The sequence below is a fragment of the Triticum urartu genome, chromosome 5A (genome assembly GCF_056163025.1).
Source record: "Triticum urartu cultivar PI428250 chromosome 5A, HENAU_Tu73, whole genome shotgun sequence".
NCBI classification, from domain to species: domain Eukaryota; kingdom Viridiplantae; phylum Streptophyta; class Magnoliopsida; order Poales; family Poaceae; genus Triticum; species Triticum urartu.
In genome coordinates, this window is record NC_141877.1 from 363,340,793 (window position 1) to 363,484,971 (window position 144,179).

A 144,179-nucleotide genomic window follows, 5' to 3' on the forward strand; every position below is an offset into this window, starting at 1 on the left:
TGGACGCCGCCTCGAGGGCTGCGATCCTAACGGCGATCGAGCCGAACACCAGCCCCGCACTCCGTGAGACTCATGATTCCAAGGAGCCGGACTCCTCTCCGGACTCCGAACCATTCGCGCCTCTGTCGGTCGAATCTGATTGGGCGCCGATCAGGGAGTTTACTACCGCGAACATCTTTCAGCACTCGCCCTTTGGCGATATTATAAAATCACTAAAGTCTCTCTCTTTATCAGGAGAGCCCTGGCCGGACTACGGTCAGCGAGATTGGGATGCGGACGAAGAAGAAATTCAAAGCCCATCCACCACCCACTTTGTAGCCACTGTCGACGATTTAACCGACATGCTCGACTTCGACTCCGAAGACATCGACGGTATGGACGCCGATGAAGGAGACGATGAAGAACCAGCGCCTATTGGGCCCTGGAACGCCACCTCGTCATATGACGTATACATGGTGGACGCAGCAAAAGATGACGACGAGGAGCGGAAGGACGCACCGAAGGCTTGTTCCCTCAAAAAGCAGTCAAAGCGGCGACGCAAGCGCCGCCCCAAATCCCGCCTCGACAGAAATAGCGATCACACAGACCCAGCGCTAGAGCAGGGCGAACCGCTGCCGGACAACGGCAATCCGGATAATCAAACCGAAAAACAAATCCTATCAAGGATAATGGTCCGGACAACATAACACCGGACAGACACCCGGAGCAGCAGACTGCGTGTAAAAGGCTTGTTGCCACCGCGAGGAGTCTGAAAAAGCAGAAGTAAAAGCTCAAGGCTGCGCAAGACACACTCCACATCAGATGGAGTAAAATACTGAACACAGCAGCAAGGTACGGCGACAATCGTGCCTCCAAGAATGTAACATCCCAAATTTTCAATTTGGAATGTTATACATTAGATCATCATGCATATCATATTTTATTTTGCATTTTGGTTGATCCTAGAAATTCTACGCAACTCAATGACCCACGGAGAGAGTTGGGGATTTCGTTATTTTCATATTTGAGTTCTCTCAAATTTTGAGAATAGGATCATTTGATTTTATTTATTTTATCATCAATTATTTCTATTACAAAAATATGAGAGAGGGAATAAAATGACTTTCCCAAAATAAAGAAATATTGAGGATTTAATAAAAAAATCAAATAAGATTTTATTTTGGAGTTTTTCGGTGTTTTATTTGAATTTAGGAAAAAAGTGCGTTTTTCAAAATTGCATTTAGGGCCCAAATAAATGTTCACCTTATGCGGCTTGATTTTAGAAGCCCGTGAAAATTTATTTCGGAATTTTTGTAGTCCGTTTAGTATTTCTTTTTTTTTCTTCCGAGCGGAATAAATAAAAAAAATATTCGGCGTTCGTCGTTTTTCTTTTTCTCGGATTAAATCCGCGATTTTTCTAATCGCGATTCCTGATCCGATTTTTGTTTTAGTTTAACTTTTCGCTCGTTTATCGGAATCAGGCGATTCAAGCGCCTAGGGATTCGTCTCGAAACCCTCTATCCGTTTAACCAACTTAAACAAGTTTTTGTTACTGTAAAATTTGCCCTAGATCCAGATTACTAGAATGAAGTTGTTTTCTTTCGCCGTTTGTCTTTCGTTGCTTCGTTCGATTTGATTCTTTTTGCCAACCGGAGTTCTTAAGTTGAACCTTCTGGTTAGATCTCTTATTTGAGTTTTACCTGTGCATTAGATGAGTACTTATTGTATGCTTGTTTGTTTGTCTGCAATAGAATACCCGGAGTGCGCCGTGTGTTACTTCGAATCGTTAGGTTTCGCGGATCATCAGCAAGGCAAGTAACACTTTGATCATACCTTTTCTACTACCCAGTTTTATTGCATTAGATCAATCCTCATACATTTCATGATTAGGATCTAATTAAATTGTGGGATGGGAAGTAGTTGAGGTAGTACCTATTACCTGTTATTATCAAACCTTTGGGAGTTACTTCTACGTTTGCTTATTATGCCATGCTATGCTAGTAGACGTGGATTGGGTGAGTGATATCCATGACAGATGTGAGATTGTTAATTAATGGTTTATCTAAGGTGGCAACTTAAACACACATCTGGGTGGATTGAGGCACCTGGGTATTCCAGGACTTGCCTGTTTTCTTTTGGACCGCCACCCAGGCTCAAAGGGATCATGAGACTATAAATACTAGAAACTTCCGTGTGCAGCCACAAGCTATTATGGGCTCTAGCATAGTTGACTAAGTTGGGCGAACTCTTACAGTGGTAGACTAGCAGATGTAGGGGATGTAGGTGGTACGGTCTACCCATCGTAAGGTGCTAGCGCTTCTGAAAGACTATGTCTCGGTCATCTATCTTCTCAAACACCATGTAGTGCGAGAAACCAAACGAAGGCGATCGAGTCTTGTGGGGAAAAGTGCGCAAACCTCTGCAGAGTGTAATAAACTAATCATGGTTAGCCGTGTCCCCGGTTATGGACATCTTGAGTATCTAGTACTTGGATAGTCATGTGAATCTCAACATGTTACTTTAATTAATATTGTTGGGTTTTAATGTTGATTCTTAATTGGGATTGAGAATGCTGTCAACCATTCTCAATGTTTAACAACCACCATGATAGTAATTAAATTTTATTCCTTTGAAGTAGGGAAAAATTGGCTTTACACAAAACTGTAACCATAGAGCTTTCCACCAGCCAAATATGCATATAGTATAGCTGTTTCATTCCATTACTCTCTATGTGTTACCTTGCCAGCATATTCCATGTGCTGACCCGTTTTCGGGCTGCAACGTTAATGTTGCAGACTTTTCAGACGATGATTAAGGAGTTTTTAGGTCGTGGTTCTATACTCAGTGATGCCGTTGGAGTTGATGGACTCACTTATCTTCCAAGCCTTCCGCTGTTATCGTTATTAGATGGCCTTAAGCCATACTTATTGTAATAAGTTCTCTTTTGAGACACTCGATGTAATAAGTGTGTGATTTGCTACTCTGTTATAAATCCTCCGAGTACTGTGTGGTGTCAGCATTACTGATCCAGGGATGACACCGGAGCACAGAGATCAGACTGTTTGAGGTCTGGTCGCTACAAAGAGCTACCCAAAGCGGAAGCTGCTACCCGAATTCAATGAGGAGGCCTCAGACCCTCCACAACCAAATATCAAAGCAGCCACCTGGTCGGATGGACGACCCCTCTACCAACACAGAGCGGCATACAACGCCGCTCACAATACAACATGCAACCCATGCGAGGGCTCGCACCCAAAGGATGGTGCAACAAGATCCATCTATGGACCACGCAAGCGCGCCCCAGCATACAATGCAACACAACAAACATCCGAACAACGCGGTACACCCAGCTACAGGGGTGCCGCACACCCCCTATGTTTCACCGATGAGGTGCTGGACCATGAATTTCCAGAGGGATTCAAGCCCGTAAACATAGAGGCATACGACGGAACAACAGACCCCGGGGTCTGGATTGAGGACTACATCCTCCATATCCATATGGCTCGAGGAGATGGTCTCCACGCCATCAAGTACTTACCCCTCAAGCTCAAAAGGCCAGCTCGTCACTGGCTCAAAGGCCTCCCAAAAGCTCCATTGGAAGTTGGGAAGAGCTCGAAGATGCATTTCGGGCAAATTTTCAAGGGACTTATGTCCGACCTCCGGATGCGGACGATTTGAGTCATATAACTCAACAGCCCGGAGAGTCAGCCCGAAAGCTTTGGAATAGGTTTCTTACTAAGAGAAACCAGATTGTCGACTGTCCGGACGTCGAAGCCTTGGCAGCTTTCAAGCATAGTGTCTGTGACGAATGGCTCGCCAGACACTTCGGCCAAAATAAGCCGAGAACGATGGCCGCATTAACAAACCTCATGACCCGCTTTTGCGCGGGTGAGGACAGCTAGCTAGCCAGATGCAGCACCAGCGCCCCCAGTACATCTGAAGTTAGAGATGGAAACGGGAAATCACGGCGCAACAGCAATAACAAACGCCAAAATAAAGAAGACAGCACGAAGGGCACGACAGTAAATGCCGGATTCAAAAGCTCTTGGCCAGGTCAAAAGCCGCCCCCTAAAGGCACCAGGGATGAATTGTCCAGCCTCAACAAAATTCTGGACCAAGTATGTTAGATTCATAGTACCCCTGGTAAACCTGCTAATCATACCCACAGAGAATGTTGGGTCTTCAAGCAGTCCGGCAAACTCAACGCCGTACACAAGGGGGAGGATACACCAAGTGAAGACGAGGACGAGCCCCCCAAGCAAGACACGGGGGAACAAAAGAAATTTCCACCAGAAGTCAAAATAGTAAACGTGTTACACGTAATCAAGGGAAAAAACAACGCGGCACTCCCAGGAAAATATACCCAAGTGCCTGTCACCACGAAGTCCTGCCACTGGTCATCTCAACCGATCACTTTCGACCATCGCGATTACTGAGCAAGTATCCGACACGCAGGATGGGCTGCCCTGGTATTAGACCCAGTAATTGGCGCATATCACTTCACAAGAGTCTTGATGGATGGCGGCAGTAGCCTAAACCTAATATATCAGGATACAATCCGCGGGATGGGGTTAGACCCAACACAAATTCTCCATAGCAATACTACCTTTAAAGGAGTAACGCCAGGCCCAGGGGCTTGCTGTACGGGCTCCCTCCTACTACAAGTTATATTCGGCTCCCCTGATAACTTCCGTCGCGAGCATTTAACTTTCCACATTGCTCTGTTTCAAAGTGGCTATCAAGCACTGCTCGGACGCGCAGCTTTCGCTCGCTTTAATGCAATACCACACTACTCCTCCCTCACACTCAAGATGCCCGGTCCACGTGGCATCATTATAGTGCACGGAAATATCAAGCGATCTCTGCGCGCCGAAGAGAGTGAGGCTGCCTTGGTAGCCGCACACTAAAGGCGCCCGGACAAGCGAAAGCATCCAATAGGTCGTCAAGACCTCAGATACAACTAATCAAGTCCGGCGCCGCTATTTATACCAAATAAGTGGTCACACCCCTATTTGTTAATACAAGGGGCTCAACGCACGCAGACAAGTGGCAATTTCTCATCTTGAATTATACATGGTTTCTTTCAAAACTATCTTTTTGCACGACAACTTTTTCACTTAACTTCCTCTCTTTTACAGACGATCATTGTGCTACACCCGTCCAGGATACGGCACAACGGAGACACAGGCACAGACGTGCAGCAGGGACCCGCTCCAAGGATTCTTTTTAGATTAAGACCCTGCGTCAACCTTTTTTACTGTCTCTTGTTGATACATATCCACCGTTGAGAAGGATGCTGACGTCTTGGCATGTGGCCATGCCAGAACAATGCACGTACCTGGACACAAGGGGCTTCTTACAAAGGCCATTATTTAGGCCCAGTTTATACCACAAAGACCGAATACCTTAGGGAGTGTTCGGCATCACGAGTTTGGCCCTATATGCATCAGCTCCGAATCATTGTCTTTGGTCAAATGTTGGGTTTGCCCGGCTCCTATGTTTTGGTGCCTTACGTTCCGCTTTACCGGCTAAGGTAGCACCAGGAGAACTACTGCGATTGTGCCCTGGTTCATCCGGACGAGCACCTCAGTAGAGAAAGCCGAAAACTGACTGTCATGATATAGCGTGAGACTGGTCAACCACTCGATGACCTGTGGGAATGTTAGAATTCCTCCGCCTTAACGAAGGGCCGTTTTCTGGCCAGGCATGTATGCACCTCGGAATCGGGAGAGTGCGGAGCCACCAGGGGCTATCTAGTATCCCCATTGTCAAACTCCTATGGCTAAGTAAAAGTGCTAAAGCATTATAGTCCGGTTGCCTCGCTCGCTCCGCTATCACCTCCTTAATAGGACCAAGACGTTGGGTTAAGTGTGAACGCGTGTTTTTGCGAGCACCTCCGCATTATATGCGTGAGGGTTGAAGCCGACGGCTGCAATCTTTCTGGTTATACATGTGTATACATAAACGGCCGCCCAGGAGGCATCATATTACTTTCAGGCAAAAGTATAAAAATAGCCTTATAAAAATTTATAAAAGCATTTCGCTTAAAATGAGATTACATATCACTCAAACATAATATTTTTTGAGCACTGGGTCTCTATCAAACGAGCACCCTCAAGAACTTCTTCAAAGTAGTGCTCAGTAGCCCTTCGACCTATGGCCGAATCCCGCGCTGCAACAGTGGTAGCATCCATCTCCGCCCAGTATGCTTTAACACGGGCAAAGGCCATCCGTGCGCCCTCTATGCACGCCGACCTCCTCATCGCATTAATGCGCGGCACCACGTCAAGGAACTGCTGCACCAAGCTGAAATAGTTGTTCGGTTTTGACCTTTCCGGCCATAGCTGATCCACAACAGACCTCATGGAAAGTCAATGAAAGCGGACGCTTGGGAGAATGGAATTGTCTCCAAAACAGCTGGTCTACTTCACGGTCCGTCTGACCCTGGAAATACTTGGCCGCATCGGCAGCGCTCGCCGCCAAATCCATATATACATCCTCCGAACTCCACAGCCGATCCAGAGGGGCATACCGTAGATCTCCGAACTTCCTCCGCAACATAAAGGATTTCCCAGCTACAATATCCCCGGCTTCCCGCAGCTCCTCCTTCTTTGCCCTCATAGCAGAGCGGAGGTCGTTTTTCGTCGCAGCTGCCTTCTCAAGGTCTGATGCCTTCGCTTGGTTTTCCTTTTCAAGAACCCGGCAACGGTCGGCGGCGGCTTTTAATTCTATGGACATCTTGGCCATCTTGTCTCGGCTCTCGCCATGCGCGGCCTTCTCGGCTTGCAACTCTTCGGCCGCCTTTAAAGCAGCTGCATTACCCAACCTCGCTTGTTCCTTGGCTCGGGCAAGTTCTGCCCGCAAGGCTTCAACAGTGGCAGCTCCATCTGCAGTCACAACATATTAAAGATACTGGCATCATGCTGCTCTTCCTATGTGGCGTTTACCAGCTAATGACACTTACCCTGTGCCTCGTCAAGCCTTTTGTTAACAAGCTCGATGTCGGCGTCTGCCGCATCCAACTGCCGTTCTAAATGGGCAAACTCGCTAGTCCGGCTAGCCACCGGAGCTTCCATCACCTACACATAGAGGCAGTATGGTTATTACCTGGGAATATGATCCTCTGTTCGTCGTCATTTTCGACGACAACCAGAGTCTCAGGGGCTACTATCTACACAGGGCACACCTAGCATGTGGAGGACTATCATACATTCTTTTACGTACCTCAAAGCCTGTCAGTAGACTCATAAAAGCTTCATGCAATCCGCTTTCGGCGGACGATATTCTCTCCATCACCGTATTCATCAGCACACGGTGTTCATCTGAGATGGCCGCTCTCCCCACCAACTCCCTCAGAACATCTGATTGCACACTAGATGGTGTCGGACTCTTTTGTCTGCTCTCTTCGGGAGCCGGACACTGGGAACTTTGGGGGTCAATGGGATTATCTTCTGGCCTCACCGGACTCGGAGAGGCCCTCCGCGACGACACTTCAGGGTCGCCCGCTTCTGGAGCGGAGGAGTCCGGAGGAGGCATTTCTCTCTCCATCATCTCTGGAAGAAGATCCCTCGAAGACGAGCTCATTTGAGAGGGGCTAAGGCCCGAACTGCAAAGACATATGCGGTGGTTATTTTCTCAGAAGAAAAAGATGGCATATCTGTACTATTAAAGTATTTCGGGTCACTTACGACTCGCGGGAGAATTGATCCCCCCGCGGACTTTGTGCGGCAACAGCGCCCCCCAAGGTAGGACCCTCTGTGGGAGACTTCTTCTCCCGTTTGGAAGCTTCAGCTTCCGAATCCCCGGGCACAGTCCTTTTCCTCTTCTGGTCGTCTTCCTTCATGGAGACGCTCGCTCCCTCGATTAGAATGGGCAGCATTGGGGGCCCGCGTCCGCCCGCATTATCCTCCACAGTATCTTCCTTCAAGGGCTCCGGGCAAGGTGCGGTCTGGAGCATCTTTTCCAATACCGGATTTTCCAAACCCTCAGGGAGGGGGGCCGAACACCGAATCAACTTCGCCTTTGCTAGCCAGTCCTGGTCAAAAAGCGAACTCTCAGAAATAACTTCGTAACAAAGGAGAGATAGTATGTTCGGCCGGAAGATGCCTTACCTGTTCGGTGGCGCGGTTACTACTCAGGCCAACGTCCTCGATGATTTCTGGACACTCCACCTGAGGTCCGAACAATGACTTGTACATCTCCTCGTGCGTCAAGCGAAAATTTTGAATGACACACGGTCCCTTGGGATTGAACTCCCACAGGCGAAGAGGTCGGCGTTTGCAAGGCTGTACTTGACGAACCAGCATAACTTGTATTACCGCAACCAAACTGAAATGTCCATTGAAGAGATCTCGAATGCGGCTTTGCAGTACAGGCACGTCCTTGGCTGGACCCCAGCTCAGACCTCTGCTGATCCATGACATCAGTTGTGGTGGAGGGCCCGAGCGGAAAACAGGGGCGGCCGCCCACTTGGCACTTCTAGGAGCCGTGATGTAGAACCACTCCTGTTGCCACAATTCAGACACCTCTGGGATGGAACCTTTGGGGCACGGAGCTCCCGTCATCTTGCGTATTGAGGCACCTCCACACGCTGCATGTTGCCCCTCGATCATCTTCGGCTTTACTTCAAAGGTCTTGAGCCATAGGCCAATGTGAGGGGTAACCCGGAGGAAGGCCTCGCACACAACAATGAATGTCGTGATATGAAGAAAGGAGTCCGGAGCTAGATCATGGAAGTCTAGCCCATAATAAAACAGCAAACCCCTGACGAAAGGATCCAGAGCAAGGCCTAGACCTCGGAGGAAGTGGGAAACGAACACGACGTTTTCGTTGGGTTCGGGGGTGGGGACGGCCTGCCCTCGGGGAGGCAGCCGATGCAAGATCTCGGCGGTCAGATATCTGGCCTCCCTCAACATTTTGATGTCTTCCTCTGTGACGGAGGAAGGCACCCATTGGCCTTGAAGGCTAGATCCGGACATGATTGAAGGTTCGGAGCACCTGACCTGAACTTTGGGCGTTTGAGCTTGAGGTGGGGGAAGGATTCGATTGAGCACGGGAGGGAAAAATAAAAGCCTTGTCCCTTTATAAAGAGGGTGAATATCAAGCGTCCTCTCCGTGTCCGTTTGGACTTGCCTATGATCTAGGAGTCCTATAAGCGGTTGGGTTACCCACGCCCGTATTGATGAGAATCCCGGAATAAGGGGACACGATCTCTGCTTTAACAAGACGTGCCAAGGAAACCGCCTCACATGACGCGCTGAGGTGGGATAATGAAACAACTCGGATAAAGGCCTGGCCGTGGTGTGTCACACTACGGAATAAGTCAGCATATTAGATTTGTGTAAATGTTATTCTCTCTATGGAAATATGTGGAAACTTATTTTGCAGAGCCGGACACTATCTTTGTGTTCAAAATCTTCTATGAAGTACTTGGAGGAGGAACCCGCCTTGCAATGCCGAAGATAATCTGCGCGCCGGACTCATCGTCATTGAAGCCTGGTTCAGGGGCTACTGAGGGAGTCCTGGATTAGGGGGTGTCCGGATGGCCGGACTATACCTTCAGCCGGACTCCTGGACTATGAAGATACAAGATTGAAGACTTCGTCCCGTGTCCGGAAGGGACTTTCCTTGGCGTGGAAGGCAAGCTTGGCGATATGGATATGTAGATCTCCTACCATTGTAACCGACTTTGTGTAACCCTAACCCTCTCCGGTGTCTATATAAACCGGAGGGTTTTAGTCCGTAGGACAACATACGTAACAACAATCATACCATAGGCTAGCTTCTAGGGTTTAGCCTCTCCGATCTCGTGGTAGATCTACTCTTGTACTACCCATATCATCAATATTAATCAAGCAGGACGTAGGGTTTTACCTCCATCGAGAGGGCCCGAACCTGGGTAAAACTTCATGTCCCTTGCCTCCTATTACCATCCGGCCTAGACGCACAATTCGGGACCCCCTACCCGAGATCCGCCGGTTTTGACACCGACACTATTGCTGCTATCACTACTATCAAAACTATCAAACTACTTTGCTACTGATCACTTTGCTGCAGATAATTAATCTCCAGGTGTGGTTGAATTGACAACTCAGCTGCTAATACCTTCAATTATTCTTTGGCTCCCCTTGTGTCGAATCTATAAATTTGGGTTGAATACTCTACCCTCGAAAACTGTTGCGATCCCCTATACTTGTGGGTTATCAAGACCTTTTTCTGGCACCATTGCCGGGGAGCATAGCTATATTTGTTGAGTCACTTGGGATTATTATCATATTATCACTATGAAGAATCTGAAGGATCCTAAACCGAAGATATTTCCCTCAAGTACGGGGGGAGGTAAGAAACTGCCATCCAGTTCTGCTTTAGATTCACCTTCTATTATGAGTAAACTTGCAACACCACCACATGCCATGAATTCTGATATGTCGCAAGTTATTGATGATGCTACTTTTACTATGAATGATGCTTATAATGATGCTAGTACCTTGCTTGATAATGATGATGTGCCACTTGGTGATTTTCTTGATAAACAAATTGCTAGAGTTATACAACATGATGTTGTTGAATCTGATGATGAGGTTGAAACTGAATCTCCTGAAACACCTGCTAGAACTAGCCTTCCTAGATATGAATTGTCTAAGGTACTGGAAGGTTATGTTATGAGTGAAGAAGCAACTAGAGACATTCTTGCTTGCAATGATAGAGATGATCTAGAAAAATTATTATGCAAGTACAAAGAAAAATCTTTGAATGCTAGAACGAAACGTGATCCTAAGTTTGCTACTTCACCTATTTGTATTGCTGATAAGGATTATTAATTCTCTGTCGACCCTGAGTTAATTACTTTGGTTGAATCTGATCCTTTCCATCATTATGAAACTGAAACTGTTGTGGCACATCTTACTAAGTTGAATGATATAGCCACCCTTTTACTCATGATGAGAAAACTCGCTATTACTTTATTCTAAAATTAATTCATTTCTCATGATGCTAAAGCTTGGTACAATACTCTTGCTCCTGGTTGTGTGCGTAGTCCCCAGGATATGATTTATTACTTCTCTGAAAAATATTTTCCTCCTCATATGAAACAAGCTGCCTTATAGGAAATATTTAACTTTGTACAAACTAAAGAAGAGAGTCTCGCACAAGCTTGGGGGAGGCTTTGCCAATTACTTAATGCTTTGCCTGATCATCCTCTTAAGAAAAATGAAATACTTGATATCTTCTATAATGGACTAACCGATGCTTCTAGGGATTTCCTAGATAGTTGTGCTGGTTGTGTTTTCAGGGAACAGACTGTTGGACAAGCTGAAGAATTATTGAATAACATATTGAAAAATTGTGATGATTGGACTATTCCTGAACCACCGGCTAAACCCACTCCGAAGAAGAGGGGCATATTATATCTCAGCCCCGAAGATATGCAAGAAGTAAAGAAATCTATGAAGGAAAAAGGTATTAAAGCTGAGGATATTAAAAATTTACCTCCTATTGAAGAAATACATGGGCTTAATACACCACCACTGCCTAAGGTGGTAGAGTTAAATTCTCTTATGAAGTTCAATGATAATGATAATCCTCACAACATGCATCCTAGTCAATGCCATTATGAGTTTGAAAACTACATTAGAAAACAAGATCACTTCAATGCAAATGTTATGAAACAATTGACATATAACTCTGATATGATTGCTTGCTTGAGTGACTTGTTATTTAGAATATCAAATGATGTTAGAGGTGTTGGAAAGCATGCTTCTATGGTTCAAACTTAGTTAGAACAAGTTGCTAAATCACAAAGAGAATTACTTGATGAAATGAATCATAATATGCATGACTTTGTTGTTAGAGTTGCAACTAGAGGAGGTAAAATGACTCAGGAACCACTTTATCCTGAGGGACACCCAAAAATAATATAACAAGATTCACAAAAAGCTAACACTAGTGCACCTAGTCCTTCTAAAAAGAAAAGGAAAAAGAAAAATGATAGGACTTTACATACTTCTAGTGAACCTGAAATAGAGAAACCTCCTGGTAATGATAATGAAACTTCTATCTCTGATGCTGAAAATCAATCTGGTAATGAACACTCTCCTAGTGATAATGAAAAATATAATGATGAGGTTCATGAAGACACTCAACCAAACAATGATAAAGAACCAAATAATGATGTTGAGATAGAACCACCTGTTGATCTTGATAACCCACAACCTAAGAATAAAAGATATGACAAAAGAGACTTTGTGGCTAGAAAACACGGTAAAGAAAGAGAACCGTGGGTTCAAAAACCTATGCCTTTTCCACCCAAGTCAACTAAAAATAATGATGATGAAGAATTTGAACGCTTTGCTGAAATGCTGAGGCCAGTCTTTTTGCGTACTCGCTTGACTGATATCTTGAAAATGCCTCCTTATGCAAAATACATGAAACACATCATCACAAATAAGAGAAAAATACCGGAAGCTGAAATCTCCACTATGCTTGCTAATTATACTTTCAAAGATGGAGTACCTAAAAAACTTGGAGATCCGGGAATACCAACTATACCTCGCTCTATCAAAATGAATTATGTGAAAACTGCTTTGTGTGATTTAGGAGCTGGTGTTGGTGTTATGCCTTTCTCTTTATATAAAAGACTCGACTTGAATAAACTCACACCTACTAAAATATCTTTGCAAATGGCTGATAAGTCAACTGCCATACCTATCCGTATCTGTGAGGATGTGCCCGTTGTTGTTGCTAATGTTACTGTTCTTACTGACTTTGTTATACTTGAGATGCCCGAGGACGACAACATGTCAATTATCCTTGGTAGGCCCTTCTTGAACACTGCATGGGCCGTTACCGATTGTAATAAAAACAAGGTCACTTTTCATAACAATGGTAATGCGCATACGGTGAACTTTCCGAAGAAACAATTCCAAGTGAATGGTATTAATGTTATTGAAAAATCTCTGACAATCACTACTGGAAGTTTTCAAATACCTCTATATGCTATCAAAAAGAAATATGAAATGCTTATTGTTCAGGAAATGCATATCCCCATTGAGGTAACTTAATGATTTATGAAAGTTCTTCGGTTTCATGCTAATCGAAAGTGGTTGTTAATAAGACCTGATCAACCTTATTAATGTATCATTTTTGAATGGTATGAAATTGATGAATTTAGTAAGCACTACCCTCTGTCCCTACCTTTTATTCTCTGTTCTTATTAGTTAAATAAAATAAAATGCCATGTTTTGTCTGTTTTCTGAATTTCTCGTGCAATAAAAAATGACCCAAAAATGGAAGTTCTCAGAATGCCCTGAAGATTTTATATGATTTTTTCCTTAATATTTAAGAATTTTTGGTGCAAAAATCACCAGAGGGAGGTGCACCAGGTGGGCACAACCCACCTGGCCACGCCAGGACCCCCAGGCATGCCCTGGTGGGTTGTGGTCCCCACGTGGGCCCCCTCACTTATCTCTTCATCCCACATTGTCACCTACCTCGAGAGAAAAAGTCACTCTTGCTCTCTCCCCCGTGTTCTTGAGCTCAAACCCGCGGATTTTGATCTCTTTGCTTGAAGCTCCGTTTCTGAAACTATTTCGGGGGATTGTTGCTTGGTATGTGACTCCATCATTTGTCCAATTAGTTTTGGTTTTAGTGGTTTATACTTTGAATAAATAGCTACTCTTGGTGCTGCTGTAGATGTGCTTGCATGTTCAATTCTTAGTGTTCTAAGTAGTTTGAATGCTTGCTATGGCCTCTATGTATCCCTATGAGTAGTTGCTATTAGTTTTGTGAAGTTTTGTTGGAAAAATTTTGTGAACTAAAAATTCAGATTTTTGTTCATAGGAAAAATTGTACGCGGACATGAATATCTTCAGGAAATTTGGCTCTAAGAAGAACTCCAAGGGTGTTATTGGGGAGTCTTCTGACAATGATCTCCACCATCGGAGGGTGGCGGAGGTACAGCCGTGCGAATGGCCGCACATCCCGTTCCTGCAAGAAGCTGGAATTCATGAGGAGTTCATGAAATTCATTGCCAATGCCGGTCTCACCAACTTCATCACAAATGAGTGTGACCAGCACCAAATCCTCACAAACGTCTTAGTTCAAAGCTTTACTTTCTTGCCTAGAAATAATCCTCCTGAAGTGAGCTTTGATTTACATGCTGAAAACCATCAGATACCACTTACTGAATTTTGTGACGTACGCATGATCCCATCTGATGGGAGCTTGGCTGAGCCTAGGCTGGCTGAGTTTGAGGATTTCTGTCGCACTTTGACAGTGCGTGATGAGAGGAGAGTGTCAGCCATCACTGCCGGTGGCTTGCATTTTCCTGATGTTCGCTACTTTGCACTTTTTATTACCAAATGCTTGCTTGCTAGGGAGAAGGTGGGTGCACTTAGTTCACCAGACCTTGCTGTTTTATGTCGTGCAATAGAGGGCGACAACACTTATTTCTTGGGAGCTTTTGTGGTTCGTTGCCTCCGTCTTAATAAATCTCAAGGGAAAAATACATGGTGGGATTTTTGCTACTCATTTGGCAGCTCACTTCGAGGTTGCAATACGCCCCCATGATGTCCCTCTTACCACAGTGTACCTAGACCATGCAGCTATGGATCACCATCACTTTCTTGCGCATGATAGTCCTAATATTGCCATTCCTTATAACTTGGTCTATAGCATTGACACTTGTGATGTTATCCTTGCCTGCACTAGCTCTATTTGATTCTGTTGCCAGGGGCAGATACCGGATTATGCATGGAGACATCCTCGCCTACTGGAACGCTCAGGCTGCTGCCGAAGCTGCACAGGCACCTCTGTAGTGGGATGAGTGGATGCACGCTCCTCAGGATCCATACTACCCTCTAGGCTACTGATCGATTACCAACTTAGGGAAAAAGCCTAAGCTTGGGGGAGTACATGTTTCTCACCAACATTATATTCATGATCACATACCATTCCATTTTTCGGTGCTGACACTTTTTCATTGTACCATCCATGCTTAAATTTATTTTCTTGCTTTCTTCTTGTGTGTTTGAAAAACTTTAGAAAAAAACCAAAAATTAGTTGTAGTAATTTACTTTCTATGCATGCTTAGTACTAGTAGTATTAAAAAGAAAATCGAAAAGATTTCCTTGTTCTTCTTTTGCTTGTTGGGAGCTTTCCCATGTAAATAGTTTTTTCTTGTTTTTGCCTTTTATTTTGCTTGTTGAAGAAAACCAAAAACCCCAAAAATATTTCAGTGTGTTTCTCTGAATTTCTTTTTTTATTTGAGTCTTACCGAGGAGAAGACCATGATGTAAATGTTGAGTGGCTCTCATATGAATAACTGTTGAACTAATAAAGAGGCCATTTTACCTTGTCTTCTCCTGTTGAATAAAATGTTGCAGATTCCAGCTTAGTCCACGGCACTCTTGTATTATTATTATTTTCATATCAGTCGGTCGTGCAAGTAAAAGGCAATAATGACGATATCCGATGATTTGGTCGTGGCAGAGAGAAACTGGTATGAACTCGACTTGTTCTATTTGTGTAAATATGTTTAACCTAGTATCCAGGCTTCAACCCATTATGATTAAACATGTTTGCCATGACAATTAGAGATTATAGTTTCTCATGCCATGCATAAGTAGCTGGGAGTTGATAATGATTTATCTTGGATATCAACATAGCGTTAAAATGATTGTGATGTAGTATGATGATATGGTATCCTACTCTAAATGTTCGAGTGGCTTGACTTGGTACATCTTCATGCATGTAGTTGAATCAAAACCATCATAGCCTCTATAATGTTTCTGTTCATGGTGTTCATATACTACTCATGCTAGTGTCCAATGTTACTTATGCATAATGCCTGGTCATGATCGTTGTTGCTCTCTAGCTGGCCACTTCCCAATCTTAATTGCTAGCCTTCGCCTGTACCAAGTGGGAATTCTGCTTGTACATAAAAAACCTTGAACCCAAAGTTATTCTAGATGAGTCCACCATACCTACCTATATATGGTATTACCCTGACGTCCTAAGTAAATTTGCATGTGCCACCTCTAAAAACATCTAAAAATTATCCGTTTTGTGTGCCTGGATTGTTCATGGAACGACGGGAGGTGGTCGATATCTTCCATGCTAAGCGGGTTATCCTCAGGTCAAGTGTTTATTCACTCGCCATCGCATGAAGAAATGGGCGGTAATAGGGATGCCTAGTCCCAAACTGCTAACATGAAAAAGAGTTCATCTCTTGAATAATCAAAACAAACTCCCAATGGAGTCAAAACCTTTACTTTCCGCTTGGGAGCCTCCACTAGCGTGCTTAGCATGGAAGATGTTGATAACTGATAGTCGTGAAGTGAATGAGAAGGGGGCCTGTCTCAAAATTATCATTTATCTATGTTTTAAAAATTGAGCTCTGGCACCTCTGCAAATCACTGCTTCCCTCTGAGAAGCGACTTCTATTTACTTTTATGTTGTGTCATCACCTTCTAAAAACAAGTTCCAGAAACTGAGTAGAGCACAGCTGTCATGATTTATGCATTATGTATAGCTAATGTTGTGTGCATCATGACTGGATCTTTTCTATCATGAATTACAATGTTTAGTCGCTGCTTGAACTTTTGGAGGTGCTCTGCATTTATGTTTTGCGGTTTCAGAAAAGGCTAGTGAGATACCATTATTGTCATATTATATCATGGTTGTTTTGACAACATGTTGCTGTTTGAGATATCTTATCATTGCTTGTTAGCTGATTATGTCATTGATATGAGTCATTATAATCATTAAGAGTTATTGTCGACATGGTTAGTTATAATGTTGGCTGAAAACCTGGGTGCTGTTTAAGCTTATTTATGCGAACAAGAGCAAAAGAGTTCGTAAAAGTTTTTCTTTCTCGCTTTTAGTTTATCAACTGAATTGCTTAAGGACAAGCAAAGGTTTAAGCTTGGGGGAGTTGATACGTCTCCAACGTATCTACTTTTTCTCACGCTTTTCCTCTTGTTTTGGACTCTAATTTGCACGATTTGAATGAAACTAACCCCGGACTGATGATGTTTTCAGCAGAACTACCATGGTGTTGTTTTTGTGCAGAAATAAAAGTTCTCGAAATGGAATGAAACTTTGCGAGAATTTTTTATATCTATAGTAAGAATTTTTGGATCCAAGACCCACCAAAGAGGGGCTCCTGAATGGCACAATCCACCAGGGCTCGCCCTCCCTCCTGGCGCGCCCAGGTGGGTTGTACCCACCTGGTGGCCCCGCCGATGACCCCCCTGATACTATAAAATCACATTATTCCAGGAAAAATTAGGGAGAAAGAATTATCACGATCCACAAGACGGATCCGCTGTCAAGCCCTGTTCTTCCTTGGGAGGGCAGATCTGGAGTCCGTTTGGGGCTCCGGAGAGGGGGATCTTCGTTCTTCGTCATCACCAACCCTTCTCCATCACCAATTCCATGATGCTCCCCACCGAGAGTGAGTAATTCCTTCATAGGATCGCTGGTCGGTGAGGAGTTGGATGAGATTCATCATTTAATCGAGTTAGTTTTGTTAGGGCTTGATCCCTAGTATCCACTATGTTCCTACATTGATGTTGCTATGACTTTGCCATGCTTAATGCTTGTCACTTTGGGCCCGGGTGCCATGAACTCAGATCTGAACCGTTTATGAATTCATCATTATATCCATGTTTTAGATCCGATCTTGCAAGTTATAGTCACCTACTATGTGTTATGATCCGACAACCCCGGAGTGACAACAACCGGGCCCACTCTCGGTGATGACCGTAGTTTGAGGAGTTTTTGTATTCACTATGTGTTAATGCTTTGTTTCGGTTCTCTATTAAAGGGAGGCCTTAATATCCCTTAGTTTCCAATATGGTCCCCGCTGCCACAGGAGGGTAGGACAGAAGATGTCATGCAAGTTCTTTTAATAAAGCATGTATGACTATTTACGGAATACATGCCAACATTATATCGAAGAACTGGAGCTAGTGTCGTATCACCCTAGGTTATAACTTTCACATGGTGAATATCATCCAACAAGTCACCGATGCAATGCCTACGAATTTATCCTTATTGATCTTGCTGCATTACTATTGCTAACATCACTGTTACACTTGCTACCAAAATTACTACTATCACTGTTACTGTTACTATTGCTGTTGTTACTACTATCAAAACTATCAAACTACTTTGCTACTGATCACTTTGCTGCAGATAATTAATCTCCAGGTGTGGTTGAAATGACAACTCAGCTGCTAATGCCTTCAAATATTCTTTGGCACCCCTTGTGTCGAAGCTATAAATTTGGGTTGAATACTCTACCCTCGAAAATTGTTGCGATCCCCTATACTTGTGGGTTACTCTACCCTCGAAAAAGGTTGGTCCGAGCCACTTCATCAACAATACCGCCGAATCAAGATAAGACATTGGTGGTAAGTAGTATGATGATCACCGCCCACAACTCTTTGTGTTCTACTTGTGCATAGCATCTACGCATAGACCTGGCTCGGATGCCACTGTTGGGGAACGTAGCATGCAATTTCAAAAAAAAAATCCTACGCTCACGCAAGATATATCTAGGAGATGCATAGCAACGAGAGGGGGAGAGTGTGTCCACGTACCCTCGTAGACCGAAAGCGGAAGCGTTAGCTTAACGCGGTTGATGTAGTCGAACTTCTTATCGATTCAACCGATCAAGCACCGAACATACGGCACCTCCGAGTTCTGCACATGTTCGGCTCGATGACGTCCCTCGAACTCTTGATCCAGCAAAGTGTCGAGGGAGAATTTCATCAGCACGACGGCGTGGTGATGGTGATGGTGAAGTGATTCACGTAGGGCTTCACCTAAGAACTACGACAATATGAACGGAGGAGCAAACTGTGGAAGGGGGCGCCACACACGGCTTGGAACAATTGATGTTTGTTAGAGGCACCCCCACTGAGGCACCCCGGCTCAGGGCGACCAGTTTACCTTGCATTGCCAACCCAGAGATCATGTCTTCTGGCAACACACAACATCTTGGTACAGAAACCACTCCTTTACTGAAACTAGCGGAAGCATAGTGCGACATTACATCAAGTTGCAAGGCCAAGCGGCACACTCGATGCGGCCAAACAATATGTACATTATTTAGTGAACATAAAAGGGGCCTCGAGCACGACATCTACACGGCAGCAGAACAACGACATAGTGGGACTCCATAGCACAGGGACACCGATGTGGACATGGTCTAGACATGGCAGCACTCCGATCCAGTTAGACTTTCCTGAAATCTGGCTTAACATGCCAGGTTAGTACATTGAATGTACTTGCAAGCTCACAGCAAATAGAATCATAATGACAAACAATATCATGAAAATTAATCAAGTTAAATGCAAACAACAACATGCTACTCATGCAGTGAAACCAAACTTGTGCATCGAGTCACTCGGACTCTCTTACCAACAGGTTGCCTCGAAACCGAACAGTGCTCATGACGAATCACGAATGGAACCATACTTGGTTCAACTGGTTACCTCGTAACGAAACAGTGATCACTCCCGGATCACAAGTGATACCACAACAGTCTGTCTCACTGACATCATCATGATCCAACCAGTGCAATGCAAATAACTTAGGGTGCAAGATTTATTTAGGGAAGTTGATCCATGGTGGGACTTACTTACGGACTGGGCCCTTATCCATGGGCGCGGCTATCGATAGATTATTACACTCTGTAGAGGTAGCGCACTTTACCCACAACACGGAACCCATGGCCTCGCATTCCAATTCGGGTGGACCAATGGCATTCCGACAGAACTCTCACATTGCCATGACACTCTTACAGCCACTCCGACGAACTCCCCACTGAGATTAGTCATGGGTGACCGAGCCTACCAAAGGCTAAACTGTTGGAGATATGCCCTAGAGGCAATCATGTATGATGATATTTCCTATGTGTTTATGAATAAAGATAGTCCTTGGACATTATCAATGATGTGTATCGGCAAGTACGTGACTTGTTTGTGGGACTATGCATTGTATGATGACTGTCCTAAAAGGTCCCTAGTCGAAAGGGTTGTGTGGACGCGCAGCCAACTAGATTAGCATATGACACGATAGATGGCTTGGTCTCACTAGCCATGGAGCATTGGATGCTATCCGGATAATATGGACTTGGAAGGATCTGGTCAAATTCGACGTAGTCGGATCCGAGTCGGGATAACGTCCGAGTCGGAAAGACCCAACCATGAGACACAGCGATATGTCATCTTGAGTCTCTAGTACAACATATGTTCTATGTCCTAAGACCTGAGCTGACGCATGTACTCGGGATGGTGGCAGACTTGCTTTGGGCCGACCAAATGCTACTCTGTAACTGGGTAGTTATAAAGGTAGGTTTTGGGTTTGTCCAGAACCATGCTTCGAGATGTGGTCGAGCAAGATGGGATTTGCCCCTCCGATCAGGAGAGATATACTCTGGGCCCCTCGTGTGATCCGACCAGGATAATCATGGCCATGCGACAAGGATTATGAGATAATCAGATTTGTGGTCGGCCACTGGAACGAGAAAGAGGTCGGGCTAGCACAAGGATGACAGACTCGCCTTGAGCCCGACAACATATATCGTGTGGCAAAAGAAATGGAAGTATGATGCACAGGTTCGCCTAACCAGCTTCATAGTCTGTTTGGTGTTCGACATGCCTTGCTAGAGGCCGCTACCAACTGTGCAGTTCGGAGGTGATCCGAACTGCGACCAAGCCGGCTTGAACCTAAGGGGTCACGCGCTTAAGGGAAGGAACCTACGAGGTCGGATCTGAGGACACTGGTCGGATGTGATCCGAGTTGTATTCGGATTGTGGCCGAGTAGACTTATGGGCTTTAGGGTCCGTGCGAGGCCCAAGTGTTGAGCCTGCGACGGGTGCCTATATAAAGTGGAGGTGTCGCACACTCACGCGGTTGATCGCTTCGGTGTTTTCACTAGGGTTTGCATGTGTTGCGAATAGACACCTCCACTCACTGCCGGTTGTGTGATCGGACCTAGCAGTCCTCCGCACGACGTTCCTCCTGCACACGCGGATACCGTTAGAGGCGGTGCACTTGCGCCGCCCCGGCGAACTTGTACGTGGGAATCGACGACCGGCTGTACGAGGGAGATCGTACGAGGAGGAGACGATTCACGCGGATGCGCTGCCCCAACTCTTCTTCCGCTGCACGACACTCCGCGTCTAGTGGTAACGAACTGTGATCCATCTCCCGTAGCATGTTCTTGGTTGTTCTGCGCGTAGGAAATTTTTAATTTGCACGACGCACCCTACCATAGAACCCAACAAAAACAACGACCGTCGTGGCAAATAGATAGTCCCAAACGGGGACAAGGTACAATAACAACAACATGTCCACAAGGTTATGTCTACTTACCGGGCCAGGGTAACGCACGCCCATAACCTTCCCTCGTTGGAGGCACTGACAAAAGGCATGACAACAGGACGACTAACGACCTTCCCATACGAAGGCAAATGTGGTTGCACTTGTCAGCCTGATTCAGTGGCACCATGACCCGACAAACTTTATGTTCAAGTTCAATTATCATCATGTTTAACTTGAAATAAAATGCTCGAGCCACTATATGCCATGCTTATGCAACCATATATCATGCATCACATATCACTTAGGAACAACAGATCAACCTCATTCAAAGTTCTACTTGCACAAACTCATCTTTCAACATTTCTGGTCCTTACTTACTGGTCATCTAGATTAATCACTTTTTAGTTGGCATTTATCATACGAAACTCATCATGCATATAAGGAAAATAATATCGGTGCTCATATTACCATAGTCATGACAAGTTTACTTAGATCAACTACTCAAGCTATATCTCACTAGTTCAAGCATTCATTTCTGTTAACTAAGCATCTTGATCATGACAAACTAAATAACACAAGCATTATTTATTTTTAATACTATATGCAATGAATATCATATATTCAAGTGGAAAATCATGGATATTGCAAAGACACCATGAAAATGTTGTTGTGGCTTGCCTTAGTGCAGAGGAGCTTCACACTCCTCCTGGATGCCTTCAAGACAAGCTTCACCTTTTGAAAATAAATCAAATGACAAAAAGAAAATATCAAGAACACTTCTGAAAATTACCAGAAATTCTAGGCAGAAAAGAAAAAATCCTATCTTGGGTTTGCTGCTAGGATTTTGCAGTAAGAACAGAATGCAAAAAGAATCAACTCATTTGGACTTGTAGAATAAAAGTTATAGCTAGTCAAAGTTCTGGTCAAATTTGAACTAAATTTGAGTTAAAAGAAAAACCAGAGGGGGGTAACGTCGAAGGCATAAACCGCCTGGGCGCCACCACTCATACCTCTTCGGCCGCGGCCTGAGTGGCTGACAGCGGGCCCCAGTAGTCAGGTCAGAGGGGGAGGGGAAGAGAACCAGAGGTGGGCAGCACGACAACGACGCTTTCTCCGGCGAGGAGTGCCCGGTGAGGAGATCTAAGAGGATAGGATTGTAGAGGAGATCGAGGCGCACCTTCCCATACCCATAGCGTGGCTAGGGGTGGCCAGACGGGGTCAGAACGAAGCTCTCCAGCGGCGGCAACGGGCAGAGCTCGTCGGAGATGGTGGTTCCGGCGAAGCAGGGCCAGTCCAGCAGCTCCAAAGGCACTAGCACGCACCAGTGGACCACCATGAACACGCCGGAGTGGTTAGTGGAGCTCGAGCGGCTCTGGAGAGGGAGGGGGCAGAGGACGGGGATCATCGGCGAGCTCGGGATGGGGACGACGGCTAGAGTCCTACCCGGCCGGGCTGCGGCTTCCTATGGTGTTGTGGAGGTGTGTTGAGTGTGTGTGTGTGTGCGGAGAGAAACGAGCTTGGGGAGCGCTATTTATAGGCGAGGCTGAGGAGGGGATCAAGAGCTCGTCGTAGCTCTCTAGAGTGTCGCCCGACGACGAATGGCATCAGTGAGAGGGAGACAAGACGCCAGAGATCATGCAGGGGCTGTAGACGAGCTGCGATGAGCACAAGAGCGCGGTACGCGACGAGCACAAGGGCACGGGCGCACTGTTGCCTTCGCCGCGCCATGCTCGTGCTCGCTGCGGCGAGCTCCGGCGTCAGGGAGCGCCAGGGTGGATTTATGGAGGTGCAAACAAGGATGGGGGGATGTTTGGCAAGGTGCGGCGGCCGGGGCAGCGAGGACGCGCAAAACAGAGACGCTGGTGCACCGCAGAGCGCGTCAGCCGCATGGCAACTCCCTTGGACGCTCGTGGTCACCGCATGAACTTTGGCATCAGGCTGAGCTAAGTGCAAACATCATGTCCGGCAGTTAGTCCTTAGTGATGTTGGTTGTTTTGCACGGTTGGCTGGGTCACATGTGAACTGTGGGAGTGGCTTTCTTCCTGGCAAGTTTCTGGATAGAAACTTGTGAGCTTCACTGAGAAAAATTTAGTGAGAACTAAAGGCTGTGATTTGGGGTTTAGCAATCTCTTAGGAGGTAATCAAGCTCAGAAAAGATCAGCCCCAATAGATCAAGCAAAAATATACTTGCTATGCAAAGTGATCATTCTGTCCAGAATAGAAATGATTTTCTATAGAAAAAATATTACAAAAAGTTATGCAATATTTTTGATCAGGAAGGTGCCCTAGGGTTCAAAGAATATTTTTTAATTTATTCAGGATTTTTGGAGCAAGAAATCTGGGGGTTGCTTTGGAGCATACTTCTCTGAAGTGATTTTCAGGGAAGAAAATGAATATTTTTCTTTTGTGAAAAATATTCCTTGGGATTTTGTTGGAGTTTTTCAGAGAAGGAAAGGTGAGTTAGAAGTGGACGGGTCACTTGGGTGAAAATCAAGGGTAGGCCCAAGTGTCAAGTCCATTTGAATTGATTCAAAACTCCAAATCCAAAGCAAATGCAAATGAAAGTCTAGAGAAAGAGAGAAGGCAAGTCAAGGCTGTCACAAACCTCCCCCACTTAAGATGAATCTCGTCCTCGAGATTCGGTTGCTTGGCAAAACAATTTTGGGTAGGTTGTCCTTAAAAATTCCTCTCTTTCCTAGGTTGCGTCTTCTTCGGTGTGATGCTCCCACTGGACCCTGTCAAATTTGATCATTTTGCTGCGTGTGACCCTTTCTGCGTCATCCAAGATTCTGAATGGTCTCTCCTCATAAGTTAAATCTTTGGCAAGCTCAATTTCTGACATATCAGTCCTCTTCTCGGGTGGTGAAATACACCTTCTCAGCTGTGATACGTGGAACTCCGACAATTCTGGTGGCAATTCCAACTGATAGGCAACTATGCCAACTCGTGTCATGATCGGGAACAGACCAATATATTTTGGTGCCAATTTGCCTCGGGTCTGAAATCTCTTGACTCCCTTCATGGGTGTGACTCAGAGATACACGTGTTCACCAGGTTCAAAACTGACTTGCCGATGTTTCTATCGTGACTTAGCCAGTTGTAGTCTATCTCGATTTTCCTTGACTTGTTTCTCTACCTCTAATATTAGATCAGTACCGAAGATACGACTGTCTCCGGTTTGGGACCAATTTAATGGAGTGCGGCACTTACGGCCATATAAAGCTTCAAAGGGTGACATTTTCAGACTGGTTTGAAAACTGTTATTGTATGAGAATTCTGCATATGGCAGACAATCTACCCATTTGGGTCCGTGGGCTAAGGAACATGCTCGAAGCATATCTTCAAGGATTTGATTTACCCGCTCAGTCTGACCGTCTGTCTGTGGATGATAGGTGGTGCTATATTTGAGAGCAATCCCCAAAGCTTGATGGAGTCGGGACCAGAATGCGGATGTAAACAATGAACCTCGGTCCGAAGTGATTATTTTTGGCACTCCATGCAAACTGACAATCCGGGATACATATAATTGTGCAAGTTGATCAGCGCGAAAGGTGGTGCGGATGGGAATAAAGTGAGCCACTTTAGTCAGCGTGTCCACTATGACCCATATAGCATCATTGCCTCGGTGAGTCCTGGGTAGACCGGTGATAAAGTCCATGCAGACATCGTCCCATTTCCATTGCGAGACGGGTAGAGGTTGGAGAAGTTTGGTGGGTTTTTGGTGTTCCGCCTTTACTTTATTGCAGATGTCACAACAAGCGGCAAAATATGCGATGTCCCTTTTCATTCTATCCCACCAAAATATCTGTCAAAGGTCTTCATACATTTTAGTGCCGCCTAGGTGTATTGAATATGAGGATTCGTGTGCTTCTGCCAAAATTTTCTTCCTTAAATCTGCTTGCTCAGGTACGCATATCCTTCCTTGGAACCTGAGTGTACCCAGGGCGTCCCTTGAGAAATCCTGAGTCTTGCCTTCGTGCAGACATTTGAGATATACTTACAGAATCTTGTTGTCAGCATGTGCTATGCGAATCTCCTCTTCTATAGTAGGAGTTACCTCCAATGTATTCGCAAGACCGGCATTTATAATTACCAAGTTGAGTTGAGCGATCTCTTGCTGGAGTTCTGGAGGCAAAGACTGCATCATGGCATTTAAGTTGGCAGGCTTGCGACTGAGGGCATCAGCAACCACGTTGGCTTTTCCTGGATGGTAATTTATTTACAGATCATAGTCTTTGACCAACTTGATCCACCTTCGCTATTGAAGCTTTAAGTCTGGATGGGTGAATATATATTTGAGACTCTTGTGGTCGGTAAATATTTGACATCTCTTTCCAATGAGGTAATGTCTCCAAATCTTTAGAGAGTGCACAATAGTGGCCAGTTCGAAATCATATGTAGCATAGTTTCCTTCATGAGGTCGTAGTTGCCGCGATGCGTAAGCTACCACCTTGCCGTCTGGCATAAGTATGCACCCAATGCCCTTTCTGGATGCGCCGCAATACACATCAAAAGCTGTGGTAAATGTTTGGGAGAGTCAGTATTGGTGCTGATGTCAATCTGGTTTTTAGCTCGTTAAAGCTTTGCTCGCAATCCTCAGTCCATTCAAACTTATTGTCTTTCTTGAGGAGTTCTGTCATTAGCTTGGCAATTTTGGAGAATCCTTCAATGAACCGACGGTAATACCCGACTAATCCAAGAAAACTCCGGACTTCGGATACCATCGTGGATGCTGCCCAATCAAGCACATCTTTCACTTTGCTGGGATCCACTGCGATACCTTCTACTGAAAGAACATGCCCCAGAAATCTGACTTGTTTGAGCTAAAACTCACACTTGCTAAATTTTGCATACAACTGATGGTCACGGAGTCTCTGTAAGACTACTCGGAGGTGTTCCATGTGTTCTTTGTCACTTTTAGAGTATATGAGAATATCATCGATGAAAACCACCACAAACTTATCCAAGAATTCCATGAACGCCTTATTCATCATATGCATGAAAAAGGCGGGGGCATTTGTGAGCCCGAAGGACATTAATAACCCACAAGTATAGGGGATCAATTGTAGCCTCTTTCAATAAGTAAGAGTGTCGAACCCAACAAGGAGCTAAAGGTAGAACAAATATTCCCTCAAGTTCTATCGACCACTGATACAACTCTACGCATGCTTAACGTTCGCTTTACCTAGAACAAGTATGAAACTAGAAGTACTTTGTAGGTGTTTTTGGATAGGTTTGCAAGATAACAAAGAGCGTGTAAATAAAAAGTAGGGGATGTTTTAGGGAAAGAAGCAATAAAGTTAGTATAGCGAGTGTGGAAAAGTGGTGGTAGGAGTTGTGAAATTGTCCCTAAGCAATTGACTATGTTACTAGACCGATAACAAGTTTTATGAGGGAGAGGCCACTGCTAGCATGTCATCCCTGACTTGGAATTCTATGCACTTATGATTGGAACTATTAGCAAGCGTCCGCAACTACTAACGTTCATTAAGGTAAAACCCAACCATAGCATTAAGATATATTGGTCCCCCTTCAATCCCGTATGCATCAATTTCTATGCTAGGCTGAAGTTTCTGTCACTCTTGCCCTCCAATACATAGTCCTATCAACATACAACTAACCCTATGGTGTGATCCACGTGCGTGCTCATATGATGGGCACCAAAGGACAGCAACATAACCACAAGAAAATTAAATCAATCATAGCAATTCATCAACCACCGATAGGACAATGAAAATCTACTCAAACATCATTGGATAATAATATGAACCATAAAGCACCATGTTCAAGTAGAGGGTACAGTGGGTTGCGGGAGAGTGGACCGTTGTAGATAGAGGGGGAAGGTGATGGAGATGTTGGTGAAGATGGCAGAGGTGTTGGTGTAGATTGCGGTGATGATGATGGCCCCCGACGGCGTTCCGGCGCAACAGGAAGCGAGGGGGAGAGAGCCCCCCCTTCTTATTCTTCTTCTTATTCCTTGACCTTCTCCCTAGGTGGGAGAAGGGTTTCCCCTCTGGTCCATGGTCTCCATGGCATGGGAGGGGCGAGAGCCCCTCCGAGATTGGATCTGTCTCTCTGTCTCTCTCTGTTTCTACGTTCTCAGATTCTGCCCTTTCACCATTTCTTATATTTCCGGAGATCCGTAACTCCGATTAGGCTGAAATTCTAACACGATCTCTATCCAGATATTAGCTTTCTTGCAGCGAAAGAAGGACATCAACCGCCTTATGGGGTGGCCACGAGGGCCCAGGGCGCGCCTGACCCCATGGGGTGCCCCCTGCCTCATGGCCCCCTCGAGCATCGTCTCGCATTGATTTCTCTTCCCAAAAATCACATATATTCCAAAAAAATATCTGTCAGTTTTTATCCCGTTTGGACTCCGTTTGATATGGATATTATGCGAAACAAAAAACATGCAACAAAGGGAACTGGCACTGGGCACTGGATCAATATGTTAGTCCCAAAAATAGTATAAAAAGTTGCCAAAAGTATATGAAAGTTGTAGAATATTGGCATGGAACAATCAAAAATTATAGATACGACGGAGACGTATTAGCATCCCCAAGCTTAAATATTTCTCGTCCTCGAGTAGGTAAATGATAAAAAAAAGATAATTTTTGATGTGGAATGCTACCTGGCATAATCTTAATCATGTAATCTAATCATGGCATGAATATTAAGACACGAGTGATTCAATGCAATAGTCTATCATTCGACGTTAAGATAATAATACTCCAAGCATACTAATAAAGCAATCATGTCTTTTCAAAATAACAAGGCCAAAGAAAGTTATCCCTACAAAATCATATGGTTTGGCTATGCTCCATCTTCACCACATGAAATATTCAAATCATGCACAACCCCGATGAGAAGCCAAGCAATTGTTTCATACTTTTGATGTTCTCAAACATTTTCAACTTTCACGCAATACATGAGCGTGAGCCATGGACATAGCACTATAGGTGGAATAGAATATGATGGTGGAGGTTGTGTGGAGAAGACAAAAAGGAAGAAAGTCTCACATCGATGCGGCTAATCAATGGGATATGGAGATGCCCATCAATCGATGTCAATGCGAGGAGTAGGGATTGCCATGCAATGGATGCACTAGAGCTATAAGTATATGAAAGCTCGGACTGAAACTAAGTGGGTGTGCATCCAACTTGCTTGCTCATGAAGACCTTTTCAGGAACCCATCATCGGACCCATCATCGGAATATACAAGCCAAGTTCTATAATGAAAATTCCCACTAGTATATGAAAGTGATAACTCAAGAGACTCTCTATATGAATAACATGGTGCTATTCTGAAGCACGAGTGTGGTAAAAGGATAGTAACATTTTCCCATCTCTCTTTTCTCTCATTTTTTATTTTTTTCTCCTTTTTTGGCGGGCTTCTTTGGCCTCATTTTTTTGTGGGCTTCTTTGGCCTCTTTTATTTTTTTTGTAAAGTCCGGAGACTCATCCCAACTTGTGAGGGAATCATAGCTTCCATAATCCTTTCCTCACATGGGACAATGCTCTAATAATGATGACCATCACACTTTTATTTACTTACAACTCAATATTACAACTCGATACTAGAACAAAATATGACTCTATATGAATGGCTCCGGCGGTGTACCGAGATGTGCAATGATCTAGCATAGGAATGACATCAAAAAACGGACAAGCCATGAAAACATCATGCTAGCTATCTTACGATGATGCAAAGCAATATGACAATGAATTCTCAAGTCATGTATATGATGATGATGGAAGTTGCATGGCAATATATCTCGGAATGGCTATGGAAATGCCATGATAGGTAGGTATGGTGGCTGTTTGGAGGAAGATATAAGGAGGCTTATGTGTGATAGAGCTATAGTATCACGGGGTTTGGATGCACCGGTTAAGTTAGCACCAACTCTCGAGGTGAGAAAGGGCAATGCACGGTACCGAAGAGGTTAGCAATGATGGAAGGGTGAGAGTGCATATAATCCATGGACTCAACATTAGTCATAAAGAACTCACATACTTATTGCAAAAATCTATTAGTCAACGAAACAAAGTACTATGCTCATGCTCCTAGGGGGATAGATGGGTAGGAAAAGACCATCCTCGTCTCCGACCGCCACTCATAAGGAAGACAATCAATAAATAAATCATCCTCCGACTTCATCACATAACGGTTCACCATACGTGCATGCTACGGGAATCACAAACTTCAACACAAGTATTTCTACAATCCACTACTACCCACTAGCATGACTCTAATATCACCATCTTTATATCGCAAAACTATTGCAAAGAATCAAACATATCATATTCAGTGATCTACAAGTTTTATGTAGGATTTTATGACTAACCATGTGAATGACCAATTCCTGTCATCTCTCTAAATAGATATAAATGAAGCAAGAGAGTTTAATTCTTTCTATAAAAGATATTCCCACTCTCTAACAAATATAAGTGAAGCAAAATAGCATTCTACAAATGGCGGTTTTTTATGTGAAGAGAAACAGACAATCCAAACTTCAAATGATATAAGCGAAGCACATGAAGCATTCTATAAAGCCATACTCAAAAGATATAAGTGAAGTGCAAAGAGCATTCTATAAATCAACCAAGGACTATCTCATACCAGCATGGTGCATAAAATAAAAAATTAAAATTAAATGCAAAAGACGCACCAAGATTGCACATGTCGCATGAACGAAACGAATCCGAAAACATACCGATACTTGTTGAAGAAAGATGGGATGCCTTCCGGGGCATCCCCAAGCTTAGACGATTGAGTCTCCTTGAATATTTACTTGGGGTGCCTAGGGCATCCCCAATATTGAGCTCTTGCCTCTCTTCCTTCTTCTCACATCAAGACCTCCTTGATCTTCGAACACTTCATCCACACAAAACTCAACAAAAAGCTCGGTAAGATCCGTTAGTATAATAAAGCAAATCAATACTCTAAGTACTGTTGCAAACCAATTCATATTTTGTTTTTGCATTATAGCTACTGTAATATAACTTTTCCATGGCTTAATCCACAGATAGAAATCGATAGTTTCATCAAAACAAGCAAACTATGCATCAAAAACAGAATCTGTCTAAAACAGAACAGTCTGTAATAATATGAACATTAACCATACCTCTGGTACTCCAAAAATTCTACAAAAATTAGGAAAAATAAACAATTTGTATATAAAGACAGTGCAAAAAGTTTCAGAACTGTTTGACATTCCAGTAAAAAATGTAAAATCTCGCACTACAGCCAAAGTTTCTGTCCTGCACCGTACAAACCAACAAGTAATCTAAAACATCCTAAAGGCAAACCTTGGCACATTATTTTTATTTTAAAACTTTATAAAAGAACACAACATAAATAAATGACTCTCTAAAACTTCCGGGTTGTCTCCCTGGCAGCGCTTTCTTTAAAGCCATTAAGCTAGGCATATAGTGCTCAAGTAATGGATCCACCCGGATCCCAAGGTATATCAAAACCAATTTTAATTAACCATGATTTGTGATTTAGTAGTGAGCACAAAGTAACATATATCATATAATGATGAAGTCTAACTCTCTTCCTATGCATCGGCATGTCATAGAAGAACAATTCATGCACATCAAGTAAAGGCCAATACATAGCATAAGCAGTTTCTTGCAATTTTATCGTGTGGGAAACATAGAGAGGGGGAGATATAGTTCTTCTCTCATAATAATTTCAAGTAGGAGCAGCAAGCACATGCATATTATATCTATCAAAATCATCATGTGTAGTAATAAACGCAACCCATCAATATAATCCTTAACAAGAGTAAACTTCTCCAATATAGTGTAGTTGGGAGAATTCAAAAAGATAATAGGACTATCATGTGTGGGTGCAATAGAAACAATTTCATGTTTAACATAAGGAACTATAGCAAATTCATCTCCATAAGCATAATTCATATTGGCATCTTGTCCACAAGCATAACAAGCATCAAGTTCATCAAAAAGGTATATTTCAAACGAATTAAAGGGATCATAACAATTATCATAGCAATCATCCTTCGGTAAGCATGAAGGGAAATTAAACAATGTATGAGTTGAAGAGTTACTCCCATTAGAAGGTGGGCACGGGTGATCAATCCGCTCTTCCTCCTTTTGTTCTTCGCTCCCCTCCTCATCTTTTTCATCCAATGAGCTCACAATGTCATTAATTTCTTCTCCCATAGACTCCTGCAAAATATTAGTCTCTTCTTGGACAGCGGAGACTCTCTCAATAAAATCATCAATATCGGAATTGAATTCATAATTCTCATAGCAATATTTAAGGATGGCTAAATTTTCAGGTCTATAAACTGAATCATCAAAATTTTCACACTCTTTAAACAAAGATTCAATTTCATAAGCACCCATAAAAGCAACAAATTCTTCTATTTGTTCCACATCATAGTAATCATATATACCATTAGCATAAGAAGCCAAGGTTTTATTATCATTAAATTTGCATGAAAAGGGAAGGTGTGGAGCCTTCATCCTAGAGCAACAAGTATAATCATATCTCAGGCATACTTGCCTAGCATTCCAATACAACATATAAATTTGAGCCCATAATATTTTCCATTTTTGAGTCAAGCGATAATCCCTAAAGTATTATTGTTGATCCAACGTGTCTCCCATTATATAATTGAATGGGGTTTTCTTGGGATTATCAAAGTAGTACATAATATCTTTCACATAATGAGCATCGAGGGTTTTAGGAGGTTCCCCATCTCCATGAGTAGCAGGTACACCTAATTTTTTTTGGTATTTCATGTTCCACATCCATAACTAAAGATAAAGAACAACTTAGAATAGCAAATAAAAATTACTTAGTGATAAAGCAAACAAGCACACACAAGAATATTCACCCCACGCTATGGCTCCCCGGCAACGGCACCAGAAAAAGGTCTTGATAACCCACAAGTATAGGGGATCAATTGTAGCCTCTTTCGATAAGTAAGAGTGTCGAACCCAATGAGGAGCTAAAGGTAGAACAAATATTCCCTCAAGTTCTATCGATCACCGATACAACTCTACGCACGCTTAACGTTCGCTTTACCTAGAACAAGTATGAAACTAGAAGTACTTTGTAGGTGTTTTTGGATAGGTTTGCAAGATAACAAAGAGCGCGTAAATAAAATGTAGGGGCTGTTTTAGGTAAAGAATCAATAAAGTTAGTATAGCGAGTGTGGAAAAGTGGTGGTAGGAGTTGCGAAATTGTCCCTAAGCAACTGACTACGTTACTAAACCGATAGTAAGTTTTATGTGGGAGAGGCCACTGCTAGCATGTCATCCCTGACTTGGAATTCTATGCACTTATGATTGGAACTATTAGCAAGTGTCCGCAACTACTAACGTTCATTAAGGTAAAACCCAACCATAGCATTAAGATATATTGGTCCCCCTTCAATCCCGTATGCATCAATTTCTATGCTAGGCTGAAGTTTCTGTCACTCTTGCCCTCCAATACATAGTCCTATCAACATACAACTAACCCTATGGTGTGATCCACGTGCGTGCTCATATGATGGGCACCAAAGGACAGCAACATAACCTCAAGCAAATTAAATCAATCATAGCAATTCATCAACCATCGATAGGACAACGAAAATCTACTCAGACATCATAGGATGGCAACACATCATTGGATAATAATATGAAGCATAAAGCACCATGTTCAAGTAGAGGGTACAGTGGGCTGCGGGAGAGTGGACCGTTGTAGATAGAGGGGGGAAGGTGATGGAGATGTTGGTGGAGATGGCGGAGGTGTTGGTGTAGATTGTGGTGATGATGATGGCCCCCGGCGGCATTCCGGCGCCACCGGAAGTGAGGGCGAGAGAGCCCCCTTCTTCTTATTCTTCATTGACCTTCTCCCTAGGTGGGAGATGGGTTTCCCCTCTAGTCCATGGCGTGGGAGGGGCGAGATCCCCTCCAAGATTGGATCTGTCTCTCTCTGTTTCCGCGTTCTCAGATTCTGCCCTTTCACCGGTTCTTATATTCTCGTAGATCCGTAACTCCGATTGGGCTGAAATTTTAACACGACCTCTATCTGGATATTAGCCTTCTTGCAGCGAAATAAGGGCATCAACCTCCTTACGAGGTGGCCACGAGGGCCCAGTGCGCGCCTGACCCCCTGGGGCGCGCCCCCCTGCCTCGTGGCTCGCTCGGGCATCGTCTCGTGTTGATTTTTCTTCCCAAAAATCACGTATATTCCAAAAAAAATCTTCATCAGTTTTTATCCCGTTTGGCTCTGTTTGATATGGATATTCTGCGAAACAAAAAACATGCAACAAACAGGAACTGGCACTAGGCACTGGATCAATATGTTAGTCCCAAAAATAGTATAAAAAGTTGCCAAAAGTATATGAAAGTTGTAGAATATTGGCATGGAACAATCAGAAATTATAGATACGACGGAGACGTATCAGACATCACCGTATATTCATAGAGACCATAACGGGAAGTCAATGTCGTCTTAGGAATATCTTCCTTCTTGATCTTCAGTTGATGATATCCGGTCCTTAGATCAATCTTGGAAAATACTTTTGCACCACTCAGCTGATCGAACAAGTTATCAATCCTTGGTAGCGGGAATTTGTTCTTGATTGTGACATCGTTCAACTGACGGTAGTCAACGCACATTCTGAGAGCACCGTCTTTCTTGTCTACAAATATTTGCAGGTGATCCCCATGGTGACGAGCTTGGGCGGATATATCCTTTCTGCAGCATCTCATCCAACTGCTTCTTTAATTCCACGAGTTCGGAGGAAGGCATCCGATAATATTTTTTGTACAATGGTGCAAACTCAAGCACTCTGTCTGGGGGCATTCTAGGTGATTCCTCAGGGAATACATCGGGAAATTCACTAACCACATGAATCAGATCCAATTCTTCGGCTACTGCAGTGAAGACCATCTCCCTTTTGGGTATACCTTTGCGGGCATAAAATTTTATGGCTGGACCTTCCTGATTTGTCAAGGTGACTTCTCGGGTCCACCTTAATATCCAACTTGGCAGACTCGATGACTATTGAGTCAACCAGTTCATTCCCAAAATAACATCCAACTTGGCACACTCGATGACTATCAAAGCGGTTGGAAAGCAGACCCCCTTAATATCAATTTCCAAATTCCAGCAGACCAAATTGCTTTTGAGCACAGATCCCGGGGACTGAACCATCATACTTTTTCATGCAACGAAACTTTGAGAAACAAAAGAGTGGGAAGCCCCAGAGTCGAATAAAATTATTGCGGGTATGCTATTAACAGAAAACATACCAATGGCGACTTTGGGGTTTTCCCAAGCCTCGTCTGTGGAGAGGTGATGAACTTGCCCTTGGACGATCTTCTGGGTATGATATGGCCCCATGTGATTAAGTTGCGGCCGGAACGGGGCATTTGGCTTCTTGGGACACTGCCTGGCATAATGTTCGGTCTGTCCACAATTAAAGCAGGCGTTGTTGCGCTGATGCTCCTCGTGTATTGGACTGGTCACGGCATTCTTGACTTGAGTAGTGGTCTTGTTCACATTCTGCTGCCAATTGGGTTTGTACTCCACTTGAGTCTGTTGTCGGGTACGGGCCTTCTGTATGGGCTGTCCGTCCTTTTTCGGCTCAAATTTACGCTTGTGGTCATTGTTTGCGGGTCGGTTATATTGCACAGGCTTGTACCCTCTTTCTGCGATGAGGGCCTTGTTTACCAGAGACTGAAAATCTGGAAAATCGAGCATGCAAAGAGCACTCCTGAGGTGTTGATTTAATCCTCCAAGGAACCTGTCAATCTTCCTTTCTTCCGTGGCCACATCATAATGGGAATAACGGGCCAGATGGTTAAAGTTGTGCAAATATTCACTTATTGACAGACTTCCTTGGGTGAGACCAACAAATTCGCGTTGCTTGGCCTTCATGATACCAGCTGGAATACGATACTTGAGAAATTGATCCTTGAAATTAGTCCACGTAATTTCTTCTCCCGCAGGCCACAGAGCTTTAGCATTATCCCACCATATAGCAGCGGCTCCTTCAAGATAGTGGGTAGCGAACGGAACCTTGTCATCTTCTTCAGTGTGAGAAATTTGAAGTTTCTTCTCAATGGTTCGTAAGGCCAACTCCACCGCACGACCCCAAATTGTCCGGGTCTGTCCATTTGAGGTAAAACGGACAAATCATACGTCCCAACGCACGACCCCATCCTAAAAAACATCCGTTTCTGGTCCGCCTCGACCCATCCGCGGAGCAAAGTTGGTCTGGGTTTGGGGTCGAACGGACACGGGCGGACAAATTCTTGCGTCCTCCTCGTCCGAGGCGTGTCCTCTGCATGTGAGGCCTGACCCACCCGTCATCCTCTCTCTTTAATCTCCCATAGCCCACCATATACACCCACCACCTCTCTCTCCACCTTTTCTCATCACTCCCCTCTGCTCCACACACCACCCATGCCGGTGCACGCGGGCGGGGGAGTGCGGCGGGCACAGGGGCTAGCGGCGCAGCTGCTGACGCGCGCACGGGCGAGGTGAGGCCGCGAGCAGGAGGGCGCACGGGGCGGGGCGGGGCGCGCGACGGGCGGAGTGGGGCAGGCGCGGGGCGGGAGGGCGCGGGCACGCCGCGGGAGGTCGCGGGAGGGGCGGGAAGCGGCGGCCGGGCGTGCGGGCTGCGGCGAGCGGGGGTGCGCGTGGGCGCAACGGCAGTCGGGCGAGGCGAGTGGGCGTGCGTGCGCGCGGGCGTAGCGGCGGCCGGGCGAGGCGGGCGAGCGGACGTGCGCGGGGCGCAGAGGCGGCCGGGCGCGCGCGGCGTTGCGGGAGGCAGGGGGCGGGCTGCGGTGAGCAAGAGGCAGGGGGCGGCGTGCGGCGCGGCTGCGAGCTGGGGTGAGGCACGGGCGCGAGCAGGAGGCGAGGCGGGAGCGCGCGGGCGCGAGCGCGCGACGGCGGGGGCGAGCCGCGGTGAGGCGGGCGCGAGCGGGAGGCGAGGCGGGAGTGCGCGGGCGAGCGCACGGCGGCGGGGGCGAGCCGCGGTGAGGCGGGCATGCGCGGGAGCGGGAGGCGAGGCGGGAGCACGCGGCGGCGGGGGCGAGCCGCGGTGAGGCGGGCGCGCGTGGAGCGGCGCGAGGCGCGGGCGGGGCGTGGCAGGCTCGCTGGCGACGAGGCAGGCACGGCGCGGCGGGGCGGGGCCGAGCCGGCGTGGCAAGAGCACAAGCTCGCGGGCGGGCGAGGCGCGGGCGTGGACGCGTGGCTGAAGCGGACAATTTGGGTATGATAGCTGCGTTGGGCGCCTTCAATCCCATCCGTACATGCGTATCCGTTGTAGCACCCATTGCCACCCCAAACAGACAAAAAACGATCGAACCAGACGTCTGTTTGGGGTCGTGCGGTGGAGTTGGCCTAACCAATCATCTGCTTCCAAAGGGCCAACCACTTGACTGAAACTGGGAGGCTTAGTCCTTTGAAAATATGATAGCTTGGAGTGATGGCCATTTTGATTCCCATTCCGCCCAACCATAGCTTGCACACTTTTTAACAGCTCATTCACATCACTGGTCCTTCTTTCCTCAAACATGTGCATAATTTGTTCAGTGGAGGGTGGATTTGGCGGTGGAGGCGGTGGCTGTGGATACGGCTCGGGGGAGTGTCCAGCCTGTCTTGCTGAGTGACGAACAGGGACATCCTCACAAGCCTGCGTGCTGCTTCCTCCCCGCGTCATCCTACTGTTTATTTTTCCCAATAAGAGCAACCACGATGAGCAACATCCAAACGTGGGAAGAAAAGACAGTGACAAACCCGAAAGAGTGAAACGAGCAAACCAAGAAACATGGTGATTGAATAAAAAGGTCCAACATAATTATACATAGGCTCATACATGAAGGATAGACATCATGACTGGTGCGACTACTTGCATACATGCAACGATACACCAGGGCTCATACAACTACATCCGTACATCACATGAACACTGCGGATACTCAGATGCTCTAGGACTCTGCCGATGCTGCCGGATCCTCTCCGGAGTCAGACCCAGATCCTGAACCAACGACGCCAACTGAGACCTCCGGGTTAAAGGTAACACGACAACGCTGCCTCGAGGGCTCTCCCTCAGGGGTAGGCATGGGATGAGAAGGGATCATGGGAGCCGCAGGGGTAGCAAGAAGAGACACCCACTCAGCAGGAGCATTGTGTGGGTTCACTATCAAGGTGCCCGAGCTACTCGGGGGAGTAACCAGAGAAATAGGCGAGTTAGAACTAGGCACAATATAAGGAGTAAATCCCATAGAAGGTGGAGTAGGGTAGGATCTAGCGGCGGCTAAAGCAGAACGAGCATGATTCAGCTCTCGAGACAACTCGTGAATCAGAAGATAACTAGCAGTGATATATCGAGAAAGGTGGCTAGTGTCACTACCATACGCCAGATCAATGGAATGAAAGCGAACACGACCATCATCGTGCAAAGATGGGTAGAAGCGAAAACATGGGTGGTTCTACATCCGAGCCTCAGCATAGCGTAACTCAACAAGAATCTCGAATGCAGCATACTGGACGGCATGAGCGGCGATGGATGCATAACCGCTCCAAGAGGAACGAGTGTAAGAACTTGCTAACGAACTAGTGCGCGGAGTAACCACGGCGTGATACTCATACACGGAGTCGACTAGACACTCCCGGTACACCTGATATGCTGGGTCGTCACCGTGAGGGTACATTCGACGCCACACGCTACGAAGGAGATGCTGAGAAGTGTAGGGCATCAGCTGCAACTGGCATGGATACAGCACCCGAGCCATCTACACTCACAACCATTAACCGGTTAGAAATAATAATAAGTCTAATGCATGCAATGCAGCATCGAGATGCAAATACTAACGGGACTCAATTAGCAAACTAACTAACATTTACTTCATGTGTCGCAAATACTAACGTCACTCAATTAGCAAACTAACTAATGTTTACTTCGCGTGTCGGGGTCTAGCGTGTCCTACAGTCAGCATGGCTCTGATACCAAGCATTGTGGCACCCCGGCTCAGAGCGACCGGTTTACCTTGCATTGCCAACCCAGAGATCATGTCTTTTGGCAACACACAACATCTTGGTACAGAAATCACCGCTTTATTGAAACTAGCGGAAGCATAGTGTGACATTACATCAAGTTGCGAGGCCAAGCGGCACACTTGGTGCGGCCGAACAATATCTGCATTATTTAGTGAACATAAAAGGGGCCTCGAGCACGACATCTACACGGCAGCGGAACAACGACGTAGCGGGACTCCATAGCACAGGGACACCAATGTGGACACGGTCTAGACATGGAAACACTCCAATCTAGTTAGACTTTCCTGAAATCTGGCATAACACGCCAGGTCAGTACATTGAATGTACTTGCAATCTCACCGCAAACATAATCATAATGACAAACAATATCATGACATTTAATCAAGTTAAATGCAAACAACAACATGCTACTCAAGCAGTGAAACCAAACTTGTGCATCGAGTCACTCGGACTCTCTTGCCAATAGGTTGCCTCGCAACCGAACAGTGCTCATGATGAATCACGAACAGAACCATACTTGGTTCAACTGGTTACCTTGTAACCAAACAGTGATGACTCCCGGATCATAAATGATACCACAACAGTCGGTCTCACTGACATCATCATGATCCAACCAGTGCAATGCAAATAACTTAGGGTGCAAGATTTATTAATGAAAGTTGATCCATGGTGTGACTTACTTACGAACTGGGCCCTTATCCGCGGGCGCGGCTATCGATAGATTATTATACTCTGTAGAGGTGGCACACTTTACCCACACCATGTAACCCATGGCCTCGCATTCCCATTCGGGTGGACCAACGGCATTCCGACAGAACTCTCCCATTGCCATGACACTCTTACGGCCACTCCGACCAACTCCCCACTGAGATTAGTCATGGGTGACCGAGCCTACCAAAGGAAAAACAACCACCGTTGTGGCAAATAGACAGTCCCAAACGGGGACAAGGTACCGTAACAACAACATGTCCACAAGGTTATGTCTGCTTACCGGGCCAGGGTAATGCACGCCCATAACCTTCCCTCGTTGGAGGCACCGAGAAAAGGCATGACAACAGGATGACTAACGACCTTCCCATACTAAGGCAAATGTGGTTGCACTTGTCAGCCCGATTCAGTGGCACCATGACCCGACCAACTTTATGATCTAAGAGGATAGGATTGTAGAGGAGATCGAGGCGCACCTGCTCGTACCCGTAGCATGGCTAGGGGTGGCCGGATGGGCTCGAAACGTAGCTCTCCAGCGGCGGCAGCGGGTGGAGCTCGTCGGAGATGGTGGTTCCGGTGAAGCAGGGCCAGTCCAGCAGCTCCAACGGCACCGGCATGCGCTAGTGGACCACCACGAACACGCCAGAGTGTTCAGTGGAGCTCGAGCGGCTCTGGAGAGGGAGGGGGCAGAGGATAGGTATCGCTGGCGAGCTCGGGACAGGGACGACGGCCAGAGGCCTGCCCGGCCGGGCTGCGGCTTCCTACGGTGGTGTGGAGGTGTGCTGAGTGTGTGTGCGGAGAGAAAGGACCTCGGGGAAAGCTATTTATAGGCGAGGCCAAGGCGGGGATCGAGAGCTGCTACCTCTTGAGCATGCGTTGGTTTTCCCTTGAAGAGGAAAGGGTGATGCAGCAAAGTAGCGTAAGTATTTCCCTCAGTTTTTGAGAACCAAGGTATCAATCCAGTACGAGACTACACGCAAATCCCCTAGTACCTGCACAAACAAACAAGAACCTCGCAACCAACATGATAAAGGGGTTGTCGATCCCTTCACGGCCACTTACGAGAGTGAGATCTAATAGAGATAATAAGATAAATATTTTTGGTATTTTTGTGATATAGATTGGAAAATAAAGATTGAAAAATAAATAGTAAACTAGAACTGTAGATTGGAAAGTTATATGATGTAAAGTAGACCCGGGGGCCATAGGTTTCACTAGTGGTTTCTCTCAAGATAGCATGTATTACGGTGGGTGAACAAATTACTGTCGAGCAATTGATAGAAAAGCGCATAGTTATGATGATATCTAAGGCAAGGATTATGAATACAGGCATCACGTCTGTGACAACTAGACCAAAACGATTCTGCATCTACTACTATTACTCCACACATCGACCGCTATCCAGCATGCATCTAGAGTATTAAGTTCATAAGAACGGAGTAACTCATTAGGCAAGATGACATGATGTAGAGGGATAAACTCAAGCAATATGATATAAACCCCATCTTTTTATCCTCGATGGCAACAATACAATATGTGTCGGTTCCCTTTCTGCCACTAGGATCGAGCACCGCAAGATTGAACCCAAAGCTAAGCACTTCTCCCATTGCAAGAAAGATCAATCTACCAGGCCAAACCAAACTGATAATTCGAAGAGACTTGCAAAGATATCAAATCATGCATATAAGAATTAAGAGAAGAATAAAATAATATTCATAGATAATCAAGTGCATAAAACCACAATTCATCGGATCTCGGCAAACACACCGCAAAAAGAGTTGCATCGAATAGATCTCCAAGAAGATCAAGGAGAACTTTGTATTGAGATCCAAAGAGAGAGAAGAAGCCATCTAACTAATCACTATGGACCCGAAGCTCTGTGGTAAACTACTCACACATCATCGGAGAGGCTATGGTGTTGATGTCGAAGCCCTCCGTGATTGAATTCCCCTCCGGCAAATCACCGAAAAAGGCCCCAAGTTGGGATCTCTCGGGTACAGAAGGTTGCGGCAGTGGAAAAGGTGTTTCGTGGCTCTCCCCGAAGGTTTTAGGGTATAAGAGTACATATATAGGCGAAAGAAATAGGTCGGTGGAGCTGCGAGGGGCCCACGAGGGTGGGGGCGCACCCTCCTGCCTCGTGGCTTCCTCGCTGCTTCCTTGACGTCCACTCCAAGTCTCCTATATTATGTTTGTTCCAGAAAAGATCCTCGCGAAGGCTTCATTCCGTCTGGATTCCGTTTGATATTCCTTTTCTGCGAAACACTAAAATAGGCAAAAAAACAACAATTTGCACTGGGCTTTCGATTAATAGGTCAGTCCCAAAAATAATATAAAAAGTTATATTAAAGCCCATTAAACATCCAAAACAGATAATATAATAGCATGGAACAATCAAAAATTATAGATACATTGCAGACGTACCAAGAGCTCGCCGGAGCTCTTTGGAGTGTCGCCCGGTGAAGAATGGCGTCAGTGAGAGGGGGAGAGGACGCCGGAAATCACACGGGGGCTGTAGACGAGCGGCGGTGAGCATAGGGGCACAGGCGCACTGTTGCCTTGGCCGCGTCATGCCCGTGCTCGCTGCGGCGAGCTCCGGCGTCGGCGAGCACCAGGGTGGAGTTATGGAGGTGCAAACGAGGATGGGGGCGCGGTTTGGCAAGGTGTGGCGGCCGGGGCAGCGAGCACGTGCGAAACAGAGACGTTAGCGCACTACAGAGCACATCGGAGGCATGCCAACCCCCTTGGATGCTCATGGTCACGCGTGAACTTTGGCATCAGGCTGAGCTAAGCGCAAACACCATGTCTGGCAGTTAGTCCTTAGTGGATTTGGTTGTTTTGCACGGTTGGCTGGGTCACAGGTGAACTGTGGGAGTGGCTTTCTTCCTGGCAAGTTTCTGGACAGAAACTTGTGAGCTTCACTAAGAAAAATTTAGTGAGAACTAAAGGCTGTGCTTTGGGGTTTACCAATCTCTTAGGAGGGTAATCAAGCTCAGAAAAGATCAGCCCCAAAAGATCAAGCAAAAATATACTTGTTGTGCACAGTGATCATTTTGTCCAAAACAGAAATGATTTTCTGTAGCAAAAATGTTACAAAAATTTATGCAATATTTTTGCTTAGAAAGGTGCCCTAGGGTTCAAAGAATATTTGTGAATTTATTCAGGATTTTTGGAGCAAGAAATCTAGGGATTGCTTTGGAGCATACTTCTCTGAAGTGATTTTCAGGGAAGAAAATGAATATTTTTCTTTTATGAAAAATATTCCTTGGGCTTTTATTGGAGTTTTCAGAGAAGGAAAGGTGAGTTAGAGGTGGATGGGTCACTTGGGTGAAAATCAAGGGTAGGCCCAAGTGTCAAGTCCATTTGAATTGATTCAAAACTCCAAATCCAAAGCAAGTGCAAATGAAAGTCTGGAGAAAGAGAGAAGGCAAATCCAGGCTGTCACACCCACCCCCGTATATAAAGGAGGGAGAGGGGAGGAGACCGGCCTAGGCGTGCCCCAAGTGGGAGCAGTCCCACTTGGGTTCCTACTCCAATTCGCTGCCCCCTTCCTTTTATCGAAGGGGGAAAGGGGAAGGAGAGGGAGGAGGAGGAGAAGGAAAGGGGGGCGCCGCCCCCTCCCCTAGTCCAATTCGGACTCCTCCCTTGGGGGGGCGCGCCACCCCTTGTGGGCTGGCCTGCCTCCCTCCTATGGCCCCTATGGCCCATATCTTCCCCCGGGGGGTTCCGGTAACCCCCCCTCCCGATACTCTGATATGTACCTGATATATTCTGAAACACTTCCGGTGTCCGAATACTATCATCCAATATATCAATCTTTACCTATAGACCATTTCGAGACTCCTCATCATGTCCGTGATCTCATTCGGGACTCTTAACAATCTTCGGTCACCAAACCACATAACACATAATACAAATCGTCATCGAACATTAAGCGTGTGGACCCTATGGGTTTGAGAACTATGTACACATGACCGAGACACCTCTCCGGTCAATAACCAATAGCGGAACCTGGATGCTTGTTACCTCTTGAGCATGCGTTGGTTTTCCCTTGAAGAGGAAAGGGTGATGCAGCAAAGCCGCATAAGTATTTCCCTCAGTTTTTGAGAACCAAGGTATCAATCTAGTAGGAGACCACGCGCGAGTCACCACGTACCTACACAAACAAATAACAACCTCGCAACCAACGCGATAAAGGAGTTGTCAATCCCTTCACGGCCACTTTCAAGAGTGAGATCTGATAGAGATAATAACAAAGATAAATATTTTTGGTATTTTTATGATATAAATTGAAAGTAAAGATTGCAAAATAAAATAGATTGCAAACTTGTATGATGGAAAATAGACCCGGGGGCCATAGGTTTCACTAGTGGATTCTCTCAAGTAGCATAAGTATTACGGTGGGTGAACAAATTACCGTCGAGCAATTGATAGAATTGAGCATAGTTATGAGACTATCTAGGCATGATCTTATATATAGGCATCACGTCCGTGACAAGTAGACCGACTCCTGCCTACATCTACTACTATTACTCCACACATCGACCGCTATCCAGCATGCATCTAGAGTATTAAGTTCATAAGAATGGAGTAACGCTTTAAGCAAGATGACATCATGTAGAGGGATAAACTCATGCAATATGATATAAAACCCATCTTTTTATCCTCGATGGCAACAATACAATATGTGTCGTTTCCCCTACTGTCACTGGGATCGAGCACCGCAAGATTGAACCCAAAGCTAAGCACTTCACCCATTGCTAGAAATATCAATCTAGTAGGCCAAACCAAACTGATAATTCGAATGGACTTGCAAAAATAACCAATCATACATAAAAGAATTCAGAGAAGATTCAAATATTGTTCATAGATAATCTTCATCATAAACCCACAATTCATCGGATCTCGACAAACACACCGCAAAAAGAGTTACATCGATTAGATCTCCAAGAAGATCGAGGAGAACTTTGTATTGAGATCCAAAGAGAGAGAAGAAGCCATCTAGCTACTAGCTATGGACCCAAAGGTCTCAAGTAAACTACTCACACATCACCGGAGAGGCCATGGAGTTGATGTAGAGGCCCTCCGTGATCGATGCCCCCTCCGACGGAGCTCCGGAAAAGGCTCCAAGATGGGATCTCTTGGGTACAGAAGGTTGCGGCGATGGAATTAGGTTTTCGTGGTGCTCTCCAATGGTTTGGGGGTACGTAGGTATATATAGGAGGAAGAAGTAGGTCGGTGGAGCCATGAGGGGCCCACGAGGATGGAGGGTGTGCCCAGGGGGGTAGTGTTGGAAATATGCCCTAGAGGCAATAATAAAATGATTATTATATTTCCTTGTTCATGATAATTGTCTATTATTCATGCTTTAATTGTATTATCCGGAAATCGTAATACATGTGTGAATACATAGACCACAATGTGTCCCTAGTGAGCCTCTAGTTGACTAGCTCGTTAATCAATAGATAGTCATGGTTTCCTGGCTATGGACATGGGGATGTCATTGATAACGGGATCACATCATTAGGAGAATGATGTGATGGACAAGACCCAATCCTAAACATAGCACAAGATCGTATAGTTCGTTTGCTAGAGTTTTTCCAATGTCAAGTATCTTTTCCTTAGACCATGAGATCGTGTAACTCCCGGATACCGTAGGGGTGCTCTGGGTGTACCAAACGTCACAACATAACTGGGTGACTATAAAGGTATACTACGGGTATCTCCGAAAGTGTCTGTTGGGTTGACACGGATCAAGACTGGGATTTGTCACTCCGTATGATAGAGAGGTATCTCTGGGCCCACTCAGTAATGCATCATCATAATGAGCTCAAAGTGACCAAGTGTCTGGTCACGGGATCATGCATTACGGTACGAGTAAAGTGACTTGCCGCTAACGAGATTGAACGAGGTATTGGGATACCGACGATCGAATCTCGGGCAAGTAACGTACCGATTGACAAAGGGAATTGAATACGGGGTTGCTTGAATCCTCGACATCGTGGTTCATCTGATGAGATCATCGAGGAGCATGTGGGAGCCAACATGGGTATCCAGATCCCGCTGTTTGTTATTGACCGGAGAGCCGTCTCGGTCATGTCTACATGTCTCCCGAACCCGTAGGGTCTACACACTTATGGTTCGGTGACGCTAGGGTTGTAGAGATATGAATATGCAGTAACCCGAAAGTTGTTCGGAGTCCCAGATGAGATCCTGGACGTCACGAGGAGTTCCGGAATGGTCCGGAGGTGAAGAATTATATATAGGAAGTGCAGTTTCGGCCATCGGGAGAGTTTTGGGGTCACCGGTATTGTACCGGGACCACCGGAAGGGTCCCGGGGGTCCACTGGGTGGGACAACCCATCCCAAAGGGCCCCATGGGCCAAAGTGGGGAGGGGAACCAGCCCATAGTGGGCTGGTGCGCCCCCCTTGGCCCACCCCATGCGCCTAGGGTTGGGAACCCTAGGGTGGGGGGGCGCCCCACCTGGCTTGGGGGGGACTCCACCCCTTGGCCGCCCCCCTAGGAGTTCCCATCTCCTAGGGCCGGCGCACCCCCTAGGGGGCCTATATAAAGGGGGGGAGGGGCACTACACCCTTGAGTCTTGGCACCTCCCTCTCCCCTGCTACACCTCTCCCTCTCGCAGTATAACGGCAAAGCCCTGCTGCGGTGACGCCCTGCATCCACCACCACGCCGTCGTGCTGCTGGATCTTCATCAACCTCTCCTCCCCCCTTGCTGGATCAAGAAGGAGAAGACGTCACGCTGACCGTAGGTGTGTTGAACACGGAGGTGCCGTCCGTTCGGCGCTAGGATCTCCGGTGATTTGGATCACGTCGAGTACGACTTCCTCATCCCCGTTCTTTGAACGCTTCCGCGCGTGATCTACAAAGGTATGTAGATGCAATCCGATCACTCGTTGCTAGATGAACTCATAGATGGATCTTGGTGAAACCGTAGGAAAATTTTTGTTTTCTGCAATGTTCCCCAGCAGTGGCATCATGAGCTAGGTCTATGCGTAGTTCTCTTTGCACGAGTAGAACACAATTTGTTGTGGGCGCAGATGTTGTCAACTTTCTTGCCGCTACTAGTCTTATCTTGCTTCAGTGGTATTGTGGGATGAAGCAGCCCGGACCGACCTTACACGTACGCTTACGTGAGACTGGTTCCACCGACTGACATGCACTAGTTGCATAAGGTGGCTAGCGGGTGTCTGTCTCTCCCACTTTAGTTGGAGCGGATTCGATGAAAAGGGTCCTTATGAAGGGTAAATAGAAGTTGACAAATCACGTTGTGGCTATTACGTAGGTAAGAAAACGTTCTTGCTAGAACCCTTTTGCAGCCACGTAAAACTTGCAACAACAATTAGAGGACGTCTAACTTGTTTTTGCAGCAAGTGCTTTGTGATGTGATATTGGCAAAGTTGTGATGAATGATGAATGATATATATGTGATGTATGAGATCATGTTCTTGTAATAGGAATCACGACTTGCATGTCGATGAGTATGACAACCGGCAGGAGCCATAGGAGTTGTCTTTATTTTTTGTATGACCTGCGTGTCATTGAGAAACGCCATGTAAATTACTTTACTTTATTGCTAAACATGTTAGCCATAGTAGTAGAAGTAATAGTTGGCGAGCAACTTCATGGAGACACGATGATGGAGATCATGGTGTCATGCCGGTGACAAGATGATCATGGAGCCCCAAGATGGAGATCAAAGGAGCTATGTGATATTGGCCATATCATGTCACTATTATTATTTGATTGCATGTGATGTTTATCATGTTTTTGCATCTTGTTTACTTAGAACGGCGGTAGTAAATAAGATGATCCCTCATAATAATTTCAAGAAAGTGTTCCCCCTAACTGTGCACCGTTGCAACAGTTCGTTGTTTCGAAGCACCACGTGATGATCGGGTGTGATAGATTCCAACGTTCACATACAACGGGTGTAAGACAGGTTTACACATGCAAACACTTAGGTTGACTTGACGAGCCTAGCATGTACAGACATGGCCTCGGAACACAGAAGACCGAAATGTCGAGCATGAGTCGTATAGAAGATACGATCAACATGAAGATGTTCACCGATGTTGACTAGTCCGTCTCACGTGATGATCGGACACGGCCTAGTTAACTCGGATCATGTTATACTTAGATGACTGGAGGGATGTCTATCTAAGTGGGAGTTCATTATATAATTTGATTAGATGAACTTAATTATCATGAACTTAGTCTAAAATCTTTAAAATATGTCTTGTAGATCAAATGGCCAATGTTGTCCTCAACTTCAACGCGTTCCTAGAGAAAACCAAGCTGAAAGACGATGGTAGAAACTATACGGACTGGGTCCGGAACCTGAGGATCATCCTCATAGCTGCCAAGAAAGAATATGTCCTACAAGCACCGCTAGGTGACGCACCCATCCCACAGAACCAACATGTTATGAACGCTTGGCAGACATGTGCTAATGATTACTCCCTCGTTCAGTGCGGCATGCTTTACAGCTTATAACCGGGGCTCCAAAACCGTTTTGAGCGACACAGAGCATATGAGATGTTCGAAGAGCTGAAAATGGTTTTACAAGCTCATGCCCGGGTCGAGAGATATGAAGTCTCTGACAAGTTCTTCAGCTGTAAGATGGAGGAAAATAGTTCTGTCAGTGAGCACATACTCACTATGTCTGGATTACATAACCACCTAACTCAGCTGGGAGTTAATCTCCCGGATGACGCGGTCATTGACAGAATCCTTCAGTCGCTTCCACCGAGCTACAAGAGCTTTGTGATGAACTTCAATATGCAGGGGATGGAAAAGACCATTCCTGAGGTATTTGCAATGCTGAAATCAGCAGAGGTAGAAGTCAAAAAGGACCATCAAGTGTTGATGGTGAATAAAACCACTAAGTTCAAGAAAGGCAAGGGTAAGAAGAACTTCAAGAAGGACGGCAAGGGAGTTGCCGCGCCCGGTAAGAAGCTGCCGGGAAGAAGCCAAAGAATGGACCCAAGCCCGAGACTGAGTGTTTTTATTGCAAGGGAAGTGGTCACTGGAAGCGGAACTGCCCCAAATACTTAGCGGACAAGAAGGCCGGCAAAACGAAAGGTATATGTGATATACATGTAATTGATGTGTACCTTACCAGCACTCGTAGTAGCTCCTGGGTATTTGATACCGGTGCAGTTGCTCACATTTGTAACTCAAAGCAGGAGCTGCGGAATAAACGGAGACTGGCGAAGGACGAGGTGACGATGCGCGTCGGGAATGGTTCCAAGGTCGATGTGATCGCCGTCAGCACGCTACCTCTACATTTACCTACGGGATTAGTTTTGAACCTCAATAATTGTTATTTAGTGCCAAGTTTGAGCATGAACATTGTATCAGGATCTCGTTTAATACGATATGGCTACTCATTTAAATCCGAGAATAATGGTTGTTCTATTTATATGAGAGATATGTTTTATAGTCATGCTCCTATGGTGAATGGTTTATTCATAATGAATCTCGAGCGTAATGCTACACATATTCATAGTGTGAATACCAAAAGATGTAAGGTTGATAATGATAGTCCCACATACTTGTGGCACTACCGCCTTGGTCACATAGGTGTCAAACGCATGAAGAAGCTCCATGCAGATGGACTTTTAGAGTCTCTTGATTACGAATCATTTGACACGTGCGAACCATGCCTCATGGGTAAGATGACCAAGACTCCGTTCTCAGGAACAACGGAGCGAGCAACCAACCTATTGGAAATCATACATACTGATGTGTGCGGACCAATGAGTGTTGAGGCTCGTGGTGGCTATCGTTATGTTCTCACCCTCACTGATGACTTGAGTAGATATGGGTATATCTACTTAATGAAACACAAGTCTGAAACTATTGAAAAGTTCAAGGAATTTCAGAGTGAGGTTGAGAATCAACGTGACAGAAAAATCAAGTTTTTGCGATCAGATCGTGGAGGAGAATACTTGAGTCACGAATTTGGTACACACTTCAGAAAATGTGGAATATTTTCACAACTCACGTCGCCTGGAACACCTCAGCGTAATGGTGTGTCCGAACGTCGTAATCGCACTCTATTGGATATGGTGCGATCTATGATGTCTCTTACCGATTTACCGCTGTCATTTTGGGGTTATGCTTTAGAGACTGCCGCATTCACTTTAAATAGGGCTCCATCAAAATCCGTTGAGACGACACCGTATGAATTATGGTTTGGGAAGAAGCCTAAGCTGTCGTTTCCAAAAGTTTGGGGATGCGATGCTTATGTCAAGAAACTTCAACCTGAAAAGCTCGAACCCAAGTCGGAAAAATGCGTCTTCATAGGATACCCTAAAGAAACTATTGGGTATACCTTCTACCTCAGATAAGAAGGCAAGATCTTTGTTGCCAAGAATGGATCCTTTCTAGAGAAGGAGTTTCTCTCGAAAGAAGTAAGTGGGAGGAAAGTAGAACTTGATGAAGTATTACCTCTTGAACCGGAAAGTGGCGCAACTCAGGAAAATGTTCCTGTGGTGCCTGCACTAATTAGAGAGGAAGTTAATGATGATAATCAAGATACTTCTGATCAAGCTCCTACTGAACTTCGAAGGTCCACAAGGACACGTTCCGCACCAGAGTGGTACGGCAACCCTGTCTTGGAAATCATGTTGTTAGACAACGGTGAACCTTCAAACTATGAAGAAGCGATGGCGGGCCCGGATTCCGACAAATGGCTGGAAGCCATGAAATCCGAGATAGGATCCATGTATGAAAACGAAGTATGGACTTTGACTGACTTGCCCGATGATCGGCGAGCCATAGAAAATAAATGGATCTTTAAGAAGAAGACAGACGCGGATAGTAATGTGACCATCTATAAAGCTAGGCTTGTCGCTAAGGGTTATCGACAAGTTCAAGGGGTTGACTACGATGAGACATTCTCTCTAGTAGCAAAGCTGAAGTCCGTCCGAATCATGTTAGCAATTGCCGCATACTATGATTATGAAATATGGCAAATGGACGTCAAAACGGCATTCCTTAACGGTTATCTTAAGGAAGAACTGTATATGATGCAGCCGGAAGGTTTTGTCGATCCTAAGAATGCTGACAAGGTGTGCAAGCTCCAATGCTCGATTTATGGGCTGGTGCAAGCATCTCGGAGTTGGAACATTCACTTTGATGAGATGATCAAAGCGTTTGGGTTTATGCAGACTTATGGAGAAGCCTGCGTTTACAAGAAAGTGAGTGGGAGCTCTGTAGCATTTCTCATATTATATGTAGATGACATACTTTTGATGGGAAATGATATAGAGCTTTTGGACAGCATTAAGGCCTACTTGAATAAGAGTTTTTCAACGAAGGACCTTGCAGAAGCTGCTTATATATTAGGCATCAAGATCTATAGAGATAGATCAAGACGCCTCATAGGTCTTTCACAAAGCACATACCTTGATAAGATATTGAAGAAGTTCAATATGGATCAGTCTAAGAAGGGGTTCTTGCCTGTGTTGCAAGGTGTGAAATTGAGCTCAGCTCAATGTCCGACCACGGCAGAAGATATAGAAGAGATGAGTGTCATCCCCTATGCCTCGGCCATAGGTTCTGTTATGTATGCCATGCTGTGTACCAGACCTGATGTAAACCTTGCCATAAGTTTGGTAGGTAGGTACCAAAGTAATCCCGGCAAGGAACACTGGACAGCAGTCAAGAATATCCTGAAGTACCTGAAAAGGACTAAGGAAATGTTTCTCGTTTATGGAGGTGATGAAGAGCTCGTCGTAAAGGGTTACGTCGACGCTAGCTTCGACACAGATCTGGATGACTCTAAGTCACAAACCGGATACGTGTATATTTTGAATGGTGGGGCAGTAAGCTGGTGCAGTTGCAAGCAAAGCGTTGTGGCGGGATATACATGTGAAGCGGAGTACATGGCAGCCTCGGAGGCAGCACATGAAGCAGTCTGGGTGAAGGAGTTCATTACCGACCTAGGAGTCATACCCAATGCGTCGGGCCCGATGACTCTCTTCTGTGACAACACTGGAGCTATTGCCCTTGCCAAGGAGCCCAGGTTTCATAGGAAGACCAGGCATATCAAGCGTCGCTTCAACTCCATTCATGAAAGTGTTCAAAATGGAGACATAGAGATTTGTAAAGTACATATGGACCTGAATGTAGCAGATCCGTTGACTAAACCTCTCCCTAGAGCAAAACATGATCAACACCAGAATTCCATGGGTGTTCGATTCATCACAATGTAACTAGATGATTGACTCTAGTGCAAGTGGGAGACTGTTGGAAATATGCCCTAGAGGCAATACTAAAATGATTATTATATTTCCTTGTTCATGATAATTGTCTATTATTCATGCTTTAATTGTATTATCCGGAAATCGTAATACATGTGTGAATACATAGACCACAGTGTGTCCCTAGTGAGCCTCTAGTTGACTAGCTCGTTAATCAACAGATAGTCATGGTTTCCTGGCTATGGACATGGGGATGTCATTGATAACGGGATCACATCATTAGGAGAATGATGTGATGGACAAGACCCAATCCTAAACATAGCACAAGATCGTATAGTTTGTTTGCTAGAGTTTTTCCAATGTCAAGTATCTTTTCCTTAGACCATGAGATCGTGTAACTCCCGGATACCGTAGGGGTGCTCTGGGTGTACCAAACGTCACAACGTAACTGGGTGACTATAAAGGTATACTACGGGTATCTCCGAAAGTGTCTGTTGGGTTGACACGGATCAAGACTGGGATTTGTCACTCCGTATGATGGAGAGGTATCTCTGGTCCCACTCGGTAATGCATCATCATAATGAGCTCAAAGTGACCAAGTGTCTAGTCACGGGATCATGCATTACGGTACGAGTAAAGTGACTTGCCGGTAACGAGATTGAACGAGGTATTGGGATACCGACGATCGAATCTCGGGCAAGTAACGTACCGATTGACAAAGGGAATTGAATACGGGGTTGCTTGAATCCTCGACATCGTGGTTCATCCGATGAGATCATCGAGGAGCATGTGGGAGCCAACATGGGTATCCAGATCCCGCTGTTGGTTATTGACCAGAGAGCCGTCTCGGTCATGTCTACATGTCTCCCGAACCCGTAGGGTCTACACACTTAAGGTTCGGTGACGCTAGGGTTGTAGAGATATGAATATGCAGTAACCCGAAAGTTGTTCGGAGTCCCGGATGAGATCTTGGACGTCACGAGGAGTTCCGGAATGGTCCGGAGGTGAAGAATTATATATAGGAAGTGCAGTTTCGACCATCGGGAGTGTTTCGGGGTCACCGGTATTGTACCAGGACCACCGGAAGGGTCCCGGGGGTCCACCGGGTGGGGCCACCCATCCCAGAGGGCCCCATGGGCCAAAGTGGGGAGGGGAACCAGCCCATAGTGGGCTGGTGCGCCCCCCTTGGCCCACCCCATGCGCCTAGGGTTGGGAACCCTAGGGTGGGGGGGCGCCCCACCTGGCTTGGGTGGCACTCCACCCCTTGGCCGCCGCCCCCCCTAGGAGTTCCCATCTCCTAGGGCCGGCGCACCCCCTAGGGGGCCTATATAAAGGGGGGAGGGGCACTACACCCTTGAGTCTTGGCGCCTCCCTCTCCCCTGCTACACCTCTCCCTCTCGCAGTATAACGGCGAAGCCCTGCTGCGGTGACGCCCTGCATCCACCACCACGCCGTCGTGCTGCTGGATCTTCATCAACCTCTCCTCCCCCCTTGCTGGATCAACAAGGAGGAGATGTCACGCTGACCGTACGTGTGTTGAACACGGAGGTGCCGTCCGTTCGGTGCTAGGATCTCCGGTGATTTGGATCACGTCGGGTACGACTTCCTCATCCCCGTTCTTTGAATGCTTCCGCGCGTGATCTACAAAGGTATGTAGATGCAATCCGATCACTCGTTGCTAGATGAACTCATAGATGGATCTTGGTGAAACCGTAGGAAATTTTTTGTTTTCTGCAACGTTCCCCAACAGGTAGGCGCGCCCCCTGCCTCGTGGCTTCCTCGTTGGTTGCTTGACGTCCACTCCAAGTCCTCTGGATCACGTTTGTTCCAAAAATCACGCTCCCGAAGGTTTCATTCCGTTTGGACTCAGTTTGATATTCTTTTTCTGTGAAACACTGAAATAGGCAAAAAAACAACAATTTGGGCTGGGCCTCCGGTTAATAGGTGAGTCCCAAAAATAATATAAAAGTGTATAAATAAGCCCATTAAACATCCAAAACAGAATATATAATAGCATGGAACAATCAAAAATTATAGATACGTTGGAGACGTATCAAGCATCCCCAAGCTTAGTTCCCGCTCGTCCTCGAGTAGGTAAATGATAAAAACAGAATTTTTGACGTGGAATGCTTCCTAACATATTTCTCAACATAATTTTCTTTATTGTGGCATGAATGTTTAGATCCGAAAGATTCAAGATAAAAGTTTAATATTGACATAAAAATAACAATACTTCAGGCATACTAACTAAGCAATCATGTCTTCTCAAAATAACATGGCCAAAGAAAGTTATCCCTACAAAATCATATAGTCTGGCTATGCTCTATCTTCATCACACAAAATATTAAATCATGCACAACCCCGATGACAATCCAAGGAATTGTTTCATACTTTTGATGTTCTCAAACTTTTCAACTTTCACGCAATACATGAGCGTGAGCCATGTACATAGGACTATAGGTGGAGTAGAATGGTGGTTGTGGAGAAGACAAAAAGGAGAAGATAGTCTGACATCAACTAGGCATATCAATGGGCTATGGAGATGCCCATCAATAGATATCAATGTGTGTGAGTAGGGATTACCATGCAATGGATGCACTAGAGCTATAAGTGTATGAAAGCTCAACAAAAGAAACTAAGTGGGTGTGCATCCAAGTTTTTTGCTCACGAAGACCTAGGACAATTTGAGGAAGCCCATCATTGGAATATACAAGCCAGGTTCTATAATGTAAAATTCCCACTAGTTTATGAAAGTGACAACATAGGAGACTCTCTATCATGAAGATCATGGTGCTACTTTGAAGCACAAGTGTGGAAAAAGGATAGTAACATTGTCCCTTCTCTCTTTTTCTCTCATTTCATTTTTTTATTTGGGCCTCTTTTTTTCTTTTTTTCATCTGGAGTCTCATCCCGACTTGTGGGGGAATCATAGTCTCCATCATCCTTTCCTCACTAGGACAATGCTCCAATAATGATGATCATCACACTTCTTTTTACTTACAAATCAAGAATTACAACTCGATACTTAGAACAAAATATGACTCTATGTGAATGCCTCCGGCGGTGTACCGAGATATGCAATGAATCAAGAGTGACATGTATGAAAAAAATTATGAACGGTGGCTTTGCCACAAATATGATGTCAACTACATGATCATGCATGGCAATATGATAATGATGAAGCGTGTCATAACAAACGGAATGGTGGAAAGTTGCATGGCAATATATCTCGGAATGGCTATGGAAATATCATAATAGGTAGGTATGGTGGCTGTTTTTGGGAAGGTACATGGTGGGTGTACGATACCGGCAAAAAGTGCGCGGTAATAGAGAGGCTAGCAAATGTGGAAGCGTGAGAATGCATATAATCCATGGACTCAACATTAGTCATAAAGAACTCACATACTTATTGCAAAAATCTACAAGTCATCAAAAACCTAGCACTACGCGCATGCTCCTAGGGGGATAGATTGGTAGGAAAAGACCATCGCTCGTCCCCGACCACCACTCTTAAGGAAGACAATCAATAAAAAAATCATGCTCCGACTTCATCACATGACGGTTCACCATACGTGCATGCTACGGGAATCACAAACTTCAACACAAGTATTTCTCAAATTCACAACTACTCAACTAGAATGACTCTAATATCACCATCTCCATATCTCAAAACAATTATCAAGTATCAAACTTCTCATAGTATTCAATGCACTTATATGAAAGTTTTTATTATGCCTAAAAGAAACTTACCATGCTGTTCTAAAGGACTCTCAAAATAATATAAGTGAAGCATGAGATATCAATACTTCCTATAAAATAAAACCACCACCGTGCTCTAAAATATATAAGTGAAGCACTAGAGCAAAAACTATATAGCTCAAAAGATATAAGTGAAGCACATAGAGTATTCTAACAAATTCCGATTCATGTGTGTTTCTCTCAAAAGTTGTGTACAGCAAGGATGATTTTGGTAAAATAAAAAGCAAAGACTCAAATCATACAAGAGGCTCCAAGCAAAACACATATCATGTGGGGAATAAAAATATAGCTCCAAGTAAACTTACCGATGAACGAAGACAAAAGAGGGGATGCCTTCCGGGGCATCCCCAAGCTTAAGCTTTTTGGTGTCCTTGGATTTTACCTTGGGGTGCCTTGGGCATCCCCAAGCTTAGGCTCTTGCCACTCCTTGTTCCATAATCCATCAAATCTTTACCCAAAACTTGAAAACTTCACAACACAAAACTTAACAGAAAATCTCGTGAGCTCCGTTAGCGAAAGAAAACAAAACACCACTTCACGGTAAAGTAATTAACTCATTATTTATTTATATTTGTGTTAAACTAATGTATTCCAACTTTTCTATGGTTTATAAACTCCATTACTAGCCATAGATTCATCAAAATAAGCAAACAACACACGAAAAACAGAATCTGTCAAAAACAGAACAGTCTGTAGTAATATGTATCAAACGCATACTTCTGGAACCCCAAAAATTCTAAAATAAATTTCTGGACGTGAGGAATTTATCTATTAATCATCTTCAAAAAGAATTAACTAAATATCACTCTCCAGTAAAAAGTTGTAGCTAATCTCGTGAGTGCTAAAGTTTCTGTTTTTTACAGCAAGATCGCAAAGACTTTCCCCAAGTCTTCCCAAAGGTTTTACTTGGCACAAACACTAATTAAACACAAAAAACACAACCAAAATAGAGGCTAGATAAATTATTTATTACTAAACAGGAATAAAAAGCAAGGAATAAAAATAAAATTGGGTTGCCTCCCAACAAGCGCTACCATTTAACGCCCCTAGGTAGGCATAAAAGCGAGCATAGATCTAGGTATTGCCATCTTTGGTAGGCAATCCATAAGTGGCTCTCATAATAGATTCATATGGTAATTTAATTTTATTTCTATGGAAGTGTTCCATGTCTTTCCTTAACGGAAATTGGAATCTAATATTCCCTTCCTTCATATCAATAATTGCACCAATCGTTCTAAGGAAAGGTCTACCAAGAATAATAGGACATGAAGGATTGCAATATATATATATATCAAGAACAATGAAATCTACGGGCACATAATTCCTATTTGCAACAATAAGAACATCATTAATTCTTCCCATATGTTTCTTAATAGTGTAATCCACAAGCTGCAAGTTTAAAGAACAATCATCAAATTCACGGAAACTTAGCAAATCACGCAAAGTTTTTGGGATCGTGGAAACACTAGCACCCAAATCACACAAAGCATAGCATTCATGATCTTTAATTTTTATTTTTATTTTAGGTTCCCACTCATCATAAAGTTTTCTAGGGATAGAAACTTTCAACTCAAGTTTTTCTTTGTAAGATTGCATTAAAGCATCAACGACATGTTTAGTAAAAGCTTTATTTTGACTATAAGCATGAGGAGAATTTAGCATGGATTGCAACAAGGAAATAAAATCTATCAAAGAGAAATTATCAAAACTAAATTCCTTGAAATCCAAGATTGTGGGTTCGTTGCTATCTAAAGTTTTAACCTCTTCAATCCCACTTTTACCATTTTTTGCATCAAGATCTAAAAACTCCGAATTTTTGGGACGCCTTCTAACTAAAGTTGACTCATATCCAGTCCCATCATTATCAGGATTCATACTGCAAAACAAAGATTTAATAGGGGACACATCAATCACTTTTAGATCTTCATCCTTATTATCATGAAAACTAGAAGAACACGCTTTCACAAAGCCAGCCTTTTTTGCACGCATCCTAGCGGTTCTTTCTTTGCACTCATCAATGGAAATTCTCATGGCTTTGAGAGATTCATTGATATCATGCTTAGGTGCAATAGATCTAAGTTTCAAAGAATCAACATCAAGAGAAATTATATCCACGTTCCTAGCCAACTCATCAATCTTAAGCAATTTTCTTCAATCAAAGCATTGAGACTCTTTTGTGAACTAATAATTTTTTTAATACTAGATTCAAAATCAGAGGGCAGCTTATTATAATTTCCATAAGAATTGTTGTAGGAATTACCATAACTATTAGAGGAATTACTAGGAAACGGCCTAGAATTAAAATTACCTCTATACGCGTTGTTACCAAAATTGTTCCTACATGCAAAATTCACATCCATAGATTCATTATTATTCTCAATTAAAGTAGACAAAGGCATATCATTGGGATCAGTAGGAGTACTCTTATTAGCAAACAATTTCATAAGTTCATCCATCTTTCCACTCAAAACATTAATCTCTTCAATTGCATGCACCTTTTTACTAGTAGATATTTCAGTGTGCCATTGAGAATAATTAACCATAATATTATCTAGGAGTTTGGTAGCTTCTCCTAAAGTGATTTCCATAAAAGTGCCTCCCGCGGCCAAATCTAAAAGATTTCTAGAAGCAAAATTCAATCCGGCATAAAAACTTTTGTATAATCATCCATAAATTCAAACCATGTGTAGGGCAATTACGTATCATTAATTTCATCCTCTCCCAAGATTGTGCAACATGCTCATGATAAAGTTGCTTAAAATTCATAATATCGTTTCTAAGAGAGATGATCTTAGAGGGAGGAAAATACTTAGAGATGAAAGCATCTTTGCACTTATTCCATGAACTAATACTATTTTTAGGCAAAGACGAAAACCAAGCTTTAGCACGATCTCTAAGCGAAAATGGAAATAGCTTAAGTTTAACAATATCATTATCCACATCTTTCTTCTTTTGCATATCACACAAATCAACAAAGTTGTTTAGATGGGTAGCGACATCTTCACTAGGAAGGCCAGAAAACGGATCTTTCATGACAAGATTCAGCAAAGCAGTATTGGTTTCACGAGATTCGGCATCGGTAAGAGGAGCAATCGGAGTGCTAATAAAATCATTATTGTTGGTATTGGCAAAGTCACACAAGTTAGTATTATCTTGAGCCATCGTGACAAGCAAGCAATCCAACACACAATCAAACAAGCGAAGAAAAAGCGAATGGAAAGAGAGGGCGAAAGGAAAAGAGGGCGAATAAAACAGCAAGGGTGAAGTGGGGGAGAGGAAAACGAGAGGCAAATGGCAAATAATGTAATGCGAAGGGTAAGAGTTGTGATGGGTACTTGGTATGTCTTGACTTGGCATAGATCTCCCCGGCAACGGTGGCAGAAATCCTTCTTGCTACCTCTTGAGCATGCGTTGGTTTTCCCTTGAAGAGGAAAGGGTGATGCAGCAAATTAGCGTAAGTATTTCCCTCAGTTTTTGAGAACCAAGGTATCAATCCATTAGGAGACCACGCGCGAGTCACCTCGTACCTACACAAACAAATAAGAACCTCGCAACCAACGCGATAAAGGGGTTGTTAATCCCTTCACGGCCACTTGCAAGAGTGAGATCTGATAGAGATAATAATAATAAGATAAATATTTTTGGTATTTTTATGATATAAATTGAAAGTAAAGATTGCAAAATAAAATAGATTGGAAACTTGTATGATGGAAAATAGACCCAGGGGCCATAGGTTTCACTAGTGGCTTCTCTCAAGATAGCATAAGTATTACGGTGGGTGAACAAATTACTGTCGAGCAATTGATAGAATTGAGCATAGTTATGAGAATATCTAGGTATGATCATGTATATAGGCATCACGTCCGTGACAAGTAGACCGACTCCTGCCTGCATCTACTACTATTACTCCACACAACGACCGCTATCCAGGATGCATCTAGAGTATTAAGTTCATAAGAACGGAGTAATGCTTTAAGCAAGATGACATGATGTAGTGGGATAAACTCATGCAATATGATATAAACCCCATCTTTTTATCCTCGATGGCAATAATACAACACGTGTCGTTTCCCCTACTGTCACTAGGATCGAGCACCGCAAGATTGAACCCAAAGCTAAGCACTTCTCCCATTGCAAGAAAGATCAATCTAGTAGGCCAAACCAAACTGATAATTTGAAGAGACTTGCAAAGATAACCAATCATACATAAAAGAATCCAGAGAAGATTCAAATACTGTTCATAGACAATCTTGATCATAAACCCACAATTCATCGGATCTCGACAAACACACCACAAACAGACTTACATCGAATAGATCTCCAAGAAGATCGAGGAGAACTTTGTATTGAGATCGAAAGAGAGAGAAGAAGCCATCTAGCTACTAGCTATGGACCCAAAGGTCTGAAGTAAACTACTCACACATCACCGGAGAGGCCATGGATTTGATGTAGAGGCCCTCCGTGATCGATGCCCCCTCCGGCGGAGCTCCAAAAAAGGCCCCAAGATGGGATCTCTTGGGTATAGAAGGTTGCGGTGGTGGAATTAGGTTTTCGTGGTGCTCTCCGATGGTTTGGGGGTACGTAGGTATATATAGAAGGAAGAACTAGGTCGGTGGAGCCACGAGGGTGGAGGGCGCGCCCCCCTGCCTCGTGGCTTCCTCGTTAGTTGCTTGACGTCCACTCCAAGTCCTCTGGATCATGTTTGTTCCAAAAATCACGATCCCGAAGATTTCATTCCATTTGGACTCCGTTTGATATTCTTTTTCTGCAAAACACTGAAATAGGCAAAAATACAGCAATTTGGGCTGGGCCTCCGGTTAATAGGTTAGTCCCAAAAATAATATAATATTGTATAAATAAGCCCATTAAACATCCAAAACAGAATATATAATAGCATGGAACAATAAAAAATTATAGATATGTTGGAGACATATCAATGCTCATATTGGTTCCTACATATTCTACGAAGATCTTTATTGGTCAAACTGTAATGACAACATACATCATTCCCTTTGTCATCAGTATGTTACTTGCCTGAGATTCGATCGTCGGTATCTTCATACCTAGTTCAATCTCGTTACTGGCAAGTCTCTTTACTCATTCCGTAATGCATCATCCCGCAACTAACTCATTAGTCACATTGCTTTTAAGGCTTATCATGATGTGCATTACCGAGACGGCCCAGAGATACCTCTCCGATACTCGGAGTGACAAATCCTAATCTCGATCTATGCCGACCCAACAAACACCTTCAGAGATACCTGTAGAGCATATTTGTAATCACCTAGTTATGTTGTGACGTTTGATAGCACATAAGGCATTCCTCTGGTATCTGGGAGTAGCATAATCTCATAGTCAAAGAAATATGTATATGACATGAAGAAAGCAATAGCAATAAAACTGAACGATCAATATTCTATGCTAACGGATGGGTCTTGTCCATCACATCATTCTCTTAATGATGTGATCCCATTCATCAAATGGCAACACATGTCAGTGGTTAGGAAACTTAATCATCTTTGATTAACAAGCTAGTATAGTAGAGGCTTACTAGGGACACGGTGTTTTGTCTATGTATCCACACACGTATCAAGTTTCCGGTTAATACAATTCTAGCATGAATAATAAACATTTATCATAATATAAGGAAATATAAAATAACAACTTTATTATTGCCTCTAGGGCATATTTCCTTCAATCCGGTCACGCTCCGGCCCTTCCACGAAACCAGCCCGCAGCCCTCTGCATCCCCCGCCACGTCACAAAGAGATACTACCAGCAGTATATCTCTAGATCATCAAGACAGAGTGCAAGTCGCAGAAAAAAGCACATCAATGGAGTAAGAACAATAAAACTGCTACTTGCTTGACCAGCAGTATCCGCTTACCACACGGTCGCTATGAACCACACTAGAGCGAGCTCCAACTTCTTCTCCCCGCAGATGACTCTGACTACTGTGTCTATGGTCCTACGCTACAGCACCTGGTCGCTGTATATACTGGCCAAAAGTAACCAGCGCCTTGTGAACATATAATTGCCCTGCCCGCCGCACTGCTGCAGCCGTAACTCTCGAACGCTCCGAAGGGTAGATATGGATGAGATGGTGCCCCTTCGGTTCATCTACTAGCTAGCTGAGTTCATCCACGGCGTTACGCATGCATATGTTTCTAACCAGTCAAATGACACGTAGATCATACCGCCCAAGGAGTAAGGCACATAGCCATTCAGCAAGCCATATCATCACCGCATGAGAAAATATCTACTGCCCTATATGGTAATAGGGTGCAAAACAATAGCTAGCTAGTCTACGATGAAAAGATGCAGCTCACTAGCACAAGTATGAGCTAGTCCGCACGCATAGTACATGCACTAAAACAACTGGTAACAAGCTGGATGCTACATATTGGGGAACATAGCATGCAATTTCAAAAAATTCCTACGATCACGCAAGTTCTATCTAGGAGATGCTTAGCGACGAGAGGGGAAGAGTGAGTCCACGTACCCTCGTAGACCGAAAGCAGAAGCGTTAGGTTAACGTGGTTGAAAGTGCTAGTGATCGAGTAGAGGGGGGTGAATAGGCGATTTTTATGAAAGTCTTCAAAACATGGAAGTTTCGAAGACAAACGATAGAAATAAACCTATTACCATACAGCGGAAGGTAGACTACACTAGGCAAACCATAGTCAAGTATTCAATGAAGTGAAAGCATAATGACTAATAGCAGCTAGGCAATAAAGATCAGGTAGGAAGATATTGTGAAGCCAATCAGAACAAGCAGTCACTCAGTGAAGACAAAAGATAAAGCAATCATACAATGACATCACAAGGACCAACAATAAGCAAAGGGAAGGGAAGGATGAAACCAGTGACTCGTTGAAGACAATGATTTGTTGGACCAGTTCCAGTTGCTATGACAACTGTACGTCTGGTTAGGGAGGCTGAGATTCAACTCAGAAGACCTCGTCTTCACCTTATTCCCCTTGAGCTAAGGACACCCAGTCCTCGCCCAATCACTCTGGTAAGTCTTCAAGGTAGACTTCCAAACCTTCACAGACTTCGTTCACCGGCGATCCACAATGACTCTTGGATGCTCAGAACGCGACGCCTAACCGGCTGGAGGATTCACAGTCCTCAAGTGTAATAAGTCTTTAGATCACACAGACAGGAAGACTTAAGTGATGCCTAACACTCTTTGGCTCTGGGAGTTTAGGGCTTTATCCTCGCAAGGAATTCTCTCTCAAAGGCTTCGAGGTGGGTTGCTCTCAAACGACAAAAGCCGTACTCTAGCTCTGAGCAGCCAACCGTTTATGGTTGTAGGGGGTGGGCTATTTATAGCCACTAGGCAACCCGACCTGATTTGTCTGAAATGACCCTGGGTCACTAAGGAACTGACACGTGTTCCAACAGTCAGATTTCAAACACACACGGCAACTTTACTTGGGCTACAAGCAAAGCTGACTTATCCAACTCTGGACAGGATTTGCTCTCAAAGTCTTCACTCGAAGACATAGGATTTTGGTTAAGCATCACTTCAGTCATTCTGACTGGTTCTCTTGGACCCCACTTAACAGTACGGTGGTTCCTATGACTCAACAAAGAAGAAAAATAACGACGAAAGAACTAAGTCTTCGCGCTCCATAGTCTTCACGCGATGTCTTCTCATGTCATAGTCTTCAATGTGAATGTCTTCACATACCACCTTTGTCTTCAATGTCTTCTTACATTTTTAGGGGTCATCTCTGGTAGGAAAACCGAATCAATGAGGGACTTCTACCTGTGTTATCCTGCAATTCTCACAAACACATTAGTCCCTCAACTAGGTTTGTCGTCAATACTCCAAAACCAACTAGGGGTGGCACTAGATGCACTTACAGTGGTTGATGTAGTCGAACATCTTCGCGATCCAACCGATCAAGTACCGAATGTACGACACCTCCGAGTTCAGCACACGTTTAGCTCGATGACGTCCCTCGAACTCTTGATCCAACAGAGGGTCGACGGAAAGTTTTGTCAGCACGATAGCATGGTGACGGTGATAGTGATGTGATCCGCGCAGGGCTTCGCCTAAGCACAACGACGCTATGGCCAGAGGAGTAAACGGTGGAGAGGGGTGCCGCACACGGCTTGTAATAATTGGTGTGTCTCCAAGGGGTGTCGTGCCCACGTATATAAAGGAGGGAGAGGAGGAGGCCAGACACCAGGGGGCGCTCCAATAGGGGGGAGTCCTACTTGGACTCCAGTCCTAGTAGGTTTCGGCACCCCTTTTTTCTTTCTCATGTAGGGGGGAAAGAGGGAAGGAGAGGGAGAGGGGGAAAGCAAATGGGGGTCGCGCCCCCTTCCCCTTGTCCAATTCGGACAACCCATGGGGGGCGCTACCCCTTTTGGGCTCCCCTCTCTCTCCCCTATGACCCATGTTGGCCCATTACTTCCTCGAGGGATTCCGGTAAGCCCTCGATACTCCAATAAATATCCAAAACGTTCTGAAATCATTCCGTTGTCCAAATACTATCGTCCAATATATCAATATTTACCTCTCGACCATTTCAATACTCCTCGTCATGTCCGTGATCTCATCCGGCACTCCGGACAGTCTTCGGTCACCAAAACACATAACTCATAATACAAATCGCCATCGAATGTTAAGCATGCGGACTCTATAGGTTTGACAACTAAGTAGACATGACCGAGACACATCTCCGGTCAATAACCAATAGCAGAACCTGGATGCTCATATTGGTTCCTACATATTCTATGAAGATCTTTATCGGTCAAACCGGAATGAAGACATATGTAATTCCCTTTGTCATTAGTATGTTACTTGCCCGAGATTCGATCATCGGTATCCTCATACCTAGTTCATTCTCGTTACCGGCAAGTCTCTTTACTCGTTCTGTAATGCATCATTCTGCAACTAACACTTTTGTCACATTGCTTGCAAGGCTTATAGTGATGTGCATTACCGAGAGGGCCCAGAGATACCTCTCCAATACTCGGAGTGACAAATCCTAATCTTGATCTATGCCAACCCAACAAACACCTTCGGAGACACCTATATAGCATCTTTATGATCACCCAGTTACGTTGTGACGTTTGATAGCACACAAGGTGTTCCTCCGGTATTCGGGAGTTGCATAATCTCATAGTCAGAGGAATATGTATAAGTCATGAAGAAAGCAATAGCAATAAAACTTAATGATCATTATGCTAAGCTAACGGATGGGTCTTGTCCATCACATCATTCTCCTAATGATGTGATCTCGTTCATTAAATGACAACACATGTCTATGGTCAGGAAACTTAACCATCTTTGATTAACGAGCTAGTCTAGTAGAGGCATACTAGGGACACTTTGTTTTGTCTATGTATTCACACATGTATCAATTTCTGGTTAATACAATTCTAGAACGAATAATAAACATTTATCATGATATGAGGAAATATAAATAACAACTTTATTATTGCCTCTAGGGCATATTTCCTTCAGTCTCCCACTTGCACTAGAGTCAATAATCTAGATTACATTGTAATTATTGTAACACCCATGGAGTCTTGGTGTTGATCATGTTTTGCTCGTGGAAGAGGCTTAGTCAACGGGTCTACAACATTCAGATCCGTATGTATTTTGCAAATCTCTATGTATCCCTCCTTGACTTGATTGTGGATGGAGTTGAAGCGTCTCTTGATGTGTTTGGTTCTGTTGTGAAATCCGGATTCCTTCGCTAAGGCAATTGCTCCAGTATTAACACAAAAGATTTTTATTAGACCCGATGCACTAGGTATGACACCTCGATCGGATACGAACTCCTTCATCCAGACTCCTTCATTTGCTGGTTTCGAAGCAGCTATGTACTCCGCTTCACACGTAGATCCCGCCATGACGCTCTGCTTGGAACTGCACCAACTGACATCTCCACCATTCAATATAAATATGTATCCGTTTTGTGACTTAGAGTCATCCGGATCAGTGTCAGAGCTAGCATCAACGTAACCATTTATGATAAGCTATTTGTCACCTCCATAAACGAGAAACATATCCTTAGTCCTTTTCAGGTATTTCATGACGTTCTTAACCGCTATCCAGTGATCCACTCCTGGATTACTTTGGTACCTCCCTGCTAAACTTATAGCAAGGCACACATCAGGTCTGGTACACAGCATTGCATACATGATAGAACTTATGGCTGAGGCATAGGGAATGACTTTCATTTTATCTCTATCTTCTGAAGTGGTCAGGCATTGAGTCTGACTCAACTTCACACCTTGTAACACAGGCAAGAACCCTTTCTTTGATTAATCCATTTTGAATTTGTTCAAAACTTTATCAAGGTATGTGCTTTGTGAAAGTCCAATTGAGCGTCTTGATCTGTCTCTATAGATCTTGATGCCCAATATATAAGTAGCTTCACCGAGGTCTTTCATTGAAAAATTCATATTCAAGTATCATTTTATGCTATCCAAAAATTATGTATTATTCCCAATCAACAATATGTCATCCACATATAATATTAGAAATGCTACAGAGCTCCCACTCACTTTCTTGTAAATACAGACTTCTCCAAAAGTCTGTATAAAACCATATGCTTTGATCACACTATCAAAGCGTATATTCCAACTCCAAGATGCTTGCACCAGTCCATAAATGGATCATTGGAGATTGCACACTTTGTTAGCACCTTTAGGATCGACAAAACCTTCTGATTGCATCATATACAACTCTTCTTTAAGAAAACCATTAACGAATGCAGTTTTGACATCCATTTGCCAAATTTCATAATCCTAGAATGCGGGAATTGCTAACATGATTCGGACAGACTTAAGCATCGCTACGGGTGAGAAGGTCTCATCGTAGTCAACTCCTTGAACTTGTCGAAAACCTTTTGCGGCATGTCAAGCTTTGTAGACAGTAATATTACCATCAGCGTCAGTCTTCTTCTTGAAGATCCATTTATTCTCTATGGCTTGCGAATCATCGGGCAAGTCAACCAAAGTCCATACTTTATTGTATACATGGATCCTGATGAAGCTATGTACCTAGGGTAGGGGCATGGACCTGTCCAAACTGACCTACCCAAGGACATCTCCAGAAGAAATCATCTTTCAATCGACTTGGAGGTGTTCCACTCGACAGACTCGAAGATACTCGACCAAGAAGCAACCACTCGACCAAGGCCAAGCCACTCGACAGTCAGGAGACCTAAAGGCACTCCGCATGCTAACGGTCGGTTATTAAGTAGCTTTTATGGTCATCGTAGCACTTTATTACTACGCCCTGCCTTAATGTACATTGAACCCTTTGTAACGTGGGCTGGCTGGGGTCCTGGCGCACTCTATATAAGCCACCCCCCTCCTCCGAGACAAGGGTTCGCACCCCTGTAATTCATACACGCATAATCCAGTCGACCGCCTCTGGGCTCTGAGACGTAGGGCTATTACTTCCTCTGAGAAGGGCCTGAACTCGTAAACCTTGCGTGCTTACAACTTCTCCATAGCTAAGATCTTGCCTCTCCATACTTACCCCCCTACACTACTGTCAGACTTATAACCACGACAGTTGGCGCCCACCGCGGGGCAGGTGTTTTAGCGTTTTGTTGGAGGAGTTGCGATCTTTTCCGACCCGAATCATCATGGTTTTCGGCGGAGTTTTGGTGGAGGGTCGCGAGATCCGTCTCGGCGTGCTCACGTTCATCGCCGATGACTCCGCTTGGCTTCAGGAGGCTCCGCTCAACGTGGACGCACTCCCTGTCCGTGGGGCAACGCACTTTAGCGCATGCGTCCGCGGCGTTCTCCTGCGGCAACCGTCGACCCCCTATCGGTTGGCTCCTGTGTTGTCCTCCCTCCCTGTTTCCCGCCGGCGCAAGCGCTCCGGTCGATCGAGACTTCAGCGGTGGGTGAGACACGCGGTGGCACGCCAGTCGGCCACCCCTCAAGTCGCGGCGATCGAGCCCGACGAATCCCTCTATGGCATGTTCGACCTGTCGACTGGCTCCGCAGAGACCGCATCCGAGTGCGACAACAGCGATCCGGCGGCGGAGGTTCTGATGGTCGATGGACCGGCCAGTCCTCCCGGTTTTCCCCGCACCGACGGAAGCGCGGGTGGAGGCGACCCGTCGCGTCCCCATGAGGAATATCTTCCCGAGCCTCTCACGTTGCTGCAGAGAGAAGAACTTCGCCGCCGGAACATGGATGCACTGCACACTCCTATCGTTGGAGAAACCCCCGAGGCTCGTGCCTTGGAAGACGCGCGCCTGGCAAACTTGGCCGAGCGCACTCGACTGGAGAACCTCCAGCGAGCACTCGACGAGCGTGCGCGACAACGGGTTCCTGAATCCAGTCAGCTCTTCCCGCCCCCGCAAGTATATCGAACTCCGGTTCAGAAATTAGCAGCTGCAGCCCGTATAGTAGAGTCGATTCAGCCTTCCCAGTCGGATGCTGGCAGAGGCTTGCTGCAGATCAGAGTGTTACTCCGGGCAGTAGGAGACCAGAATTCCACTATTTCTTAGTCGCGGAACAGGATTCACAGCAGATCCGTTGCCGCGGACACAGTCCAGTCGGCTCATAGCCCAAGATCCCCCCGAGGCGTGAAGGACGTGGGGACCGGCGTAATCAGTATGGGAACCATGAGCAATACGATCACCGATTCGATTGTGATGATCGACGTCGAGTGCCCACCCCTCCCCCGAGGAGCGGGTCGTATGCGCCTCGACAATAGGATGACAGGCACCCTCGTAGTGTTGGGAGAAGGATTCCAGTCGACTCCAGGGAGCCAGGCTTTGATGCGAGATCCATTCTCGTTCAAGGTTTGGTCGACAGGAACAGAGATCACCGGGAAGGTCACGACAGAGATGCTCGTGCCAGCAGCAGAGCACATGTTTCGGGGCCAGAGTGCTTTAGTAGAGCCATCAGGGCCGCTGTGATTCCTCCCAACTTCAGGTTGGCGACTGGAGTCAGCAAGTTCACTGGCGAGTCCAATCCTGATACTTGGCTTGAAGACTACCGAGTGGCCGTCCAGATTGGCGGCGGCAATGATGAAGTGGCCATGAAACACCTGCCTCTCATGTTGGAGGGCTCGGCCAGAGCATGGCTGAACCAGTTAGCACCCAGCAGCATTTACACTTGGGAAGATCTCGCCCGAGTGTTTGCCATCACATTTGAAGGAACATGCAAGAGGCCGGCAGGGCTGACGGAACTGCGGTCTTGCGTGCAGAAGCCGAATGAAACCTTGAGGGATTACATTCAGAGATGGATCACGTTGCATCACACGGTAGAGAATGTGCCTGACCACCAAGCAGTCTGTGCCTTCAAAGAAGGCATCAAGTACAGAGAACTGAATCTGAAATTCGGTCGGACCGGAGATATGTCTCTGAACCGGATGATGGAGATTGCCACCAAGTACGCTAATGGTGAAGATGAGGATCGACTCAGGAGTGGCAAGCTCAAATCAGTCGCCCAAGAAACCGGAGGAAATTCCAATTGGAAATAGAAGCAGAAAGCCGAGCCGGCTGCTCCTGGGGAAGCCTTAGCTGTAACCCAAGGAAAGTTTAAAGGGAAACCTAAAGGACCTTGGAACCCCAAGAAAGTTAAAGACCAGGACGGAAATGATGTGTTGGATTTGCCATGTCTCGTCCACACCAAGAAAGATGAAGAGGGTAATTTCATTTACCCGAAACATACCACTCGACAGTGTCGACTCTTGATCCAGCAGTTCCAGGGAAAGCAACCCAAATATAAGGAAAAGGAGTCGGACAAAATTGAGGACAAGGAAGATAGTGACGACGGATACCCTCAGGTCAATTCCACTCTGATGATTTTTGCAGATGTTGAAAGCAAAAGTCGACTGAAAGTTATCAACCGAGAGGTGAATATGGTCGCTCCAGCGACACCCAGTTATCTGAAGTGGTCTCAGACTGCCATAACATTCGACCGGTCCGATCACCCAACGCACATCGCGACCCTTGGGAGGCAAGCTTTGGTGGTCGACCCAGTTGTTGAAGGCACTCGACTGACCAAAGTCCTAATGGATGGTGGCAGTGGTTTAAACATATTATATGCTGAGACGTTGAAAGGGATGGGCATTCCGATGTCCAGACTCAGTGCCAGCAACATGAGTTTCCATGGAGTCATTCTTGAGAAGAAGGCTGAATCACTCGGCCAGATTGCTCTTGATGTGGTTTTCGGTGATTCCAAGAATTACCGCAAAGAAAAGTTGACATTTGAAGTTGTAGACTTCCAGAGTGGCTACCACGCTATTTTGGGCAGGCCGGCTTATGCACACTTCATGGCCCGACCATGTTATGTGTATCTCAAATTGAGGATGCCTGGCCCCAAAGGTGTGATCACTATTACGGGCAATTAGAAGAAAGCGGAAGAATGTTTTCAGAAAGGTTCGAAGATCGCCGATGCTCAGATGGCAGTGGTGGAGTTGCAGGAATACCAGAAGACTGCAGACCCGAGTGATTTGTTGCGAGCCAAGAAGCCTGCTACAGAATCAAATTTTCAGTCGACTGGCGATACAAAGACAGCTCACATCCACCCGACCGACCCCAGCGCTGCTCCAACTCATATCTCGACAACACTCGACAGCAAATAGGAAGAAGCGCTCATCCAGTTCCTCCGTGAGAACTGGGACATTTTCGCATGGAAGCCTTCTGACATGCCGGGTGTTCACAGGGAGCTGGCTGAGCACCGCCTAAGAGTCGACTCAAAAGTAAAACCTGTCAAGGAACATCTCTGACGGTCCGCCGTCCAGAAGAGAAAGGCCATTGGTGAGGAGGTGGCTCGACTCTTAGCAGCGGAGTTCATCCGAGAAATCTACCACTCCGAGTGGCTCGCCAACGTTGTTATGGTCCCCAAGAGGGACAAGTCACTTCGCATGTGCATTGACTTTAAACATATCAATCGGGCCTGCCCGAAAGATCATTTTCCTCTCCCCCGCATCGATCAGATAGTCGACTCGACTATGGGATGTGAGCGACTGTCTTTTTTAGACACCTATTCCGGGTACCATCAGATCCGTCTGTATGGACCTGATGAGATCAAAACAGCCTTCATCACTCCATTCGGGTGCTTTTGTTATGTTACCATGTTGTTCAGCCTCAAGAATGCCGGAGCCACATTCATGAGGATGATTCAGAAGTGTTTGCTCACTCAAATCAGTCGGAATGTGGAGGCGTACATGGATGATATTGTGGTCAAGTCACGGAAGGGTTCCGACCTGTTGACTGGCCTTGCTGAAACCTTTGCCAACCTCAGGAGGTATGATATCAAGCTTAATCCATCAAAGTGCACATTCAGAGTTCCTGGCGGAAAATTACTCGGTTTTCTCGTTTCCGAACGGGGAATCGACGCCAATCCAGAAAAAGTCGGTACTATACTCTGAATGAAAAGTCCTGTGCGAGTGCACGACGTCCAGAATCTTACTGGTTGCTTGGCCGCCCTAAGTCGATTCATATCTCGTCTCGGTGAAAAGGCATTGCCTCTTTACCGATTGATGAAGAAGTCCGACAAGTTCGAGTGGACTCCTGAAGCTGATGCAGCGTTTGCAGAGCTCAAAGTTCTGCTCTCCACCCAGCCGGTGCTTGCTGCCCCAATCAGCAAGGAGCCTTTGCTGCTTTACATTGCAGCCACAGGACAAGTCGTCAGTATGGTACTTACGGTCGAGCGGGAAGAAGAAGGAAAAACCTTCAAAGTTCAGTGCCCAGTATATTATATTTCTGAAGTCTTGACCCCATCGAAGCAAAGATATCCTCATTATCAGAAGCTTGTATATGGGATTTATATGACCACAAAGAAAGTTTCTCACTACTTCTCTGATCATTCTATTACAGTCGTCAGCGACGCTCCATTGTCAGAGATCCTGCATAACAGGGATGCAACTAGTTGAGTGGCAAAGTGGGCGATTGAACTCCTTCCTCTAGATATCAAGTTTGAGGCAAAGAAAGCTATCAAGTCCCAGGCAATCGCAGATTTCGTCGCCGAGTGGATTGAACAGCAACTGCCGACTTAGGTTCACTCGGAGCATTGGACCATGTTCTTCGACGGCTCCAAGATGCTGAATGGTTCTGGTGCCGGAGTGGTGTTGGTCTCCCCTAGAGGAGATAAACTCAGATATGTTCTTCAAATCCACTTTGATTCCTCCAATAACGAGGCAGAATACGAAGCACTTTTATATGGGTTGCGCATGGCCATTTCACTCGGCATCCGTCGCCTCATGGTCTATGGCGACTCAGATTTGGTGGTTAATCAGGTGATGAAGGAATGGGACGTCAGAAGTCTAGCCATGACTGGTTATTGCAATGCAGTGAGAAAGCTGGAGAAGAAATTCGAGGGGTTAGAGCTTCATCACATACCCCGACTAAAAAATCAAGCAGCTGATGATCTGGCAAAAATAGGTTCCAAAAGAGAAGCCATTCCCAACAATGTGTTTTTGGAACACATCCACACGCCATCAGTTTAGGAGGATCCCTTCACTGAAGAGGCCCCGCAGCCAAAAAGTGCCACGGATCCGACTGAAGTTGAAATTCCAGCTGTGGTCGACCTGATCATGGAAGTCTTGGTCATCACTCCCGTCTGGACAGTACCATACATCGCGTACATCCTAAGGAAAGAACTCCCAGAGGACGAATAAGAGGCTCGACAGATCGTCCGTCGATCCAAGGCCTTTATAGTCATAAAGGGACGGTTATATAGAGAAAGCGCGACTGGGGTCAGCCGGAAGTGTATTACACCAGAAGAAGGTCAGATGATCCTTGATGATATCCACTCGGGGACCTGTGGTCATCATGCGTCCTCCCGGACCATTGTGGCTAAAGCATACCGAGCGGGATTCTACTGGCCAAGAGCCAATGAAATAGCAAAAGAGATAGTCGACAAATGTGAAGGATGTCAGTATTACTCCAATATGTCGCACAAGCCCGCGTCAGCCCTAAAAACCATTCCACTCGTCTGGCCCTTCGCTGTTTGGGGGCTGGACATGGTTGGACCACTGAGAACGGGTAGGAGCGGCTTCACTCATGTACTGGTAGCAGTCGACAAGTTCACCAAATGGATTGAACCCAAGCCTATCAAGAATCTTGATGCTTGCACTGCTATCAGTTTCATCAGAGAGTTGATATTCAGATATGAAGTTCTGCACAGCATCATCACTGACAATGGGTCAAACTTCGATTCTGACAAATTCAGGGCCTTTTGCGCCTCTCAGGGCACTCGGGTCGACTATGCTTCGGTCGCTCACCCCCAGTCGAATGGGCAAGCAGAAAGGGCAAACGGCCTAATTCTCAAAGGACTAAAACCACGATTGATGCGCGATCTCAAGCACGCAGCAGGTGCATGGGTCAACGAGCTTCCATCAGTCCTTTGGGGATTGAGGACAACCCCGAACCGATCGACCGGAAGAACCCCATTCTTTCTGGTCTACGGAGCCGAGGCAGTCTTGCCGAGTGACCTGCTTCACAACGCTCCCTGAGTCGAGCTCTACTCTGAAGATGAAGCAGAACAATCCCGGCAGGACGCAGTCGACCTCCTGGAAGAAGAAAGAGAAATGGCCATGATCCGATCGACCATCTATCAGCAAGACTTGCGTCGATTCCATGCCAGAAACGTGAAGAGTCGAGCCTTCCAAGAAGGAGACTTAGTCCTCCGAGTGGATCAGCAGAAACCACACAAACTCGCTCCTACTTGGGAAGGCCCCTTCATAGTCACCAGAGTCCTCCACAATGGAGCATACCACCTCTACAATGTCGATCGCCAGATTGATGAGCCGCGAGCCTGGAATGCGGAGCTCCTCCGCCCCTTTTATACTTGAATTCTCACTCGAATGAGATGTAATAAGAAAAAACTCCTATGGTTTATTTATCAAAGACAAGAGCGTTATAATTTTCCCAGTGATTATTATTGTTTTTGTTTGCGTGAGAAATCCCCCAGTGGGTGGCTTAGCTGCGAATCCGCTTCGCCTAAGTTTGTAAAAATAATTTCCTACCGAGTGGCGAGCCAGCCTCCCACTCGGGGGCTTAGCTGCGAATCCGTTTCTCCTAAGTATTTAAAAAATCCTACCGGGTGGAGAGCAACCCTCCCACTCGGGGGCTTAGCTGCAGTCCAGTACTCGCCTAAGATTCTCTCACTTGGAGACTTAGCTGCAGTCCGGCACTCGCCTAAGTTTGAAAAAATCCTACCGAGTGGAGAGCAATCCTCCCACTCGGGGGCTTAGTTGCAGTCCAGTACTCGCCTAAGTTCTCTCACTTGGAGACTTAGCTGCAGTCCGGCACTCGCCTAAGTTTGAAAAAATCCTACCGAGTGGAGAGAAATCCTCCCACTCGGGGGCTTAGCTGCAGTCCAGTACTCGCCTAAGTTCTCTTACTTGGAGACTTAGTTGCAGTCCGGCACTCACCTAAGTTTGAAAAAATCCTACTGAGCAGAGAGCAATCCTCCCACTCGGGGGCTTAGCTGCAGTCCGGCACTCGCCTAAGTTTGAAAAAATCCTACCGAGTGGAGAGCAATCCTCCCACTCGGGGGCTTAGTTGCAGTCCAGTACTCGCCTAAGTTCTCTCACTTGGAGACTTAGCTGCAGTCCGGCACTCGCCTAAGTTTGAAAAAAATCCTACTGAGTGGAGAGCAATCCTCCCACTCGGGGGCTTAGCTGCAGTCCAGTACTCGCCTAAGTTCTCTCACTTGGAGACTTAGCTGCAGTCCGGCACTCGCCTAAGTTTGAAAAAATCCTACCGAGTGGAGAGCAATCCTCCCACTCGGGGGCTTAGCTGCAGTCCAGTACTCGCCTAAGATTCTGTCACTTGGAGACTTAGCTACAGTCCGGCACTCGCCTAAGTTTGAAAAAATCCTACCGAGTGGAGAGCAATCCTCCCACTCGAGGGCTTAACTGCAGTCCAGTACTCGCCTAAGTTCTCTCACTGGGAGACTTAGCTGCAGTCCGGCACTCGCCTAAGTTTGAAAAAATACTACCGAGTGGAGAGTAATCCTTCCACTCGGGGGCTTAGATGCAGTCCAGTGCTCGCCTAAGTTCTCTCGCTTGGAGACTTAGCTGTAGTCCGGCACTCGCCTAAGTTTGTAAAAATCCTACCGAGTGGAGAGCAACCCTCCCACTCGGGGGCTTAGCTGCAGTCCAGTACTCGCCTAAGTATCTAAAAATCCTACCGAGTGGCGAGCCAGCCTCCCACTTGGAGGCTTAGCTGCAGTCCAGTACTCGCCTAAGTACGAAACACATCTGAATCCTCAAGGACGACGAGGTGCAGGTCGACTGCCACCTTCTCCGTGAGAGCTTCACCACAAATACAATGTGCGCTCCATCCTGCTTTGCAGTAACGAGGTGCAGGTCGACTGCCACCTTTTCCTTGAGAGCTTTGCCACAAATACAATGTGCGCTCCGTCCCGCTCTGCAGTAACAAGATGCAGGTCGACTACCACCTTCTCCTTTGGAGCTGCGCCACAAATACAAAAGTTGTCTCGAATGAAGAACGATTCCCACTCGACGGGGGAATCATGAAGATATTTAATGATAAACCAAGTTCAGATAAACCCTAAAGGTTCTGGACCACAGATCGAAGTGCTCGGGCTTTCAGCCCGAAAGAGTTTAACGGTTACAAAAACCACTCGACATCCCGAGGCAAATTTAAGGTGAGGCATAAAAGTTTGTTCACTCCGCGGGGGGAGGACTAGCAGGCTCGACGAACTCGTCTAGGTCGACGCCGTCGGCGATTCGAGTGGCTGCAGCGATGAAAGTCTCCATAAAAGATCGGAAGTCATGCTTCTGGGTGTTGGCGACCTTGATTGCCGCTAGCTTATCTTGACGCACCTCCTTGCAATGGACGCGAACCAGAGACAAGGCCACATCAGCTCCACACCGAGTAGAAGATTTCTTCCACTCCTGCACTCGATCAGGGATTTCGTTAAGTCGAGTCATCAGGGACTCGAGATCATTCTGGGGCGTGGTCTCTGGCCAAAGTGCTGGGTCGATCCGCGACATGGCGACCTTCAGTCGAGCCAAGTAGTCCACGACACCGTCGATGCGGGATTCCAGTCGGACCAGATTCATGGCAGTTTCATCTTTTATGGGAGAATTGATTGGGTCCAAACCTGGCTCAATCCGCCCAGTCTCCTCCTCGAAGTTCTGGCAAAACTCTGCATTCACGATCCAAGGATAAGTCAATTTTCGTACACTGAGTCAACATAAAAAAAATCAGTCAGAACAAAATGTGCACCTTCAAGCTTGATGAACAACTTCTTGGCAAGGCTCCTCAGATAGCTCTTCAGATCGTCCCTCCTGCGAGCAATGCTTTCCATCTTCTCGCCCAGGATGAGATTCTCCTTCTTCCAGCGCGAGCACTCCTTGTTGGCGTCATTCAGAGCAGATTTCAACCTGGTATTCTCTTCTTCCAACTGGCCGACCGAAGCCAGTTTCTGTTCAGCTAGAGCAGTTCTGTCGTCAGCCTCCTTTCGAGCAGCATCCAAATCCTGATCCTTCTTCGCCAGAGCTTCTCTCAGTTTTTCTACAAAGAAATGATGCTTGATTCAGAAAGAGCAGAAGGGTACTCAAGCCTAAGACAGACCAGTCGACAAATTCGTTTTACCAGTGGCGTCGTCCTTGACCCTTTGCAGCTCTGTCTTGGCCAGCTCCAAGTCAAGGTTTAGTTGGATCTGCTGTTTCTCCAAGTCAGCAAAGCGAGCTCCAAGATCACAAGATTTCTGAAATCAAAGCGGAGAAGTTATTTTTACAGCGAAAAACAACAAAGTCAATAAGTACTAAGGCTACGGTCGACTGCCCGCAGTCCACCATAGCCTCGGGGACTACACCCAGTGGGTGCACTTTGCGTGCCCCCACCAGTTCTGATCCCACTCGACCGGCCCGCCGGAGTCGAGTGCAGGGAGTAAAAAAAGAAGAGAGAAAGAACTCAGACCACAGTCGACTGCCAGCAGTCGACCGCGGTCTCGGGGACTATACCCAGTGGGTGCACTTGGCGTGCCCCCACCGGTTCTGACCCCACTCGACCAGACCGAGTGGAAGAGACAAACTATCAGTTTGGTTTACACTCGACAAAATACAAAGACTACAGTCGACTGCCCGCAGTCCACCGTAGTCTCGGGGACTACACCCAGTGGGTGCACTCAGCGTGCCCCCACTAATTCAAAGTTCAATCATCGCACCCAGTGGGTGTACTAACGCAAAGATTTTCGGAGCAAATATTTTCGGAAAGAGTCTTCAAATATCATATCCTAACAGAACAAGCGGCGACCAACTAACCTGAACGTTGCTTTGGAGAGCCGAGTTGGCATCGTAGGCAGCCTGACTGGCGTCCTGCACCATGTTCATCTTCTCCATCATGACGCCCGCCTGGCGTATAGCTTCCCTGGCAGCATTCGCTTTGTCTTCTGGGACATGATGGGTCGCAAAAACTGAAGGTGGGTCGACAGGGGCCTGAGCAGTCAACGAAGAAGGCAAGGCACTCGACAGTGGCACGGTGAAGGTAACAGAACCCCAATTGGCGTCGCCGGTGTCCTGAACGGCTAGTTCCGCCCTCAGTGTCGACTGTAGCGCCTCGCTTGCAGGAGCTTGCCTATTCTTCCTCGTCAAAGACCTCTCGGGCTCTTCATCATCATCGGGGAGGTCAATAATGTTGGGAGCTGTGCAAAGTTCAATTGCCAAAATCACGTCACCCAATGATGCACATTGCAGTTGAATCGACCGAACAAAGACAGTATGGCAGAAATCATACCCAGATTAGAAGTGACCGCATCCTCCATCACCTCATCATCGTCCCTGTAAGCTGAGGTCCCGGAAGTGGCAGCGCTGACAGTTCCAAAGTTCGTCCAGTTAAAACAAGAAAAACAAACAGCGCAGAGCATCGATTGAATACAAAGAGAGACACTCACGCGGAAGCGACGGGGATATCAATCTTGATCTTCGGCAACGCCTTCCGAGTCTTCGGCTCTGCAACTTTGGGGTGCTTTGGCGCCTTCTCAGTCGGGGTTGGTGAAGAGATCCGAGGACGCTTCGAAGACTGACCAGCCTGAGCAGTTGCCTTTTCGCAGGCGCTCGGTCATTCTTGGTCAAGCTTGGATCGCCTCTCCCTGCGAGGGGGCGACTCGACTTCTTCTCCATCGCTTGAGTCGTCGCTTCCTCCATCCCCTTCAAAGTCGGAAGTCCACTCGCCACTGTCGCCGCCACTCGCCTCGCCTTCCAGAGCTTGCTCTTGCTCTCCGTTGGGCATTGAATACATTTCAATAATGGCCTGAAAGAAAGCAGGGAGAACAAAGTCAGTCGACGCAGTATAGGCAGCTGCGCGAGTGAATTCAGATTACAAGCAAAAACTCGGAATCAGACCTTCTCTGGTGCATGAGACTGGTCGAATGGGGGAACTCTCCTGGCTCCCCTAGGGTTATCCTTGTTTCCGGTAATGCCCGACAGCCACTTCTCCAGTGTGTCGTCATCGACCTCCTCCGGGTGAATCCGAGTGGAGTCTTCAAGACCCGAATACATCCACATCGGATGGTCTCGGGCTTGAAGAGGCTGGATGCGCCGCTGAAGGAAGACCTCCAAGAGATCCATACCGGTGACCCCGTCACGGATAAGCTGGACCACTCGCTCGACCAGCACCCTCACCTGCGCTTTCTCCTCCGGGAGCACCTTCAAAGGGGATGGTTTCCTCACTCGGTCCATGGTAAAGGGAGGGAGGCCAGTCGACTGCCCTGGCGTCGACTGGTCTTTACAGTAAAACCAGGTCGACTGCCATCCGCGAACTGAGTCGGGAAGAATCATGGCCGGAAAGGAGCTTTTCCCTCTCATCTGGATACCAAGACCCCCACACATCTGGATCACTTGAATCCTCTCGTCACTCGGATTAGCCTTTTTCACTGTCTGGGAGCGACAAGTGAAAATATGCTTGAAAAGACCCCAGTGAGGTCGGCAACCCAGGAAATTCTCACACAAAGAAATGAAAGCGGCGAGATAAACGATTGTGTTGGGAGTAAAATGGTGGAGTTGTGTCCCAAAGAAGTTCAGAAATCCTCAAAAGAAAGGGTGAGGAGGCAAGGAAAATCCACGGTCGACGTGGGTGGCAAGAAGAACGCGCTCACCCTCCCGGGGTTGCGGCTCGGATTCCTTTCCCGGAAGCCGCGCCGAGTCATAGGGGATCAGCCCTCCCTCGGCCAGGTCGTCGAGGTCTTCTTGGGTGAGCTTCGAGTGGATCCAGTCGCCCTGGATCCAGCCCTTCGGCAGGCCGGTTCGCGAGGAGGATCCGCCCCGACTGGTCGCCTTCCCCTTTGACCTCGCCGTCGCCTTCTTTGCCCGCTCCAGAGCCGTTGTCTTCTCCTTCCCCATCGTCGCCGGCGAGACGCGTACGGAACGGTTGGCGCGAGGGCGAGAGCGAGCGCAGTGGAGGAGCGTGAAGAGGAGAAGAGATAATGGGGACGCACTGTTCGGGAGACCCCGGTCCAACACCTTATATGAGGCCGCTTCCGAGTGGCTGACTGGTAGGCCCGGACGGTTCTGTAAAATCCCGTAACAATCGCGCGCGTGATACGGGGCGAAAAAGGTGGCGCAGGGATCGAGGCAGCTCCGCTCTATCCCATCTGATTACTGCGGCCTCCCCCGTCCCGCGCGCTTCCCAAAATTCGGATCCCACGAAATCTGCGGGCAACGGAACAACTTGTCAGACCAAAGATCTCCTCCACACCGTCACTCGGAGCCTTTCAAGTAAAGAAACTCACTCGACAAAAACCTAAGAATGGATCAAGGCGACTAGAAAGGAAGTCGCTGCCATCGCTCAGGTTCATTGATCCGAAACAAGAAATGCTCACGGCATGAAAAATGAGTCGGAGAAGTTCTCAATCCCTTTCCCACTCAAACCTCGATCCATTCGGGGGCTAATGATGAAGCTATGTACCTAGGGTAGGGGCATGGACCTGTCCAAACTGACCTACCCAAGGACATCTCCAAAAGAAATCATCTTTCAATCGACTTGGAGGTGTTCCACTTGACAGACTCGAAGATACTCGACCAAGAAGCAACCACTCGACCAAGACCAAGCCACTCGACAGTCAGGAGACCTAAAGGCACACCGCATGCTAACGGTCAGTTATTAAGTAGCTTTTATGGTCATCGTAGCACTTTATTACTAGCGTTACCAGTAACGCTCTGCCTTTATGTACATTGAACCCTTTGTAACGTGGGCTGGCTGGGGTCCTGGCGCACTCTATATAAGCCACCCCCTCCTCCGAGACAAGGATTCGCACCCCTGTAATTCATACACGCATAATCCAGTCGACCACCTCCGGGCTCCGAGACATAGGACTATTACTTCCTCCGAGAAGGGCCTGAACTCGTAAACCTTGCGTGCTTACAACTTCTCCATAGCTAAGATCTTGCCTCTCCATACTTACCCCCCTACACTACTGTCAGACTTAGAACCACGACAGATCCCATCTCAGATTTCATGGCCTCAAGCCATTTTGCGGAATCTGGGCTCATCATCACTTCCTCCTAGTTCGTAGGTTCGCCATGGTCTAGTAACATGACTTCCAGAAAAGGATTATCATACCACTCTGGTGAGGAACGTATTCTGGTTGACCTACAAGGTTTTGTAGTAACTTGATCTGAAGTTTCATGATCATCATCATTAACTTCCTCACTAATCGGTGTAGGCATCACTAGAACTGATTTCTGTGATGAACTCCTTCTCTAGAAAGGATCCATTCTTAGCAACAAATATCTTGCCTTCGGATCTGTGATAAAAGGTGTACCGAACAGTTTCTTTTGGGTATCCTATGAAGACGCACTTCTCTGATTTGGGTTCGAGCTTATCAGGTTGAAGCTTTTTCACATAAGCATCACAACCCCAAACTTTAAGAAATGGCAGCTTACGTTTCTTGCTAAACCACAGTTCATCTGGTGTCATCTCAACGGATTTAGGTGGTGCCCTATTTAACATGAATTCAGCCATCTCTAAAGCATAACCCCAAAACGATAGTGGTAAATCGGTAAGAGACATCATAGATCGCACCATATCTAATAAAGTACGGTTACGACGTTCGGACACACCATTACGCCGCGGTGTTCCAGGTGGCGTGAGTTGCGAAACTATTCCACATTGTTCCAAATGAAGACCAAACTCGTAAATCAAATATTCGCCTCCACGATCAGATCGTAGAAACTTTATTTTCTTGTTATAATGATTTTCCACTTCACTCTGAAATTCTTTGAACTTTTCAAATGTCTCAGACTTATGTTTCATTAAGTAGATATACCCATATCTGCTCAAATCATCTGTGAAGGTCAGAAAATAACGATACTCGTCGCGAGCCTCAACACTCATCGGACCGCATACATCAATATGTATTATTTCCAATAAGTCAGTAGCTCGCTCCATTGTTCTGGAGAACGGACTCTTAGTCATCTTGCTCATGAGGCATGGTTCGCAAGCATCAAGTGATTCATAATGAAGTGATTCTAAAAGCCCATCAGCATAGAGTTTCTTCATGCACTTTACACCAATATGACCTAAACATCAGTGCCACAAATAAGTTGCACTATCATTATTAACTTTGTATCTTTTGGCTTCAATATTATGAATATCTGTATCACTACGATCGAGATTCAACAAAAATAGACCACTCATCATCAAGGGTGTATGACCATAAAATATATTACTCATATAAATAGAACAACCAGTATTCTCTGATTTAAATGAATAACCGTCTCGCATCAAACAAGATCCAGATATAATGTTCATGCTCAATGCTGGCACCAAATAACAATTTTCAGGTCTAAAACTAATCCCGAAGGTAGATGTAGAGGTAGCGCACTGACGACGATCACATCGACCTTGGAACCATTTCTGACGCGCATCGTCACCTCGTCCTTAGCCAATCTTCGTTTAATCCATAGCCCCAGTTTCGAGTTGCAAATATGAGCAACAGAACTAGTATAAAATATCCAGGCGCTACTACAAGCATTAGTAAGGTACACATCAATAACATGTATATCAAATATACCTTTCACTTTTCCATCCTTCTTATCCACCAAATACTTGGGGCATTTCCGCTTCCAGTGACCAGTCCCTTTGCAGTAGAAGCACTCAGTTTCAGACTTAGGTCCAGACTTGGGCTTCTTCCCGGGAGCAGCAACTTTCTTGCTATTCTTCTTGAAGTTCCCCTTTTTACCTTTGCCCTTTTTCTTGCAACTAGTGGTATTGTTAACCATCAACACTTGATGCTCCTTCTTGATTTCTACCTCCGCAGCCTTAAGCATCGCGAAGAGCTCGGGAATTTTCTTTTCCATCCCTTGCATATTATAGTTCATCATGAAGCCTTTATAGCTTGGTGGCAGTGATTGAAGAACTATGTCAAAGACACTATCATCTGGGAGATTAACTCCCAGCTCAGTCAAGTGGTTATGGTACCCAGACATTCTGAGTATGTGTCCACTCACAAAACTATTCTCCTCCATTTTGCAGCTATAGAACTTGTTGGAGACTTCATATCTCTCAACTCGGGAATTTGCTTGAAATATTAACTTAAACTCTTGGAACATCTCATATGCTCCATGACGTTCAAAACGTCTTTGAAGTCCCGATTCTAAGACGTAAAGCATGGCACACTGAACTATCGAGTATCATCAGATTTAGCTTGCCAAACGTTCATAATGTCCGGAGTTGCTCCTGCAGCAGGCGTTGCACCTAGCGGTGCTTCTAGGACGTAATTTTTATGTGCAGGGATGAGGATAATCCTCAAGTTACGGACCCAGTCCGTGTAGGTGCTACCATCATCTTTCAACTTAGCTTTCTCTAGGAATGCATTAAAATTCAAGGGAACGGTAGCTCGGGCCATTGATCTACAACAACATAGATATGAAAAAACTATCAGGACTAAGTTCATGATAAAATTAGGTTCAATTAATCATATTACTAAAGAACTCCCACTTAAATAGCCATCCCTCTAGTCATCTAAATGATCACGTGATCCATATCAACTAAACCATGTCCGATCATCACGCGAGATGGAGTAGTTTTCAATGGTGAACATCTCTATGTTGATCATATCTACTATATGATTCACGTTCGACCTTTCGGTCTCAGTGTTCCGAGGCCATATCTGCATATGTTAGGCTCGTCAAGTTTAACCTGAGTATTCTGGATGTGCAAAACTGTCTTACACCCGTTGTATGTGAACGTAGAGCTTATCACACCTGATCATCATGTGGTGTCTCGGCATGATGAACTGTATCAACAGTGCATACTCAAGGAGAACACTTATACCTTGAAATTTAGTGAGGGGTCATCTCATAATGCTACCGCCGTACTAAGCAAAGTAAGATGCATAAAAGATAAACATCACATGCAATCAAAATATGTGACATGATATGGCCATCAGCATCTTGTGCCTTTGATCTCCATCTCCAAAGCACCGTCATGATCTCCATCGTCACCGGCTTGACACCTTGATTTCCATCGTAGCATCGTTGTCGTCTCGCCAAATATTGCTTCTACAACTATCGCTACCGCATAGTGATAAAGAAAAGCAATTACATGGCGATTGCATTTCATACAATAAAGCGACAACCATAAGGCTCCTGCCAGTTGCCGATAAGCTTTACAAAACATGATCATCTCATACAATAACTTCTATCACATCATGTCTTGACCATATCACATCACAACATGCCCTGCAAAAACAAGTTAGACGTCCTCTACTTTGTTGTTCCAAGTTTTACGTGGCTTCTACAGGCTTCTAGCAAGAACCGTTCTTACTTACGCATGAAAACCACAACGATTTTTCGTCAAGTGTGTTGTTTTAACCTTCAACAAGGACCGGCCGTAGTCAAACTTGATTCAACTAAAGTTCGAGAAACAGACACCTGCCAGCCACCTTTATGCAAAACAGGTTGCATGTCTGTCAGTGGAACTGGTCTCATGAACGTGGTCATGTAATGTTGGTCCGGGCCGCTTCATCCAACAATGCCGCCGAATCAAAGTAAGACATTGGTGGTAAGCAGTATGACTATGATCGCCCACAACTCTTTGTGTTCTACTCGTGCATATCATCTACGCATAGACCTGGCTCGGATGCCACTGCTGGGGAACGTAGCATGCAATTTCATACAAATTCCTATGAACACACAAGATATATCAATGAGATGCTTAGCAACGAGAGGGGAAGAGTGAGTCCATGTAGCCTCGTAGACCAAAAGCGGAAGTGTTAGGTTAACGCGGTTGATGTAGTCGAACGTCTTCGCGATCCAACCGATCAAGAACCAAACGTACAGCACCTCCGAGTTCAGCACACGTTCAGCTCGATGACGTCCCTCGAACTCTTGATCCATCAGGTTGTCGAGTCAGAGTTTCGTCAGCATGACAACGTGGTGACGGTGATGGTGATGTGATCCGCGCAGGGCTTCACCTAAGCACTATGATGCTACGACCGGAGGAGTAAACTGTGGAGGGGGGCACCGCACACGGCTTGGAACAATTGGTGTGTCTCCAAGGGGTGCCCTGCCCACGTATATGAAGGAGGGAGAGGAGGAGGTCGGCCACCAGGGGCGCGCCAAGAGGCGTAAGTCCTAATAGGACTCCAGTCCTAGTAGGATTCGGCCCCCCTTTTTTCCTTCTCATGGAGGGGGGAAGAGGGAAGGAGAGGGAGAGGAGGAAAGGAAAGGCAGGGCCGCACCCCATCCCCTTGTCTAATTCAGACAGCCCATGGGGGGTGCACGCCACCCCTTGTGGGCTCCCCTCTCTCTCCCTTATGGCCCATGTTGGCCCATTACTTGCCCGGGGGTTTCCGGTAACCCCTCGGTACTCCGATAAATATCCGAAACGTTTCGAAACCATTCCGGTGTCCAAATACTATCTTCCAATATATCAATATTTACCTCTCGGCCATTTCAAGACTCCTCGTCATGTCCGTGATCTCATCCGGGACTCTGAACAATCTTCGGTCACCAAAACACATAACTCATAATACAAGTCATCATCGAATGTTAAGCGTGTGGACCCTACGGGTTCGAGAACTAAGTAGACATGACCGAGACACATCTCTGATCAATAACCAATAGCGGAACCTGGATGCTCATATTGGTTCCTACATATTCTATGAAGATCTTTATCGGTCAAACCGCAATGACAACATACGTAATTCCCTTTGCCATCAGTATGTTACTTGCCCGAGATTCCATCATCGGCATCCTCATACCGAGTTCAATCTCGTTACCAGCAAGTCTCTTTACTCGTTCTGTGATGCATCATTGCGCAACTAACTCTTTAGTCACATTGCTTGCAAGGCTTATAGTGATGTGCATTACCGAGATGGCCCAGAGATACCTCTCCGATACTCGGAGTGACAAATCCTAATATTGATCTATGCCAACCCAACAAACACCTTCGGAGACACCTGTAGAGCATATTTATGATCACCCAGGTATGTTGTGACATTTGATAGCACACAAGGTGTTCCTCCAGTATTCGGGAGTTGCATAATCTCATAGTCAGAGGAATATGTATAAGCCATGAAGAAAGCAATAGCAATAAAAATTAACTATCATTATGCTAAGCTAACGAATGGGTCTTGTCCATCACATCATTCTCCTAATGATGTGACCACGTTCATCAAATGAAAACACATGTCTATGGTTAGGAAACTTAACCATCTTTGATTAACGAGCTAGTCTAGTAGAGGCATACTAGGGACACTTTGTTTTGTCTATGTATTCACACATGTATCAAGTTTTTGGTAAATACAATTCTAGCATGAATAATAAACATTTATCATGATATAAGGAAATATAAATAACAACTTCGTTATTGCCTCTAGGGCATATTTCCTTCAGTCTCCCACTTGCACTAGAGTTAATAATCTAGATTACATTGTAATGATTCTAACACCCATGGAGTCTTGGTGTTGATCATGTTTTGCTCGTGGGAGAGGCTTAGTCAACGGGTCTGCAAATCTCTATGTCTCCCTCCTTGACTTGATTGCGGATGGAGTTGAAGCGTCTCTTGATGTGTTTGGTTCTCTTGTGAAATCTGGATTCCTTCGCTAAGGCAATTGCTCCAGTATTAACACAAAAGATTTTCATTGGACCCGATGCACTAGGTATGACACCTAGATCGGATATGAACTCCTTAATCCAGAATCCTTCATTTGTTGCTTCTGAAGCAGCTATGTACTCTGCTTCACATGTAGATCCCGCCACGACGCTCTGCTTGGAACTGCACCAACTAACATCTCCACCATTCAATATAAATACGTATCCGGTTTACAACTTAGAGTCATCCGGATCAGTGTCAAAGCTAGCATCAACATAACCATTTACGATAAGTTCATTGTCACCTCCATAAACGAGAAATATATCCTTAGTCCTTTTCAGGTATTTCGGGATGTTCATGACAGTTGTCCAGTGTTCCTCTCCTGGATTACTTTGGTACCTCCCCGCTAAACTTATAGCAAGGCACACATCAGGTCTGGTACACAACATTGCATACATGATAGAACCTATGGCCGAGGCATAGGGAATGACTTTCATTTTCTCTCTATCTTCTGAAGTGGTCGGGCATTGAGTCTGACTCAACTTCACACTTTGTAACTGATACGTCCATTTTGCATCATGCTTTTATATCAATATTTATTGCATTATGGACTGTTATTTCACTTTATATCATAATACTTATGGCTATTCTCTCTTATTTTACAAGGTTTACATAAGGAGGGAGAATGCCGACAGCTGGAATTCTGGTCTGGAAAAGGAGCAAATATTAGAGACCTATTCTATACAACTCCAAAAGTCCTGAAACTCCACGGAACGTCTTAAAAGAAATAAAGAAAAATCCACACCAAAGATGAAGGCCAGGGGGGCCACACCCTGCTCACGAGGGTGGGGGGCGCCCACCCTAGGGCGCGCCCCCTACCTCGTGGGCCCCTTGATGGCTCTCCGACGCCCATCTTCTCGTATATGAGGTCTTTCGATGAGAAAAAAATAAGACGGAACTTTTTGGGACGAGACTCCGCCGCCACGAGGCGGAACCTTGGCGGATCCAATCTAGAGCTCCGGCAGAGCTGTTCTGCCAGGGAAACTTCCCTCCCGGAGGAGGAAATCATCACCATCATCATCACCAACGCTCATCTCATCGGGAGAGGGCAATCTCCATCAACATCTTCACCAGCACCATCTCATCTCCAAACCCTAGTTCATCTCTTGTATCCAATTCTTGTCTCAAAGACCGGGTTGGTGCTAGTAGTTTGCTAGTAGTGTTGATTACTCCTTGTAGTTGATGCTAGTTGGTTTATTTGGTGGAAGATCATATGTTCAGATCCTATATGCATATTATTACCCCTCTGATTATGAACATGAATATTCTTTGTGAGTAATTACGTTCGTTCCTGAGGATAAGGGAGAAGTCTTGCTATGAGTAGTCATGTGAATTTGGTATTCGTTTGATATTTTGATAAGATGTGTGTTGTCTAGCCTCTGGTGGTGTTATGTGAACGTCGACTACATAACACTTCACCATTATTTGGGCCTAGAGGAAGGCATTGGGAAGTAATAAGTAGATGATGGGTTGCTAGAGTGACAGAAGCTTAAACCCTAGTTTATGCGTTGCTTCGTAAGGGGCTGATTTGGATCCATATGTTTCATGCTATGGTTAGGTTTACCTTAATACTTTTGTTGTAGTTGCAGATGCTTGCAATAGAGGTTAATCATAAGTGGGATGCTTGTTCAAGTAAGAATAGCGCCCAAGCACCGGTCCACCCACATATCAAATTATCAAAGTATCGAACGCGAATCATATGAACGTGATGAAAACTAGCTTGACGATATTCCCATGTGTCCTCGGGAACGCTTTTCCTATTATAAGAGTTTGTTCCGGCTTGTCCTTTGCTACAAAAGGATTGGGCCACCTTGCTGCACTTTATTTACTTTTGTTACTCGTTGCTCGTTACAACTCATCCTATCACAAAACTATCTGTTACCACTTATTTCAGTACTTGCAGAGAATACCTTGCTGAAAACCGCTTATCATTTCCTTCTACTCCTCGTTGGGTTCGACACTCTTACTTATCGAAAGGACTACGATAGATCCCCTATACTTGTGGGTCATCAAGACTCTTTTCTGGCGCCATTGCCGGGGAATGAAGCGCCTTTGGTAGGTGGAATTTGGTAAGGAAAAATTTATATAGTGTGCTGAAATTTCCTGTCACTTATTACTATGGAAAGTAATTCTCTGAGGGGCTTGTTCGGGGTATCTTCACCCCGTCTAGTAGAGCAAAGAGTTGCTCCTCAACCTACTGAACCTATTGAAAATGAAATTCCTTATAAGTATCCTTCGGGTATGATAGAAAAACTGCTAGATAACCCTTTTACAGGAGATGGAACAAAGCATCCTGATGAGCACTTAATATATGTGGATGAAGTTTGTGGATTATTTAAGCTTGCAGGTATACCCGATAATGTTGCTAAGAAGAAGGTCTTCCCTTTATATTTGAAGGGAGACGCATTGATATGGTATAGGCTATGTGATGATATGAGATCATGGGACTATAAAAGATTGAAGTTGGAATTTCATCAAAAGTATTACTCTATGCATCTTGTTCATCGTGATCGCAATTATATATATAATTTCTGGCCTCGCGAAGGAGAAAGCATCGCTCAAGCTTGGGGGAGGCTTAAATCAATGTTATATTCATGCCCCAATCATGAGATCTCAAGAGAAATAATTATGCAAAGTTTTTATGCTCGGCTTTCTAAAAACAATCGCACCATGCTCGATACTTCTTGTGATGGCTCTTTTATGATGAAGACTATTGAATTCAGATGGAATTTATTGGATAGAATTAAACGCAACTCTGAAGATTGGGACCTCGACGAAGGTAAGGAGTCAGGTATCACACTTAAGTTTGATTGTGTTAAATCTTTTATGGATAACGATATTTCCGTAAGTTTAGCACCAAATATCGACTTAACTCTGAGATAGTAGCTTCTTTCTGTGAATCTTTTGCTACTTATGTTGATCTCCCTAAGGGGAAGTGGTTTAAATATCATCCCTCCATAGAAGTAAAAGTAGCTGCACCTATTAGAGTTGAAGAAAATACTATCACTTATAATGATCCTATTGTTCCTACTTCTTACATTGAGAAACCACCTTTCCCTGTTAGAATAAAGGATCATGCTAAAGCTTCAACTGTTGTTCGTAAAAGCAATATTAGAACATATACACCTCCTGAGCAAGTTAAAGTAGAACCTAATATTGCTATTGTTAAAGATCTCTTGTCTAATAATATTGATGGGCATGTTATTCAGTTCGAAGGTGAAACTGCTAGAATTGCTAAACCTTGTGCTAAAGATAAACATAGACCTGTGGTAGGCATGCCTGTTATTTCTGTTAAAATAGGAGATCATTGTTATCATGGCTTATGTGATATGGGTGCTAGTGCTAGTGTTATACCTCATGACTTATACAAAGAAATTAAGAATGAAATTGCACCTGTTGAGTTAGAAGATATTGATGTTACTATTAAACTTGCCAATAGAGATACTATTGCACCAATTGGAATTGTTAGAGATGCTGAAGTCTTGTGTGGGAAAACTAAATATCCTGTTGATTTTCTTGTTCTTACTTCTCCACAACATAGCTTTTGTCCCATTATATTTGGTAGACCCTTTTTAAATACTATCAATGCTACCATAGATTGCACTAAGAATGTTGTTACTGTTGGCTTGGACGATATGGTTCATGAGTTTAATTTCTCTAAATTTAGTAAACAACATCGTGAGGAAGAATTACCTAGTAAGGATGAAATTATTGGTCTTGCTTCTATTGCCGTACCTCCTAGTGATCCTTTAAAACACTATTTGCTAGACCATGAAAATGATATGTTCATGAATGAAAGAAGGGAAATAGATGAAGTATTCTTTAAACAGGAACCTATTCTGCATCACAATTTGCTTGTTGAAATTTTAGGGGATCCTCCTCCACCCAAGGGTGATCCCGTGTTTGAGATTAAACCTTTGCCTGATAATCTTAAATATGCTTATCTTGATGAAAAGAAGATATATCATGTTATTATTAGTGCTAACCTTTCAGAGCATGAAGAAGAAAGATTATTGGAAACTCTGAAGAAGCATCGTGCTGCTATTGGATATACTCTTGATGATCTTAAGGGCATTAGTCCCACTCTATGTCAACATAAAATAAATTTGGAAGCAGATGCCAAACCAGTTCGTGATCCTCAACGACGTCTGAATCCTAAAATGAAAGAAGTGGTAAGAAAAGAAATACTAAAGCTTCTGGAGGCAGGTATAATCTATCCCGTTGCTGATAGTGAGTGGGTAAGTCCTGTCCATTGTGTCCCTAAGAAGGGAGGTATTACCGTTGTTCCTAATGATAAAGATGAATTGATTCCACAAAGAATTATCACAGGTTATAGGATGGTAATTCATTTCCGCAAATTAAATAAAGCTACTACGAAAGATCATTACCCCTTACCTTTTATTGATCAAATGCTAGAAAGATTATGCAAACATACACACTATTGCTTTCTAGATGGTTATTCTGGTTTCTCTCAAATACCTGTGTCGGCTAGGGATCAATCAAAGACTACTTTTACATGCCCTTTTGGTACTTTTGCTTATAGGCGTATGCCTTTTGGTTTATGTAATGCACCTGCTACCTTTCAAAGATGCACGATGGCTATATTCTCTGACTTTTGTGAAAAGATTTGTGAGGTTTTCATGGACGACTTTTCTGTCTATGGTTCCTCTTTTGATGATTGCTTGAGCAATCTTGATCGAGTTTTGTAGAGATGTGAAGAAACTAATCTTGTCTTGAATTGGGAAAAGTGCCACTTTATGGTTAATGAAGGTATTGTCTTGGGGCACAAAGTTTCTGAAAGAGGTATTGAAGTTGATAAAGCCAAGGTTGATGCTATTGAAAAGATGTCGTGTCCCAAGGACATTAAAGGTATAAGAAGTTTCCTTGGTCATGCCGGATTTTACAGGAGGTTCATTAAGGACTTCTCAAAAATTTCTCGGCCTCTGACTAATTTATTGCAAAAAGATATATCATTTGTCTTTGATGATGATTATGTAGAAGCATTTGAAATACTTAAGAAAGCATTAGCCACTGCACCTGTTGTTCAGCCACCTGATTGGAATTTACCCTTTGAAATTATGTGTGATGCTAGTGATTATGCTGTAGGTGTTGTTCTAGGGAAAAGAGTTGATAAGAAATTAAATGTTATTCATTATGCTAGTAAGACTCTAGACAATGCTCAAAGAAATTATGCTACTACTGAAAAAGAACTTTTAGCAGTTGTATTTGCTTGTGATAAGTTCATATCTTATATTGTTGATTCTAAAGTAACTATTCAAACAGATCATGCTGCTATTAAATATCTTATGAAAAGAAAGATGCTAAACCTAGACTTATTAGATGGGTTCTCTTGCTACAAGAATTTGATTTGCATATTGTTGATAGAAAGGGAGTTGAGAACCCCGTTGCAGACAACCTGTCTAGGTTAGAAAATATTCTTGATGACCCACTACCTATTAATGATAACTTTCCTAATGAACAATTAAATGTTATAAGTACTTCTCATAGTACTCCATGGTATGGTAATTATATTGTTGCTAAATTTATACCACCTAGCTTCACATACCAACAAAAGAAAAAGTTCTTCTATGATTTGAGACATTACTTTTGGGATGACCCACATCTTTATAAAGAAGGAGTAGATGGTGTTATTAGACGTTGTGTACCTGAGCATGAACAAGAAAAGATCCTACGCAAGTGTCACTCTGAGTCTTATGGAGGACACCACGCAGGAGATAGAACTGCACATAAGGTATTGCAATCTGGTTTTTATTGGCCTACTCTCTCCAAGGATGCCCGTAAGTTTGTCTTGTCTTGTGATGAATGTCAAAGAATTGTTAATATTAGTAGACGTCAAGAAATGCCTATGAATTATTCTCTTGTTATTGAACCGTTTGATGTTTGGCGCTTTGATTATATGGGACCTTTTCCTGCCTCTAATGGATACACACATATTCTAGTTGTTGTTGATTACGTTACTAAGTGGGTAGAAGCTATTCCAACTAGTAGTGCTGATCATAACACTTCTATTAAAATGCTTAAGGAAGTTATTTTACCGAGTTTGGAGTCCCTAGATATTTAATGACTGATGGTGATTCACACTTTATTCATGGTGCTTTCCATAAAATGCTTGCTAAATATGATGTTAATCATAGAATTGCATCCCCTTATCACCCACAGTCTAGTGGTCAAGTAGAGTTGAGCAATAGAGAGCTCAAATTAATTTTGCAAAAGATTGTTAATAGGTGTAGAAAGAATTGGTCCAAGAAACTTGATGATGCATTATGGGCTTATAGAACTGCATACAAAAATCCTATGGGTATGTCTCCGTATAAAATGGTTTATGGAACAGCATGTCACTTACCTCTCAAACTAGAACATAAGGCATATTGGGCTATTAAAGAGCTCAACTATGATTTTAAACTTGCCGGTGAGAAGAGGTTATTTGATATCAGCTCACTTGATGAATGGAGAACGCAAGCTTATGAAAATGCCAAGTTGTTTAAAGAAAAAGTTAAAAGATGGCATGACAAAAGGATACAAAAGTGTGAGTTTAATGTAGGTGATTATGTATTGCTATACAACTCTCGTTTAAGATTTTTTGCAGGAAAACTTCTCTCTAAATGGGAAGGCCCCTATGTTATCGAAGAGGTCTATCATTCCGGTGCCATAAAAATCAACAACTTCGAGGGCACAAATCCGAAGGTGGTAAACGGTCAAAGAATTAAACATTATATCTCAGGTAATCCCATTAATGTTGAAACCAATATTATTGAAACTGTAACCCCGGAGGAATACATAAGGGACACTTTCCGGAACGTTTCAGACCCCGAAAAGGAATAGGTATGTGGTACGGTAAGTAAACCGACTCCAAAACAACTTTTAAGGCAATATTTCTCCATTTTGGAATATTTAGAAAAATAGAAAAATAAGTAGCAGTCCGGGAAGGACACGAGGGCCCCACTAGGGTGGTGGGCGCGCCCTACCCCCCTGGGCACGCCCCCCTACCTCGTGAGCACCTCGTGTTCCTTCCAGGCTTCGTTTTCTTGCACCTTACGTATTTTGGTCGGTAAAAATTCATTATATATTCTCCCGAAGGTTTTGACTCCCGTATCACGTAAACCTCCTATGTTCTTGTTTCGAGCTGTTTTCTGTCAGGGTTTTCCAGGCTAGGCATCATGTCGTCTCCCTCCTCCAACAATGGTGACAACAATGCTTGGCTAATTAAGATAGATCTGAATAGGGAAGAACCCACGAGGGTCAACAAGGATGAAAGGATCAAGAAGGCCACGGAGGATTAAGCTCCAGCAGCAAAAGACACCCTTCAAATTGATCATAACCTTCTTACCCCAACTGAGATCGAAGCTTTCAAGATGATTGAGTTAGCTCGTGTTCAAAACAAGTATCTCACACAAGAAAATATTTTGTTGAAGGAGCATATTGTTGCACTCAAGGGCATTATTCGCAAGCTGGAGGACCTCTTACGCTCGATGTGCGATTATCCGTCACCTCCACCTTCTTCACCGACAAAGGAGATATAATCACATGGGTATGGGCACTCCCATTGGCAACTACCAAGCTTGGGGGAGGTGCCCCGGTATCATATCACAATCACAACTCCTATCTTTACCGTTTTTCTTAGTTCGATCCTATTAGTAGTATCTTGATCTAGTAGAATAAAGTTTATGGCATGATCTAGTTTTGAGTTTTGCTTTATGATCTCTCTATGTAATCGAGTTCGTGAGCTATATATAATAACGATTAGTGTTGAGTCAAGGGCTTGATTATTTTGCCATGATCGTGGGTGAATAAAAGAAAAGAGAAAAAGAATAAAAAGAAACAAAAATTTCATATTGATCTTATTGAGAGTAATGACTTCACATAGAAAGAGTATGATGATTAAAAGTTGTTGGGAGTTGGCAGACATAGCTTTGGTCATTGTTGCAATTAATATGAAGTAATAAGGAAAGAGAGGTTTTCACATATAGATATATTATCATTGACATCTTTTATGATTGGGAGCACTCATTAAAATATGACATGCTAAAGAGTTGATGTTGGACATGGAAGACAACGTAATGAGTTATGTATTTCTTATATCTAAGATAAAGTATGTTGTCATGGATCCTCTAACTTGTTGAGCTTGCCTTTCCCCCTCATGCTAGCCAAATTCTCAGCACTAAGTAGAAATACTACTTGTGCTTCCAAAATCCCTAAACCAGTTTTGCCATGAGAGTCCACCATATCTACCTATGGATTGAGTAAGATCCTTCAAGTAAGTTGTCATCGGTGCAAAGCAATAAAAATTGCTCTAAATATGTATGATTGATTGGTGTGGGAGAAATAAGCTTTATACGATCTTGTGATGTGGAAGTAATAAAAGCGACGGACTGCATAATAAAGGTTCATATCACAAGGGGCAATATAAAGTGACGTTCTTTCGCATTGAGATTTTATATATCCAACCATAAAAGCGCATGGCAACCTCTGCTTCCCTCTGCGAAGGGCCTATCCTTTATTATTATCTTCTACCTTATGCAAGAGTCATGGTGATCTTCACCTTTTCTTTTTCATTTTATCCTTTGGCAAGCTCAGCATGTTGGAAAGAACATGATATATATATAATTGGATGTAGGGGAGCATGAACCATTATTGTTGACATTACCCTTGAGGTAAAATGTTGTGGGGCAAAACTATAAGCCCCTATCTTTCTCTGTGTCCAATTAAAACTCCATAACCACAAGTATCGCATGATTGTTAGCAATTATGGAGGACTAAATGATAGTTGAGTATGTGGACTTGCTTTTAAGCTCTGACATAGACTCTTTCCGATGTTATGATAAATTGCAATTGCTTCAATGACTGAGATTATAGTTTGTTGGAGCCCAATAAGGTTTATGATTTATACTTTTGCATTGTGAATAGATCATCACTTGAACATAAGTAATCATACGACAAAATCTATATATGTTGTTGTTATGAGAATAATCATGATGCCTTCATGTCCGTATTTTATTTTTATCAACGCCTCTACCTCTAAACATGAGGACATATTTATTGTTATCGGCTTTTCGCTTGAGGACAAGCGAGGTCTAAGCTTGGGGGAGATGATACGTCCATTTTGCATCATGCTTTTATATCAATATTTATTGCATTATGGACTGTTATTTCACTTTATATCACAATACTTATGGCTATTCTCTCTTATTTTACAAGGTTTACATAAGGAGGGAGAATGCCGGCAGCTGGAATTCTGGTCTGGAAAAGGAGCAAATATTAGAGACCTATTCTGCGCAACTCCAAAAGTCCTGAAACTCCATGGAACATCTTAAAAGAAATAAACAAAAATCCACGCCAAAGATGAAGGCCAGGGGGGCCACACCCTGCTCACGAGGGTGGGGGCGCCCCCCCCCCCTAGGGCGCGCCCCCCTACCTCGTGGGCCCCCTGGTGGCTCTCCGAGCCCATCTTCTCCTATATGAGGTCTTTCGATGAGAAAAAAATAAGAAGGAACTTTTCGGGACGAGACTCCTCCGCCACGAGGCGGAACCTTGGCGGATCCAATCTAGAGCTCCGGCAGAGCTGTTCTGCCGGGGAAACTTCCCTCCCGGAGGGGGAAATCATCACCATCGTCATCACCAACGCTCCTCTCATCGGGAGAGGGCAATCTCCATCAACATCTTCACCAGCACCATCTCATCTCCAAACCCTAGTTCATCTCTTGTATCCAATTCTTGTCTCAAAGTCCGGGATTGGTGCTAGTAGGTTGCTAGTAGTGTTGATTACTCCTTGTAGTTGATGCTAGTTGGTTTATTTGGTGGAAGATCATATGTTCAGATCCTATATGCATACTATTACCCCTCTGATTATGAACATGAATATGCTTTGTGAGTAATTACGTTCGTTCTTGAGGACAAGGGAGAAGTCTTGCTATGAGTAGTCATGTGAATTTGGTATTCGTTTGATATTTTGATAAGATGTATGTTGTCTAGCCACTAGTGGTGTTATGTGAACGTCGACTACATAACACTTCAGCATTATTTGGGCCTAGAGGAAGGCATTGGGAAGTAATAAGTAGATGATGGGTTGCTAGAGTGACAGAAGCTTAAAACCTAGTTTATGTGTTGCTTCGTAAGGGGCTGATTTGGATCCATATGTTTCATGCTATGGTTAGGTTTACCTTAATACTTTTGTTGTAGTTGTGGATGCTTGCAATAGAGGTTAATCATAAGTGGGATGCTTGTTCAAGTAAGAACAGCGCCCAAGCACCGGTCCACCCACATATCAAATTATCAAAGTATCGAACGCGAATCATATGAACGCGATGAAAACTAGCTTGACGATATTCCCATGTGTCCTTGGGAACGCTTTTCCTATTATAAGAGTTTGTTCCGGCTTGTCCTTTTCTACAAAAGGATTGGGCCACCTTGCTGCACTTTATTTACTTTTGTTACTCGTTGCTCGTTACAACTCATCCTATCACAAAACTATCTGTTACCACTTATTTCAGTACTTGCAGAGAATACCTTGCTGAAAACCGCTTATCATTTCCTTCTGCTCCTCGTTGGGTTCGACACTCTTACTTATCAAAAGGACTACGATAGATCCCCTATACTTGTGGGTCATCAGTAACACAGGCAAGAACCATCTCTTTGACTGGTCCATTTTGAACTTCTTCAAAACTTTATCAAGGTATGTGCTTTGTGAAAGTCCAATTAAGCGTCTTGATCTGTCTCTATAGATCTTGATGCCCAATATATTAGTAGCTTCACCGAGGTCTTTCATTGAAAAATTCTTATTCAAGTATCCTTTTATGCTATCCAATTTTTTTTATTATTCCCAATCAACAATATGTCATCCACATATAATATTAGAAATGATACAGAGCTCCCACTCACTTTCTTGTAAATATAGGCTTCTCCAAAAGTCTGTGTAAACCATATGCTTTGATCACACTATCAAAGCGTATATTCCAACTCCAAGATGGTTGCACCAGTCCACAAATGGATCGATGGAGCTTGCACACTTTGTTAGCACCTTCAGGATCGACAAAACCTTCTGGTTACATCATATACAACTCTTCTTTAAGAAAACCTTTAAGGATTGCAGTTTTGACACCCATTTGCCAAATTTCATAATCATAGAATGCGGCAATTGCGAACATGATACGGAAAGACTTAAGCATCACTACTGGTGAGAAGGTCGCATCGTAGTCAACTCCTTGAACTTGTCGAAAACCTTTCGCAACAAGTCGAGCTTTGTAGACAATAATATTACCATCAGCGTCAGTCTTCTTCTTGAAGATCCATTTATTCTCTATGGCTTGCCGATCATCGGGCAAGTCAACCAAAGTCCATACTTTCTTCTCATACATGGATCCCATCTCAGATTTCATGGCCTCAAGCCATTTTGCAAAATCTGGGCTCATCATCACTTCCTCATATTTCGTAGGTTCACCATGTTCTAGTAACATGACTTCCAGGACAGGATTACCATACCACTCTGATGTGGAACATACACTGGTTTACCTACGAGGTTCGGTAGTAACTCGATCTGAAGTTTCATGATCATCATCATTAACTTCCTCACTAATCAGTGTAGGCATCAGTGGAACTGATTTCTGTGATGAAATACTTGTCAATTCAAGAGAAGGTACAAATACCTCATCAAGTTCTACTTTCCTCCCACTCACTTCTTTCGAGAGAAACTCCTCCTCTAGAAAGGATCCATTCTTAGCAACAAATATCTTGCCTTCAGATATGTGATAGAAGGTGTACCCAATAGTTTCTTTTGGGTATCCTATGAAGACTCACTTCTCTGATTTGGGTTCGAGCTTATCAGGTTGAAGCTTTTTCACATAAGCATCGCAGTCCCAAACTTTAATAAACGACAGCTTAGGTTTCTTGCTAAACCACAGTTCATATGGTGTCGTCTCAACATATTTAGATGGTGCCCTATTTAACGTGAATGCAGCCGTCTCTAAAGCATAACCCCAAAATGATAGTAGTAAATCGGTAAGAGACATCATAGATCGCACCATATCTAATAAAGTACGGTTACAACGTTCGGACACACCATTACGCTGTGGTGTTCCAGGTGGCGTGAGTTGTGAAACTATCCCACGTTGTTTCAAATGAAGACCAGACTCATAACTCAAATATTCACCTCCACGATCATATCGTAGAAAATTTATTTTCTTGTTACGATGATTTTCCACTTCACTCTCTAATTCTTTGAATTTTTCAAATGTCTCAGACTTATGTTTCATCTCATATGCTCCATGACGTCCAAAACGTCTTTGAAGTCCCGATTCTAAGCCGTAAAGCATGGCACACTGAACTATCGAGTATCATCAGATTTAGCTTGCCAGATGTTCATAACATCCGGAGTTGCTCCTGCAGTAGGCCTTGCACCTAGCGGTGCTTCTAGGACGTAATTTTTCTGTGCAGCAATGAGGATAATCCTCAAGTTATGGACCCAGTCCATGTAGTTGCTACCATCATCTTTCAATTTAGCTTTCTCTAGGAACGCATTAAAGTTCAAGGGAACGGTAGCACGGGCCATTGATCTACAACAACATAGATATGAAAAAACTATCAGGACTAAGTTCATGGTAAAATTAAGTTCAATTAATCATATTACTAGAGAACTCCCACTTAGATAGACATCCCTCTAGTCATCTAAATGATCACGTGATCCATATCAACTAAACCATGTCCGATCATCACGTGAGATGGAGTAGTTTTCAATGGTGAACATCTCTATGTTGATCATATGTACTATATGATTCACGTTCGACCTCTCGGTCTCAGTATTCCGAGGCCATATCTGCATATGCTAGGCTCGTCAAGTTTAACCTCAGTATTCTGCATGTGCAAAACTGTCTTACACCTATTGTATGTGCATGTAGAGCTTATCACACCCGATCATCATGTGGTGTCTCGGCACAATGAACTGTAGCAATGGTGCATACTCAGGGAGAACACTTATACCTTGAAATTTAGTGAGGAATCATCTTATAATGCTACCGCCATACTAAGCAAAATAAGATGCATAAAAGATAAACATCACATGCAAACAAAACATGTGACATGATATGGCCATCATCATCTTGTGCCTTTGAACTCCATCTCCAAAGCACCGTCATGATCTCCATCGTCACCGGCCTGACACCTTGATCTGCATCATAGCGTCGTTGTCGTCTCGCCAACTATTTCTTCTACAACTATCACTACTGCATAGCGACAAAGTAAAGAAATTACATGGCGATTGTATTTCATACAACAAAGCGACAACCACGAGGCTCCTGCCAATTGCCGATAACTTCTACAAAACATGATCATCTCATACAATAACTTATATCACATCATGTCTTGACCATATCACATCACAATATGCCCTGCAAAAACAAGTTAGACGTCCTCTACTTTGTTGTTGCAAGTTTTATGTGGCTTCTACGGGCTTCTAGCAAGAACCGTTCTTACGTATGCATCAAAACCACAATGATTTTTTGTCAAGTGTGTTGTTTTAACCTTTAACAAGGACCGATCATAGTCAAACTTGATTCAATTAAAGTTCGAGAAATAGACACCTACCAGCCACCTTTATGCAAAATAAGTTGCATGTCTGTCGGTGGAACCGGTCTCATGAATGTGGTCATGTAAGGTTGGTCTGGTCCGCTTCATCCAACAATGTCGTCGAATCAAAGTAAGACGTTGGTGGTAAGCAGTATGACTATGATCTCCCACAACTCTTTGTGTTCTACTTGTGCATTTCATCTACGCATAGACCTGGCTCGGATGCCACTGTTGGGGAACGTACCATGCAATTTCAAAAAAAAATTCCTATGATCACGCAAGATCTATCTAGGATATGCTTAGCAACGAGAGGGGAAGAGTGAGTCCACGTACCCTCGTAGACCGAAAGCGGATGCATTAGGTTAATGCGGTTGATGTAGTCGAACGTCTTCGCTATCCAACCGATCAAGTACCGAATGTACGACACCTCCGAGTTCAGCACACGTTAATCTCGATGACGTCCCTCGAACTCTTGATCCAGCAGAGGGTCGAGGGAGAGCTTCATCAGCATGACAGTGTGGTGACGGTGATGGTGATGTGATCCGCGCAGGGCTTCGCCTAAGCACAATGATGCTATGACCGGAGGAGTAAACTATGGAGAGGGGCACCACACATGGTTTGGAACAATTTGTGTGTCTCCAAGGGGTGCCCTGGCCATGTATATAAAGGAGGGAGAGGAGGAAGCCGGCCACCAGGGGCGCGCTGAGAGGCGGGAGTCCTACTAGGACTCCAGTCCTAGTAGGATTCGCCCCTCCCCTTTTCCTTCTCATGGAGGGGAAAGAGGGAAGGAGAGTTAGAGGGGGAATGGAAAGGGGGGCCGCACTGTCGGTGTCAAAACCGGCAGATCTCGGGTAGGGGTCCCAAACTGTGCGTCTTATGATCAAAGGTAACAGGAGATAGGGACACGATGTTTACCTAGGTTCGGGCCCTCTTAATGGAGGTAATACCCTTCTTCCTGCTTGATTGACTTTGATGAGTATAGGGGTTACAAGAGTTGATCTACCTCGAGATCGTAATGGATAAACCCTAGATGTCTAGCATGTGTGATTATCATTGCCTCTACGGACTAAACCCTCCAGTTTATATAGACACCAGAGGGGGATAGGTTTATACAGAGTCGGTTTACAAAGAAAGGAATCTTCATATATGAACGCCAAGCTTGCCTTCCACGCCAAAGGGGAGTCCCATCCGGACACGGGGGAAAGCCTTCCATCTTGTATCTTCATGACCCACGAGTCCAGTGATAACCCACAAGTATAGGGGATCAATTGTAGCCTCTTTCGATAAGTAAGAGTGTCGAACCCAACGAGGAGCTAAAGGTAGAACAAATAGTCCCTCAAGTTCTATCGACCACCGATACAACTCTACGCACGCTTAATGTTCGCTTTACCTAGAACAAGTATGAAACTAGGAGTACTTTGTAGGTGTTGTTGGATAGGTTTGCAAGATAATAAAGAGCGCGTAAATAAAAAGTATGGGCTGTTTAGATAAAGAAGCAATAAAGTAAATATAGCGAGTGTGGAAAAGTGGTGGTAGGTGTTGCGAAATTGTCCCTAAGCAATTGACTATGCTACTAGACCGATAGCAAGTTTTATGTGGGAGAGGCCACTGCTAGCATGTCATCCCTGACTTGGAATTCTATGCACTTATGATTGGAACTATTAGCAAGCATCTCCAATTACTAACATTCATTAACGTAAAACCCAACCATAGCATTAAGATATATTGGTCCCCCTTAATCCCGTATGCATCAATTTCTATTCTAGGTTTAAGCTTCTGTCACTCTTGCCCTCCAATACATAGTTCTCCCAACATACAACTAACCCTATGGTGTGATCCACGTGCGCGCTCATATGATGGGCACCAAAGGACAGCAACATAACCACAAGCAAATTAAATCAATCATAGTAATTCACCAATCAACGATAGGACAACGAAAATCTACTCAGACATCATAGGATGGCAACACATCATTGGATAATAATATGAAGCATAAAGCACCATGTTCAAGTAGAGGGTACAGCGGGTTGCGGGAGAGTGGTCCATTGTAGATAGATGGGGGAAGGTGATGAAGATGTTGGTGAAGATGACGGAGGTGTTGGTGTAGATTGTCGTCACACGATGATGGCCCCGGCGGCGTCTCGGCGCCACCGGGAGAGAGGGGGAGAGAGCCCCCCTTCTTCTTGTTATTCCTTGAAGGGTTTCCCCTCTGGTCCATGGTCTCCATGGCGTGGGAGGGGCGAGAGCCCCTCTGAGATTGGATCTGTCTCTCTGTCCCTCTCTATTTCTGCGTTCTCGATTCTGCCCTTTCACCGTTTCTTAAATTCCTGGAGATCCATAACTCCGATTGGGCTGAAATTTTAACACGATCTCTATCCGGATATTAGCTTTATTTTGGCGAAAGAAGGACATCAACTGCCTTACGGGGTGGCCACGAGGGCCCAGGGCGCGCCTGACCCCCTGGGGTGCCCCCTGCCTCATGGCCCCCTCGGGCATCATCTCGCGTTGATTTCTCTTCCCAAAAATCACATATATTCCAAAAAAATCTCCGTCAGTTTTTATCCCGTTTGGACTCCGTTTGATATGGATATTCTGCGAAACAAAAAACATGCAACAAACAGGAACTGGCACTGGGCACTGGATCAATATGTTAGTCCCAAAAATAGTATAAAAAGTTGCCAAAAGTATATGAACGTTGTAGAATATTGGCATGGAACAATCAAAAATTATAGATACGATGGAGACGTATCAGCATCCCCAAGCTTAATTCTTGCTCGTCCTCGAGTAGGTAAATGATAAAAAAAGATAATTTTTGATGTGGAATGCTACCTGGCATAATCTTAATCATGGCATGAATATTAAGACATGAGTGATTCAAAGCAATAGTCTATCATTTGACATTAAGATAATAATACTTCAAGCATACTAATAAAGCAATCATGTATTTTCAAAATAACATGGCCAAAGAAAGTTATCCCTACAAAATCATATAGTCTGGCTATGCTCCATCTTCACCACATAAAATATTCAAATCATGCACAACCCCGATAACAAGCCAAGCAATTGTTTCATACTTTTGACGTTCTCAAACCTTTTCAACTTTCACGCAATACATGAGCGTGAGCCATGGATATAGCACTATAGGTGGAATATAATATGACGGTGGAGGTTGTGTGGAGAAGACAAAAAGGGAGAAAATCTCACATCGATGCGGCTAATAAACGGGCTATGGAGATTCCCATCAATTGATGTCAATGTGAGGAGTAGGGATTGCCATACAATGGATGCACTAAGAGCTATAAGTGTATGAAAGCTCAAACTGGAAACTAAGTGGGTGTGCATCCAACTTGCTTGCTCATGAAGACCTCGGGCATTTGAGGAAGCCCATCATCGGAATATACAAGCCAAGTTCTATAATGAAAATTCCCACTAGTATATGAAAGTGATAACTCAAGAGACTCTCTATATGAAGAACATGGCGCTATTCTGAAGCACAAGTGTGGTAAAAGGATAGTAACATTGTCCCTTCTCTCTTTTCTCTCATTTTTTTATTTTTTTTTTCTCTTTTTTTTGGTGGGCTTCTTTGGCCTCTTTTTTTGGTGGGATTCTTTGGCCTCTTTCATTTTTTTGTAAAGTCCGGAGACTCATCCCAACTTGTGAGGGAATCATAGCTCCCATCATCCTTTCCTCACATGGGACAATGCTCTAATAATGATGATCATCACACTTTTATTTACTTAGAACTCAATATTACAACTCGATACTAGAACAAAATATGACTCTATATGAATGCCTCCGGCGGTGTACCGGGATGTGCAATGATCTAGCGTAGCAATGACATCAAAAAACGGACAAGCCATGAAAACATCATGCTAGCTATCTTACAATCATGCAAAGCAATATGACAATGAATGCTCAAGTCATGTATATGATGATGATGGAAGTTGCATGGCAATATATCTCGGAATGGCTATGGAAATGCCATGATAGCTAGGTATGGTGGCTGTTTTGAGGAAGATATAAGGAGGCTTATGTGTGATAGAGCGTATCGTATCATGGGGTTTGGATGCACCGGCGAAGTTTGCACCAAGTCTCGAGGTGAGAAAGGGCAATGCACAGTACCAAAGAGGCTAGCACTGATGGAAGGGTGAGAGTGCGTATAATCCATGGACTCAACATTAGTCATAAAGAACTCACATACTTATTGCAAAAATCTATTAGTCATCGAAACAAAGTACTACGCGCATTCTCCTAGGGGGATAGATTGGTAGGAAAATACCATCGCTCGTCCCTGACCGCCACTCATAAGGAAGACAATCAATAAATAAATCATGCTCCGACTTCATCACATAACGGTTCACCATACGTGCATGCTACGGGAATCACAAACTTAAACACAAGTATTTCTACAATCCACAACTACCCACTAGCATGACTCTAATATCACCATCTTTATATCGCAAAACTATTGCAAGGAATCAAACATATCATATTCAGTGATCTACAAGTTTTATGTAGGATTTTATGACTAACCATGTGAATGACCAATTCCCGTCATCTCTCTAAATAGATATAAGTGAAGCAAGAGAGTTTAATTCTTTCTAAAAAATATATGCCCACGCTCTAACAAATATAAGTGAAACAAAAGAGCATTCTACAAAATGGCGGTTTTCTATGTGAAGAGAAACAGGCAATCCAAACTTCAAATGATATAAGCGAAGCACATGACGCATTCTATAAAGCCATACTCAAAAGATTTAAGTGAAGTGCAATGAGAATTCTATAAATCAACCAAGGACTATCTCATACCAGCATGGTTCATAAAATAAAAGTGAAAACTAAATGCAAAAGACGCTCCAAGATTGCACATATCGCATGAACGAAACGAATCCGAAAACATACCGATACTTGTTGAAGAAAGATGGGATGCCTTCCGAGGCATCCCCAAGCTTAGACGCTTGAGTCTCCTTGAATATTTACTTGGGGTGCCTCGGGCATCCCCAAGCTTGATCTCTTGCCTGTCTTCCTTCTTCTCACATCGAGACCTCCTCGATCTTCGAATACTTCATCCACACAAAACTCAACAGAAAGCTCGGTAAGATCCGTTAGTATAATAAAGCAAATCACTACTCTAAGTACTGTTGCAAACCAATTCATATTTTGTTTTTGCATTTTAGCTAGTGTGATATAACTTTTCCATGGCTTAATCCACTGATATAAATCGATAGTTTCATCAAAACAAGCAAACTATGCATCAAAAACAGAATCTGTCTAAAACAGAACAGTCTGTAATAATCTGAACATTCACCATACCTCTGTTACTCCAAAAATTCTACCAAAATTAGGAAAAATAAACAATTTGTATAGAAATACAGTGCAAAAAGTTTCAGAACCGTTTGACGTTCCAGCAAGAAATGTAAAATCACTCACTACAGCCAAAGTTTCTGTCCTGCACCATACAAACCAACAAGCAAAGTAAACATCCTAAAGGCAAACCTTGGCACATTATTTTTATAATACAATGGAATTGTACAAGGGGATAATTATTTTTGTTAAAAAGTTTCTGTAATCAAGGTTCACAAATTTCCGTGAGCATGAACAAAGTTCAAGGAGCTCCCCCACTTCAACCATGCTTGTCTCTCTCACTTTCACTTTCCTTTTTGAAAAAGTTTTGGGTTCCCCTCTTTTTTAAAAAAAACTTTATAAAAGCACATAATAGAAATAGATGACTCTCTAAAAAATTCTAGGCTGTCTCCCTGGCAGCGCTTTCTTTAAAGCCATTAAGCTAGGCATATAGTGCTCAAGTAATGGATCCACCAGGATCCCAAGGTATAACAAAGCCAATTTTAATTAACAATGATTTGTAATTTAGTAGTGAGCACAAGGTAACATATATCATGTAATGACGAAGTCTAAATCTCTTCCTATGCATCGGCATGTCATAAAAGAACAATTCATGCACACAAAGTAAAGGCCAATGCATAGTATAAACAGTTTCTTGCAATTTTTTCGTGTTGGAAACATACAGAGGCAGAGATGTAGTTCCTCTCTCATAATAATTGCAAGTAGGAGCAACAAGAACATGCATATTATATTCATCAAAATCATCATGTGCAATGATAAAGGGCAACCCATCAATATAATCCTTAATAAAGGCAAACTTCTTCGATATAGTGTAGCCGGGAGAATTCAAAAGGATAACAGGACTATCATGCGTGGGTGCAATAGCAACAATTTCATGTTTAACATAAGGAACTATAGAAAGTTCATCTCCATAAGCATAATTCATATTGGCATCTTGGCCACAAGCATAGCAAGCATCATCAAAAAGGGATATTTCAAAAGAATCAACGAGATCATAACAATTATCATAGCAATCATCCTTCGGTAAGCACGAAGGGAAATTAAACAATGTATGAGTTGAAGAGTTACTATCATTAGAAGGTGGGCACCAGTGATCAATCCGCTCTTCCTCCTTTTTTTCTTCGCTCTCCTCCTCATCTTTTTCATCCAATGATCTCACAATGTCATTAATTTCTTCTTCCATAGACTCCTGCAAAATATTAGTCTCTTCTTGGACAGCGGAGACTTTCTCAATAAACGCATCAATATCGGCATTGTATTCATAATTCTCATAGCAATATTTAAGGATAGCTAAATTTTCAGGTCTATAAACTGAATCACCAAAATTTTCACACTCTTTAAACAAAGATTCAATTTCATAAGCACCCATAAAAGCAAAAAATTCTTCTATTTGTTCCACATCATAGTAATCATATATACCATTAGCATAAGAAGTCAAGGTTTTATCATCATTAAATTTGCATGAAAAGGGAAGGTGTGGAGCCTTCATCCTAGAGCAACAAGTATAGTCATATCTCAAGCATAGTTCCCGAACATACCAATGCAACATATGAATTTGATCCCATAATAGTTTCCCTTTTTGAGTCAAGCGATAATCCCTAAAGTATTCACATTGATCCAACGTGTCTCCCATAACATAATTTAATGGGGTTTTCTCAGGATTATCAAAGTAGTAGATAATCTCTTTCACATAACCAGCATCGAGGGTTTTAGGAGGTTCCCCATCTCCATGAGTAGCAGGTACACCTAATTTTTTTGGTACTTCGTGTTCCATATCCATAACTAAAGATAGAGAACAACTTAGAACAGCAAATAAAAATTACTTAGTGATAAAGCAAACAAGCACACACGAGAATATTCACCCCACGCTATTGCTCCCCGGCAACGGCGCCAGAAAAAGGTCTTGATAACCCACAAGTATAGGGGATCAATTGTAGCCTCTTTCGATAAGTAAGAGTGTCGAACCCAACGAGGAGTTAAAGGTAGAACAAATATTCCCTCAAGTTATATCAACCACCGATACAACTCTACGCACGCTTAATGTTCGCTTTACCTAGAACAAGTATGAAACTAGGAGTACTTTGTAGGTGTTGTTGGATAGGTTTGCAAGATAATAAAGAGCGCGTAAATAAAAAGTAGTGGCTGTTTAGATAAAGAAGCAATAAAGTAAATATAGCGAGTGTGGAAAAGTGGTGGTAGGAGTTGCAAAATTGTCCCTAAGCAATTGACTACGTTACTAGACCGATAGAAAGTTTTATGTGGGAGAGGCCACTGCTAGCATGTCCTCCCTGACTTGGAATTCTATGTACTTATGATTGGAACTATTAGCAAGCATCCGCAATTACTAACGTTCATTAAGGTAAAACCCAGCCATAGCATTAAGATATATTGGTCCCCCTTCAATCCCATATGCATCAATTTCTATGCTAGGTTGAAGCTTCTGTCACTCTTGCCCTCCAATACATAGTTCTCTCAACATACAACTAACCCTATGGTGTGATCCACGTGCGCGCTCATATGATGGGCATCAAAGGGCATCAACATAACCACAAGCAAATTAAATCAATCATAGTAATTCACCAATCACCGATAGGACAACGAAAATCTACTCAGACATCATAGGATGGCAACACATCATTGGATAATAATAGGAAGCATAAAGCACCATGTTCAAGTAGAGGGTACAGTGGGTTGCGGGAGAGTGGACCACTATAGATAGATGGGGGAAAGTGATGAAGATGTTGGTGAAGATGACGGGGGTGTTGGTCTAGATCGCCGTCACACGATGATGGCCCCAGCGGCGTTCCGGCTCCACCGGGAGAGAGGGGGAGAGAGCCCCCCTTCTTCTTGTTCTTCCTTGACCTTCTCCCTATATGGGAGAAGGGTTTATCCTCTGGTCCATGGTCTCCATGGCGTGGGAGGGGCGAGAGCCACTCCGAGATTGGATCTGTCTCTCTGTCCCTCTCTGTTTCTGCGTTCTCGATTCTGCCCTTTCACCGTTTCTTAAATTCCCGGAGATCCGTAACTCCGATTGGGCTGAAATTTTAACACAATCTCTATCCGGATATTAGCTTTCTTGCAGAGAAAGAAGGGCACCAACTGCCTTACGGGGTGGCCACGAGGGTCAGGGGCGCGCCTGCCCCCCTGGGGGGCGCCCCCAGCCTCGTGGCCCCCTCGGGCATCGTCTCGCGTGGATTTTTCCTCCCAAAAATCACATATATTCCAAAAAAAAATATATGTCAGTTTTTATCCCGTTTGGACTCCGTTTGATATGGATTTACTGTGAAACAAAAAACAAGCAACAAACAGGAACTGGCACTGGGCACTGGATCAATATGTTAGTCCCAAAAATATTATAAAAAGTTGCCAAAAGTATATTGAAGTTGTATAATATTGGCATGGAACAATCAAAAATTATAGATACGATGGAGACGTATCATCCGGCCCACGTCACATAGCCCGGACGCCCGGGGACCCCCTAATCCAGGACTTCCTCAGTAGCCCCTGAACCAGGCTTCAATGACGATATGTCCGGCGCGCAGATTGTCTTCAGCATTGTAAGGCGGGTTCCTCTTCTGAATACTCCAGAGCAATTTGAACAAAAAGAACCGCATACGACCCTTTGACGATAACGCAGTATCTGGCTTTTACATCCTCGGTCCTGCTGGGTAGGCCCTCCATGATATCCTGGACAGCTTCGACTCTGCATTAAACATCATATCCTTTGGCTTCCGTGCCTCCTCGCCTCGGCTTCCACGTGTTAGATGAACACAAAAGGTCCAAGCGTTTTCACAAATAACACCCTGGCGGTGTACGGAAGGCGTCTATTTAAGGAGATTAGATCTCAGGTGCCATTCCACACCAGGCGAAAATCTTAGAACTTGCCACAAGAAACCACGCAAACATGGCCAGCGCTCCCAGTTCTTCCTCCCATCCCCACGGTCCACAAAAAGGCGATTGGGAGAGTTGTTCATTATCCCATGCCCAACTGACCAAGCTTCAGGTGTAGGGATACCTCCCTCCCATGGATCTAGTCCCCGTTCGGGCGGGATTAACTTCCTTCAATGGTGAAGCCCTGGCGGAAAATTTCCCCAACCCTTCAGAAGGGGAGCGAGTGTGCTTCGTTTCCTTTCTCTCAAGAGGCGTTGGATTTCCAATTCACCCTTTCCTCCGAGTTCTCCTGGAGTACTACGAACTCCAGCTGCACAATCTCACGCCGGGCTCCATACTGCACATCTCGGGCTTCGTGACTCTTTGTGAGTTCTTCCTAGGTTGTCAGGACCATTTTGAATTATGGAGGAAGCTTTTCTGCCTCGTCCCTCACTCCCAAAAGGGATCCATATTCAAGGTGGGCGACGTCGAAGTATGGCGCATAGCCGGGACAGGATACCTGTCTGGCACTCCGAAGAAGGCATCCGAAGAGTGGCCCTTGGAGTGGTTTTATATTGAAGATGTCGTTCTCCCAGACCCAATCCGATGAGGCCTACCCATGCTTTCCAATGCTTCATTAAAGAAGCACCATAGCTGGCGCCCCCAAAGCCTTGAGGAGGAAGATAGTGTGAAGGTTAAGAAGCTAATGGACAAGATAAAGTCGCTCACCCAATCCGGATTGTCCATTGAGGTAATGGCGATTTCAATAACGTGGGGCGTTCAGCCACTCCGATCTAGAGGACTCCCCATGTGGCACTACAACGGGGAAGACGACGCATCACGATGCAGGCGTCAGGGTCCGGACAACTTCGCTGCCTTGGCTGGCATGTTGGCTGATCTTTATAAGTGGGAGAAAGAAGAGTTCACTCGCCTTAAGTGCCGAGAGAGCTTTTCCATGTAAGCCTTCGCTCAATAATTTTACTCAATACTCCTCCTGAATCGGACCCAGTTGAACTTAATCCGACCATTCTTTAACAGGAATGGAGGAAAGTTGCCGCAGGGATCTATAGCCCCGCCCCGCAGCCGGAGGACCATATTCGGGACTTGGATCCCGGATTCGAAGAGGATCCGGATATATCCATAGAGCTCAAGGAGGGGGTTTTCTATCAAGCGAGTTACAACGGCACGAAAGTGGCCATTATAGCCGATTACCCCCGGCCTTCTTCCCTCTTCCCACATAAGTACCCAGGAGACATCTCCTCCAAAAGAGTATTCTTATTGTGCCTCACCTACCGCATTGTCTTGTGCTTTCAAAGGGGTGGCGCTCATCTTGCCATACCGCATCAGAAGCGTCCCTTAAGAAGGCGATGCCTACGCGGGGCGGGTCTTCGAAAAGAAAGGCGGACGACGATACTACCAAGCTCCCACCCTCAAAAAGCTATGCTTATTTTTTTAATATTCTCATGGCAGAGGTACCGAATTTTGACATCTCCTGTTGCGCCAATTTTTTAGGAAAAGCATATGCCGGACTATGTCCAGGGACCTTGTCGATCACGCACCATCCAATCAGACCCCGGATCCCGGCCTAAGGGTTGGGGTTGGTACGGGTGAAATGTCGGATTGTCCTCTCTCTGAGGATTCGGCTGATGTATCCGTTACCAACTCCGAAGTGGAGAGTGCAATGAACCATCGGTGTCGGAGAGCGGCTATGCGCGACCCAACCTTTACTGAAGAACCATTTAATGTCTTTAGCTCAGCGGATGCATACATTCGAGCTACTCGGGATGGGCTGGAGCCACTCAACAGCTTTCCAAGGACATGCGGGTAAGATCATTTGTCAGTAGCCCCTGAGACTTAAAGCAGTTGAAGCAACTGATTTAAGGATCATTGCATAATCAGGTACTCCTGGAGAAGAACAACATGCTGTCTCAGGAGCTGGAAAAATGCCGGACCCAGCTAACTGTTGTTACCGCCGAACTGGCGAAGTCCAAGGAGGCACCGACTGGTAATGTCTGCTACTTGTCCGGAAAATATAATCATGAGCCAGCAAGGATTTTTTTCGTGAAATAAGAACTTACGTATTTTCGATGTAGCGTCGCTGGATCAGCTGGAAGATAGACTGAAGACCACACAGGCGGATAAAGAATATGTCGAAAGGCAAGAAGCTGCTGGTCAGCGTATACTAACGTGGACCAGGGATGAGAAAAATAAGCTACAAGATGCAAACATCAAGGAGGCTGAGGAGCTAAAGGATGTACGAGCCCAACTGGTGGATGCCTTGAAAGAGAACAGAAGGCTGAAGGGCGGCATATTCAGTATGCTTTTTAACCATACTTCCATACAGTCTTTGAATTGGAAGTGTAACAAGTTTGTTCTGTAGGTGTGCTAACTGGGCGGCCCGAAGGATAGGTGTCCGGATTCCAAGGCGACCTACTACAAGAGCTCTCAAAAGTGCATGAGCGAGCCCGGAAGGCAATGAGAAACATTGCTAAGGCTTTATGGCCGGCCGATTCTCCTCTAGGAAGTATGGAGGAACTCGCGAATTTAGTCAAGGGAGCTCGGCGCTGCTTTGGACTGTGGAAGATATCAGCATGCCGAAAAGGGGCACGAGAGGCCTGGGCCATGGTGAAAACACGGTACACCGGACTTGATCCGAATCATATGGCCCGGGTCGGGCCTCGAGGATCAGATGGACAAGAAATTCCTGTAAGCTTGGTATATGACCAAGTAAAGACATCCGCTAAGTTTTTGCAACAGAATTGTAAGCTAGACAACTTATTAGATGGTCTAGAAGAGGAGGAATTTTTCGAGTCCAAGTAGTAATGTACTTTTATCGATAAACGTATCTCCAGCAAAATTATAAAACAGTTGTCATGGCAGACCTTCCGCTTTAACCTCCGAAATCCAAACTTTGAGTGTTTCCGAATATTGTACTGGTGAGAAGCACCGAAGTATGTTTCGGAAACCAGGCAGTCCGGTCATAGTTGCTTGAACATACAAGTTGTAATCGGGGACTTATGCTATATTACATTTGATCGTAAGAAACATCTTCTAGAGAGAATAGTTCTATTAAGGGTTCCTCTCCTTGGGCCAGCAGGCGCTGTGCATGCTTGAGCTGTGATGCTAAAAATCATAGTACACATTGTATGTTGGGGGCTTGTATCGCAACGAGGGCAGTTCATCTTATGTTTGCCGACCTATTATTCCCTTAAGAACGCTAGCTTTCGGCTTCACCCGTCTGAGGTACACGTTCGGATGACCCGGCGGTAACAATCACAGAGGTGCTCCCTTTATGCCCTAGCCGAACAAGCAGGAACGTAGGGCATAAGCATAGGAGCCAGGCAACCCAGCTTGGCAAAAACTTAAGTCATAAAGGTGCATATAATGGCGCAGAAAGACATGTATGAGAAGACCACATATATATACTGTAAGTGCATCTAGTGCCACCCCTAGTTGGTTTTGGAGTATTGACGACAAAACCTAGTTGAGGGACTAATGTGTTTGTGAGAATTGCAGGATAACACAGGTAGAAGTCCCTCATTGATTCGGTTTTCCTACCAGAGATGACCCCTAAAAATGTATGAAGACATTGAAGTCAAAGGTGGTATGTGAAGACATTCACCTTGAAGACTATGACAAGAGAAGACATCGCATGAAGACTATGGAGCGCGAAGACTTAGAAAGAGGAAACATCCTGAAGCCTCTGCTGCTGCTCCCTCCAAGAAGAAGCGCAAGACCAAGAAGGATCGGGCTGCTCCCACAGAGCCCTTAGTTTTTGAACCTATCTCCATGGTTCGCCCTGCCGCTGAACATCAAGAGCGTCAACTGAGTGTCCATGAGCCTGCTTCCACAGAGGCTCATGAAGCTGAAGACATTCCAGCAGCTGATCCCACCGCTGCTGAAGACATTGGTCACCATGACAATGTTGACGATGATGTAGTTCTTCCTCTGATCGAGCACCAACAGGTATCATCGCGTGTGCTTACGCACAGCGAACTCATCAGCATTGGTCGTCCTCTGACGCCAATTGCTCAGGATGCATCATGGGCTGATCACCCACAACAACAAGTCACACCATCCCGGCAAGAAGAAGATGACTTTGAGGCCCAGCCAACTCCATCTCCAAAGGCGTCGCCAGCGTTACGCAAGCTTCGCAAAGGACCAAGGTCTCAAGTCTCCGAGTCTGAGGCTAAAGCTGCTGAAGACATCCCGGATGCATCAGTTGACGACACCTAAGAAGAAGAACATGCCCCTACTCCCCCAACTACTGAAGAAGCTGTTCTCGAGGAGAACGTGTCTGTGCCCGACCCTCCAGCTCATCAAGTGGAGGTAGAAACTTTTGAGGCTGCCACCACCAACACGAATGATGCCACTGACGTTGTCATGGCTGAAGCAAATGTGGAGCCTACACCAACCCAAGAACCAGAAGTCAGCGAAGCCAATGATGCTACTGCTTCTCTTCCTGCGCCTGTTGCTGGTCCTCAGTTTGACTATCATATTGAGCATAGGCCTCAGGTACAGAAGCCAATGCCAAGGTTGCCCAGGTTTCCAGGTCCTGCATCAGCACCTGGATACTTTAATGTCAACGGCTTCAAAGCAGACAACACCTTCTTCAACAGCTCCAAGAACCCCTACTCAAGGGAAAGAATATCTTCTGATCGGTTCTGGAGCTATCCGCAGCGAAGTTATTACTCATGCATTCTGTACAATCAAGGTCGCATCTTCCCTCATATGCGTCTTGACACCGAAGCAATAACTGGTCTGCCATGCTTGGAAGAAGCTCTGGATTGCTTCAAAGAGGTTGGATTGTTGCCTTTCGTCACCGACCAAGAGCACTGGAACGAAGAGTTGCTGCTCCAATTTTATGCCACACTTCACACACGTGGTTACAACAGAGATCCGAAGACTTGGGTCCTTGAGTGGATGACAGGAAATGTTCATCACGAAGCCAAAGCCTTTGATATCATTGAGATCACTGGTCTGCCCACTCCTGGAGATCTCTATGAACCTGGCTGTCAGCTTCACAGTGAAGCTATGGAGAGCATCTTTCAGAAGCCTGAACCGAACATGAGTCAGATGCTCAGTATGATGAAGCCTTTGCCACAAGATGCTGCATATCCTAAGGAGTTCTTTGTTGAAGACCTTGAGTATCTGCCAAGGACTATCTATCACATTATAAGGCGAACTCTCTGGCCCATCAAAGGACATTCTCCACATGCAAAGCTGGAAGGTGCAATGAAGACTTTGGTCTTCTATATTCTTCATGGCAAATGCTTCAATGCACAAGACTTCTTCATCCGCCAACTTGCTGCATCAGGATCTGATCTTTTTGGCTTGAAGTTCTACGCTCCATGGATAATGCGGCTGATTAAACTCCACTCAGCTATCTCATATCAGCCATCTGCTCGCAATCATCGAATCTTTCTGCCTGATGTGGATATGTCCGTTGAAGCCATTTATCCAGAGCCTGCCAAGGAACCTCTTAGTCTTCAGAATGCGGAGCATCAAAGTTTCACTCAGAACATTGAAGGAGTTGAAGTAGTCACTCGTGTTTATCCTCTGGCTGGTACTACACATGCACCTCATCGTGCCCTTACTGAAGCCACTGAAAGCACTATTGCCCAACGACCCAAGAAGCGATCTCGTGTTCTCAATGACCGAGAGCTTCTGGTTGCTCTTCATCAGAAACAGGATAGGCATCATGACTAGCTGAAGCGCCAAATGCAAAGCCTCTTGGTGGATGTCAACCGCATTCGCAATCTTGCCACCAAGAATGCCTTTGTTGCCCATGAAACCTGTCGGCGTACATGGAAAGGGCTGACGCTCATGTGTTCTGAGGATGATCTTCAAGAGGATGGCTTCTTTGAACGTTTCAAGTTTGACTCCACACCTCCCCGAAGGACTGTGCTGCGACGAACTCCATCTCTTGAAGACTCTGAGTTCTCTTCCTCTGCGGCAACTGTGAATGCCAGAGTGATCGAGGACGAAGATGATTCCACTTCACCACCCCCTACTTCCGCACGCATCGACACTGCTCCAAGTTCTTCTGCACCGCCAAACACCACCGACGACCTTGCTGCTTCACCTACTCTTCATGGGAACGAGTAGATGCTCTATGTCTTCAAACCTTTTTGGTCCTCACTAACAAAAGGGGGAGAAGCATATGAGTTTGATAGTCTTCAAGCGGGTCCATATGGGCGGTTACTTTATGTTTTGCCTAGTATTTACAACTCTCATTTTGATACATTTGGTTCTTTGAGTTGTAACACTTAAACTCGATGGTCGTCTGCTACTTATTTGCTATTTTGTGATGCGATGATAAATTCCGCATGTGCGACGATAAATTCCGCACTTAGATCATTTTGCAGACGTCCATTTTTCATTATGCATGTCATTATCTTCACATACCTTTCATGCATGATGAATTGTCATCATAAGTTGAAGAGGATCTCCACAAGTACAACCTGCCATGTGCATTTGCATTCCAAAAGAAAATTACTTATATGCACATCTTCAGGGGGAGCCCTTGCAACTTATGAAGACAATTCCTTATCCTTTACAATTTCACATATTATATTCCCCATTGAAAACTTCAACTAGTTTGTCATCAATCACCAAAAAGGGGGAGATTGTAAGTGCATCTAGTGCCACCCCTAGTTGGTTTTGGAGTATTGACGACAAAACCTAGTTGAGGGACTAATGTGTTTGTGAGAATTGCAGGATAACACAGGTAGAAGTCCCTCATTGATTCGGTTTTCCTACCAGAGACGACCCCTAAAAATGTATGAAGACATTGAAGTCAAAGGTGGTATGTGAAGACATTCACCTTGAAGACTATGACAAGAGAAGACATCGCATGAAGACTATGGAGCGCGAAGACTTAGATCTTTCGTAGTTCTTTTTCTTCTTTGTTGAGTCATAGGAACCACTGTACTGTTAAGTGGGGTCCAAGAAAACCAGTCAGAATGACTGAAGTGATGCTTAACCAAAATCCTATGTCTTCGAGTGAAGACTATGAGAGCGAATCTTGTTTAGAGTTGGACAAGTCAGCTTTGCTTGTAGCCCAAGTAAAGTTGCCGTGTGTGTTTGAAATCTGACCGTTGGAACACGTGTCAGTTCCTTAGTGACCCAGGGTCATTTCGGACAAATTAGGTCAGGTTGCCTAGTGGCTATAAATAGCCCACCCCCTGCAACCATAAACGGTTGGCTGCTTAGAGTTAAAGTACGGCTTTTGTCGTTTGAGAGCAACCCACCTCGAAGCCTTTGAGTGAGAATTCCTTGAGAGGATAAAGCCCTAACCACCCAGAGCCAAAGAGTGTTAGGCATCACTTAAGTCTTCTTGTCTGTGTGATCTGAAGACTTATTACACTTGAGGACTGTGAATCCTCCAGCCGGTTAGGCGTCGCGTTCTGAGCATCCAAGAGTCATTGTGGATCGCCGGTGAATGAAGTCTGTGAAGGTTTGGAAGTCTACCTTGAAGACTTACCAGAGTAATTGGGCGAGGACTGGGTGTCCTTAGCTCAAGGGGAATAAGGTGAAGACGAGGTCTTCTGAGTTGAATCTCAGCCTCCCTAAACAGACGTACAGTTGTCACAGCAACTGGAACTGGTCCAACAAATCATTGTCTTCAACGAGTCACTGGTTTCATCCTTCCCTTCCCTTTACTTACTATTGGTTCTTGTGAAGTCATTGTACGATAGCATCACCATTCGACTTCACTAAGTGATTACGTGTACTGATTGGCTTCTCAACATCTTCCTACCTGATCCTTACTGTCTAGCTGCTATTTGTCATTGTGCTTTCACTTCATTGAATACATGACAATGGTTTGCCTAGTGTAGTCTACCTTCCGCTTCATGATAATAGGTTTATTTCTATCGTTTGTTTTCGAAACTTACATGTTTTGAAGACTTTCATAAAAATCGCCTATTCACCCCCCCTCTAGTCGATCACTAGCACTTTCATATACTATGAGCTTGATGCTCGGAACATAATAATAAGCTTATGTGTCAAGAAGCCCCCAGGTATTGGGGATATGTACATTTAAGGATGTGTACCCCTTAAGTGCGTGGTTTATCCGAACACGGGCCAGGAGTTGTATAAAAACGAAAAGAAGAAAGAGAAAAAAAATAGGAAAAGGTAACGAATAGTGGGTTCGGACTTATGCGTAGAATCTTTGGAGTCTGGCAGGGTTCCATGGGTTCAGCTCTAAGCGATTGTCCGATGCATTACGAAGGCAATAGGCTCCTCCGGTGAGAACTTCATCTATAATGAAGGGACCCTCCCATTTGGGCTTGAGCTTGTCCTTTTTATTCTCTCGTAGGCGTAGAACGAGTTCACCGACATTGTAAGTCTTGGCCCATACTTCTCTGCTTTGGTATCTTTGAGCTTGTTGTTGGTAGAATGTTGAGCGAGCTTTTGCGACATCACGCTCCTCCTCCAGGCCATCTAAGTCATCTTGCCGATCGAGCTTAGCTTATTTCTCCTCGTACATGTGGACTCGAGGTGAGTCATGGATAATATCGCAGGGCAAGACGGCCTCTGTGCCGTACACCATGAAAAACGGTGTGTATCCGGTCATATGATTGGGCGTGGTCCACAGCCCCCAGAGTATGGAGTCGAGCTCCTCAACCCAGTGTTTATATGACTCCTGTAAGGATCACACTAGTCTGGGTTTAATGCCGCTCATTATCAGGCCATTAGCCCGTTCGACTTGACCGTTTGTTTGAGGGTGATAGACAGAGGCATAATCGAGCTTGATGCCCAGATTAGCGCACCAGGTTTTTACTTCATCGGCTGTGAAGTTAGAGCCGTTATCGGTGATGGTGCTGTGTGGGACACCATAACCGTGTACAACACCGGATATGAAATCTATCACTGGTCCGTCTTCGGCCGTTTTAACTAGCTTGGCCTCTATCCACTTAGTGAATTTATCCACCATGACCAACAGATATTTTTTCTTATGGCTTCCCCCTTTAAGGGGTCCGGCCATGTCAAGCCCCCAGACCGCAAAGGGCCAAGTAATGGGGATTGTTTGTAGGGCGGTAGGCGGCATATGGCTTCGATTGGCGAAAAGCTGGCATCCTATGCAACGCTGGACGAGGTCTTGCGCATCTGCTCGGGCCGTAGTCCAGAAAAATCGCCTTACTTACAAGGGCCCGAGCTGCGGCATGATGACCGCCAAGACCAGCATGGATTTCATCCAAGAGCTTCCGCCCCTCTTCTTCAGAGATACACCTTTGAAGGACTCTGGTAGTACTTTTCTTGTAGAGCTCTCCTTCATGAACCTTTTAGGCTTTCGAGCGTCGGACGATGCATCGATCCTCATTCTGGTCCTCGGGGAGCTCCGACCTATTGAGGTAGGCCAGGAAGGGTTCGGTCCATGGGGCGATTACTGCCATGATTACATGATCCGATGGCGTTAGTCCAGTGGCCGAGCCCTCGATGATATCGGGATTGTATTCGGAATCTGGGTATGATCGGATCCGGACTGGCGTTGCTGCTCTCATCCTGCCATACCACGGATGGCTTGGAGGGCCTTTCCACGAAGGTGTTAGGTGGGATGGGGTCGCGCTTAGCTCCCATGCGAGCAAGGATGTTTGCTGCCTAATTGCTCTCTTCGGCCACGTGATGAAACTCAAGCCCGTCAAACTGAGCTGATATTTTGAGTACGGCATTGCGGTAAGCCGCCATCTTCAGATCTTTGGCATCAAAATCTCTGTTTATTTGGGATATTACAAGGTTTGAGTCCCCGCGCACCTCGAGGCATTGTATGCCCATAGAGACAGCCATCCAAAGACCATGCAATAAGGCCTCATATTCGGCTACGTTATTAGAGTCTGTATACAGTATTTGGAGCACATAACAGACTGTATCGCCTGTGGGGGATGTCAGGACGATGCCAGCCCCAAGTCCGGCTAGCATTTTAGAGCCGTCGAAGTGCATCACCTGGTTGGAATATGTGCCATACTCTTTAGGGAGCTTAGCTTCCGTCCATTCGGCGATGAAATCAGCCAACACCTGAGATTTAATGGCTCGGAGTGGCTTATATGTTATTTCAAACGGTAAGAGCTCAATAGCCCATTTGGCAATCCGGCCGGTGGTGTCCCGGTTGTTTATGATATCATTGAGTGGTACCTCGAAAGCCACCGTGATCGAACATTCTTGAAAGTAGTGTCGCAGCTTCCAGGATGCCATGAAGACTGCATATGCTATCTTCTGATAATGCGGGTATTGGGATTTGCATGGTGTGAGGACCGTTGACACACAGTATACTAGTTTTTAAAGTGGGAATTTATGTCCCTCTTCCTCTTGTTCGACGACGAGCACCGCACTCACCACCTGATGCGTTGCAGATATGTACAGTAGCATGGGTTCGCCGACGTTTGGTGCAGCCAGGATTGGGTTGCTTGCTAACAAAGCTTTTATTTATTCTAGTCCGGCTGTTGCAGCATCCGTCCATGCAAAGTGGTCGGTGTGTCGGAGCAGGCGATCCAATGGCAGCGCCTTTTCTCCTAATCTAGAGATGAAGCGGCTCAAAGTTGTGACGCATCCAGCTAGTTTTTGGACCTGCTTGAGGTCTGTTGGTGTAGCCAACTATGATAGGGCTCGGATTTTGGCTGTGTTTGCCTCGATTCCCCTATTGGAAATGATGAACCCAAGCAATTTTCCGGCGGGAACGCCGAAGACGCACTTTTCCGGATTGAGCCGTATGTCATACCTTCGGAGGTTGTCGAATGTGAGGCGTAAATCATCCACCAATGATTCGACATGCTTGGTTTTGATGACTACATCATCTACATATGCCTCAACTATCTTGCCAATTTGCTTTTCCAGGCATGTTTGGATCATGCGTTGCACCGACGTTTTTGAGTCCGAAATGCATGGTGTTGAAGCAGAAGGGCCCATATGCAGTGATGAATGCCGTCACACCTTGGTCGGATTCCTTCATCTTGATTTGATGTTATCTAGAGTATGCGTCGAGGAAGCACAGTGAGTCATGTCCTGCGGTGGCATCAATGATCTGGTCGATGCGAGGTAGTGGGAAGGGATCCTTAGGGCGGGCTTTATTAAGGTCCTTGAAGTCGACACACAAGCGCCAGGATTTATCCTTCTTCGGCACCATGACCAGATTTGCTAGCCAATCCGGATGTTTGATCTCTCTGATAAACCCGGCTTCGAGTAGCTTGGCTAGCTCCTCACCTATAGCTTGTCGTTTGGGTTTGAAAAATCGCCACAGCGTTCGTTTGACTGGCTTGTATCCCTTCAGTATGTTGAGACTGTGTTCGGCCAGCGTGTGTGGGATTCCCGGCATGTCCGAGGGGTGCCAGGCGAAGATGTCCCAATTCTCGCGCAAGAACGCGCGTAATGCGACATCGACCGTCGGATACAGTTGTGCCCCAATGGAAGTTGTCTTCTTGGGGTCCGTCGGGTGAACTTGAAATTTGACTATCTCATCTGTTGGCTTGAAAGAAGTGGATTTAGACCTTATCGAGAATTACGTCGTCTCTGAAAGTGCTAGTGATCGACTAGAGGGGGGTGAATAGGCGATTTTTAAGAAAGTCTTCAAACATGGGAGTTTCGAAGACAAACAATAGAAATAAACCTATTACCATGCAGCGGAAGGTAGACTACACTAAGCAAGCCATAGTCAAGTATTCAATGAAGTGAAAGCACAACGACTAATGGCAGCTAGGCAGTATAGATCAGGTAGGAAGATAGTATGAAGCGAATTAGAACAAGCAGTCACTCAGTGAAGACAAAAGATAATGCAAACAGACAATGACTTCACAAGGACCAACTGTAAATAAAGAGATGGGAAGGACAGAACCAGTGACTCGTTGAAGACAATGATTTGTTGGACCAGTTCCAGTTGCTGTGACAACTGTACGTCTGGTTAGGGAGGCTGAGATTCAACTCAGAAGACCGTGTCTTCACCTTATTCCCCTTGAGCTAAGGACACCCAGTCCTCGCCCAATCACTCTGGTAAGTCTTCAAGGCAGACTTCCAAACCTTCACAGACTTCGTTCACCGGCAATCCACAATGACTCTTGGATGCTCAGAACGCGACGCCTAATCGGCTGGAGGATTCATAGTCCTCAAGTGTAATAAGTCTTCAGATCACACAGACAGGAAGACTTAAGTGATGCCTAACACTCTTTGGCTCTGGGTGTTTAGGGATTTATCCTCGCAAAGAATTCTCTCTCAAAGGCTTCGAGGTGGGTTGCTCTCAAACGACAAAAGCCGTACACTAACTCTAAGCAGCCAACCGTTTATGGTTGTAGGGGTTGGGCTATTTATAGCCACTAGGCAACCCAACCTGATTTGTCCGAAATGACCCTGGTCAGTAAGGAACTGACACGTGTTCCAACGGTCAGATTCCAAACACACACGGCAACTTTACTTGGGCTACAAGCAAAGCTGACTTATCCAACTCTGGATAAGATTTTCTCTCATAGTCTTCACTCGAAGACATAGGATTTTGGTTAAGCATCACTTCAGTCATTCTGACTGGTTCACTTGGACCCCACTTAACAGTACGGTGGTTCCTATGACTCAACGAAGAAGAAAAAGAATGACGAAACAACTAAGTCTTCGCGCTCCATAGTCTTCACACGATGTCTTCTCTTGTCATAGTCTTCAATGTGAATGTCTTCACATCCCACCTTTGACTTCAATGTCTTCATACATTTTTAGGGTTCATCTCTGGTAGGAAAACCGAATCAATGAGGGACTTCTACCTGTGTTATCCTGCAATTCTCACAAACACATTAGTCCCTCAACCAGGTTTGTTGTCAATACTCCAAAACCAACTAGGGGTGGCACTAGATGCACTTACAATCTCCCCCTTTTTGGTGATTGATGACAAACTGGTTGAAGTTTTCAACGGGGAATAAAATATGTGAAATTGTGAAGGATAGGGTATTGTCTTCATAAGTTTGCAAAGGCTCCCCCTGAAGATCTGCCTATAAGTAATTTGCTCTTGGAATGCAAATGCACATGGCAGGTTGTACTTGTGGAGATCCTCTTCAACCTATGATGACAATTCATCATGCATGATATGATGTAACGAAGATAATGACATGCATAATGAAAAATGGACGTCTGCAAAATGACCTAAGTGAGGAATTTATCATCGCACATGCGGAATTTATCATCGCATCACAGAATAGCAAATAAGTAGCAGACGACCATCGAGTTTAAGTGTTACAACTCAAAGAACCAAATGTATCGAAAAGCAAGAGTTGTAAGCACTTGCCAAAAGTAGCAAAAGGTAAAGCAACCACCCATATGGACCCGCTTGAAGACTATCAACTCATATGCTTCTCCCCCTTTTGTCAGTAAGGACCAAAAAGGTTTGAAGACATAGAGCACCTACTCGTCCCCATGAGGTGCAGGCGAGGCAACAGGGTCGTCGTTGAGGTCCGGTGGTGCAGAAGAACTTGGTGCAGTGTCGACACGCGCTAAAGTTGGAGGAGGTGAAGTTGCATCATCCTGGTCATCAATGACTCTAGCATTCACTGTCGCAGCTGAGGACGAATAGTCAGAGTCTTCAAGGGAGGGAGTCCGACGCAAGTGAGCATTCCTGGGAGGAGTTGAGTCAAACTTGAATCGTTCGGTGAAGCCATCGTCTTGCAGATCAGCTTTAGCACTAAGCAATGTCAAACTCTTCCACGACCTCCGACAGGTTTCATGAGTGACAAAGGCATTCTTGGTGGCAAGATTGCGAATGCGGTTGACATCCACCAAGAGGCTTTGCATCTGACACTTAAGCCAGTCGTGATGTTTGTCCTGTTTCTGGTGTAGCGCGACGAGAAGCTCTCGGTCATTTAGAACACGAGATCGCCTTCAAGGCCTTTGCGCAATGGTGCTACCAGTGGCGTCAGTTTGAGCGCGAGGGGCACGTGTGTTTCCAGCCAAGGGATAAACGTGCGAGACTGCCTGAACTCCTTCAATGGGATGGGTGAAGCTTTGGTGATCAACATTGTGAAGATAAATGGGATCCTTAGCAGGCTCTGGGTAAATAGCTTCAACGAACAGATCAACCTCTGGCAAGAAGACAAGATGATTGCGCGCAGACGGTTGATAGTTGATTGCAGAGTGAAGCTTGATAAGGCGCATTACCCATGGAGCATAAAACTTTAGACCAAAAATGTCAGAGCCAGATGCAGCCAACTGTCTGATGAAGAAGTCTTGAGCATTCAAGCTGATGCCATTAAAGATATAGAAAACCAAAGTCTTCATTGCTCCTTCAAGCTTCGCTGCAAATGAATGTCCTTTGACAGGCTATAGAGTCTTTCTGATGATATGGTAAATGGTGCGAGGCAGATACTCTAGGTCTTCAACAAAGAATTCAGACAGGTATTCAGTGTCGTGAGGTAAAGGCTTCATCATGCTCAGCATTTGACTCATGTTGGGTTCTGGCTTCTGAAAAATGCTCTCCAAAGCATTCTGGTGTTGTTGACAACCTGGCCCATAGTATTCACCAGGAGTGGGCAGGCCTGTGAGCTCAATGATATCAAGAGCTTTGGCTTCATGCCGGACATTGCCCGTCATCCACTCAAGGACCCAAGTCTTTGGATCCCTGTTGTAGCCTTGAATGTGAAGAGTGGCATAGAACTATAGCAGAAGCTCTTCATTCCAGTGTTCCTTATCTGTGACAAACTGCAGAAGTCCAGCGTCTCTAAAACAATCCAACACTTCTTCAAGGCAGCGCAGGCCAGCTATGGCTTTAGTGTCGAGACGCATATGTGGAAATACGCGCCCTTGATTGTATAAGACGCGGGAATAGTAGTTGCGCTGCTGATAGCTCCAGAACCGATCTGATGAAATGCGAGGTTTGGTATAAGGGTTCTTGGCGCTGTTGAAGAAGGTGTTATGTGCCACGAAGCCATTCACATGGAAGACCCAGGTGAAGTTGCAGTGCCTGGGAATCGTGGAAGTCTTGGCTTGGGCTTCTGGACGGGAGGTCTGTGCTCAACATGATAGTCAAATTGTGGACCCGCCGCGGGTGGAGGAGTCAGAATGGGCCATCGGACCATAACAGGCTGACGATGATCAAATGCCAGCTCAATGGTGTGAGGTCTTGGAGGGGGAACTGGAGCATTGGCATTGTCGTTGACATGGGCTTCAGGGGCCACATTGGCTTCAGGTGCTTGCACCTCAGGTTCTTCAGCAGTGGCTTCGGGTGCTTGCACTTCTGGTACCGCATGAGCTTCAGGCACCACATTAGCTTCAGCCATGACAACGTCATTGGCTTCAATGTTGATGTTGGTGGATGCCTCAAGATTGTTAACCTCCACTTCAGGAGCTGGAGGGTCGGAGATGTTCTCCTCGAGAACATCTTGGTGGGACGGGGGTGTAGCAACGCTATCTGCTTCAACTCTTGGTTCTTCTTCTTCATCGGCTGATGCAGCCGGAATATCTTCAGCCATTTTGGCTTCAAACTCAGACACGTGCATAGTGGGAGTGACTTGGGGCCTTGGTCCTTTGTGAAGCCTGCGTAATGCTAGCGACGCTTGCGGAGATGGAGTTTGTTGGGCCTCAAAGTCATCGTCATCTTGCACAGGTGAGGTGACTTGTGGTTGGGGAGAACTTGGGGTGTCTTGTCATTGTGGGTGATCAGCCCACGATGCATCCTGAGCAGTTAGCGTCAGAGGACGACCAATGCTGATGAGTTCGCTGTGCGTGAACACAGGCGATGATACCAACTGGTGCTCGATCTGAGGAAGTACTTCATCATCTTCAACATTGTCGTGAGGACCAATGTCTTCAGCTGCGGTGGGGTCAACAGTTGGATTGTCTTCAGCTTTAGGAGCCTCTAGGGAAGCAGGCTCATGAACTACCACTTGGCGTTCTTGATTTTCAAACGCAGGACGAGCCACTGGGATTGGCTCGACCTCAAGGGGTTCTATGGGAGCAGCCCGATATCTCTTCTTGGTTTTGCATTTCTTAGTTGGAGGAGCATCATCAGTGGTGGCCTTGGTTTTGCGCTTTCTGGCTTTAGCTTCAGCTGCCCTTGTTTTCTTCAGTTCTGAAGCCACTGTGGGGACCTTAGGCTTCGAGCCTGTCATACTGGTTGGGAAGACAATTGGATGTACTTCCTGCCTTGGTGCTTCGAGTTCTGCCACAGCTGGCTTCTTCTTCTTCTTGGCCGCCATTCTGGGGTCGATGCCTGGTCGCCCCAAGGCCTAGCGCTTTTCAGCTTCATTGTATCCCCGAACACATTTAGCAGCAAGATCCTTCATGCGCTCACGAGAACCTTTGGCTTCTTCGCGTTTGGTTCGGAATGCTTCCTTGAGCTCTTGCATCATGACCTAGAAGTTCTGAATGTCTTCAACATTGAGCTTGGCCATATGCTTCTTGAACTGAGCTTTTTCATAATCTATCTTATGCTTCAGCTCGACAATTTTCTGAGCTAGAGCCAGCTCAGCAGCAATGGCTCCATGGAAGGCGACGCTGAGGCCAATGGGAAGCTGAAGATCATCAAAGCTAACATTTGGGCTGTCAAACCACTCATCAATGAACGTGTTGATGATTTCAACATCAAAGAGAGGAAGGTCATTGAAGATTTCTGCCTCTTGCTTGCTCTTGATCAACTGCTCAAGAGCGTCATCGCCAAGGTCGTCGTCGCTGGACAGATCGATGGTGTCATTCTCATTGCACAGAACAGCGGCAGGGGTCAGTGCTTGGCTGGTGGGTTGCATGGGCATCTTCACTTTGGAGGGCTTGGAGATGCGTGACAGATCTTCAGACTGCACACTATGTTCAGGAGGTGCAGTTTCCAGAGGCTTTGCCCGTGAAACCTTTGGTGCTGAGGAAGGCTTCAAAGCTTTAGGTTTCTTTAGCTTCTTTGACTTCGGTGGTGCGGGCGCTTCGACAGAATCAGCGTCGTCTGCAGGTTCATCCACGGCGGTCCCTTGAACCATAATATGAGTGATGAGACCTTCTAGGTTGTAGAAGGGCCCAACAAGATTGGGTTCAGCTTTGCGTGAGCCATCGGCACGAGGAGCAGAGGGACCTGGATCGAAGTCTAATCCCCGCGACTTCTTGTTTTCTTTGGCCGAGTTCCTGGCAAACTGAAGGTTGCGCTTGAACAGATTGTCGTCACGACACCATAGCAATGACGATGGGTCTGCATCTACAGGCTGTGGTCCATGGACCATGCAGGGATAGAAGCCTTGTTCAATGGCTTTAGCTCTAGACCTCGGTTGAAGATTTCTATATAGGATGTCTCCCCATGGTCGCTTGATGGCATTCTTCTCAGCATACTCCTGGGTCACGAACCTGTACTTGAACCATTGTTCTGCCCAATATCTTCGAATCCATTGGATTCGAGTTTTTCGCTGATTGTAGTCCTCCTCCGGATCTGTTTTGTACAGCTCATAGAGGTCAGGAGGCAGATCTCTTGAGGTGTTACCACAGCGCTGTCTACCACCCTTCCTTGTAGATTTTTCTGGTGCCATGAAGTTTAGACTGAAAGGCTTCAAAGTTGTCAAAGACTTCCGTCTACTGGTCAGACAAGAACTGGCTTCAGGAGAATTTATATGATGTTGTAAGAACTTTGCAAATGAATGCAGACTATGAGAACCAAGGGATTCTCCCACGGACATGTACCTGTGACAGCATTAAAGGTGCGAGGGAAGGGGAAGAGGTCATATGCATTCTTAGAAGATTTTTGAAGATAAATCAGTTTAGAAGACATTGACCTCATAGTGCGAAGACATTCACTCAAAGGTAGAGATTTGGTTCCAGATTTGTACGAATCCATGAATAAGTACAAGTGAGGAATCTAACTACTTTGTGAAGCATAACTGAATATACTAGGCATGTTATGAGATGCAGTATGAGATAGATCCAACTTGTGGGAACAGAAACTACTTGTGGTTGAAAAGGATGAATCTATCAGATCAAAAGAACTGTAAAAAGGAGGTTTTACTTACCACACGAGGAACTGCTAGACGGAGTGGGAGAGGAGGCCGAGCAGTTCCATCGTCCGTGCCCTAACTTGGCGATGGAGGACACCTACAGCGACGGCGGAGAAGACGATGTCCGCGGCCGGCGTGAGGACGGCGTCGGTGAGGTCGCGGCAGCTAAGCGCTTTGTCGCCGGTGTCGTTGAGGGCTAGCGGTGGCACTAGGGTTTGTGCAAGAGTGGAAGAAGAGATAATGACTGGGGTGAGGCGTGCATTTATAGGGACACGGATGGCACAATGTTATTACACAGGTGCCCCTAGCGGTTCACATCTGAAGGACACGTGGCTATCATGCAACACATCGGAGGTTGTTCCACGTTCCCACGCACGCCTGGATTGTCGGGTGGTCGTTCCCACTTCTCCGGGTTTTAGGTGGAAGGATTTAGCATTGAAAACGGATTAATGTTTGTCTCTGTGTCTTCTGCTGACAAGGACGCAGAGAAGACATTTTGACAGTGTCAATAGAATGCATATGATTTGGATAGATAGACTTGGGAAAGAAGCATAGAGGGGTTAGGGTCCGATCACATTCACTTAGTTCAAAAGATTCAGCAAGAAGCCATAGCTATAAGTGAATGTTGTAGAGGACAGAAACCAAATTGAAGATAAACATGAGACCAAGTTAACATTGAAGACAAACAGAAAGTGAAGACTTTGCAAATGTAACGCCAAGTGAAAAACACTTCTAAGGGAAGAATTTGGTGGTGGCCTTACCCACCGTATAGGAGGTATTAGACCCAGACACGGCGCACAATTATCGTGGTGCTCCGAAGTCAAATTCCACATTAATGTATTCACACTCAGAATGTAAGTCTTCATTGATTGAAGACATACGTTACTTCGTGTGTTGCACATCTAAGTCATCAACATGCACAAGTGTTAGGAAGTGTGCCTGATCACAGGACATTTCAGGATTCTAAGATATTTAGCTCACACCGTAACTTGCAAAACCTTTTCTCATCCAAGGGCTTTGTGAAGATATCTGACAATTGCTCTTCAGTGTTGACGTGTATGATATCAATATCTTCCTTCATGACATGATCTCTGAGAAAGTGATGACGAATTTCAATGTGCTTTGTCTTCGAGTGCTGAACTGGGTTGTTAGCAATCTTGATGGCACTCTCGTTGTCGCAGTAGAGTGGCACTTGCTTCAGATGGATTCCATAGTCCTTGAGTGTTTGCTTCATCCATAGAAGCTGAGCGCAGCAAGATCCAGCAGCAATGTATTCAGATTCCGCAGTGGAGAGAGATACACAGTTCTGCTTCTTTGAGGACCAACATACAAGTGATCGTCCCAGAAAGTGACATGTGCCTGATGTAGACTTGCGATCCACTTTGTCACCAGCATAATCAGCATCCGAGAATCCAACTAGATCAAACTCTGAGCCCTTTGGATACCATAATCCTAGTGTTGGGGTGTGAGCCAAATATCGAAGAATTCGCTTCACAGCTAAGTGATGTGATTCCTTTGGTTCCGCTTGGAACCGAGCACACATGCAAACACTAAGCTTGATATCTGGCCTAGATGCACATAAATAAAGCAAAGAACTAATCATGGAGCGGTATACCTTTTGATCGAACTCTTTACCATTATCGTCGGGACCCAGATGGTGTTCAGCTGGCATTGGCGTCATGTAGCCTTTGCAGTCTAGCATTCCAAACTTCTTCAGGCAATATTTGAGGTATTTCTCTTGAGATATGAAGATGCCGTTGCGTTGCTGTCATATTTGAAGACCAAGGAAGAACTTCAGGTCACCCATCATGGACATCTGATATTGCTCTTGCATCATATATCCAAACTCTTCACTGTATTTCTGGTTAGTGCAGCCGAAGATAATGTCATCCACATATATTTGGCACACAAACAGTTCACCATCATATGTCTTAGTGAAGAGAGTGGGATCCAGTGAACCAGGTTTGAAGCCTTTGCTCTTCAGGAAGTCTTTGAGCGTGTCATACCAAGCTCGAGGGGCTTGTTTAAGGCCATACAGTGCCTTGTTGAGCTTGTAAACCATGTCAGGATGTTTTGGATCTTCAAAGCCAGGCGGTTGTGCAACATACACTTCTTCTTCAATCTTGCCATTGAGAAAGGCGCTCTTCACATCCATTTGATACAGAAGAATGTTATGATGATTTGCATAGGCCAGCAGTATGCGTATAGCTTCAAGCCTAGCCACATGAGCAAATGTTTCATCGAAGTCAATTCCTTCAACTTGAGTGTATCCTTGAGCAACGAGACGAGCTTTGTTTCTGACAACTTGACCATGCTCATCTTGCTTGTTGCGATATATCCATTTAGTGCCTATGATATTGTGCTTACGAGGATCAGGACGCTTGACCAGTTCCCATACATTATTCAACTCAAACTGTTGAAGCTCTTCTTGCATGGCTTGAATCCATTCAGGTTCCATGAAGGCTTCATCAACTTTCTTGGGTTCAGATATTGAGATGAATGCGAAGTGCCCACAGAAATTTGCTAGCTGTGTTGCCCTTGAACGAGTGAGTGGACCTGGTGCATTGATGCTATCAATTATTCTCTCAATGTGTACTTCATTTGCAACACGAGGATGAACAGGACGAAGATTTTGCTCTTGCTGATCATTGTCATCGTTAGAAGGATTGTCTTCAGACTGAGCATTGTCTTCAGGTTGATCAGGTGCAGAGATGATGAGTTCCTCTTTAGGCTGAGCTTCAGAAGGTATGATTTCTCCAGTTCCCATGAGCTTGATGGTTTCACTGGATGGAACTTCATCTAGCACATTTGGCAGGTGCTCTCTTTGCGAGCTGTTAGTCTCATCGAACCGCACATCCACAGTTTCAACCACTTTATAGTGAAAGAGGTTGAAGACTATGTAGGAGTGCGAGTCCTTTCCGTATCCAAGCATAAAACCTTCATGTGATTTCGGTGCAAATTTTGAAGTGTGATGTGGATCCTTGATCCAGCACTTGGCACCAAATACTCTGAAGTAATTGACATTTGGCTTCTTACCAGTGAGGAGCTCATAGGATGTTTCGTTCAGAAGCTTCTGAAGATAAACACGGTTGATGATATGGCATGCAGTATCAATGGCTTCAGGCCAGAACTTTCTTGGAGTCTTGTATTCATCGAGCATTGTCCGGGCCATCTCAATAAGTGTTCTGTTCTTGCGTTCCACGACGCCATTCTGCTGCGGCGTGTACGGAGCTGAGAATTCATGAGAGATGCCCAAAGTATCAAGATAAGTGTCGAGGCCAGTGTTCTTGAATTCAGTGCCATTGTCACTTCTGATGTGCTTGATCTTGACGCCATAGTTGTTCATGGCTCGATTTGCGAAGCGTCTGAAGACATCCTGCACTTCAGTCTTGTAGAGGATTATATGCACCCAAGTATATCTTGAATAATCATCAACAATGACAAAGCCATAGAGACAAGCAGTAGTAGTAAGAGTTGAGTAGTGAGTGGGACCAAAGAGGTCCATGTGGAGCAGTTCAAAGGGTTGAGTCGTTGTCATGATTTTCTTTGAGGGATGCTTGGCCCTCGTCATCTTTCCTGCTTCACAGGCACCGCATAAGTGATCCTTCTTGAACTTGACGTCCTCGATGCCTATGACATGTTTCCTCTTTGCAAGAGTGTGTAAGTTCCTCATGCCAGCATGCCCAAGCCTCCGATGCCAGAGCCAGCATTCTGAAGCTTTTGCTAGAAGACATACGGCAAGTTGTGGTCCTGCTGAGAAATCTACCACGTACAAATCATCCTTCTGATACCCTTCAAAGACTAGAGACTTGTCAGATTCCATTAGAACAAGGCAATGATATTTTCCAAATATCACAATCATGTTTAAATCACAAAGCATTGAGACAGACATTAAGTTGAAACCAAGAGATTCAACAAGCATCACTTTATCCATGTGTTGATCCCTTGAGATTTCAACTCTACTTAGACCCAATACCTTGCTTTTACCAGTATCAGCAAATGTGATGTGACTCTTGTCAGATGGACGTAAAGTTGAGTCCATGAGAAGACTTCGCTTGCCAGCCATGTGATTAGTACACCCACTATCAAAAATCCATTCTGAAGCAGCTGGTGTCATACCCTACAGTGCAGTTAGGGGGATAGGCTTCACGAAGAGAATTGTGAAGCATAAACATTTGACGAGCAAGTGGATTATGAAAGCTTAGATCGAGGTTAGGACTGATAGGGCAAGTAGCAAGCGATTCAGGAACAAAATACATAATAAGACCATTTGGGCATTTGATCTTGCGCCCTACAAGATGTTTAAGGTCCCCAGCAATAGCTTCAGACGAATTTGATTTTCGGCTGGAGACCCTTCCCTGCAAAAGAGAGTTAAGCTTTCTTAGTCACCCACATCTTCAAGGGTGGCTTCGAAGCAATGAGTCTAAGTGCAGCATCTGAGAACTTTGGCTTTGGAGCCCTAGCAAATAGTCTTGCAGGTGGACAATAGTACTCATAAGAATAAGCAGAGTAGTTCTTGGTCTCATGAACATGGCGGTTTGATGAAACACACTCATATTCATAGGCCTGAGTATGGTTTCCCTGCAAAACATTCGCGTTAGTGCGACTTAGGTGATTCCTTTGTCTGTATGAAGCCTTTGGACCATATGAAGCCTGTGATCTGGGGTTTGTCTTCTTCACTTGTGGTGTCATGACGACATTCACAGGAAGATTCTCCAACCACTTTTTCGGCACCCAGACTTTCTTCATAGGTGGCCCATTCCTGCAGTTAGTACCAATATACCTGGCAAACACTTCACCATTCTGATTCTAAAACATTTTATAGTTTGCATCAAAGGATTCATCAATAACAATGGGATTAGCACAAGTGAAGCCAGACAGGGTGGATGGATCCACTGAAGGTTCCTTTGCAGCAACCCATGTGGTTTTGGGGTACTGCTCAGGTTTCCAGTAAGAGCCATCAGCATTCCTTTTCCTTTCGAACCCAAGACCCTCTTTCCTAGGGTTTTGGTTCAGGATCTGCCTTTTGAGGACATCACATAGTGTCTGATGCCCTTTGAGACTTTTGTACATCCCTGTTTCAAGCAATGTCTTCAACCTAGCATTTTCATCAGCAATAGCAATGGTATCCTCAGCAAAGGGGTTAGTTACCACATCAACAGTTGAAGATATCGCAATAGTAGCAGCAGTAGAACATCCAGCAACAGAAGTAGCGTTGTCACGCTCAATGCATTTAAGACATGGTGGTTCAAATCCTTGCTGAGCGGAACTGATCTGTTTGGCGCGAAGTGACTCATTTTCCTTTTGAAGATTTTCATGAGCCGCTCTCAATTTCTCAAGATCTTGCTTCCTTTGAAGATAATCATAGGAAAGCTTTTCATGAGTTGTTGAGAGTGTTTCATGACGACTTTCAAGTTCCTCATACTTAACATGAAGATTTTTTATGTCTTCAATTAAGGACTGAGATCGAGTCATTTCAGCGTCTAACAGGTCATCGCTTTTGTCTAACAGTTTTTGAATATGTTCCATAGCTTTCTGTTGTTCAGTTGCAATTTTAGCAAGTGTTTTGTAGCTGGGTTTGGAACCACAATCAGAGTCATCTTCACTGGATGTTTGATAGTGAGTAGTGCGTGTGTTTGCCTTGGCACCGCATGCCATGAAGCAGTAGGTGGGAGCAGAGTAGTCCTTGTCATTTGCATCAGCTCGGCGATGAAGCCATTGTCTTCAGTGTTGAAGATGGACTTGGCAACGTATGCTGTAGCCAGACTTGCAACGCCAGAATTGGACTCCTCCTCAGACTCCACCTCTGCCTCCTCAGAAGCGGACTCCTCCTCTGAATCCATTTCCTTGACAGAGAATGCACGAGCCTTGCCAGATGAGCTCTTCTTGTGTGATGAAGACTTTGAGGAGGACTTGGAAGAAGACTTTGAGTATTTCTTCTTCTTCTTGTCGTCAGAATCATACTCCTTGCTCTTCTTCTTGTTGTTGTTCTCATTGTCCCACTGCGGACACTCAGAGATGTAGTGGCCAGGTTTCTTGCACTTGTGGCATGTTCTCTTCTTGTAGTCATGAGCAGAAGCTTCATCATTCCTTGAGCTTGATCGTGAAGACTTTCTGAATCCTTTCTTCTTGGTGAATTTTTGAAACTTCTTCACAAGCATAGCAAGCTCCTTTCCAATGTCTTCAGGATCATCAGAACTGCTGCCAGATTCTTCTTCAGATGAGGAGACAACTTTTGCCTTCAGGGCACGAGTTTGCCCATAGTTGGGACTGTAGATGTCTCTTTTCTCAGAAAGCTGAAACTCATGTGTGTTGAGCCTTTCAAGTATGTCAGACGGATCGAGTGTCTTGAAGTCAGGACGTTCTTGAATCATCGGGGCTAGGGTGTCAAACGAGCTGTCAAGTGATCTCAGGAGTGTCTTGATGACTTCATGCTTGGTGATCTCAGTAGTGCCAAGGGCTTTAAGTTCATTTGTGATGTCAGTGAGTCGATCAAACGTGAGCTGAACATTCTCATTGTCATTTCTCTTGAAGCGGTTGAAGAGGTTGCGAAGGACACTGATTCTTTGATCTCTCTAGGTTGAGATGCCTTCATTGACCTTGGAGAGCCAGTCCCAGACTAGCTTAGATGTTTCCAGAGCACTCACACGGCCATACTGTCCTTTGGTCAGATGACCACAGATGATGTTCTTGGCAGTGGAGTCTAGTTGAACGAACTTCTTGACATCAGCAGCGGTGACACCTTCACCAGCCTTGGGAACGCCATTCTTGACGACATACCAGAGGTCGACATCAATGGCTTCAAGATGCATGCACATCTTATTCTTCCAGTAGGGATATTCAGTTCCATCGAAGACTGGGCATGCAGTGGAGACTTTGATTATCCCTGCAGTCGACATAGCTAAAACTCCAGGTGGTTAAACCGAATCACACAGAACAAGGGAGTACCTTGCTTTGATACCAATTGAAAGTGCTAGTGATCGACTAGAGGGGGGTGAATAGGCGATTTTTAAGAAAGTCTTCAAACATGGGAGTTTCGAAGACAAACGATAGAAATAAACCTATTACCATGCAGCGGAAGGTAGACTACACTAAGCAAGCCATAGTCAAGTATTCAATGAAGTGAAAGCACAACGACTAATGGCAGCCAGGCAGTATAGATCAGGTAGGAAGATAGTATGAAGCCAATTAGAACAAGCAGTCACTCAGTGAAGACAAAAGATAATGCAAACAGACAATGACTTCACAAGGACCAACTGTAAATAAAGAGATGGTAAGGATAGAACCAGTGACTTGTTGAAGACAATGATTTGTTGGACCAGTTCCAGTTGCTGTGACAACTGTATGTCTGGTTAGGGAGGCTGAGATTCAACTCAGAAGACCGTGTCTTCACCTTATTCCCCTTGAGCTAAGGACACCCAGTCCTTGCCCAATCACTCTGGTAAGTCTTCAAGGCAGACTTCCAAACCTTCACAGACTTCGTTCACCGGCAATCCACAATGACTCTTGGATGCTCAGAACGTGATGCCTAACCGGCTGGAGGATTCACAGTCCTCAAGTGTAATAAGTCTTCAGATCACACGGACAGGAAGACTTAAGTGATGCCTAACACTCTTTGGCTCTGGGTGTTTAGGGCTTTATCCTCGCAAGGAATTCTCTCTCAAAGGCTTCAAGGTGGGTTGCTCTCAAACGACAAAAGCCGTACACTAACTCTAAGCAGCCAACCGTTTATGGTTGTAGGGGGTGGGCTATTTATAGCCACTAGGCAACCCGACCTGATTTGTCCGAAATGACCCTGGGTCACTAAGGAACTGACACGTGTTCCAACGGTCAGATTTCAAACACACGCGGCAACTTTACTTGGGCTACAAGCAAAGCTGACTTATCCAACTTTGGATAAGATTTGCTCTCATAGTCTTCACTCGAAGACATAGGATTTTGGTTAAGCATCACTTCAGTCATTCTGACTGGTTCACTTGGACCCCACTTAACAGTACGGTGGTTCCTATGACTCAACAAAGAAGAAAAAGAATGACGAAACAACTAAGTCTTCACGCTCCATAGTCTTCACACGATGTCTTCTCTTGTCATAGTCTTCAATGTGAATGTCTTCACATCCCACCTTTGACTTCAATGTCTTCATACATTTTTAGGGGTCATCTCTGGTAGGAAAACCGAATCAATGAGGGACTTCTACCTGTGTTATCCTGCAATTCTCACAAACACATTAGTCCCTCAACCAGGTTTGTCGTCAATACTCCAAAACCAACTAGGGGTGGCACTAGATGCACTTACAGTCTCTATCCACTATGGAACGCAGAGCGGTGAGCTCCTCGGCCACCAGGGCTTCGGATAGTGCCTCGAGGGCTAGGGATGCAGTTTTGTTTTCGGCGTGGAGTGCTATGTCCAGATCACTGGAGATAGTGATAACACCGTTGGGCCCGGGCATTTTGAGCTTCATGTACCTGTAATGAGGTATGGCTTGAAAGTGTGTGAATGCATCTCGCCCTAACAGGGCATGATATCCGATGTTGAGAGGGGCCACCTGGAAGATTATCTCTTTGGACCTATAGTTCTCTGGCATGCCGAATACCACGTCGAGTTTAATTTTCCCCGAGCATCTTGCTTCTCAACTGGGGATAATTCCTCGAAAGGTTGTGTTACTTTGCTCAATGCGACTCCTTTCCATTTGCATTTTATTGAGCGTGTCCACGTAGATGAGGTTCAATCCGCTGCCCCCGTCCATGAGCACTTTAGTGAGCCGAAATCCATCCACAATTGGATTTAGAACTAGGGCGGCTAGTGCTCGGACTGATCAGGCCCGTGGTTCGTCATTGGCGTTGAAAGTTATCGCCATGTCGTTCCAAGGGTTTATTGCAGCTACTTGGTTGACTTCGGCGAGGTTGCGGAGCGCCCTTTTGTGCTGATTATTTGAGTAGAAGGTCTCGAAGACCGTGAACACATTGAGATTGTTACCCTCGAAGGGGTACCTTGCTGTGGTAGTTTCGGTGAGGACGGCCTCACCGCTTTTAGCCAACTGGCGAAGTATCCAACATGACCGGAGGCTATGTGTTGGTTCGGAATTCGGCATCGTGTGTATCTGGCAAGGCTTGTCAAGCCATTCATCAAGGACAGTCATGTGCCCTGTTAAGGGCTTAATTTTCTTGTCCGTGAAGCAATGATCAGGTGCCCCGTGAGGGTGCATCCTTTTCGCCCGCCGGTGGGTGGCTTAAAGGCACGTGGTTCCTACCGAGCTGCCTGGGCTTTCCAGGCGCTTTCCATTGTGCAGTACTTCTGTACTATGTGAGCCAAATCTGCAAAGTGCAGTATGCAGCGTCGGTTGAGGGCATTGAGGATCCCCTCGTCTGTACAGTTGCGAAAAAGACTGATACCGCATCATCGTCGCAGCAATCTTTTAACAAGTAGGAATCTATCCCAAAAGTGATGGACTGTTTCCTAAGGTTGCTTTCGGATATACATCAAATCGCATATGTCCAGGGGACCGGAATTGTTTGGAGAGTATTGCTTGTGGTGGGCGGGTGGGATTAAATCTGCCCCGTGGCCCACTGCGGAATCCGGGTTTTGAAGAATTTCTAAGGTTAATGGCCCAGGATCCGAGTGTCCTGAGAGTTTTTAGGCTCGAAGCCTGGTTCTATGTTCGGAGCACGGATAGTTTCTCGAAGATGGGCGTCTGGCTTGCAAAGCTCGGAGATCCGAACATAGTTTGCTTTTAGCATAGGAGGAGCGGTATCCTCACCTTGCTCTTCCACGATGGTCACCAGGTGGGTGACCGGTGGGGATATGATTTCTCTCTAGTCGGGTTTAAGCCCAATCAGATCATAATCTGTTGAGACCCCCAGGGCGGCGATGCGATCTAGAAGTTCGTTTAAAGATGAAACATCTGTCGGATCCATCTTATCGACGCTTTCGGGGTTGATGCGGAGATGATTTTTGGCAATCCGGGGGACCGCCTCGGGCTTTATGGCCGGGCGGGCGCCTATGGTGAAATTGCCGATCTGGAGGATCTGCCCAGGAACTAGGGCTTTTATAGAGGTGATTTTGTCATTGATGACGAGGCGAGCCATCGATCCTTCTATTGACAACACGGAGGAACACTCAATGAAAGCACCAATGTCGGTGTCAAAACCGGCAGATCTCGGGTAGGGGGTCCTGAACTGTGCGTCTTAGGATGGAAGTTAATAGGAGACAGGGACACTGAGGGAGTCCTGGATTAGGGGGTGTCCGGATAGCCAGACTATACCTTCGGCCGGACTCCTGGACTATGAAGATACAAGATTAAAGACTCCGTCCCGTGTCCGGAAGGGACTTTCCTTGGCGTGGAAGGCAAGCTTGGCGATACGGATATGTAGATCTCCTACCATTGTAACCGACTTTGTGTAACCCTAACCCTCTCCGGTGTCTATATAAACCGAAGGGTTTTAGTCCGTAGGACAACATACACAACAACAATCATACCATAGGCTAGCTTCTAGGGTTAGCCTCTCCGATCTCGTGGTAGATCTACTCTTGTACTACCCATATCATCAATATTAATCAAGCAGGACGTAGGGTTCTACCTCCATCGAGAGGGCCCGAACCTGGGTAAAACTTCTTGTCCCTTGCCTCCTGTTACCATCCGGCCTAGACGCACAGTTCAGGACCCCCTACCCGAGATCCGCCGGTTTTGACACTGACATTGGTGCTTTCATTGAGAGTTCCTCTGTGTCATCGCTGTCAGGCTCGATGGCTCCTACGATCATCAATAGAGATGCAGTCCAGTCCAGGGTGAGACCTTCCTCCCTAGACAGATCTTCGTCTTCGGCGGCTTCGCACTGCGGGCCAATTCACTTGGCTGTCTGGAGCAGATCGAAAGCTACGCCCCTGGCCGTCAGGTCAGATTTGGAAGTTTAAACTATAGGGCTGACATCCGCGGGGACTTGATCTTCGACGGATTTGAGCCACTGCCGAGCGTGCCGCACTGTCCCGACGAGCATGATCTAGCTCTGCCGCTGAACAGAGCCCTGGAGGCCGCACCCGCATCAGCTTCGACCCTTAATTTGGAGCCAACTGCGCCGATCGAGGATGGGCGGTTGGACGCCACCTCGGGGGCTGCGATCCCAACGGTGATTGAGCCGAACATCAGCCCCGTACTCTGCGAGACTCGTGACTCCAAGGAGCCGAACTCCTCTCCGGACTCCGAACCCTCCGCGCCCCTGCCAATCCAATCCGATTGGGCGCCGATCATGGAGTTTACTACCGCGGACATCTTTCAGCACTCGCCTTTCGGCGATATCCTGAAGACACTGAAGTCTCTCTCTTTATTAGGAGAGCCCTGGCCGGACTACGGTCAGCAAGGTTGGGGTACGGACGATGAAGAAATTCAAAGCCCACCCACCACTCACTTTGTAGCCACTGTCGACGACTTAACCGACATGCTCGACTTCGACTCCGAAGACATCGACGGTATGGGCGCCGATGAAGGAGATGATGAAGAACCAGCGCCTACTAGGCCCTGGAAAGCCACCTCGTCATATGACATATACATGGTGGACACCCCAAAAGAAGGAGATGGCGATGGAACAGCGGAGGACGACCCCTCCAAGAAACAGCCTAAGCGCCGGCGTCAGCGGCGCCGCTCAAAATCCCGCCAAAACAAATACGGTGATTCCAGCACGGGAGATAATAATACTCCGGAAAGTGCCGAAGAAAACCCCCTCCAGCAAGATTTAGCACGGGAGGATGGAGAAACCAGCCCTCATGATAGAGCGGCAGAAAGAGAGGTCAAGGACGATAATTATATGCCTCCCTCTGAAGACGAGGCAAGCCTCGACGACGATGAATTCATCGTGCCAGAGGATCCCGTCGAACAAAAGTGTTTTCAATGCAGGCTTATGGCCACGGCAAGAAGCCTCAAGAAAAAACAGCAACAGCTTAGAGCTGATCAAGATTTGCTAGTCGACAGATGGACTGAAGTCCTTGCGGCCAAAGAGCATAAACTCGAACGCCCCTCCAAGAGCTACCCAAAGCGCAGGTTGCTACCCCGATTAGAGGAGGAAGCACTTGATGCGGCCGACCGGCCACCTCGTGGCCGCGCCAGAGAGGCCTCTCGGCCCTCCACTCAAGCCGCACCCCGTACCAAGGCACGGGAATATGCGCCGGACTTACGAGATATGTTGGAGGACAAGGCAAGGAAAACAAGATCGATCTATGGATCGCGGGGGTGCCCCATGGCTCGAGACGGTAACCGTCACGCCGGCCACAAATTCGGCAGGGCCGAACACAGTAGACACGGCTCATTGGAGCTACGTCATGATATAGCCCAGTACAGAGGCGCCGCACACCCACTATGCTTCACTGACGAAATAATGGATCATCAAATCCCCGAGGGTTTCAAACCCGTAAACATCGAATCATATGATGGCACAACAGATCCTGCGGTATGGATCGAGGATTATCTCCTTCATATCCACATGGCCCGCGGCGATGATTTCCACGCCATCAAATACCTCCCACTCAAGCTTAAAGGACCAGCTCGGCATTGGCTTAACAGCTTGCCAACAGGATCAATCAGTTGTTGGGAGGACCTGGAAGCCGCATTCCTCGACAATTTCCAGGGGACTTATGTGCGACCCCCAGACGCCGACGACCTAAGTCACGTAATTCAGCAGCCAGAGGAATCGGCCAGGCAATTCTGGACACGGTTCCTAACAAAGAAAAATCAAATAGTCGACTGTCCGGACGCTGAGGCCCTAGCAGCCTTCAAGCACAATATCCGTGACGAGTGGCTAGCCCGGCACCTTGGACAGGAAAAGCCAAAATCTATGGCAGCACTCACGACACTCATGACCCGCTTTTGCGCGGGAGAAGACAGCTGGCTTGCTCGTAGCAACAATATGACCAAGAACCCTGGTAATTCGGATACCAGGGGCAGTAGTGGCAGGTCGCGTCACAACAAGCAGAAGTGCCGCATTAACGGTGACAATGCTGAGGATACGGCAGTTAATGCCGGATTCAGAGGCTCTAAATCCGGTCAGCGGAAAAAGCCATTCAAAAGGAATCCTAGGGGCCCGTCCAGTTTGGACCGAATACTCGACCGCTTCTGCCAGATACATGGCACCCCCGAAAAGCCGGCCAATTACACCAACAGGGATTGTTGGGTGTTCAAGCGAGCAGGCAAGTTAAACGCCAAAAATGAAGACAAGGGGCTGCATAGCGATGACGACGAGGAGCCCCGGCCGCCGAACAATAGTGGACAGAAGGGTTTTCCCCCACAAGTGCGGACGGTGAACATGATATATGCAACCCACGTCCCTAAAAGGGAGCGGAAGCGCGCGTTAAGGGACGTATACGCAGTAGAGCCAGTCGCCCCAAAGTTCCACCCATGGTCCTCCTGCCCGATCACCTTTGATCGAAGGGACCATCCCACTAGCATCCGTCATGGTGGATTCGCCGCATTGGTTCTAGACCCAATTATTGACGGATTTCATCTCAGTAGAGTCCTTATGGACGGCGGCAACAGCCTGAACCTGCTTTACTAGGATACAGTGCGGAAAATGGGCATAGATCCCTCGAGGATTAAGCCCACCAAAATGACCTTTAAAGGCGTAATACCAGGTGTGGAGGCCAACTGTACAGGCTCAGTCACACTTGAAGTGGTCTTCGGATCTCCGGATAATTTCCGAAGTGAGGAGTTAATCTTCGACATAGTCCCGTTCCGCAGTGGTTATCACGCACTGCTCGGGCGAACCGCATTCGCCAAGTTCAATGTGGTACCGCACTATGCATACCTTAAGCTCAAGATGCTAGGCCCTCGAGGAGTAATTACGGTCAATGGAAACACCGAACGCTCCCTCCGAACGGAGGAGCACACGGCGGCCCTTGCAGCGGAAGTACAAAGCAGCCTCTCCAGGCAGTTCTCCAGTCCGGCCACTAAACGACCGGACACCGTCAAGCACGCCCAGAGTAACCTACAACAAGACCGCCTGGCACGATCCAAGCAGGCGTAGAAATGCGGCCCCAACCCCAACCCTCGCAAAAAGGCGACGCCAGTACTTTGCGTACATAACTATGCTCTAGAGATACCATGGGTACAGGGGGAGGGGCACCATCACGGCACGCCCGAAACACGGTTTAAACCGTACCAGGGGCTGCCGATTTTTTAATTTTCTCTTACTTTCAGGACTCCATCCTTCGGAAGGCCTGTTCGGCAGTTCAATTGCCGCACAAATGATGCAAGAACCAGGGAAGCAGACAAGCCACGCCGCATTACGGAACTCCCAGGTGGTCTCTATCACGAGCAGTATACCTGCTCTGCATACTATTCCGCAGCTTGCCCATGGAACGGACATGTTAACTAGTCCAACCTTTCACTTATCGCATTATTTGTATCGTTCTGCTTTGATTGCAGCCCTTTTTAATAAACAATGCATAGCTTTCGTCTATTTTTGCATTACCTTTTTTCTTTATATATGTTCCTTAACGACATGTCGCACCCGTACACGTTGGTACGGCCAAAATATGCCAGGGGCTTTAGTACCCCTCAATATGGTGTGAGAAGTCCGAACACTTTAACAAGTGTGGCACCCCAAACTTATAGCATTATATGCATCGGCTCCGAATCATGTCTTGGGTCAATAGTTGGGTTTGCCCGGCTCCTACGTTTTGGTGCCTTACGTTCCGCTATATCGACTAAGGTAGCACTAGGAGAACCACTGCGACTGTGCCCCAGTTGAGCTGGGTCGAGCACCTCAGTGGAGAAAGCTAAAACTGACTGTCATGATGAAGCGAGAGCTGGTCGCTGTTCGAGAGGTTTTTCGAGTCCCTAAAGACTTATGCCGCTTAGGGCGAGGAGCCGGCTCTGTCCGGCCAAGGCGTGGATAGCGCCCCGAACTCGGTCTTCCGAATACCAGGGGCTTTGCCGAAATTTAAAATTATAGAATTCTATGGCTAAGTGAGAGTGTTCACGCATTATAGTCCGATTGCCTTGTTCGTTGGGCTGAGCGCCTCCCTCGAAGGACCCAAACATGGGAAAAAGAGCGCTCAGGTTTATCCCCGAACACCCCAGCACTAGCGGCACGGGGGCAGAAGCCGACGACTCGCCATCTCTCAGAATTGATAAACAGCCGCACAGAAGGTAATATTTTAAATTCCAACAGCATTGCTTGGCGCATATGAACAAGTTTTCAGCGCACAGGACAAAACGAGCAAGTTTCACTCAAAAATTACATCCCTAGAACATTCATCCGCCACAAGGCAGGCACCCTTCAGAACATCCTTATAGTAATTCTCGGGCTTGCGATGCTCTTTCCCCGGCGGTGGCCCGTCCTTCACAAGCTTCTCAGCATCCAGCTTGCCCCAGTGCACCTTAGCACGGGCAAGGGCCCTACGGGCACCTTCAATGCAGACGGAGCGCTTGATGACTTCGAGCCTTGGACAGGCCTCCACCAGCCGCCGCACCAGCCCGAAATAGCTCCCAGGCAGAGCCCCTCTAGGCCACAGCCGAACAATGAGGCCCTTCATGGCCTGTTCGGTCGCCTTGTGGAGCTCGACCAGTTGCTTCAGCTGGTCGCTCAGGGGCACGGGGTGTCCGGCCTCAGCATACTGAGACCAGAACACCTTCTCTGTCGAGCTGCCCTCCTCGGCTCAATAGAATGCGTCGGCATTGGACACACTCCGGGGAAGATCTGCGAACGCTCCTGGAGAGCTCCGGATTCGGGTAAGTAACAAGTAACTCACGTTTATGTGTTTGATTTTCATAAAGAATGCCTTACCCGCCGCTATCTTCTTCACCTCATCCAACTCCTAGAGGGTCTTCTGGGATTCGGCCTTGGCAGACTTGGCATTTTCAATAGCCACCGCGAGCTCGGACGCTCGCGTCTTTGAGTCAAGCTCCAAACTCTCATGTTTTTCCATGAGAGCCTGGAGCTCTTGCCGTACCTTGCCAACCTCGGCCTCATACTTCTCCCGCTCGGTGCGCTCCAAGGCCGCCCTCTTCTCGGCCTCGACCAGTGCTTGCTTAAGGGTCGCCACCTCAGACGTGGCCCCTACAATAGCCACGATAATCCTGTCATTCTTTGCAATTGCACCTTTTTATATATATATTTAAACAAGGTATTTCTTACCTTCATTGTCCTCGAGCTGCTTCTTGGCACGCCCGAGCTCTTGCTCGGACCGCTCGAGGTTCTGCTTTAGCGTGTCCACTTCCGCAGTCAGTGTGGCGGACGCAAGCAGAGAAGCCTGCATATGCATATTGACTCATTTTTGTTAGACTCCTGCGTATTTTATTTGATCCTCTATTCAGCTTTTCTTCCCGAACGCCAAACAGAGCATCAGAGGCTACTGTCTATGCGGTAATATTATTTACACATTCTTTACTCACCTCAAAGCCTGTTAAAAGGCTAGTACAAGCTTCAGTCAGTCCGCTCTTGGCGGACTGAACCTTCTGGACCACCGCACTCATAATAGTGTGGTGCTCCGCGTCGATGGAGGCGCCTTGGAGCGCCTCCAACATATTGTCCGGCGCCTCCGGTTGGACGGGGGCCAACGGCACGGTGGGCTTGCTCCTCTTGGAAGGAGGTCCCCCGCCGGACTCTGGAACCTTTGAAGGTTCCGGAGCGGTGTCCAGCCTAGAGCCGGACTTGGAGCCCTGGGGGGTTTCATCCCCTTTACTCCTGGAGTCCGGGAGGTCGCCTTGCGGCGCCTCCAGGACCACCTCCTCCCAGCTTGGAACCTGTTGGGACAACACTTCGGTGTCGTCCGTAGGGCGGGGGGAGGAAGCCGTTGGAAGCGAGTTCACATCCGACTAGTCAAGTGAGCTGCTCGACGACGCGTCAAGCCGGTCTTTGGGTGGGCTGCATAAACATATTCGACGTAAGGGAAAGTTGTGCAATAAACGAATACAATGAATTACTCTGGTATCCGGATACTTACAGTTTTGCCAGGGGCTTGGCCCTGGGCTGCCACTCCTCTCTGTCGTCGTCGGCGTCGGTAGAGTAGTCCGGAGGAAGAGTTTTCCCTTCTTGGACCCTCCGGCCTCCTCGGAGAGGGCGGCCTTCCTTTTCTTCTCTCCTCCCGCTGGAGGGGGAGAGGCCTCTTCTTCTTCCTCCTCGTCTTCACGGGAGGAATGCGCCTCGGAACCGTCGGATGATGGATCCGACACCTCCTGGCGCCGGGCACTCTTTCGAGTCCCCGTGGCCTTTTTCGCGGCCTTCTTCTCCGGCACCACATAGGGTGCCGGAACCAGCAGCTTCGCCAAGCGAGCGTCCGCTGGGCCTTCGGGCAAAGGAGCCGGACAGTTGATCTGTCTGGACGTCACCTGCCAATCCTGTCAAAGGTAAGGGAGCTTAGATCTCGCATGGAGTCAAACTATGAAAAACTGATACCCTGTAAAAGGAAAAAACAGCTTACCGCATGAGCGTGACGCTGCGTACTGAATCTGCGATCCTCGGTAGCGGATGCGGGGGCCTCGGCGCCCTTGAAAAGCACCTTCCAGGCATCTTCGTACGTCATGTCGAAGAGCCTGCTCAGAGTTTGGTGCCGTGCCGGGTCGAACTCCCACAGGTTGAAAGCCCGTTGTTGACACGGGAGGATCAGGCGGATGAGCATAACCTGGACAACGTTGACAAGTTTGAGCTTCTTATCCACCAGGGTTTGGATGCATGTTTGGAGTCCGGTCAGCTCTCCTTTTTTTACCCCACGATAGGCCCGTCTCCTTCCAGGAGGTAAGCCGCGTAGGGGGTCCGGATCGAAACACGGGGGCTGCGACCCATTCAGGGTCGCGCGGCTCAGTGATGTAAAACTGCCCCGATTGCCACCCCTTCAGGGTCTCCACAAAGGAGCCCTCGAGCCATAAGACGTTGGCCATCTTGCCCACCATGGTGCCTCCGCACTCCGCCTGGTTGCCGCGCACCACCTTCGTCTTGACATTGAAAGTCTTGAGCCATAGGCCGAAATGGGGGCGGATGCGAAGGAAAGCCTCGCACACAACGATAAACGCCGAGAGGTTGAGGACAAAGTTCGGGGCCAGATCATGGAAATCTAGGCCGTAGTAGAACATGAGCCCCCGGACAAATGGGTGGAGAGGGAAGCCCAGTCCGCGGAGGAAATGGGGGAGGAACACCACCCTCTCATGGGGCCTAGGGGTGGGGATGAGCTGCCCCTTTTCGGGAAGCCGGTACGCGATGTCGTTAGACAGGTATTCGTCCTTCCTCAGCTTTTTGATGTGTCCCTCCGTGATGGAGGAGACCATCCACTTTCCTCCCGCTCTGGACATGGCTGGAGAAGGTTGAGGTGGGGAGTGCGGACTTGGGCGCTGGAGC